Source organism: Rhinolophus sinicus, linkage group LG07 (genome assembly GCF_036562045.2).
Source record: "Rhinolophus sinicus isolate RSC01 linkage group LG07, ASM3656204v1, whole genome shotgun sequence".
Lineage (NCBI taxonomy): Eukaryota > Metazoa > Chordata > Mammalia > Chiroptera > Rhinolophidae > Rhinolophus > Rhinolophus sinicus.
Genome location: NC_133757.1, coordinates 112189383 through 112292310, shown reverse-complemented (window position 1 = coordinate 112292310; position 102928 = coordinate 112189383). Strand labels below are relative to the sequence as shown.

The following is a 102928-nucleotide window of genomic DNA, read 5'->3' as shown; positions in this document are numbered from 1 at the left end:
GTGTGCTGTGGGTATTCAATGAGTACACACATGGAAAAGCACTTAGAATGATCCCAGGCACATAAAAGGCGCTCGGGAAGTCTTTGCCATTAGTCATCTCAAGAATGTTCAGCGTTAAGAGGAAGCTCTGCCTTCAGAGTTGACATAAAGCAGGCCTCTGGTTCTGGCTGATACTGCTATCACTTCTTTGGCCAAATTCCAACTTATTTCCTTCCCACATAAGTAGCCAAATTCTCCCGACTCAGGGAGAGGAACTGGCTTTTAGAAAGCTAAAAAGGAACCATGCAGGCTGCATAATAAAGAGCGAAGTCATTCTGACCTTCATTTAGCTCATCTGTACAGCTCAGCGCTGTTATGTCAGCAGGCTTGCCAAGGCAGGCAGTGGTCACCATGTACTGGTAATGGCTATGTTTAGATCCGACAGCTAAATATTGGGGGATTAGGGAAGGGTTAAGAAGAATCAGAGGACACACATACTGTGTTTCCCCGAAAATAAGACCTAACCGGAAAATAAGCTGTAGCATGATTTTTCAGGATGTTCCTAATATAAAAGAAGCCCTAATGCATCTTTGGAGCAAAAATTAATATAAGACCTGGTCTTATTTTCGGGGAAATACAGTGGGGCTTATTTTACATTACGAGAATCTTGAAAAATCATGCGAGGGCTTATTTTCCAGTTAGGTGTTATTTTTGGGGAAACATGGTACAAATAAGTGGACGCCAAAATCTCTCCTTGCTTGACCTTGCAATCCTCGTGTATATCTAGAGAGGTGGAATATGCCTGCGTGCAGCAGAAAACTTAAGTAACTGTACTTAAAATGCAGACCATGGTTTTGAGTGCAGAGGGGACATAAATTAACAGATGAATTTAATTTGGGGAAAGCCTGTGTGAGAAGGTGAGTTCTAGGTAAGATTTGATGGATGAAAGGACATAAATTGGTAGAGACGAGGAAGAGAGGGAAACCATTATTCAATGAGATCCCACGTTGCAGACTCAGAATCTTCATTTAACCCTATCATGAAGCCTCAAGGTAGGTAAAGATAACCTCTATGCCTGGCATGTACGGACAGGAGATAGGAACTGTGTGCCTGTTCACGAAAATGAAGGCTGGGTGATGTCATTCTTCCTCAAACAGATGTTTTACCAATATTTTCTCCTTCATAAAGATTCCTCTTTTGTCAGAACTCTTGTCGTTCCACTAATATGAAAATTATGGTATACATTATATTTCACTGTAACTCTGAGCATATGCTAGAGGTGATCAAAAGAAAGGGGTCCATCAAGGTCCAGGTGTGGCCAAGCGTAGATGCAGGCCTCAGAGAAGGCAACACCTTGTGGAATGTGTAGGAATGCCTTCAGCTACACGTAACAGAATCCCCAACTAAAGATGGTTTACAAAACAATAGGCTCAGGAGCTCACAAGAAGTCCAGAGGTAGACGGTTCTAAGGTTGGCTAAGCCCATAGTGGGACATGGTCACCAAGGGCTCAGGTCATCATTACCATCAGCTTCTCTGCTCTGTCACCTTCAGGGCGTCATCAGTGTCTCCTCTCACAGTTATCCACAGTCGCAGAAGTTTCAGGTGCCACACGCCAACATGACAACGTTCCTTCAAAAATGAGGGGAGGGTCTGGGTGGGGTTATATAACCATGGCCAAATCCTGTCAGTGAGAAGAATAGAAGTATGATTGACTTCGCCACTAGTGACTCATAGTACATAGGAGAGGGAACCTCAAGACAAAATGAGGACTCTGCCAGGAGGGGAGAACAGGGAAGAAAGTGGCATCCAATGGTGTTCATCACAGTGAATTCACCATCGTCTGGGGGGACTTCACATTTCTTTTATCCAGCCCATTTGGAGCTGACCTCATATTTCTGCTTTGAGAAGGCAATCTATTTTCTCCCCTTCTTGGACCTGAGCTGCTCTGTTGCCCATTCCTATACATCTCGACTTTATTGGTATGTTTATAGAACTGTAAGGAAGGAACCATATTACTATCTCTTATTTGCAGTGTGCATTATAATAGAAAGAGTGCTTCTCCATGTAGTTTCACTGTCACTCCAAACAATTCTGTGAGAAGACCAAGGCTCAGGTAGGTCAGGAGGTGTCTGGTCCAGATTCAAACAGCTTTTCGGTTACTGCATTTGTCCTCCAGTTCAGGTCTTCTGACTCTTAACCCAGTGCTCTTTCCGTTATCTCCTCCTAATGCTCAGAACAGTTCTGGTAACATCATAATCACGCAACACATATTTATTAAATAACCAGATTAACATTTAAAATCTGGAAAAATGTGCATACCGATTCTATAATTTCTCTTTAGGAGAGTTTGAGAAAATATAAAGCGTTATCCTAAGACAGCCACTGGAGGTCGCTATTATTTCACAAAAGGAGAATTTTTCCCCCCCCAGAAAGAACAGTCTGATCCTGTTAGAAAATCCCAAGTGAAATGGCGGTAGTTGTTGAATAACATTTACTGACTTCCCAGGCGTCAGGGATTACAACTATAGAAAGCTCATGTTTTGTGGATTTAGCGTTAACATTTACCAAACATCCTGCTGAACTGACAAACTGACATAGCCATTTTTTTTCCTGTGACATTTCCCCTTGTTTAGAATTACCATTTCTCTTTTACAATGTAAAGATGGGTTATTTTGTTCATAGAAAAGGTTCTTTCCGCAAAGCTGGTTTTCCCCCATTGTCATATTCCCAAGGAGGAGCCCTCTCTAATTTCCTGTGGGTATAATCTGAGAGACGTTTAGAACCCAAACTCTCTCTCTCTCTCTCTCTCTTTTTTTTTTTTTTAACCTGGCCCATCCTTGCAATTCATTCACAGATGTCTGAAATTTCATCATCTCTCTATTGCTTTCTGTGACATTTGTGTCCCCACTTTGAGGGCCTCTGCTCCAGAATGGCATTTCCCAAACTGGTGTTCCTCAAAATATAGATGAAAAGGAGGGTTCCTCCATCAAGTCAGTTCAGGAACTGCTGCAAAGGGCTGCAAAGCCGCATCAGCACTTTAAACGGGAACGTCAATAGCATAGAAACAGTTGGTGTTACTTTGTCTAACAGTCTGTTTCCATATCTTTTGACCAGAGGGCAGCAGACCTCCGTAAAGGGTCAGATAAGGAAATATTTTAGGTTTTGTGGGTCAGCTGGGGTCTCTGTTGGAACTTCTCAAATCTGCGATGGTGGCATGAAAGAGGCTGTGGGCAATATGTAGATGATTGAGTGTATCTGTGTGCCAATAAGACTTTGTTTATAGACACTGAAATGTGAATTTCATGTCATTTTCATATGTCATAAAATATTCCTGGCATATCGTTCCCCCAACCATTTAAAACTCTAAAAACTCACAGCAGTATGGGTTTTGTATGGAGCTTGTAACGTGCACCACAACAGGCGGTGGACCAGGTTTGTCCGATGGCCCAGTTTGCTGACCCCTGCCTTAGACCACACTTTTTACTTTTCAGGTGACATCTATTAAGATTGAGGGGATTGTAAGAATACAATTTGGAAAAGGGTGGTATCTAACTGTTATGAATTGGGTTTTCAGCACAACAGCCTGCTTGCTGACTTCAGATAGCAATAGGGGAAAAGGAAACAGGAGAGATCAAGGTCTCTTTGGGTGGGGAGATCTAAGCTACGGTCCTCTCTCTAACTGCCTGTGCCACTGTTTCACTTCGTGCTGGTCCTAGTGCAATGTATGTAGAGAAGCTTCATTGGGTCATGTCACTTCCCAGCCAACGCTGTCAAGAACTAGTATGCCTTCTCCATCCTTATCTTCCCATTCCAGGCCACACGACACAACACTGTGAGATAGTGGAGCTTCCAGAGATGGGAGCCACTTTGATGGACATTTTCTTATTTTCAATTATTATTGTAAACAATACTGTAAGCCATTGGTTACATTCCTAGATTTCTTTTTAAATATACTGCTTCCTTACATAAAATACCCAGGACATATACGGGACAATTAAGGTACCCATACTTAATTCAAGAAAACCTATGATTTTGCCTCTATTTCTGGACAGATACCTTTCTACCCTTTATTGGCTGAGATAGTAATTAATAGCGATCTGGGTACTGGCACTAAAGGTTGGGTGGGGAAGACAAAATTATCTAGACTTGTTCGGACTGAATTTGAGTTGTTCCACGATTTGTGCCTGAGAAGCCGCAAGACTGAAGAACTCACTAGGTGGCTGAGTGTGAGACATAGGTTTATTGAGACTTACAGATGGGGGAGAGTGTCTGGTGGCGGCTTGCTGGATGGGTAGTGATCCACACACAGGAGGAGAAGAAGCAAGGTTACATAGGTACAGAAAACATAGGTCATTCCATGGGAGAAATCATCTGGCAGGCCCGCTCCCATGCACACAGAGTCCCAAGAAGCCAGGTGACTTTGGCTGCCTGCCAGCTTATGAATGTGGGCCAGGTCCCTACATTCAACCCCCAGGAATCTTGTGGACTAAAGATGAACATTGTAAAAAGAAACCGCAACAACAATACAGGCAAACGAAAAACAGAAACAGGCCCAGGAGGAAAGCAAGTACACCAGTAATTACGACTCGCCAGTGGGTGCTGAGGGAGGATAACCAACGAGATAAGGGGTCTTGTGCTAAGTCGTCTATTGACTTAATGTGATTTTGCATTTTAGCCAAAGTGTGACTTATATTGGCATGATAATCCGGCACATAGACACAACACTCGGTTCCCACCAGGGCACAGGTGCCCCCTTGGGCCGCCGTGAGGATATCTAAAGCCATCCTGTTCTGTAGTACTACCTTCCGCAGTTGGGTGGTTTCTTCATTTAACATAGCTATAGCTTGCTTGGAAGCATTAAGGGCTTGAGCAGTGTGATTAGAGAGGGCAGTGACTTGTAGCTCTAAGTCGATAACTGCCACCTCAGGTAAAAAGATGGCCAGAGGATAAAACCACCATGATGCACGGGCTACGCGATGTCTGGCCTTCACCGCCTCCCAGTTGCGCGGAGGTGAAGTGAGGGTCTTTTTAATAGTTGCCGGCAAGTAGGGCCTGCCCCAGGTGCACCTCCCGGTCCAATTGTAGGGCAGATATGGCCATCCGTGGGCGCCGCAGACCCATAACCAACCCCAAGGAGAGCTGTACGACCCAATCTTCTGAAATGGTGTCTGCCAACCCAACCAACTCTGATTAGTGATGTTTAGCGTGAGGTTGCAGAGGGGCTGTGGCGTCCACCCCATAATCCGGGCAGGGTCATCACTATGTCTTTCTACACATACAGACGCAGGGCGGGTGTATTCAATCTGTACGGCGCTCAGCCAGCCTCGTCCGTCATAGATGGCATAGCCCAGGGATGGCCGTGTCTTATTCACCTGCTCCTTAATAAGGTTGGAAATGTGGGAGTAGGTTTCACTCCTGGAAACAAAGTAGGTGGAATTGGTTATAGGGATTTGGTCCCATGATACAGTATTTCTATAGTTGGCAGCCCAATGTCGGAGAGAACCCCAGTCAGTCCAATTCCCTGCATGAAGGTGCCATGGCAAGCCTGACGCCGATGACAGGGGCAGGGCTGAGCAAATCCAGCAGTCCGTTTGATTGTAGACACTCGCCACTGTCCGCGTCCAATCCAGGAAGTAGTTACCTGTTACACTAAGGATGAAAAGTAAGGTGTTTTCTGGGGGCTAGCAGTAGGAACTCTTGCCCATCCAGAAAGACACGTGCAATTTGATCAGTGGTAGATAACACCAGGCTGGGAGAGGGTTGTTTGCCAGGCTTTGCATATCAAATCTTATCTCCTGCAGGAGAAGTGGGCTGTGGGTTTTGGTCCAGGGTCAGGACCTGCATAATAACCATCCATAAGGTCATACATAGGGAGCCCTGCTTTGTCATCGGCCCGGGGTTCTGAATAGTGATGTGGGGAGAGGTTTTAAAACAAGGGTTGAGGATATTACTAGTCCCTGTTTTATACCAATACCCCATGGGGTTAGGATCCCCAACCACTGAGGCCTGGTATGCTAGTGCCACGGCCAAGAGACCATCTGTGTCCCCATGTGTAGGTCTTGTGGCAACAGCAAAAGGAGGTTGTTTGGGGGGCCTCGCTGGGGCATGAGACTGTGTGGCCTAGTTACTTGAGCTACGAGGACCTGGTAGGGCCCAGCTGTCAGGAGAGCATATGCACAGGGCCTTTCTCTTCAAGGGGAGTCACTGATGGTCCAGAGTATCTGATGCAGCTGGATGGTGCACCCCTGGAGAGAGCTCGTCTATTTCCAATTGTTCCTTGAACAGTCCATTGCATCATTCGATTGGACTGGTAGTTGTTGGATTGTAGGGTCAGTGAAATGACTATATCATGTCATGTTGTTTGGCCCAGATTTGGGTAAGGATTCTAGAAAAGGGTGTCGCATTGTCACTGTCAATATGTGATAGGAGCCCGTAAGCCACTCTTAGATGCTCAAGTCCCAGGATAGTGCTCCATTGCATGGGCTGTTTACTTGGAAAGGCCTGGAGGAGGCCAGAAATTGTATCCACACAAGTTAGGGTGTACTTGCAGCCCTCTGACAGGAAGCGGTCCTACATAACCAACCTGCCAGCAATGAACCAATTCATGTTCTCTGCCGATGTGCCCCATGGGTTGCCCCAGTTGTTCAGGGCATCGGTGACTACACACAGGACATGGCTGACAGACAGCTCTGAGATCTTCTGCTGACACATCGAGGTTATATTATGTGGTCAGCTGGAGCAGAGTACATTGTCCTCAGTGGCTGCTCTTATTACAATATGTAGCCATTGGCCCAACGCAGGTGGATGAGGCTATTTGCCTCATGATTTCCAGGTGGGATATTCAAACCTGCATGAGATGGGACATGGTACACTGTGACAGTTTTCCACTGTACTGCCACCCGTATGGCTTGCTTTAATCCTTGCCCCATAGTGGTCGTTTTGTAACCATCCAGTCTTTTGCAGCCCAGGTGGGGAGCAATAGAATAAGGCCCTTATAGATTGCCCAGCTGTCGGTACACAGGGTGATACCAGTTGCTTCTAAGACATTTGCCATCCATACTGCAAGGTATCCCATCATATGGTGTCAGTCGGTGAGGGGCTGCACAGCGACTGTCCATTGGGGCGGCTGCCCTATGGCAGAGCCGTCCGCGCACCAGGCGTCTGGTTGGATTATTTCCCGTCTTTTCTTTATGGGAGATGGATGTCAGCAGAGAGTCCCGCAGTGAGACAGGTCCCAGGTCCCAGGACAGCATGCATGTCTTCACTGCGAGGGCTGGTTGCAAAGTGATGCACTGCTATAAATGGGAATGTCATTTAGTCAGTGTCTGTGCAGTGCCTGAATGCGGCTTCCACAGATGTCCTGAAGCCACCCAGCAATCGGGAGGGAAGTTGTAACTGTGACACGGGCCGTGCTGGTGAGTGGTTCACACTGATGAAGGGCGTGGTACACCACGGAATTGGTTTTCAATTGGGCCGTACCACTGTTCATTCGGCTCCTTTCCGTAACTGCCACCAGAAGCCAAGAGGCATCTGCCATTCATTTTGCCATTGCCACAAGCCCCAGCCAAAACTCTCTAGCCACAAACCCTCTAGGCACTAGCCACATCTAATTCACAGGGCACATCAGGTGGAATCACGTCCAATGCCTGTACCTGTTTGACTGCCTGTTTTGCTGTGATGATTGCCTCCGTGTGTTGGGTTTCCCAGCCCCAAGGCGTCCCCGTCTTAACCAGTCTATATAATGGCCTACACATTTAGGCCAAGTGGGGGATGGAGGGTCACCAATAGCCCACGAGGCCCCAAACAGGCTGTAACTGGGGAACACATGCAGGGAAGGGAAAGCCTATATTCTGTCAGTAACTGCTTCTGGCATGATTTTTGTCTTACCCGCCCACATAACACCCGAGAATTTGACAGAGAACCCAGGCCCTTGCACTTTGGTATAGTCCACTGCCCATCCTCGTTGCTCCAGGTGGGGAATCAGTGTTCCAGCTGCTTGCTGTAGATCTGAAAGAGACTCATAGTTTAACATTATGTCATCTATGTAGTGAAACAGGTGCACTGAGACAGGCTTTTGCCAGAGCTACAGATCTCTTACCACGAGGCCGTGGCAGATAGTGGGGCTGTGTAGATACGTTGGGGGAGGATGCTAAAAGTCCACTGTTGCCTTTCCCATGTGAAGGCAAACTGGTCTTGACTAGCTGGATCAACAGCTACACTGAAAAAAAGCACTAACTAGATCAGTGACAAAATGGTATGTTCCCAGGGGTCGTCCAACGTCATATAGGAGGAAAGCAATACTAGGTTACAGCTGCATACAAGGGGGAGGTACTTTGTTCAATTCCTGGTAATCCACAGTCAACCTCCAAATGCCATCTGATTTTCCTTCAGGCCACGCAGGGCTGTTGAAGGCACTGTGGGTGGGTAAACAATGCCCACTTTTGCCAATTCCTGTACAATTTGGGTGATCCCCCCCAGGCAATAGTGTCAGGTATTTGTTATGCAAATGTGTTATGCGATGCGGGGATGGGAGTCTCACCAGAGACGTTTGGCACGTCCCCTAGTGATTGCCTTCACCGCCCTGAATCGCAGTCTGAATTCCCCTGCCGTTCTGCTGAATGTAAGGTCTGCCAGAATGTCCATGCCCAAGATGTATTTGGGTATGGGGGAGATGTGCCCTACATATCATTTAGGGAGGAGTCGACCAATTTGTAGGACTCAAGGGGTTTGCTTAGCCCTAATAGTGCTTCCTCCATAGCCATCTATGGCCAGAACTGGGCCCTGGAAATGGCTGGGATTGCCGTATATCAAAGTACATTCAGCTCTGGTATCAACCAGAGCTAAGACCATCTGTTTATTCTTGGAAACCAGCAGATGGTCAGTTCTACATGAGGCCTCCAGTCCCCAGCATATGCCCTGACCTGGAGTCAGGGGCCTTGGCCTCCATCCTATGGCTCCTGCCACCCACCCCTCTTCCATTGGTGGTGTCCTGGGCTGATTTCCCCCTTCTATTGCAGGGGACCATTTCTCATTGGTATTTTGCAAAAACGTTTCTCTTTGGGGAGTTTCTGCCACCATTTTACTAAAACCACATTTAGTTGTCTGTCCGTTTGTTCCAGGACAGTCCCTACTTGGAGCAGGTCATGCCATATCTGCTTAGGGTGACACAAACAGGCCCCGCTTTCTCCTTCTGTTCTGCCTTTCCGATCCCCACCCCTACCCCCACCCCTCCATTCCCCAGTGGCAGACTCTTTCAGTTTCTCCTAGGTAGGCCGCTGTTTGTGCAGCACTGGAGATTGGTTGCTCTACCAGAGAACTCAAGATTAAAACTAAGGTACCATACTGCTGGTTAGGGGAAGACTGTAAAATGCCATCCTTGATCCCTGCTGTAAAAATTACATTTTTACATGCCCTGTGATGTTCCGAGAACAGACAGCACATCTCATTCCCAGACTCGGGAGAATATCCTGCAATTCTTCCATAGTTGGCCATCTAATGGGCTGCGTGGGTATGTCCCCTTCGCCGGGCCAGACTGCCTTGCATAAAGCAATTAACCATGTGGGGAGTGAAATTGTTTCCTCCTCATAGATGGCCACATAAAGACGCTGCCTCAGCGAGGGGCAAAGGGTGGCTAGTTATCAATGCAAGTGTACTCATCCCAGTCCCATTCAGACTGACTCCTTCTGCCATGTTGTCCCATAACCAGAGCAGCCATTCTGGCAGACTTTCCCTAGCTTTCTGCCTAAAGCGATTGCCTAGCTCTATCAAGTCAGCAGCAGTATACTCCCTCATAGAGGTGCTGGCAAATGAGCAGGGTCGGCTCCTGTAGCCGGACCTGTTCTGTTTTCCTTTTTTGCTGCAGAATTGGATGAGCTTGCAGCACCGGGCTTGCTCGTTGCACCTCTGGTACATCTCTTTCTATTACATCCTCCCACATGTTCTCTTCGTAGAAGAGGTATCTAAGGGATCCCAGGCCTCGGGATCCCAGGCCGGGTGGCTAAGCGCCCTGCAGGTCCCCGGCACGGGGTAATTTACAACACAGTATGAGGACGAAGCAGCAGGTCAATGTCCTACTGATTATCTGCCTTCCTCAAGCTTTCCCACACAGCTTCTTGGGCATCAGCTTGTACCAACCAAACCTCCCTTTCTAAATACAATTCTTCTCGTAGCATGGCTGCTTGCGTTCTGGCCTGCAGCTCCACTTCGGGGGCCCATTTAACTGCCATTAACAGTGGCCATGCCACAGATGCCATCACCATGCGGTCAGCTTTCCTTTTCTCTAAGCCCAGGTCCTTGGCTATGGTGCTCAGTAACTGCTCCAGCCTGGCCTGCATTTTGGGGGCATCTCCATACTCACACAGCCACCCCCACCCATCAACCATGGATACCACAGCCCCCCACACAGAGGCTCTGTGGTATCCTGGGATTTCCCCCACAGAAAACTCCCTTTCTTTTTCCAACCATGTCCACATGGCCAAGGCTGTTTCTGGGCTCCTGGCAGGCTCACCAATTGTTCGGACTGAGTCCGAGTTGTTCCAAGATTTGTGCCCATGAAGCCGTAAGCCCAAAGAACACACCAGGTGGCTGAGTGTGAGACATAGGTTTATTGAGACTTACAGACTGGTGAGAGTCTCCGGTGGCGGCTTGCTGGATGGGTAGAGATCCGCGTGCAGGCAGAAAAGAAGCAAGGTTATATAGTTATAGAAAACAAAGGGCGTTCCATGGGAGAAATCATCCGGCAGGCCCTGCAGGCCTGCTCTCATACACACAGAATCCCAGGAAGCCAGGGGACGTTGGCTGCCTGCCAGCTCATCTGCATGTGGGCCAGGTTCCTACAAGATTCCAACCTTCCCTTTGTCTTATCTATTCCAGAGGCTTCAGGTAGGGAAAAGAACGTAAGGGCAGAAAACTCACAGGATTTGATTACAAATTACTCCAGTGAATCTGTACCACATTGGGGAAAACGACATCAATTTCAGGAACAGACTTCTAAGTTTTTGAACTATGTCTTGGAAATTAAAATATAAACAAGTGTGGTAAAAGCACATGACCTTTCAAGAAAGGTCCTCTAGAAATGTCAGGTCAAAGTAGATCAAGAAAATTTTGAAAAGTGAATAGAAAAAAGTAGATATCCTTTATTTGGGGGTGTCAAGGTAGCAGACACTGTGGGGGTAGCTTTGATGGCAGCTTCAGGAATTCTAAGGCCTCTCCATGTTTTCCAGTTTTCAGCCTTTGAAAATTATTTCAGCTCTGTCTTTCTTAGCTCTGATTTGTTTACCTGACATTTCAGACATAGTCAAACACCAGTTGTTGTTTTATAACTCCCAAACTACTTTTATCCATTATAATCCGCAACAATTGTGAAAAGTTTGCAACAATCCTGGGTTGTGGAGCTCCCTTGTTTCCAAACGTTTCGCCAACGATGATTCTGGATCAGCAGCATCAGTGTCACCGGGCACCTTGTTAGAAATGCAGGTTATCAGGCCCCCACCCCAGATTTATGGAGCTGGTCTAGCAATCTGTGTTTTCATAAACCCTTCAGATTACCCGAATGTATGCTAAAATTGGAACAAACACTGTGCTACAGCCACTAGGCAGACCAGGCTAATATAAAATAAGGAAAAGAGAAAGTCTGAAAGCTACCATGGATTATTTGGCTAAGGCACACCAAGTGTTACAAGAATAAATATGGAAAGGAAGCCTACTGGAAGGAAATGACTGAAAGAATTAGAAATCTGCATTACAGGAAATATGCTGCTTGGGTTCCTGATGAATCTTAACCCATGTGTAATTGTATAAATCTAAAAGTATATAACTTTATATAAGATGTCTTTGCAAAGAAGAATGAAAAGAATAGTTGTAAAAACTTCACAAATAATGTAAAAATGTATCACATGGAAAAATCTAAGATAAAATTACTTTCTCAATAATTATGTCATAGGTAGTTTTTTAATAGTTATAATTTGGTTAAGAATCAGGTAATTCAGGAAGGAGGAACAATAAACTCATGTTGAGGAATAGGAAAATTTACAAGAACCACAATAAAAAGTTTCACGTTTAATTTTAAAGGAGAAAGTTTGTCATGGAGATTCATGACAGAGCTAGAGTGAGCATGGAGACATTTTGAAGTAAATTTCCACCTATACTTAATATTCTCAGCTTACTTTGAGTTATCTGTTCAGGTTTGGATCTACTTTATCTAAGTTACTAAATTTAAATCTCTCATTGTTTATTATTCTACTCATTTCACCTTTTAGGTCTAACCTTTTTATCACAATATTTGCAATTCATTTCTGTTTGGCATTTATAAATGCAATTATAATTCCGGTACCTTTATAAGAACTATTTAGCTTATTATACTCATGAGTCATTTGACACATTCTTCTAATCTTTGTCACCTCAAAGGTCCTCACCTTCTAAAATTCCACAATTCTACAATTTCTAATTTGTGCTGCAGTCTAGGAATCCCACAAGGAAAAGTAGAAGAGATGAATGAATTTGCTCAGAAAAGCATTTCAGAAATAAGAATCCCAACATTAATATTTATTTTGCACTAATCCAAACATGAATCTAGATTTAAGGATGGTTCACTGCTCATATAATTAAGCTAATGTTACAGAACTATGGAATCATGAGTTTGCAAATGAAAAGAAATGGAGATACTGAATCAAATGTAGAGTTAATGAGCCTTTTCAGGCTTCATCATGTTAAACAATATATTCCATTATTATAAATGTTTGTAACCATTAAAAGTAAAAAAAACCCACCATATATCGATGAATGCACTTTGGACCAAGTAGCCTGTAATTTCTCCGTTATTTTGAGGAACTTTATCATATAGATGACATTTACTCCATGTCTTGGGGCACATGTAGATGATTTTTTTTCATTGTGACATGAATCATAATAGAATGCTCAAATGGCTGAAGGTTGCCTCGAGATTGTCAAAATCCGTTTTACACAACAGATTGAAAAAATAATAAAAAGTAACTCCCTTAATTCAACTTGTTATTTCTATTATTGTGGCATAGCTCCCATTCCGCTTAGGAAAGTGAAACCTACCAGGATCTCTCTTCTGTCTCTGCAAAGGAGATTCTATCATCAGCACAGTAAAAAATGGCTCAGGCGGATAAAAAAGAGGTGGTACATGGATACAACGGAACATTACTCAGCCATAAAAATGAATGAAATCTTGCCATCTGCGACATGGACCTAGAGGATATTGTGCTGAGTGGAGTAAATGAGACAGAAAAGAAAACACCATGTGATTTCACTTATATGTGGAATCTAAAGATCAAAATAAATGAACAAACAAAACAGAAACAAACTTATAGAGACAGAGAAACTTTTGAGGGTTGCTAAAGAAGAGGGGTTTGGGTGAAGAAAAAGAGTAAGGGATTAAGAAGTACACATTGGTAGTTACAAAATAGTCATGGGGAGGTAAAGCATAGGGAATACAGTCAATGATACGGTAATAATTATGTGTGGTGTTAGATAGGTACTAGATTGATCGGGTGATCACCTGGTAAGTTATATCAATATCTAACTAATCACTATGTTTTACTCCATATAATATACGTAATATTGTATGCCAACTATAATTAAAAAATTATTTTAGAAAACGACTGATTATTTTTCCTAAGAGAAGGTCATAACTTTTATTTTGATTTCCAAATTTGTATATACATGATAGTGAGAGTCTTGGGTAGGCTTCCATATAGGGATATTAAATCAGTCAGTAAATAATCTCATTTTGGAAATGGCCGTAGGAAGGAAATGACAAATCACCTTATATGTCAACTGGCTTCAGACTATTCCAGAGAATAATTGAACATGCACTCTTGCAAGCACCTGATTGTTGGGTGAGGGTGTCATAAGGACAGCAGTGCCTCCACTCTGACTCCCTCCACCCAGTTGGATAAGTTTATCCGTGTCTAAGATATGGAACATCAGAGCTGCTTTTTAGACAGAACGCTTATTAATGTATAGTATGTAGTAAGCACTGTGCTAGATGTTGAGAATACAAAAAAGCATATGATATAAACCTGGAGGAGATAAAAATGCAAGAATGTAATTTTGATAGAGTTGTGTAAACATTGTGATAAGTACATACACAATCTGTTTGAGAAGCAAGCAGAAAGAGCCTCCGACACAAGGCGGTAAAGACTGGCGTGTGGGAGGGAGGCTTACAAGAGGAAACCTCTACCTTCCCTCCAGCCCATTCAGCCTGGTCTGGCGACAGGGGCAGAACCAGGACTCAACCCTAGATCTTCTCTCATGCCCTTCAGTGCTCTTTTGACTAACAAAGATGCCTCTTGGAAGAGATGACCCTTCTGAGATGACCCTATGTAATAAACCTGACAAGCTCTGGGAGCACCACATGGCAGGCCTCACAAGCTCAGTGACTGAAAGTCACTACACAAGATGGTCTGATCACAAATTCCTAACGGGGCAGGTGATGGCAGGTAGTCACGTCCTAGGCATGTATCTTCCTTAGCAAAGGTCAGTCTTTACTTTTTAGTGAGCCCTGTCCACTGTTCCTTGTGCATCTAGAACAACATGCCTTTGAAATGTCAGAGTGGTTTTCTCTCCCAGGCCCCTCATAGACATAAGTGCTGGCACCGGAGCACCAGAAAGCTCCTCATTGTTATCTTGTTGTCTGCATACCATTTCTATTTACTGTAAATATTGAGTCTCCTGTATCCACCAACGTAAAAGAAGTCTGTGTCTGTCCACTTTGCTTTTCATCCAATCCTACAGATTGCCCTGCTTTGCTTTGTCCCGCCCTCTTAATCTACCAACAATGGATTTCATGTAACCTTCCTTGCATTTACTCCTTTGATTCTAAAAGCATGAAAAGAATTGCTGAACTGCCATTCTCAGAGCGTTTTTTTCCCAATCCATTGAGATCTTGCTTCTAGGCATGTCCTCAAACATTTGGCTCAAATAAACTCTTATAAAACTTTTGTATAGGTTGGATGTTCTTTCACTTATAGTAGAATCCCTTTATTGGTGAATTCAGTAAAACATATTTGGGGAGAGGGAGGGAGGGAGGAAGGGAGGGAGGAAAGAGGTAGGCATTCTGCCTGCCTCGCCCCGGTGCCTCTTTTCCTGTGATCATCTAGCCCTGCTTAGAGTGAGTTAAAATACCTACATTATATTTTTGCCATATGCTCTGTAGTATACACTATATAATACTGTATACAGCATTCAATGTTCATATGTAAGATGAGTGTCTTAATTAGCTAATGCCACAATAATATTCTCTAGCAAAGAACCACAAAATCTCAGCAGCATACAACAATAGGCTTTATTCTTCTCTGATGAGTCTGCTGATCAGCTCTGTTCAACATGACTTCTCATCTTTCTCCTGGGACCACGAGCTACTTGTGTTCGTATGCACTTCTCCTGGTGAAGGCAGAGGTGTGAAAGAGCAAGTGGAAACTCCTGAGATCTCGGAAGGCCTAGACTTGGAATTGGCACAGCCACTTTTGTCTATATTTCATTAGCCAAAGCAAGTCACAAAAATCGAGGGGCAGAGAAAACACACTCTTCTGCACACCAAGACTGTGGTGAGAGTGTGGATGTGGGTAGAGGTGAAAAATTGGGGCCAATAATCGAATCTACTAAGTTATCCCCACCACATACAATGTTTGTTACACTCTGTGAGCGATTAAGGGGAATTTTAAAGATACTATGGACTGGTGAACCTGAAAACCTATCTTCTGTATGAGATGTGATCTTACTTTACCTCTGACCAGCTGATGAGACATATGCCCAAGATGCCAAGTCACCTAGGTGAACTTCCAGGGTTGGAGCTGCCTTTCTCTGGGCCCAAGGTCACCATACTCATTGGGGCATTAATTAGACTGGGGCCAAAACTGTATTTTTGAAAATCAACATATTCATTTAACTCTGAAACAAAATATTACTGAGGGCATGGTTTCCAAGAGAAAAGCTCCCTCCACCAGCTCACTGCCTGGAGACCTCCCCATGACTCTTATCTTTGCGGTAAAAGTTAAGTGTTTTGTCTGTAATAGCCCAATTTCCCTATAAGGCTTTCCCTTATCTTCAACTAACCCTTGATACCTTGATCAGTTACCACCTGTTACTTTCAGTGATGGCTTTCATACTTGCTTTACAGTGGTTATCTTTGTGAGGTTTTGATTATGTGCGTATTCATTTTCTATGTACGTATGTGGTATTTTTACTATAACATTTTTGAATACAGATAAGCAAAGAGTCAAACACCGAGCACTTTACAAACATTTTAAACATTCCCCACCACAACCCTGCAAGATAGATATCGTTGAATCCATTTGATGCAAGAGGAGACTGAGCAACAGTGAGATCAAGGAGTTTGCCTCGGCTGACACACCTTCCAGCTCTGTGGCAAGTGCCTCACCATTACCCAGGTTATACTAAAGCTCATATGCTGGCATAACTCCTCTACTCAGAGCTCCATGGTATCTTTATCTTACTTCTTTAAAATTTTAGTTAACACACAAAAAGATGCATGCTCAGTATGAAAATTTAAAGCTAAATATGAGTACATGGCCCATGGCAAAAACAGACTTTGAAACACCGAACCTCAGAATTAGGCTAACTTTCCCATCCAGTCACTGGCAGGACTGTTTTGTTTCCTTATAAACAAACTATGATTTAAACACTCAGTTTAACCGTAAAGTACAAAGCGATTAAAAATCTGATGAAAAAGAACCTCCGCCACAGAAGACTATGGTTTATATTTTAGTGTCATCAAGGAATCTAATTTATATTTCCTCATCTTTTATTTTGATAACAAGCAAAATAGCTCGTTTGGTGCCTTTCATTCTCAACATTTTATGTCACTAGCTCAAAGCTTTTAAATCTTTCAAGTGTTCTCTACTAAACAAGTTGATGTCTGCTGGTTTTATTTTAAATCAAGGATTAATAAAAAATTCAAGATATTAAAAGTCTATTTCTACAACATCATCAGTGACAAATCTATGATCACATATGGAACCAGGAATATCACAAAACGGGCAGTATTTTGGATTTATGTTGTGCACATCCCGTGAAAAGGAAAATAACAAAGCTCACTTTAAAATGTGTTTCTAATTCCCTCCAGTGAACCCACACAGTGATGGAAAAATCCAGTCTTCACTCTTTGCTGCTCCATTCGGATACATCCTAAGTCCCAGGCCATGTTTTTACTGAGGATAGAAGGGTCTGGCAGCATGCCGGAATTACAGATGGGGGACACCGGTGTGGGAATTCACCTTGCATTAATCTCCCCCCATTCCCTTTCTCTCTCATGATACAGCCTCGAATGTACATTAATGCCCAGGGCGCTTCAATGTCCTGGAATGTCAGACTTTCCCAGGAAGCCAATTTTTCTTTAAGGGCAGTTATACAATCTAAATGCATGCACTAACATTCTTTTTCCTGAATGTATTATTTCTCACACTCCGTTCCTGTTTTGTTTTCTCTGACATTATAGAAGAAAATTAATGAAACAATAAATTAAGAGCCCTGGTGCTTTATCATTTTAACCGTTCAGCAAATCTAATTGATACCTTGGGGAGACCAGGAGGTGCTGGCTGATAACTCCTTTACAGCAAAGGGCTTTTTGCTTGTTTTTGTTTTCTTTCACGTTCTATTTACCATAAAGCACCTTCTCTTGTTATTGTGTGGTATAAATAATGAATGCAATAGCAAATATGATAATTAAATTTTGGGTGGAGAGATAACTTTACACTTTTGAAATTAAACTGCAATATTTTGTTCCAAAATATATATAGAACTGACAAATCTGGTCATTTGATTAGAAGGAAGTAAACTAAAAATCTCTAGGTTTCATTACAAATTCTGGAATATTTATAACGAAAAGAAGTACTTGGACAGTTTGTAGAAATTCTCTCTTCGGAGGTGTCTAAAGTAGAATTTCTTTATTTGGAGAGGATTAGGATTACAGCACATTTTATCTATGTTTATTGCAACCTCTGTGTGTATGTGTGTGTGTGTGTGTGAGAGAGAGAGAGAGAGGGAGCACACACATGCCATTTTCTCTAGAGCTGAATTAACAATGCTAATATATTGGAGGCTTTCTATCTAATCTGAGGTCCAAAGCTGTATTAAGGTTAAAAATGGTAATTTTCTAAATGAGTAGTAAAAGAGTAATCTTTGTGTTTTAAATACAATGAAGTTAATTTCTCTCTCTCTGTTTTGTTTTTTTTTTTCCATGTGAGAGATATGTCAGAAAGAACAACTTTTGGAGACATTTTAGGGCAAATAGTGGTGGCTTCTCAATTGCTCAAAATTGTCAGTTGAGAAGCCTACTTGTCACTCACTGCCTTTAGCTTAAAGAAGATGAGTTCCCTGGGGTTGATGGGGGAGGGGGAGGGTGCAGATGGCAAGAGACTAGAGGTACAGCTAAAGTTTTGAACTTGTACTGGCAAGGGCCAGGGCATATTGAATTCATGTGAATGGGAGTTTAGGTTTTCCAACTGCTTCTTAATGTCAAATTTAATATATTTCAGGTTCAATTGTTTATTTTCATGGTGTAAGTATTCCTGCAACGTTTAGTATTTCCCCTTGGAGTGCTGGCCCCGCTCTTCCTTTGACGAGTCATTTTTGACCTAGTCATTTTTCAGGTCTAAATTCAATACCACTTTCTCCAGGAAACCTGATTAGGCCTCTACATTTAGGATCCTTTTTTATTTTTCTCTCTTAGTGCCCTGTTCCTTTCTTTCAGGGGAATATACGCATAGAAATATATGTACAGGAAACTCATTATGTATTAAGATCTATCTCTGATTTGTTAAGTTTCCCTCCCACATTGGACTGTATGCTCTAGCAAGGCAGGAACTGTCTAGACAGAACAGCTCCAGATGGTAGACAAGCAGTCAGTACTTCCGAAGTGAAGTAATCATCCGTCAATATGGCCTCACTTTCTCCTATGGGAGTTTAGGAGCTTCTTTGTCTTCATTTCCAATTAACCTTCGATTGGCATGATTCCTTATCAGTTTAGGTTAAGAATTTCAACGTTCTTACTTCATTGTCCAGGGGGTTTTATATTGAAGGGAGTTCAATAGCGATTTGTTTTGTAAAGAAAGAGCCATTTGATGGTATAAATCTTCCATATTCTTTTAAAGGTTAAATTTATTGTCTCACAAATACTCTCTTGTTTATGGGTTTTCACTGCTGGGACGTGTCCTTTCACAACTGCTTAAACTCACTCATATTTCAGTAAAGGAGATTTTCACCTTCTGCCACCCCCATCACACGATTTAATAGGATTTGGGGAGATTTGTGTCCTTTTGCTTGTGGATGGCCACAGGCAGTAACTCTGTCCTCATAAGTACTAGGTGCACAGTAGCTGTCAGGCCAGAGCCCTCTGGATGCTGCTGAGTCCTTATGCCATGTGAAGCCCAGGGGAAAGATGAAGCACATTAATTAGTACTAATTACTCCTGAGCCAGAAGGTCTCCTTTAAGTATGATAAAATACAATCTACCACACAGTTTGCTCAACTGGTCAGAAAGGTGGAGTTCCACAATCCAGATGCATTCACTGACACGTTTCCCCAGGAAACAAAACACAGCTGAGTAAATGAAGCCAAAACCTTGGCTCTGCTGTCACCTCTGGTGACCATCCAATTTGTCTCTTCCCTCTTACTCACAAGTATCTTCAATATGCCAGTATCCATTTAGAATGCATTGTGCTGTAAATAATAGGCTGTCTGACTAATCGTTGCTTAAACGGGAGGAGATGATTTTTCTCACATAACAAGAAACCTGGCTGTTGGTGGGCGGTGATGTTCCTTCAGCGGCTCACAATGTCTAGAGGTAGGGTTGGTGTCTCTGTGATTCTCATGGCTGTCAGAGGACTGACGCAGCTCCCAGCAGCCTCTGCTCACACATGCAGGGTTCAAGGGCATGCGTCAGGGGCAGCTAGCACCACAGTCCTATGCCTCACTTCCATCTCTCTTAGTCAGGAGAGAGAAACCTTCCTCATAAGTTTCCCAGCTTCCTTTACTTCTCCTTACTTTTCATTGGCCAGAACTAGGTTATATGGCTGCTCCAGCTGGGGGGAAAAAATGAGTAATAGGTTGTTGAACCCTTACAGAAGGTAACAGAAAATGGAGAAGGGGATTGGAAATGTTTTTTGAATTAGGTATGTAAGAGTCCTTAATAGATCTTAACTTGGGAATCTACTCAACCCTTTGCAAGCTCACCTATTACAGGAGCAGAAATGCATTCTTGGTGGTGACCATTTTCTCATTCCTTAAAATGTTCCTCCTTCTCTCTTTGGTGCCACACCTCCCGTCTGACATTCCTTAAAAAAAAAAAAAAAAAAATTCCGCACAGAACCAGCAAATCACATGGGGTAGCTTAAGCATATCAGTAGAACATGTACTATTTTATAGAGTACTGTTTTCTTTTCAAATGTTTTTCTCCCTCTCACTAGGGTGTTGTTTTCCTTTTCTCATGGGCTTTTCTCAGGTACTGCAATTCCTAGAGTAATAAACACAGAAGTTTATACCAGGTAATAGTAAATTTATTATTTCTATAACTGAAGCAAGATCAGTAATTTCATGGTTTGGAACAGTCAAGAGAAGTATGACGGTGAACTTCTCTATATTTATTATTTTTTGAGAATGTTATTTGAGATAGATACTCCCCTCACCCCCAGCCTTTCTAAAATACACAGTTTAGTCAAAATCTGTCCATGCTAGAGAGGGTGTCATATACTCGTAACTCATCAGTCAATCAGTCTCTTGGGTTGATCACCAACTCTTGTCACATAATCTGTTGCTGAATTCCTTCCTACCTGAGGTATCTTAAGTCACTGGGTGTCCCTGAAGGACAAGTGGCTTCACATTTCATTTCACCAAGAATAAAAAGAAAAAAATGGACAAATGTTCCTGGTAATCATGGGTAATTCAGTATGTAATGCTATAAAGTTGCCTAATGTGCTAACCTTTCATAGGAAAGAAAGAAAATAGAATCCGTGTAATCTTCCTATAATTGTGATTAGGTGCAGAAATTGATTGATGTGATTTAAAGATTTTTTTTCATCTGTGTATAATTAATAATAAATGAAATCTGCAACCTGAATATTTTTTTTGAAGTTCATTTATCTGATAGTCTTGATTTGACCTCCTTGACAATACCCTGCAGCTCTGCTTTTTGTTTGCTTCTTTGATTGGGCAGGGACAATCACTCATGCATAGAAATTCTTACTGACTCACTCAATGACACTTTCCCTTTTGCATACAAATGTTCCATTTTTCTTTCTTTTTTTTCTTTCTGTCATTAAATGTCCATGGGACATGATTTACCAATATGAAGACTGTGTTCATTCAAACAGAGTTCAGTGTTTAAATAAAATATATAGTGAAGTTAATCGGACACATAGTTAATGATGTGTATAATTATTATTGTGCTGCATGGTAATTGGGCATAAATGGTAAACTACTCATGTCATAGCAATGGAGAATATATACAGACAGACTCAGCATTTTTATAATCAGCAGTGAGAGGCAGAAGTAGGGGGAGTGAAAATGGAGATGCAGTGTGTGGAAAGCATCTCCTAGCATACGAAGACAGAATATGGACCTGTTTTCTCCTAGCTCTGTCAGATCAGAACTTCAGGAAAGGTACCTAACATCTCAGTGTCGTTTCTGTATTGCTTCTCCCAGGGTTTAGATGGATTAGCATGTCAGTCTGCACTGGGGCTTCTTATGTACGTAGATGTGGGTCTCTCGTGTTGATCATTTTGGAAAGAAAAGAAACTGATTAAAGAACTAAAATGTCCAACAACTCTCAATAGAACAAGTTAGGAAATATTTTCCACATACCATGTTTCCCCGAAAATAAGACCTAGCCTGACAATCAGCTCTAATGTGTCTTTTGGAGCAAAAATTAATAAAGACCCGGTCTTATTTTATATTATATAAGACCCGGTATTATATTATATTATATTATATTATATTATATTATATTATATTATATTATATTATATTATATTATATTATATCCGGTCTTATAGTAAAATAAGACTGGGTCTTATATTAATTTTTGCTCCAAAAGACGCATTAGAGCCGATTGTCTGACTAGGTCTTATTTTTGGGGAAACACAGTACAATTACCTTAGCATAAGACCTCAAGAAGCAGTGGCCCTTGTGGTCACACGCAAAGACAGAGTTTGTGTCCTTACCTTGAAAAGGCTACTTATGACCAGTTGGAGTGTGGAGAACACTTCATAAACCAAGTGATCGTGGTGGTAGGTCTCCTAATTCCTCATTTAGTAGGCATGGCAGGCAGAATTCTCAGATTACTCCAAAGATTCCTGGCCCCTGTCAGTGTATATGCCTTGTGTAATCTCCTGATCTTGAGTGAGGGCAAAACCTGTGAATTAGGTTATATGATAAGGCAAAGGTCATTTTGCAGATGTAACTAAGACCCCTAATCAGATGACTTTGAGTTAATCTAAAGAGAGAGTATCCTGGGTGGGTTTGACGTTATCAGAGAGCCCTAAAAGGGAGTCTCCTACTGGCTTTGCAGAAGGGGGCGGCCATGTTTTGAGTCAATGATGTCACTAGGACCCGAGGTTGCACAAGGAGCTAAGAGCACTTAGCACTACACTACAAGAGGCTGTCTTCTGCCAACAACTTGACTGAGCCTGGAAGACGTCCTTGAGCTCCATCCACATGAGAGCACAGCTAGGCAGACACCTTGATTTCAACCTTGTGAGACCCTGGGAAGCTATGCTTGGATCTCTGACCTGCAGAAACTATGGGAAAATAAGTGGGTGTTGTTTTAGGTCACTAAGTTTGTTTGTTTTGCAGATATAGAAAACTAACATCATTGGCTTTATTCAGTCATACATTTAACCGATATTTATTGAACACTTCTTATATCTCCTAGTCAATGTACTATGTTGGTGCAAAAGTAATTGTGGTTTAAAAGTAAGAAATAAAAATAAAAAATTGCAAAAACCACAGTTACTTTTGCACCAACCTAATACTTTGCACTTGGTAATGCAGAAAAAAATTATATTTCCTTCTATTTTGTGTAACTGATCTGATTTTCATGAGCCTTTACCAGCTGAAGTAAGTGACAGAGAGAAAATCTTACACTTGTCACTTAAAATCATGTCAGCCCCTTCTAATTTTAAACATTCTCATTTCATGTACGTATTCAGTCAGTTGGAAGTCCAGATCCATCAGGAACATTTTAACACCCTGTTCTTGTTCCCACTCCATTTTCCAAGTTGGCGTCTTTATTCTATTGAGAACATAATCCCTTCCTGCACACGCACGATGGTGGAGGCGAGGTAGGTCTTTAAATCCAGGCAGTGACCTCTGGTCCTTCACTGGTCTCTGTGGTGAGGTGATGGCCCGGGCTGCTCTCTGGGTGGGGACCGCTAAGCTGGAGCTGGTCCCATCCCTGACCGTTCTGCCAGTGTCTGCTGCTGACCTTGGCTGCTCTAGGTCCTGGCTCTGTCTCTCGTCACTCGGTCTGGGCTCAGTACTCCCTGGCTGACGTAGCCTCACTTGGCTCCCTCTCTGAGCCCCTTCCATTTGTTCCTTTTTTGGATGTCCCTTCTCCACCCTCTGTCCTTGTAGATCCAATGGCAGGACCTCTGGTTCTAACTCAACTTTAGTCTACATCTCTCCCCATCTCCAAATGGCATGTGGAAACTTCTGTCTCATCCTCACTGCGATAGCTCAAATCCAGGCTCCCTCTGCCAGATGACCACACGCTGGTGAGTTTCTTCTAGTGTGTCCCCCCACCCCACCCTATACCTCTGCAAGGATGCAAGGCACTCTCTTTCCAGAATCCTGGATGTGAAGAAGAGCCAAGCTCCCCTACCCTCAGTGTCCCCATAGATTTACACAGAAATGTGATAACATTTCCCCCAACCTATAGAAAAGCCTAAAGAAAGATTTAGACACATACACTTGATCTCCTCTCTCTCCTCCCTCAAACCCCTTCCTTCTTTTATTTCTTTACTACAACGCTTGATGCTGAAAGACGCTAATTTTTCTTTTTCTTTTCTATTCTCCAGGAGCTCCCTGAACACTCTTGGGCCGGGAAGGGAGGGCTTTGGGCTCCCTAGTTCCCTAACTGTATTGGAAGGCGGGGAGTGGTAGTAAAAGACAGGCTGACGAGTAAGTAAGTCTGTGTTAGAAGGTATTTAAAAACTAGCACCCCTAAATCCAACCTCCCTGTAATAAAACATCCCCAGTCTCAGGGGATAGTTACTCTTAATTAGGGGCCACTCCTTCCTTTTCCCAAAAGTCAAGAGCTAAATCTTTACCTTGAGTCTACTTTCTGATTTGCCCCCGCCCAGGTCCTCTGAGGCTGGCTGCATAAACTGGGGACTGGTCACCTCCTATGTTAGGGACAGATCTTAGACCTGAGGAAGCCCCAATCCTGGCCCTGCAGGAACCCTGGCCAGATGGGCAGGTAGAGCTTCCCTTGAGCAAAGGGAAGTCTCAGGGGATCTTGTTTAGTTAGGAAGGAGGTGTTTCCATTTATAGACAACAGGCTCTGTGAGATGCCACCTCTCAACCCAAATTCACTTCCACATTCTCGTTGGCCTTGGCTCTGTGACCCAGAAGGGAAAAGGGTGACAGCGGAGTTAACATCCTTCAGACCAGAACACCTTCACTTTGTCTTTGTGGATTTCTTGAGCCAACATTTGCTTCTTAGTTATCAAAGTTGGAGACTCTTTCTGGACTAAACATAGAGTCCGATCTCTTTTTTCAAAGTGTAATTTTGGAAATATGTCCTGGGCCCGAGTTGCTGGAATAAAGCTCCCCTCCTGAGTGAGGCTCAGTCCTCTCAAAGAGAGAGGACCTTACTTCCCTCCTTCCTTCTTTTCTTTAATCTGCTAATTGTCTGGAGTTGCCTGTATACATAATTTTTCTTCATTGTCCTGGCATCAAGATGCTTCAACTCTCGAGTTCTCCTCTGGGTATTTACTTGTCAGCAGAGCAAATATATGCTTCCCACCGGTTCTTAAGGATCCCATATGAGCTCCTTCTGCAGCAAACTTGCAGAGTTTTACACTCAGATATAAAAGGAAAATGTAGCTCATTTGATTTGTCAGTAAGTTGTCTGCTTTTCCTCATAAGTCTATACTTTGTACAATGCAATCATTTGAACAGCCTTTTTCAGATAGTACTCACATCTAAAATTTAAAAAAAATACATGCGTCCTCATATTTCCTCATAGCTTCTGTCCAAGAGGGCATCTCTGTGTGTTTGGAGGGGTGGTATGACTTGACAATAGAGAGGAGACGGTGTGCTTGGATCCATATAGTGCTTTATAAATAATGAATGCAATACCAATAAAAATAATGCTTACAATGCACATATATAATACTTTATGTTACATGTTGGTATGTAACATCTATCTAGCCATCCATCTACACACACAGTGCTTTATATTGTTTCTAAGGCATGTGATGACTGTCTTGCCAAGGGATGCTCCATGGCTCGTGCCCAGCAGGGCTGACAGCCCCGTCTCTGGGCGCTCTCGAGTGTGAGCTCCTGCAGCCCGTTTTCTTCCTCAGCTTGGTCAGGCCTCGCTATCTTTCCTGTTGCTTTGGCTTCACCTTGGCTCTCACCGGCTCTGTAGACTCTCCTGCCTCTACCTGCTCCTGTTCCCTACTGTCAGATCCCTGTGAACCAGATGAAGCATGAATTGGCTGTTTCTTCCTTTTCTAGACAAGATTTCCAACATCTTATCTGCTTCCTCTCCCAGGACAGCAGTGATCTGAACTCCGAAATGCTCAGTGGTTGGTTTGCTAAAGGATTTAAAAATACCGACTTCCTTCAAGCCCACTGCCTACATCAAGAACCCTATTTCGAATATTAGAAAATGAAAATGAATTCTTTAATTCTCTTTCTGTTCCTAATGTAATAACTGTAATGTCTTCTCCCCACTTCCAGCAGGCAGCTGGACGCCTCAGGCCAGCTAGAAAGTAAGTTGTGTACACAAAAATGCAAGAGAGAAAAACACAGGAATGATTTTAAAGATAATTACTTAAGTACACAGAGTGTTCAATAACGAATAAAATGGAACAACCTCTGCATTATGGGGGGTTATATCCTGGTGGGGGAGGCAGATATTATACAAATATGCACATCATGCTAGTTTGTGGTTAGCGCTTTGAGGGAAAACAGCTGGTAGAGAGATGGGTTGCCAGTGGTGGGAAGCATAGCTTAGATGGGGGAATTGGGAAAGGCCCCTGTGAGAAAGCAACAGAGACGTGAGGATGACTAGACATTGGTCAAGCAAAGCATAGTGGGGAGAGCATTGCAGGAAGGTTCTAAGGTGAGTGGGGTGCGAGAAAGCCAGCAGTGGCTTCCTTCCCGTCTCATTCAGGACAGAAGCCAAGTTCTATCACCCACAACACTCTGCCCATTACCTTTCTGACCTAACACTATGCCGTCTTTCTGTCTCTCTGACCTCATTCCCTACTCCTTTCCTTTTGAAAATTCCCTCCGGAATAGCCACACTTGCCCCCCTTGCTGTTCCTCAAGCATGCTAGGCAAGTTTCTACCTCAGGGCCTTTGCACTTGCCGTTTTATCTAGCTGAAGGTTCTTCAGGAATCATTTCTCACATTCTTCCAGTGTTTACTCAGAATGTAACTACTCCGTAACACATGCCTTGGCCACCTTAGCTAAAACTTCAGTTCCTCCTACTATGACATTTTATGCCACCCTTCCTTGCTTTTAGTTTTCTCATTAGCACCTGTCATTACCCAATGAACCATATATTTTATTCATGTACCTCATTTATTGTCTTCCCCCCATGTAATGTAATGGGGGCAGGGTTTTTTGTCAGTTTTATTTGCACTGTCTTAGCAATGAGAATAGTGCTTGGCACACCGTAGGAATTTAATAAATGTTTGTTGAATGAATACATGAATGGTTGACACATCGTTTTTTGGTGCACGTGGTTCGTTTTCTCCCCTGTCTTGTCCTGTTTGCTCTGCCTCAGTCCCCTGCATCCTCTTGCGGGCTTAACCTACTCTGCCTCATGTCAGTGTCTTTGCTTCAGATTCCCTGACTGTCTGACGCATATCCTGGGATTTTAGCTGGTGATTCAAATTGTGTTCCTTCCTGCGTGCCTTTAAGGCTTATTTGTGGGGCACGTACTGTGTACCAGACTCTGGCCTGGGCGTTGGAGATACAGTGATGAGGAAGACAATATCCCTGGGTTCAGGGAGCTTAGATCTGAAGCAAAAAAAATTTCCCCAGAGATTCTGTCTTGTGATAGATACGTCATCTCTGACTCTTCTGCCTCTACCTGCCGCAGGGCAGCAGACAGAGCAGCAGCCAGCCTGGGAGCCACCCCATCGTGGAAGTCACCAAATGTGGCACAAGGGAGCAGGATGTAGGAGCAAGAAATGAGAAATGAGCCTGTCTGCTGCAAATCTTCCAGAGGGATGCAGAGATGCCTCAGCAGTACCGCAGACAGGATTAGTCAGCTGGGAGGGGGCAGCGAGGGCAGTTCCCTTGTTGTAGATAAATACAGGCTGGCCGTCCAATTTCCCACTACAGTTTGACTTTCTCATTACATGAAAAGGGGGATGACTTTATACTAAATTTGTTTTTAGATAAATTAGAATGGTCACTGAGGAAGAATGGCTACATCTGCACCGGCCGTAAAAAGCAATGAAGTGTTGTCATTCCGAGTCCCACAAGCACATGGTTTTACAAAACTTCATTGCTCACTTTTGGACATGCCATTAGAAACACACATATTATACACTCTAAACTACACACGTCCAGGTGGCAGACACCCACGGAAAGTTAACTGGACATTCTGACATGCATAATGCCTTTCTTTAGGGGGTTCTGATGTATTGCAATAATTACTGTAAATAAAATTGAAGGATATTACATACATTCAAAATAAACATACTTGAATGTATCCTGGGGAGAATTAATTTTTGTTAGCATATTATAGGTGATTAAAAAGGATTAGAAACTATATATAAATATATATTTGGTATTTAGTTATTTAGACATTGGATTTTAATGAATGTACAGTATTTTCGCACATAACTGAATCTTAATAGCTAATATCATTTTCATATTTTGGGTTGGACCACATAGAATTCTTATCACATGAATGCCAGGTGTTTTCCATAGTCATGTCAAGTTTTAGTATAATTATAAGTGGAGAATCACTAATCTTTTTTACCTTTATTTGACACAAATGACTGCTACTCTGCTGCCTAGCACAGCATTACAGGGTAGGCGTGGGATCTTATTTACACGTGTGCTTGCTTATCCTCGTGCAACAGCAGAGCACCGAGCAGAGCCTCACACACAGCAGATACACAGTACGAGTAGAATGAATCAAAGAGCTGGCATGTCAGCTGGTTGGCCTAGAGAAGCACAATGCAAGGCAGTGGCAGGCAGGGCCTCTGCAGCCAGACTGCTTGGGTTCTAATGCCCCTCTGCCGCTTACTCGACCCTATACCTTAGTTTCCTGCTCTATCAAATGAGGATAGTGGTAATACCTACCTCACAGGGTGGTGGTGAAGATTAAATGACTTACTTAAAACATGTAAAGCAGTTAGAATGGTACCCGGCACATGGCAAGGACACAATAATACTAGCTAGCCTAACGTAAGATAAGCACGCATACTCAAAAAGAAAATATAAAATATAGGACGAATACCCGTTTTTCTGCTCCTTCCCCCTTTCATGTCCCTTTTCCAGACACATGCGTATACAAACACACACACACACACACACACACACACACACACTCACACACACGCCTGTGCACAAGCATAAACCCTTCATCAAAATGGAAAGAGAAGAAATTGCTTTACAGGCTACCAGGAAAAATACTTCATTCTTTTCTAAGGGTCCTGATATAGTGTCTGTAGTCCCTTTAAATGAACCCAGCCTGCCCTCATAAACCTGAGCTGGGATTACGTAAAAGGCCACCGGAAGACGTGCAAACTCTGACCCTGGAATAATTGCAGGTCACTTTCCATCGTGTTAATACTTGATCTTGGCGTAACTAGATAATCTTTTCAGATATTAATTTATGTGGTTTTCTCCCTGCATCTTTTCTTCTTCAATGTTATAACAACTTCTATTTCTCCCCCTCCTGTCCCCATTAAAGCTGACCCTGGACTATCAGCTTTCTGGGGCAGGGCTGGGGTGATGCAGTTAGGATGGAAAGCCCTAGTAACCTGCAAAATGTCCTGATGTTCTTTGTTCAGATTCTAAGCTGATAGGATACTGAGAAGGTTTGGATTGTTGGTAGAAAGGTTAAGTGACTTTGTGGGGGAGAATGATTTAGAAAAAACACAAGGGAAGAAAGATTTCCCGCAATTTTTTAAAAAGGTACCATTGGATTGTGACAGGGTTTGCAATCTGAGGGTTTTACCCATAATAAAGACCTGCACATTGTTCCCTGACCCAGTCCCATGCACGTGACATGACTCCAGAGAGGCCTGGCAGCACAGTATACTGGGAAGCTGGAATCACAGACACCTCATTCAAGATTTCAGTTTGGGAGTGATAAAGAGCCAGCAGTAAGAAGGCATGTGGCCCAGGATTATAGGATTGTCCTAGTAATCTATGTGGACAGTAGACCAAAATCCAGACCAAAAAGCCCCTACCCCATGCTTTGGCAATGCAGAAAGCTCGGGAACAGCAGCAAAATGCCAGTGTGTGGAGAAACCCCAAGAAATGACAGGTACTCTTTCCCACCTGTCTGGTAGGATGGGGCTCAAAATAGAAATTAATTTGTTATATATATATGTGTGTGTACATATATACACACATATATATGTATACATATATACATATATATGTATATATATGTATATATATACACACTCACACATATATATACACATATATATATACATATATATAATACAGAGGTCTGACAGCTGTTTTAACTTTGCAGCAGGCCTTTCCCTTTCTCCTGCTAGCAAAGCCCTGACCTCCTTAGGGAATGTACATCTTATCCGTTTGATGGAACTATTGATCAAGTCTTCCTATAGCAAAAGGCAGAAGTCAGAAGACCCAAAGAAGACCAGCTAGACTCCCCTTTAAGGACTTTGATTCTTGAGAGGAGCGATCTACCAAAGAACTGTTGTTATCTTACTGATCTGGTTTTCCCAGTAATCCGTTTCTGCTATCTGGAACCTCAGAGCTGCCCTGGCTTCTGCCCCTTGAAAATCTGGTTCTTCGGGTTTGCCTATGATTCTGAGAACTGCTTCAAATATTTCTACTACGTTTTTCTTCAGGTAGAAATGCTTTTGGTAGAAATGCAAAGGTAGAACGAATTGACATTTTTTTGTTATGACTCCTAAAACTAACAGTTCTCGTAACTGTTATCACATCCTACTGTTCATCGCTTTAGATTGAGGAACTGGGGATGATTGGAGTTGTAATTGGCCTTGGCTCCATGCCCAGATATGCGTTCTGGCATCTCCTTTGGCTTCACACACTGACCCTTCTACGTAGTAAGAGGCGACCTATCCTTTCCCCTCTCGCAGCCCAAGTGACTGAGTTCTAAAACTCCCCCTCTCCCAGAATCTGCTTCACAGGGAGGAGGAGCAGAGAGGTGACAACTGATCAAAAAGCTCCCAATCAATGATAGGATGATCCATTGATCTCAGTCTGTCCCAAGATAAGCTCTGTTTCATTAATATTGTTTTGAAAGCATTACCATGAACTGATCTTGTTTTGATCAGTGGCTGATACTAGGAGCTGGATTACATTTTGTCCCAAAGATGAAGTCTTTTATTAAGTTTTCTTTTATTTCTTCATGTCATTTTCTTTTTATCTGAGTTGTACAAGTACCACACTAAAAATTTAATTTTATCAAAAACTATTCATCTCAAAATATTAGTGAATTCAGTTGCAATCCAATTTTTAATGTCTTCTCTTTTTTTTGTCCAAAACATACAAGGCTTGCTTTGAATCATTCATTATAAATTAATTTTATACATATGTTAGATACACATTTTCTTGATTTTGAGCACTTCCTTTTCCTCCTTTTCTGCAATTTAATCATCTTAATATTTTAATATACAATATAAGAGAAGATAAAGACTAAGAGATAATGTATCAATTAAAAAATTCTCAACATTTCGTATTTGCAACTTATTATATTGTAAGAAAAACTATTTTCAGAATAACAAAGAAAATGAAGCTAAAATTTTTTTCTCTGAATTTACTTTTATCACATCTTTGAATTTGTGTTTTCTAAAGTCAAGTGATTGACTATTAAGAAATGATCTAAGCAAGAAATGATCTAAGCCAACCATTTCTAAGTGCTTAATTAAATATTTATTGAATAAGTAAAGAAGCACATTTGACTTGCATTTCTTCACTACAAACTATCTTACAAGGCGTCACACTACTCTTCTTCATTTGTTCCTTCTCACACATCGTGAGGGATTAACTCATAGACTTTTCATTTCTCTGTTTCCACTGTGTTCACACAAAAATCTCTTAATTTGTCTGAAGTGTTCATACAAGGTGAGAGTCATTCATTATACAAAGTATTGGTGGGCATCTGTGATGTGTTGGGCATTGGACTTACAGGGAAGTCAACACACCATCCCTGCTTCCAAGGAGTTTGAGGGAGTTAAAGAGTAAGCAGATGAAGAGAGCAAAAGTGGTAAGTGTGGTTAATGGTATGCACATATGGCCATGAACAAACAGAAGTACATCTGAAAGCCTTCTGGGATTAGGAAAGGACTCACAGAAGATGAGCTCAGAGATTTCAAATATGTATGTGTGAAAAAGTCCATGAAAGTTTTCTTGTTCTGTTTGGAGCTAGACCGTCTCAAATATACTTCTCTCTGCCTTCAAAATAAATTTTATCAGCTAAGGCTAAAGCAGAGCACTTAGATAGCTTAGCAAAAAGCAGGATTGCACAACCCCCAAAGCGTAACTCATAGAAGAAAAAAATAGATAAATTAGACTTCATCAAAGGGAAAAACTTTTGTTCTGCAAAAGGGAATGAAAAACAAGTTATAGCTGGGAGAAAATATTTGCAAATCATATATCTTAAAGAATCTTATACCCAGAAGATACAAGAACTCTCAAAACAAAGTAAGGAAAAAACCCAATAAAAAAATGGGCAAAAAATTTGAACAGATATTTAACCAAAGAAAAAATATGGATAGCAAATAAATACATAGAAAGGTGCTCAATATCATTAATCATTTAGAAAAATGCAAATTGAAACACAATGAGAAACACAATGAGAAAACACACTACATATGTATTAGGATGGCTAAAATAAAAAATCTCCACAATATCAAGTTCTAGTGAGGCTACAGGACAATTAGAACTTTCATACATTGCTGATGGGATTGCAAAATTGTACAACCATTTTGCAAAAACAGTTTGCCAGTTTCTTTTTTTATTATTAAATTTATTGGGGTGACAATGTTAGTAAAATTACGTAGGTTTGAAGAATACATTTCTATAATACACCATCTATATATCACATTGTGTGCTCACCACTCAGAGTCAGTTCTCCTTCCATCACCATATATTTGATCCTCTTTCTCTCTTGTAGTATCCCCTCCCCCCCTTACCCTCTGGTAACCACTAATCTGTTGTCTATGAGTTTTGTTTGTTTGTTTGTTTGTTTGTTTGTTTTGGCTTTCAGTTTTATATCCCACATAGGAATGGAGTCATGGTTCTCGACTTTTTCTGTCTGACTTAGTTCCCTTAGCATGATAATCTCAAGATCCATCCATGTTGTCGCAAATGGCAGTATTTCATCTTTTCTCATGGCAGAGTGTATGTAATGTATATATAACACATATCCTTTATCCAGTCATCTATCGAAGAACATTTTGTTGTTTTCATGTCTTGGCTACCACAAATAAGGCTTCAATGGACATTGGAGTACATATATCTTTATGGATGTTTTCAGATTTTTTTTGGTAGATACCCAGGAGAGGGATTGCTGGGTACTCCTACCATATAACCCAGCAATCTACTTTTACCCAAGAGAACAAAAACTGATATGTACACAAAAGCCTTTACATGAATGGTTATGAAATTGATTCATAATTGTCAAAAGCTGGAGACTATCCAAATGTCCTTCAATTCATGAATGGATAAACCAATGGTAATACATCCATATAATGGAACACTACTCCACAAGAGAAACAAACACACTACCATGTACTCAATAATGTGAACAAATCTCAAGTGCATTTTTCTAAGTAAAAGAAGTCAGTCCTAAAAGGATACGTAATGTATGATCTCATTTCTATGACATTCTCAAAATGGCAAAACTACGGAGACAGAGATAGATCAATGGTTGCCAGGGCGTGGAGATGGTTAGAGGGTTGACTACAGAAGGGCAGCATGAGGGAAATTTTTAGGCTGATGGAGCTGTTCTGTATCACGATTGTGGTGGTAAATATGTTTTTGTTAAAACTGTAGAACTGTACATCACAAAGAATGAGTTTTACAGTATATAAATTTGAAAAAATTAGAAAGGTGGGATTTCTACCTTTCATTCACTTACTCAGAATTATAATGCCCTCAATATTAATAGTGGCTAAACAAGAGTATAGATTACTTAGATAGATGTATGCACTCTGAACCAGATTAACACACAAATTCTATATGTGTGTTACTCACACAGGAAGCTGCGTTACTCACACGAAAGAATGTTGTTTGGTTATCAAACATCTCTGTTATGCACCCAAAGTTGCATAGTTTACATGAGATTTTCCGAGGAGCTATGCCCCATAAATCTATAGATTCCAGATTTGTTTATTACAAGTGACCCTACAGAGACCAGGAACATCCTTCTAAAGACATTACAAAGGTGAGACTCCTCCTCCTAGTAAATATTATTGATGTATTTACTAGAAGGTCAGTCATTCAAGTGTTTTCAAGGACGTTTCTCTTTTGTCTCCTGGACTTGCTACTGGCTCAGTGCCCACATGAAAGTGAGAGAATGGGTGTAGTCCTGCTGCTACTTTCTATTTAGAACCAAAGTCTTGAAGAATTCTTAAACCAGAGACACAGCCTCACTAAGAGTTCTCCCCCTCTTCCCAACCACTTGGCTTCATTTTGCAGATAGGTTCTTTCCTTATAAAGAGCTTGGAAGATGCAGGCCCACAGCATGATCTTAGAAACCTCAGTAGAAGGAATATTTTGTGGCTTGTTTCCCCTCAGAAAACTAGAAGAAATCTTGATTGTCCCTGTTTGGGTCATGTACCGTCTCATTGTTAGGAAACACAAGTCCTGGATCAAAAGGAATCAGGGGATCCAGGGCTGTTATTTAAGAAGAGATGGGAAAACTTCCTGGGCAGATAAAAATCATAGCTGAGACCCCACCAAAATATCTGAATCATTCTTGTCTTAAACACACCAGAATTTAGTCAGAATGTTAGTATTTTGTTAATAAATATATTCCTAAATAGACTTTTATCCAAGTTTTAATAGATATGAATTCAAAGTAAGACTTTTGTTTTAAAATATCACACAAGTTAATACAGAATGATTGTTTCCAAAGGAGTTTTCTTGGGGAGGCTATATTCTTCTTTAAAACATTCTGCAAATATTTAAAAATTATTGGAATTTTGTGTGGAATACTTTCAAAATTAGTCTGAATTACACTAGAACATTATTCTCATTAGTTAATAACAATATGTTAAATTTTATTGTCTGCAGTTGAATGTTTGAGCATCAGCATTTGTATTAACAAGAGAAAACTCTGAAAGTTATTAAGTATACATAGTGACAGAAAAATAATTTCAAAAGCCTTGGAGGGGGGTCGGAGCACTACCAAATTAATAAACAATAATATTTTACTATGCAACTGCAAACTATTCCATAAAATGGAATCCTGGCTGTAGAAAATACAGTGGCAATAAATTCTTAAAACAAGAGTATGCTATTTGGCATGCATTTAAAAATAGAATTCATGTTCTTTTTGGAAATACCAAAAGATTTATTTCCAATTTTGTTTTGTAATCACATTTTGACTATATGATCACTCAGTTGGATCTATCTTTGGCAGGTTTTTTCATTTTATTTGTTTTTAATATAGAAAGGATCATGGCACAGCAAAACACGTTATTATAAGTGTGGACCCTGATTAGTCTGTGTGATTGAGAACTAATTATGTTCTAGTCAATATTCCCTCCTCCTCTAGCCTTGAGATAGACAAAAGCACCAATGGAATTTACTTGAGACTCAAAAGCACCAGATCTGGAAAGGTTGTTCTCAACCCTCTTAAAACTTACAGGGTCCTTTTTGTGTCTTTGCAAATTATCTTGGAAACACCTTCAAGAGAGACTTTTTTATTTCCTTTGCTTTGGCTGATAGTGCTGCTTGGTTTTGCGCCAATGAAGAAGAAATGGGTGACTTTGGGCAGATCAACCACTGCCTCCCCCACTTGGTTTTTATTAGGGTGGTGCAAAAATAATTGTGGTTTTTTGCAATTATTTTTAACCATTTAAACCGCAATTACTTTTGCACCAACACAATAATTATAAGAGTAATGGAAACATGCTCTCCCCAATACCCTGAAGAAAAAATAGTTCTTCTCTAGACTGGGGAGTGGGTAACAGTCCTGTTAAGAATTTTGGAAGTTTGAGTAGGGCTCAGGAGAAGAAAAGCACTCTAAGTCCAGGTGACACTGTGTTCAATTGCAAACGTCCAGGAACTGGAAGCAGTTCATGTGGACAAAGACCAGTAGCCTCAGGGCATGCATGAAACATCCTGGTTCGGGAAGGAATTTGGACTTCACTCTATAAATCATGAGGTCCATTTGAAATAGAGAAGCAATATGAGCAGGCTGAGTTTGGAAGCATCAGTCTTGTTGCAGCTAGAGGATGGATGCAGGTGGGTGTGATTAAAGTACGGATGACAGCTCCCCAGTAATCTTTCAAGTGAGAAGAGGTGCAAGACTCAAGCTCATGCAGGAGCAATGAGAATGGAACAGGGAGGAGACGAAGGAGCGATTACTAAGACTTATGATCTATGGGATGTGAGGACTGAGAGAAATGGAGGCATTCTTCCTGATGCACCTATAAAGATTTCTGCAAAAAGTAATTAGGATAAACCATTGTTTTTAGACAAAATTTCTTACCTATTCACCTTTGAATCTGTGTACTTAATATAGAGTACACACTTAGTAAGTACAAATATTCTCCATTCCATCCCTTCTCCCCCCTTCTATGAATTTGTGCCATTTAAATTGATCTCTGAGTATTCTTTCCCCTTAAGTGTGGAGAGAGATTTTAAAGGTGATATACTGAGATTGCTATCAGTGGGAGAGCTGGAAATAGCTCTTGGGGTCACAGAGACAGCCTTGGCACACATCTTGTCCAAATAATACGATGAGGGTACAATTCTCAATAAATACAAACTGTAATACAAATATGAAAATTATGATTATGCTCTTTTGCACATTTTACACTTGCTGAGTTGGTCCTCAGTCTCTGGTAGAATATTAATAAACGTTTTTAGGGTTAGAGATATTAATGTTCTAATCTCAGCATGACTGCAAGCTAAGAGTATTTATTATTTTAAAGGACTTGTTTCATATAAGCAAAACCCAGGGGTATTTAAAGTGCAAAATTTTGGCAAGGCCATCTGATATATTACTGTAAATGTATGCCTCAGGGCCTTTTTCTGAACATAGTTAACCCATTTGGGATAAACCTCCTTAAAATAAAATGATCTTATATCAAATAAATATTGACATGCTTTTTAAGGTCATTTGACAGAAGACTAAAATATTAACAGGAGGCTAGATTTGATGTATTTTTATCAATAACTGGAATGAAATTCACTACATTTATTTTATAATATAAATTCCAAATATTAAAAAATCATTTTGAGTTTCTGTAGCCCCGTCATACCCTAAGTAGCTGGTAAAGGTATATAGTCTATTCACATACAGTGCTTGTAAAATGTTTTTCATACCACACTTTTTTCTATAATGCTCAGAAACAAAAGGACCTGAGATGATTAAAAAAAAGATTCTTTCAAACTATTATTTATCTCTGCAGATTTCTTTCTTTTTGTTTTTTAAATAGACTATGCTTCATAGGTAATAAAGGAAATAATAAGGATTGGATTTGGATCTGGGAGGACAAAATTAAAAAGGAAAAACAATTTCTATTATTGAGATAGATGACAGATTAATAGAGGCAGGACAAAAGTTTCAGTCATTCTTCTAACGAATATTTTTGTTCCACATCAAGGCATAAATATGTTTCAGGGTGTGTGTATGTGTGTGTGGGGCAGGCGGGTGATGAGAAATATTTCTTCATAGGAGCCAAAGAGCAGGGACTATATCTCATCTGACTATTAAGCTAGACACATGTTTTATTTATTTGACAATAGAATTGGTGATGTCATGATACCCTGCAGAGCAACCTCTTAATTTCCAGGTCTCAAGCAGCAATCCCAAATTCCCCACCCACTTCACATGAGGCTTGTGGTGAAAATTGATTTTAAGAAATTACTGTTTTCTAATTTTGGTCAGTTTCAGGTGTGTGAGTGTGTGAGAGTGTGTGTGTGTGTGTGTGTGTGTGTGTGTGTGTGTGTGTTGGAAGAGAGGCTGTTCAATTAAAAAGAATTAATGTGGAATTGCTGAAGGGAAGAAGTGGTCTTACACTTAATTTTTAAGAATGAAATCATTACGGTGATACCTTTACAAGACGATGCACCGTTTCCATATCCATTCACGATAACTTCTGGAGTACTTGTTCTTGAAATCACCTTGGGGTCTGCTTTGTTATTGTTGCTCTCCTTGCATTGGCAGTTCCTTTTCTAGCTTTCCGTCTCTTCCTCCTACTTAGAGGCGTGTACAAAAACAAAATACCAAGTTAGAGAAGATTGCTATAGCCTAGGCAGGTCATACGGTTTCACGTGACGATGGTATATAAAGAATATATGACTAATAACATTAACATTTTTAGATGATGTGGTAGGCAGAATGGCCCACCCAGAGGTGACCATGCCCTGATCCTGGAAACTTGTGAATATGTTATGTGACCTGACAAAAGGGACTTTGCCAGTATAATTAAAAATCAATTGAACTAAGGAGTGTAGTCCTGGGTTATCTAGGTGGGCGCAGCAGAGAACTTTCTCTGGCTGGAGTCACAGAGATGTAGCAGAAGTCACAGGGATGAGAAATGTGAGAGATTCAGCCTCGTGAGTCTATTGCTGGAGACGGCCACGTGAAAAGCATGAGAATGAACATGGGCAGCCTCTTAAGAGCAAATGCCAGCCCCTGGGTGATGGCTGGCACCGACACGAAGACCTCAGTCCTACAGTGGCAAGAAATTGAAGTGAGTAACAAGCTGAATGAGCTTGGGAAAGGGTTTCTTCCACAGCCTGCACCAAGGAGTGCAGCCCTGCTGACACCCTCCTTTTGGCCTGTGAAACCCTAAGCAGAGGACCCAGGTAAGCCCACTCAGACTTCTGACCTACGGAAGCCGTGAGATTAGTGTTTTAAGTCAATACATTTGTGGTAATTTGTTATGGCGGCAATAGAAAACTAAGACATATGGATGTAGATTCTAGTACAAGCTTTAGTTCTGTTTTTGCTGTTAAAGTTTTGACAATATAAAAATTTGAAACTAAAACCAATGTAGAGTAGCTTTTCCTCAACATTTACCTTCTTTTATTAGGCAGGGTGCAGCTAGGTCAAGAGAAAACCACCACAGGTATTCCAAGCAGGAAGGATTTAACACAAGGTTTTAAGTACTTTAAAAACAAACAACAACAAAACATTGAAACAAGGGTCAAGGAAGCAAAAGTGAGGAAAAACCACATCTCACAAAATACAGAAACTGAAGGAATCACAGGAAACCACCAATGTTCTCAGTTATCTGTGGCACCAAAATGAGTTATTCACAGAAGAATGACTGGAAGTGGCCGGCAAGGCTTCCTTTCTGCTGCCAGCTAGAGTGAACACCTACTTTGTTCTGTGGGAGGGATAATGGCTTCTGCCTCTCTCCTGCTTTTCAGATCTCATGTGCCTGTCTTTCACAGGTGAAATCTAACCCAGAACCTAGGCATCAGCCCCTGCAATACTGAGACAGGCACAGGAGGAAAATGGCCCTGGGTGGGGGCACATTTCTGTATCTCATTGTTTCCGTGGCATCAATACCTGCGTGCAGGAAAATAAAGAAAATGGAAGGCAGGGAGAGGAAAGGAACTCCATCCACCAAAGCACCTAATGATATAGGATTCAGACACTTACAAGGTAAAATTATAAAAGAGCTACAATTCTTTCTTGCAAGCTCCAACTTCCCTGGACGAGTGCCTTCACTCTAGATCTCAGGATATTGTTTCCGTACTCATACAACATAGAATCATGAAATATTACAGGCTATCTACTTCAATTATCTCCTTTTACATAAAAGGAACAAAAAAATGTGTAGTGGTTGCTGAACAGTCCAAGTCAAGATCTCTAGTTAATGATTTAAAAAGGGTCGAGGTCTTTTGAAGTCTTTCTAGTTTCCCAACTTACCGTCAATGGCTATGAAGTGTCTGGGATTTTACCCAGCTTGCAGGCTAAGTTAGCCTGTTACTGTTTATGGATGCTGGCAGAGGACACAAGACTTTTGGATCAAGTACAAAGGACTTTGGTACTCACGGCACAGCAGTGGCCAGAGTGTCAGCATGATCATATTGGTTTCCTTAATTCTCAGCCTCAGACGTACTGCGGAGCAGCCAGGTGGATGCAATGGACACATTAGGTTTGCATCATAGCCAAAGAACACCGAGTTTGAGGAATTTACTTTTTGTTAGCAAGTGGAAGCAGCCTGATTTTTGTCCAGCGAGACATGTTACCTCAATCCTCAAGGTTGCTCACTGCAAATATAACTATGAGCAAAGGCCTGTGAAAGGGCCTTGGATCTGTGGCACACTCACAGCTGAGGTCCATGGCAAATGGCCTCTCCCGACACCCATCAACATGGGGAGTACTGAGAGGATACACAGGTGACCAGTCCCACTTATAATTTAAAATATATAATATCTGTAACATGCAAAATAAGATATATATATATATATATATATATACACACATATATATAATATGTAAACATTCTACTCTGAAATTTATCCACAATTCTGCATATTGTTACAGTTTGTTCATTTTCACTACCGTATATCATTGCATTGGGTGACTATGTGACAATTTATTAATCCATTCTCCTGTTGAACATTTGAGCTGGTTTGCAGTATTTTGTTATTATGCCACTATTTATGCATATATTTCTTGGTACATACGTGCAGAAGTTTCTCTAGAGTATTTTGACTAGGTATGAAATTACCTGATTATTAATGAGGCTAAAAATAACTGGATATATTTATTCACAATTTGTGTTTTCTTGTCTCTGAATTGCCTGTTCACATCTCTTATCCACTTTTCCAACGGGTTGCTTGTCTTTTAAATTTATTTTTAAGAGTTCATGATTTCATCACTGATTCGTGGTTAAAACAGAATCTCTCTAATAAAAAGGAACATTTTTAAAAAAAATTATTGGGGAATATTGGGGAACAGTGTGTTTCTCCAGGGTCCATCAGCTCCAAGTCATTGTCTTCAATTTAGTTGTGGAGGGCGCAGCTCAGCTCCAAGTCAAGCCGTTATTTTCACTCTTGTGGTGGAGGGCACAGCTCACTGGCCCATGAGGGGATCCAACCAGTGACCCTGGTGTTATGAGCACTGTGCTCTAACCAACTGAGCCAACCAGCTGCCCCGAAAGGAACATACTTAATCTTCCCCCTGCTGCTCCTGCAAAGGTATCTATTAAAACCTATAATTTCAAACATCATTTTAATAGCAACACGATAAAAGCATTCTCTGTAAAATCAGAAGCCAGACAAGGATGCCCTCTATTATGGCTTCTATTCAGCAGTGTACTGGACATTCTGCCCCGCTCATTAAGGCAAGAAACTAAATAAGAGATATAAGCTGGAAAGGTAGAAAGAAAAAGGTCATTAATCACAGATGGTATAATTATCTACTTAGAAAAGCCGACATTATTCACAGGAAAATTATTAGAAATAGTAAGAGAATTTATAAGTTGTATAGGTATGGTTAGAATCATAAATGAGTGATGAATGAAATGGTTTTTGGCAACTAATGAGATGAAGTATATTTTTTCATCTTTAAGCTATTAATATTTGTAGATTTTTTTTTTCTTTTCTTTCTTTTTTTTTTTTTAGTATTAGGCCACTTCTAGCTGTGTGTATTTGTTCATCTTCTATTGCGATTTCATGCTTGCTTGATTTTAATCTGTAGATAACCTGGAGGCCTAAATTGGAAATTCTTTCCTTCAACAATTATCTCCATTTGCTTTTTGTTGAAGCCAGTGACACCGCTGACCCAGGCCACGTTCTCTGCCTTCAAGGACCCACATTAGAACCTGATGAGCCTCTGAAGGAGCTCCTTGAACTGGTTACTGGCAAGAGGCTTAGTCTCATGTGAGTTGTTGATTCTGGTTTTGGCCCTCAGACAAGTACCCTTGACATGTTAGTTACTTTTTAACAGCTTGGCTGCAGGTCCAGCTTTTGTATTTTACTTTTTTCAGGGAGAGGGGGGTGGTGGTGTCAGAGATTTTCCTTACTTCCTGTGAGCTCAGCAATGCATTAAAAATGGTATTGTATGGAGGATCTAGTTGTTTTGTCCTGGAAGGGATTTTAAAAAGAACACTCTCTTTCACTTTGACCCACTTTAAAAAAAAAAATCCATCCTTACAGCTTTCAAATTTCCTGTCTTCTGAAATATCAAAAATCAAGATGTGTCTGAAACTGCGAGTTTCCTACTTCATATCCATTATCCATTTCCCCCTTAATAGCAGCGCTTCAAATTTATTCAGCATTGCAATGTGTCCAGCTGAAAAACTCCATTTGCCAGTCTTTCTGGCAGCAAGTCATGCTCAAGTAACTTAACCCTGATAAATTATCAGAATCCAGAGTCATTTGGTTGGGTTTGCAGGAAAGCTTGTTGACAGAGGTTGACTCAGCTCTTGCGGGTCCTTTCGCCTTTTTTCTTTCCTCTGTTTTCCTGCCTAAAAGGTTGCTTCGCGGTGATTATCCTTGAGAACGTTGCCAAAAGAATCCCCAAAACTTTGGCAGTAAATTTCTTGAGCCACTGTAGCTGTCCTGGACTTCCTGTCATACAAGAGAAAAATAAACTATCTTGTTGAATCCACTATAAAGTTGGGTTTTCAGTTACATGCAGTGGAATGCGTTTCCCAACTGATATAGTTCATGTCTGATTTTGATGTAATTTTTAATTGTTGCCTTAACGTCTTTAAGTAACAGGCTTTAGGAAAAAAAAGGAACAAATCACATTTATTTTACATATTTGTAATTTAAAGTGTTTTTGTTTTATCGTGGTTACTTATGGAAGCAGCTGGAGATTAGATGTACGTATCTATTCTTGTTATTTCATGAAATCCTTATTGAAGATTTAATTTGATCCTGTTCTAAGGAAAATTAAACTATAGTTTAAATCAATAATTATTTATCTGATATTAGATATTTGTCATCATTAACAACACATTTTATGCTCCTAGTTAGAAAATTATCTAATTCCGTTTTTAACAATGCCTTATTTCCTCCCAGTACAACCATTAATGTACTTCAACTTTTATCATATTGAGTCTGATTTAAAGGCCTTGAAGGTTATACTGTTCTTCTACTGGTTCCCAAGTATGAAAGTAATAGAATTGATTATCCCTTTAACTCTTTTTACTTACTTGAACTTTTTTGGACATCTGGTAACTACTGTCATCCAGATGGCTGTATTGGATAAAAAACACATTCTATGTTCAAAATTTACAGTAAATGACTTTTCAGGTTTGGAAGATAGGGCAGTTTGACTTTGCTGTATAAACTTTATTGTCAATATTTTAATCAATTTTTAAAAACTCATTCCATCTGAAGCTCCACACTCAGGCAGAATGATAATAATGATCATTCCTAAAGGGAAGGGAAGAAACTAACAGAAGAAACATGAAAAAAGTGGATGATTTGACGATTATGAGTTGAGTCTTCACAGTATAACCTCTAACTACCCAGTCTGATTTAAATGTGTCATGTCAGTGCTCCCAGAGTCCCAGGTGCTATGAAGACAACACCTTGCTAAATATTCTGGAGGACCCACTGCAGGCTATTGGAGACCTGTGGTCTCCAGAAGCGGGGGCTAAACAATCAGCAGGGCCCCAGGTCCTCCAGATGCACTGAGCCAGAGAGGAAGGGACTCCAGACTTACTGTCTCGAGTGTGCTGAGTTTTCCACGCAGCACATACTCATTCTTCCCAGTGAGCTGGGGGAGGAAGCAGCTTAGTAACTGTGCATCAGGGATGTCAAACTTTAGGAATGTTCTGGAGCCTCTTTAGGTTTTTCCTAATTGCTGTCTTTATTTCACTGTAGAATAAAGTGAGGGAGAGCCTTCAAATCAAACAAACAAATGCTTGAAGGTGGATTTACAGTTAGGAATTGTCTTGTGGTGTTTTTTACTTTTACTTTTTTCCAGTCCACTAAGAGACAAAGGTAACATAAGCAATTATTTCTACCATATTCCTCTGGGTCGCAAGGTATTTTTTAAATTTTGTTTCTACACTGAAGGTGTTGTCCTTTGTGGGTCCCAGCTCTATGTAAGAGTCTCCATCCTAACATCTTACCCTTTTTGGCCACAGGACCCCTGTATCCAATGCACGTTATTCACTAGAATCCAAGTTCTAGGTCACTGGGGTTTTCAGATGGATTCAGCCAAATGCCAGCTCTGGAGCTCATTTACTATATGGACTCCTACTTCCCCATTCTTCCCAGTCTCCTTGAGCTTCTATTACTTTTCAGTCAGTTTAGTCACACACTGGAAAAAGATTTTTACTTCTTTTGTTTTGTTTTATCCAAAATTTTGTGTGCTACATTGTTAAGGAGTTTCTCCAGACATCTTGCCAGAAGTAGATATCTAGGCTTGATGCACAAAATAGATCGAGATAAAGCACAGATACTCACAGACAGTTCAAAGCTATGGCAGTTTGATGCTAAGATGCTGAGTGTGGTTTCTGGGGAAGGAATTTGGCAGGGCCACTCTCACTGCTTGGGGTGCACGTGGCCTCTGTAAGAGCGCCCTTCAAAACAAACGCGGAAGGTTATTTTGATTTTCTCCATAAAAGTAAAATTCTTCTTTGTATTTTTTTCGTTTAGCAAAAATGGGTACTAATGCAGGTCTTTTGTAAAAGTGAAGTGGCATGATGTGAACTTTGAAAAATTGAGGGTATACCTGTACACTAGTGGGTGAGATGTATTAGCCATTTAAAAATATGAGGAAAATAGTAATGTTGAGGGCGGGAATTGGCTGTTGCTAAGCAAAATTGATTGTTTGCAAAAGGCTGAGAATTGTTAATGGCTATTAAAAATCTTGAGTAAAATTCAGAAGGCCTCTTTTGTAGCAAATAAAGAGGCCTTTATCTCTTGCAGTGGGAGGGCAGAAAAAGCTGAGCCACAAAACAGGTCCAGCACTTAATCCTAAGTGTGGCAAACTACCAACAGAGATGAACAACCATGCAGCCTAGGTAGATCAGCTATGCCAACGTCAGAAATGCTAGGTTGGAAAGAAACCCTGATGCAACAGACTGGGTTGTTACACCTGACAAATCTTGAATCCCCAGATTCTCCAGAACCCTCTGAATCTGAACATGGTCCAGACTCATCTTGAAAATGATGCAGAGGCCTCCTCCTTGTGCTTCTGTCCTCCTTTCAGGATCTGCCCTCAGCTTTCCTCCTGCACTGGGTCCATAACTTGGCTTTCTTTACATGTAACCTAGTGCAATTATTCTAATCAGCAGCAAGGGATGAGTGGCAGTGAATGAGAGGGCCTGATCCTCAGAAGATAGGGAGATGGAGAGCAGAATATGGTGTCCCAGGGAGCAAAATGGATGGGCAGCAAACAAGGATAGTGCTCGGTTTGTATCATCAAAAGAAATTAAGGAGGGCATGACCAGGGGTCTGAGAGCCATACTCCAATAATGAGTATTTGCCCAGCTTTTATGTCTGAGCCAGTTTCTGGATTTGGATACCATAAACAGAGAAAAGGCTAGATTCTCAGGAAGAAGGCTCTGAAATATCATAAAAGGTGTACAGCATAACAATTCATCTAGTCCTTCCCCAGAGGGTTCTTTGCAATTTTCCTGGCTAACTACCGGTATATGTTGGGAAAATGAGAACAGAATATTTCTCAATAAAATGGCAGATATAGGAATTCATCTGTCTTCTATTGCGCTTTATGTTAAAGAGATTTGCAAACCTGTAAAACAGTACCAGTTTCTATGCTGTTGTTTTTTTTTGTTTGGGAAAATATAGCTATCTTTCATATAAATATTTTATTTATACTAACATGTAATAGATTTATGAATATTGTTTTTACTGAATTAATATTTAAATTTTACCTGTTTTAATATTTTTATATGGTAAATATCAATAGATGGGAGCCATATAAACAAAAGCTTGTTACCGTCTTCAATTTTACGGGGTCCTGAGGTGAAAAAGTTTAAGAACTGCTGTAAGCCAAACCATCTGTGTAATCTTGGGACAAGTTGTATAATCTTTCTGTAAAGTAATTAGAAGACCAGGAACACAAAATGATAGATATATAGCTATTGTTGATATTATTCTATTTTCTCTGTGTAATAGGAAGCAAAATCTGCAGAAATTAATGGAGGAAGTCATGGAAAGGTTGAAGAAAGAGGAGATTTGATAAAGCCATATGGAGAATGGAAATGATAGATCAGTTAGGAAAATATAGGAGGATTAAAGGACAATTTTGAGAGCCTTGTGGAAGTTGACAACTTTGGGTTTAGAGTAAAACCATAATTGTGTAATTTTTTTTCCCCTTAACAATACTCAGAAGTGCAGGAAAGAAAAAGCAAGCTGTTGAAGTGGGAATGTTCCAGTAAGTTTGGTCAGAAAGAAAATAAGGCATCTTGTGATTAATGTGATAAACTGTGTTTTATAAACTGGAGTGGGGGAAAAAAGGGAAGAAAGCAGAGAGATGATTGATAAGGACAAAATAGAAGGCTCAAAAGATTTGAAGTCTTCATTAGGAGAGAAAATTGAGTGAAAGAGTTGGATTTCAGTGGTGGACTAGATCCACCTGATGATAAAACCTGGACTGTCATCATGAAGTGGATCACCCATTGGAGGTGATGGCAATGGGCGATGAAGAAATCAAGAACCCAAGAGAATGGGTCTTCCATTTGGATGTTAATGCAACTCTGAGTGATGGCAGAAGTTGAAAGTTAGGTTCCAAAGTTTTCCATCAATAGGAGCGGATAAAAAAAATGGCAACAATGAAGGATAAAAAGTGGCACAGCTACATAAAAAGGAGAGAGAATGATCTGAGCGAGGCACTGGGGAGCAAGGGGACTGACTCTACCTCCTAACCAAGAGATAAAAGAAATGTGGGGAAACGAGCACTTCTCTTCAGACTTTCGCTTCGGACTTTTAAAGCAGTCTTTGCAAGGGAGAGGATGTTAGGTTTCGGTTAAGGACAGGGAAGCACACACCAGAAGCCCAGAAAGTGGGAGAATTTGTTCACAAAAGAATGGCATTCCAAAGAGCACAGTGGAAACAGAAGGCAAAGGAGGCTAGGACATAACTTCAACAGGCAACTAAAATCACTGCTTGTGCAGAAAACACGAAAAGTGGGATGTCAGGATGTAGGTAGCAGAAAGTTTCCAAAAGAATTTATGCAAGACTTCTCTGAGTACCAACTGATACAGTACCAAGTTTGTGAGTTTATTGACCTCTCCCTTTCATAATTTTCTCTTCCTTTAGATTTCTCCTTTTCCGAAGAAATAAGATTGAGGGGGCCTTCGCATCCCCTTTCCTCCTGCTTTCCCATTGTTCTTCCTCTTTTCTCTAGCATCCTTCTTCCTAGGAGATCCTGTCCTAAGGGATTGAGAGCGCCCGCCCCTCGTAGGGGCGGAGCGAACAGAAGTGGGCGGATCCTTTCCTGTCGACGTGCTGCCGTAAGGACGCTGCTGTCGTAAGAGGACATCCGGTCCGGCTGCTAGCGTCGGAAACTGACTCCGTCCGCCTTCCTTGGGTGTTAGTAGCTTCCTTCCCCGAGTCGTGGTTCCCGAGCTGGATTTGCTGTCGCCGCGGGCCGGCATCACGCCATTCCCTGTCCCTCTGCCCCCGGAGAGAGCCCGACCTCCCCGCGAGGGTGAGCGACGTCGGCCCGGAGCGCGCGCGAGGGCGGGCGTTGTGCGGGCGGGTGTCGGCCGTCGGTTCCCCGAGCCGCGTGGCACCTCCGCCGAGTCTCCGGTCGCCCCCTCCACCCCTCGGGGTCCCCCGACTGCAAGCTAACCCTCCAAAGCCGCAGTGACCCTGTGCGTGTTTCCTCATTTGGTGACACGAGCCACGTCCTGAGGAAGTCGGAGCGTTACTGGCGGAGGGCTTAAACCCATATAAGGCTGAAAAAAAGAATTTACCCTCTAAATTCCCAAGACAAAATGGAGAAAAATTGAGGCTCAACTTTCTCAGCAGATTCACCCCTGGGGACGCAGAAAATTCATCCGTATGATCACCCCGTGATTATTTTCCGAGCCCCTGTGGCCACAGCAGTACACAGACGTTTTTCACCCTGTAGGTTATGTCCATTTAAATACCGGAAGGGGGATCTAGTGGCCTTGGACGTTACTTATAAGTGACCAACCACCTACTAAACTTCCTGGCTTAATTTGCCCGTATTTGTGACTTCCAACCACTTGGTTTTTGATTGGATGGTCTAACGTAAGAGTTGAAACCCAAAGTAGGAAAACTTGGAGTGACCTTCGTGTTGTTTCAAGTACAAGCTGCTGTATGATTTTGCTGTATTGCAATTGCCCTTTTGAATAAGAAATACAAATCTCAAGGTGTGCTTTCTTGGAACACTCCCCACATGTCATGGGCACGCTTTGGCTTTGAATAAGAAGGTTTCTGTCTTCAGGGAGATTGTGGGTCACAGTCACCAGTGAAACTTGAGCCTATCCTTGGAGGTTTAGAATGTGTATATTTTGAGTAGGGCCTAGAAGTCTGATGTCTTTTTAGGAATTTCAACAGTTGATTTTGAAAATCACTCTTAGAAAAGACTTAAAAAATACATATTTTTGAAGAATGTTAAGAATACGGTTCAGCTTTCAAAGCAAGCACATGGGCTCATTTCATTAGTGTATCTCTTCATTTATTGGGCGCCTAATACATTCCAGGCAGGGCTAGGAGGCAAACTTTGTCAAGAAAGATAGAGCTGGAATCCTTTAGGAACTTGTAGTTTTCAGACTGATGAAAAGCCAAATTAAAATGAGTTATTTAGTAAAAAATCTTGTTTTACTAAATGTGGTAGTTCTTTCAACAAAGTGATAAAAGTCGGTTTTAAAGTCATTAATATATGCTGTAAATATATACTCTTAAACATATTTGAACTTGTTAAAAATTACAGCAGGTCCTGCTATAATGTTTCTTTCAAATCATTTCGTTATCATGTTGATGAGATGGCTAGGAACTTAACTCTTCTTTATATCAATTAGCCAGTAGTAAACCTGGTTTTGTTATGGGTCCTTTCGTTTCTCTTAGTCTCAGAACCTACCCTCCTCGTTAAAACTTAATGTACTATATGCTCACTGCAAGTAGAGAGAAGGGCAGCTTTCAGAGTCAAATCAACTATTATACCGTTAACATCTTTCAACAGAGAATAGTTAGGCTTTGTAGTTAGTGTTGTCATTTGACTTGACTATTAGATGTTTTATTTAGATAGTAGGAAAAATATGATTTGTTATACTAAAAGTCTTGGCAGCATCAGGTCATCTGAATACATAGCTCAAAAAGTGATAGTGGGTCAATATTAATAACATACTTTTTTTCATTTTTCAATGTCCTTTATTTTTTTTATTTTTTTTAAATTAAAGTTTATTGGAGTGACAGTTGTTAGTAAAGTTACATAGATTTCAGATGTACAATTCTGTAATACATCACCATATATTGCATTGTGTGTTCACCACCCACAGTCAGTTCTCTTTCCATCACCATATATTTGATCCCCTTTACCCTCATCTACTACCCCCCCTGCCCCCTTAACCTCTGGTAACCACTAAACTATTGTCTGTGTCTATGAATTTTTGTTTCTTCATTTGTTTGTCTTGTTCATTTGTTTTCAGTTTTATATACCACATGTCAGTGAAATCATATGGTTCTCTACTTTTTCTGTCTGACTTATTTTGGTCAGCATAACAATTCCAAGATCCATCCATGTTGTCGCAGATGGTACTATTTCATCCTTTTTTATGGCACGGTAGTATTCCATTGTGTATATATACCACATCTTCTTTGTCCAATCATCTGTTGAAGAACACATTGGTTGTTTTCATGTCATGGCCACTGTAAATAAATCTGCAATGAACATTGGAGCACATGTCTTTATGGACACATGTTTTCAGATTTTTGGGGTAAATACCCAGGAGAGGGATTGCTGTATCATATGGTAATTCTATTCTAAATTTTTTGAAGAACTTCCACACTACCTTCCATAATATACTTCTTAATGATTTCATTGTTAACGATATCTGCCTAGTAATTTTTAGAAAACTTGTTACAGAGTAATTGTTAAAGGATGCTTAATGTCAGAAAAAACTATTTTTTCCCAGTGGGAAAGAAAACGATTTGCTTTTAGAATATTTTTTTTTTTTTTTTTTTTTGGTGTTTACATTTGCTAGAATTGTTTGTAGTGCAAATAGTGCCTTATTTTAAAAGTCATCTATTTCATTTGGGATAATGTGTGCTTAATGTTTCATAAAGGCTTAAAATTGCTTAACCATCAAAATCACAGTGTTGAGTTTAAAATTTAATGAGAATAAATTTCTAAGTTTATTTAAAATAGCAAATGCAATCAGGCAATTATATCTTCTCTGTTCTCTTGTGTAGAAAGGGGGGAAAATGCCTAAAAAAAAGACGGGTGCTAGAAAGAAGGCAGAGAACCGCAGAGAACGTGAAAAACAGCTAAGAGCATCAAGAAGCACCATAGATTTGGCTAAACACCCATGCAACGCTTCAATGGTAACAGCTTTTTTTGGTATCAGTTGATAGTTGAAAAACTATATAATAGTTATCTGAAAAACACCTGAATAAAATTTTAGTGAAAACAGTGTTGCTGCATATATTTACTGAATTTGTAATCTGTTAGTGGCATATCCATTGTTTTTGTTAACACTAAGTAGCAATGATTTTTGTTTGATTTTGTTATTTATAAAACCTACCTACCATATTACATTGGCTACTGTTGGTGATAAATAGATATTGACCAAGAATACATACTAGGATCAGTGCGACGAATTTTCCAGCTTCCCTAACCTTCTGTGCCTTAATTCAGTTTGTCCTATTGGAGCTTTTCATCATTTAGCAATTCTTAACTCATTTCATTTCTCTTTTTTAAACTTGCCGCTTTTCTTGACATCTCTTTTGGTTTCCTATTTTACTACCTTATTTCCCTATGCTGAGTGGGTTCGTCCTGATCATTTCTGGGCTGCTTTGGTTAAAGTTGTGAAAAGCAAGAGATTATTTAGGTCATCATTACCTCTTTGTTTGACTGTGTTTCTCTGAGTGTCCCACATTTGTCTGTTTCCTCTCCTCTCTACCTTTTCTATTCCTCTTTTTTTGTCTTTTGTTTTATCAAACACATGAGATGTGTTATGACTTAATTCCACAAACTATTGGGCATCTCCTGTGTTCCAGGTACAGTTTAGGCACTGCAGGGGGTATATAGATGGATGACACAGGTAAATACTGTTTATTTATAAATGACAAATCCAACAAATAACTGGGGAGAAATAGAGTTTATTGAATGAATAGTGGACTAACTTGTATAGTTGGGAAGGGCCAAGATGTAGCTGGGATACAGGGACGGCTGGAACCTGGAACACCTTATAGTTCCATCTGTGGGTTTTGCTTCGTTTTGCTTGTTGGTACCATTTTTTCAAGTTGTCTTACTCCTTTTTTGGGGCTCCTAGGTGCTGCTAGCTGGCATGTCTCACATCTCGTTGCCCTTAGAGAAAGAAGTCTGATACTTTAGACTTGGCGAGTACCCAGCCCAGGACTGTTGATAGCTGGGGTGGGGGTTGGGGGAGCACAGATGGGACAATAGGGTCTCCTTTCTGTGTGTCAGGGTCATTTCTGGAGAGGAGGGGTATGGGGCAGACAAAACAAGAAACGACATACATAAATACGCATAATGAAGGCCGGACTTTGGAAGTGTTGCTGTAGACATCCCATAGGACTGAGGTGATAAGAGTGTTTGGATGGGGGAAGTTCACAGGAGGTAGGATCATTCCAACTTCCAACAGGTAAAGATTATGAGGACGGACTTTTCAGGGAAACGTATTAGAACAAATAAGGCGTTGAAAAGAGAGTACAGGACATATTTTGAAAATGGCTGACAAATAGTGACTTGAATCTAAAGAGAATAGGCCAGCAAGGTTTGAAAAGTGGTTAGGGACCAGATTGTTGAGAATTTTGAATGCCGTGTTTCAGATTCTGGATTTTCTGTGTGCTTCATCATACTGTATTCTCTCTTTCTTGTGTCTAGTCTGTATTATTTCCGATTCCTTATAACAAAACAAAACATACTACCACTGTGTTTAGCCTTTTTTATGATGAAAATGCCACTTCTTTCTCTAGTGTGCTATACCCAAGAGCCTACCTTTCTTATGTGTTGGTGCTTATATACATGGGTGAAGATGGAGGGTTTGGGGAAGTGTCACTTAGATTTTAACATGAAGAACAGCACACTCTTTATAATGTAAGTAAACTTAACAGTTTTTAGCCAGGAGAAAATTAATTGTGTTTTTATATTTTACAGGAATGTGACAAGTGTCAGAGGTAAATTTTTATTTTTTTTCCTATCTATGTAGAATAACATAATATAGACCCTCTGATCTTTTATCTTGTATTGACTGTATTTTAAATTTTTATTTTTCATGACAAGGCGGCAGAAGAATAGAGCGTTTTGCTATTTCTGTAATTCTGTACAGAAGTTACCAATTTGTGCACAGTGTGGTAAGTATCTGGTAACTAAGGACACCTGCCCTTTATCCAACATTTGTTTGGCGGTTAATCAGTATGAAACGGGGTTTATCATTTTTGTTTATAATAATGTTACACTTTAACAGTAATAAAATAACAGAATGTTATTTGGCCTAGCAAAACTCTATCAAGTCTTGATTTTTGTCTCTGATATAATGCTAGAAAATGGTTAAGATACAGCTTAGGTTGTTTTACATATTGAAAGATCAGATTTCAAACTAGTAACTCTTGGTGATCCTGAATTTTTAATTATACTACCTTAGTCTTGTCGATATCCATTTGTTTACTTTTCTAAATTTTGATTAATACTGATACTACCTGCAGTATGTTAGACCATTGGGAATAATTTTATTCCACATTTACCTGGTGCTCACTTTTACAATCACTTGTTTTTCTGTTTGGCAGTAGCATGTGACTCGTGAATTTCCTCACATGGATTCCCAAGTGATTAGAATAGAGCTCCTAAAGCCACACTCAGTTCCCAAATATAAGTGGGAACTTCTATTAAGAGTAAATGATCGTTCAGAGTGAAATTAGATGGTAATTTATAAAACAACAAGATTGGTGTTTCTTAAATAGTCTTCCTCAGAATACTTGAGATACAAGTGGTGCATACATATGAGAAATGCCTCACGTTTCATCCCCTCCTTCCCACCTGGGAGATTTCTATTACATATATAATGTATGTTAAAGTTTCTGAAGACCTCCAGTAAATAAAGAAACCTGATTCATTTTGTTCACTCTGGATTTATACCCCAAACTTTTATTTGAACCAATATCCCTTTTGGTTGTGGGATAGTAGTTTTCAGGTGGAACACAGTTTGGGATGTATTCATTTAAATGTATTTATGTATGTTAACATTGCAGAAAGTTAGGAATGTTTAGGGCGATATCCCTGAACATTTCTAGCTTAGTTCTAGCTTTCAAAGAAGACAACGTTGAGGTTTATCATTAATGATAAAGAGAAAACTGGCTTAGCTAGATCACTCATCTGCCAATTTTTATATCCTTATTTTATAAAAGGAGTGAATATAGAGTGAGAAAATAGACTATGGAGAAGATTAAGTTCTTGCTAGGACTTTGCTATAATGTCAGTGTTTCTGGGCTTAAATTTTGTAGTGCTATCCGTAGATGTATTTCCCACTTACTGATTCTTGTACTGTTAGCGTGGAACAGTTGGGTAGCTGCTGCCTCTCATTTCTAGTTTCTCTTTCTTCCCATTTCCTGTTGTCTAGCTTTGTTCCTCAGGTAATCAAGATAATGGAAAATTGAGTATCTTCTGTTTCTTTCATCTTCCACTTTGTGGAGACTGAGATGGTTGAATAGTATGTCACCGTTAACCTTCACATAGTATGTGATAAGTAAACTTCCCGACAGTGTTTCGGGTTGGTAATTTGCTACGAGATCAAAGCTTTTGTGGCTGTATGGCGATTTTTAGCTCTGTCACTATATTGTTGTTTTTGTGCTCATGGGGGGACTATTTGAAAATACTGTTGGAGATGTTTACTTGGTGGCTGCGTTTGTAAATTTTTACACATGGATAAACTTAAAAAATGAACCAGATAAGATGTATAACCATTATTTGGTTTGGTTTGGCTTGAGATGGTCTGTGGAAAGAAATAAGCAATAACTTTACACCAGTCTGTTTTTATTGTGAATTGTAAAATGTTAAATTCACTTTAAAGCATAGCTTTTGAAAATCTGTTTTAATTCATCTGAAAATTCACAAGATTTTATGCTGCTATAATGATGGTTAAGTTATGAAGTATAACTTGCAATTTCTGATTTTACTACAGATATGAATAACTTTATTGTGCAATACATTTTTACAGACTTATTAATAAATTTCTAATCTCAAAAGATCTGACAAAGATAATGAGATCCCAGTGATACAGTTTTACGTTTTTTTTATGTGCGCAGTAAACAATGCTGATTTCTATCCATTTGAAATTATTTCCATAAGAACTTAGGTTAGATAAAAAGAGGAATGAATGAATACGTGCATGTACTACTTTGCAAGACTAATAGTGCAAATTTGTTTCTTTACTAGGGAAAACCAAATGCATGATGAAGTCTTCAGACTGTGTCATAAAGCATGCTGGAGTATACAGTACTGGCCTTGCAATGGTGGTAAGCTTCTCGTCATCATCTTTTAGACTAGTAGGTTTCCAAGGACAAGGGAAAGTCATTGTGATCAATGGTTTTTTTTTAATAACCGTTATATTTTATAACTATATAATAGCACTGCTTTGTCCCTTGGTTCAATCAATCTGGAGTTACCTGGATTATCTATGGCATGTTCTTTGTATGATTTTCCTTTATTGCCCATTTGTTTTTGACTGCTTCCTTTTTCTTATTGGGAAACATACAAGGAATAGAAACTTATTTAATGTTGACTTAAACAAAAATTCTTTTGTCAATAGTACCTTTCTAATGTGTCATAATTAGACTTCATACATAGTATATCATGTACTATGCTGAAAGCCCTGCTTAACCAAGGTTTAAGCTTTCGGTTAAATAAGTAACCTAGTTCCAAAAGAAACTAGGATTAATAGATTTTTAAAGCTTTATGTTTCAAAAAAGCATACCTACTTAACATAAAGTTATATATAATTTCTTCATTACATGTAGAATTTTCTAAGGAAATTCATCGTTTTAAATAATAAAAGAATTGCATTGTGTGATACATTTTGCTCTCTTTTTCACTAAAAAAATGTTATTCTTTCAACCAGTTTTACTCTGTATTCTGTATGATTGATTTTATGCTCAGGTCCAAATTTCAGTCCACAAGGAAAGTAATACTATGTACGTCAAGCAGACTGTCTTATTTATAGTAACTTTCCAAGAATATACTTTGCATCATGAGGCAGACCTTTTTACGATACATTTCACGTGTGCATATCTTACAGAATCAAGGAATTAACATTATTCATAATCGTCTTGTAAATTCAAAACCATTGTAATCTGTCTTGTCTCCAGCGGCAAGAGTTGTGGGGAGCAAGGAGGGTGGCGCAGGGTTAAGAAAGACTGTAGCCAAGAATAGAGTGAAGCGGGCCAAGGGTCTCCAGCCTCAAGGACTGAGCTCCTAATCTGGCCAACACATGGCTTTTATTAGTTAGGTGGGGAAGTAAAGGAGATAAAGCTTGTCAATCTCAAGATCTGTGAATCCCATACATTATAATAGGAAACCAATTCAAGCCAGTCACCCTTGCCTGCAGGCAGCTGAACCATAAGTCTCAGGATGTATGTACTTCCCCAAGGGACAAAACCTTTATGCATATGAACAGATGGAGAGCACATCATTGAGTCACTTCCCCTGCAGGTTGTGGGGAGGAATGCAGCCACAGAGGCAGAGGCTCTCCTTAGCGGGGGGAGGATTGGGGGCTGTGCCCACTTCTGTCAACCATGTGGGGTCTCCTGTTGGTCTCCACATGGCTCTGCCTGTTCCCCCCCCCCCCCCCGTGGGGAATCTTACCCATCATTGGCTGACCAGCTGTCTTTCTGCGGCCAAACAGGGAGACATAAGGTATAAGCACAAAGGTAAAGCAAAGTCCCTGAAAGGATCCGTCTCACAGACTCTCCTTGCTTCAGGGGCAGGTATGAGGAGACAGGTAGGCTGCCGTGTGGCAACAGTAATCTTCCTTGGTAGCTTGTTTATGTCTAAATTTACCAGACACCTTTTTTTTTTTTTTAAATTTACCGAGTTGTATGAGGGTGAATGATAAAAGAAGACATGTTTTTAATAAATGTCTTTTATAAATGTCTTTATAAAAGAAGACATTTAAGTAGAACCATTAGCTATAAATTCTAGAAAAGTGATTCTCTGGACATCTGTTTTTGCCTGTCGAGATTCCCTCTCCTTCACTCTTCTCCATCCTGCTTTGCCTTGGAAGACCCTGGCAGGAGACCTGAAGGTGGGAGGAGAATGTGATCTGGTGGTTTATTCTCCCAGCTCACTCTCTAGTGGGTCATCCTGATTTGGACACAGTTCCTCCCCATATGGCCAGGTAATCCTCTCCATATGGCTCTCTTGGGGTTCTGGTAACTTCCTCCCCTCAGGCCCAGGGGTGAGAACTGCATCATCCCTTAATGTTTTTCCTAAGCCTTTCCCAGTCCTTTGTATTGTCTCTTTCAAACTCTCCTGGATTACCCAGTTTGGTGTGCTCTCTCTTTGTTGCTGGAACCCTGAGTGATCCAAGAGACAGGTTTGCGGGTTTGCTCTCTACACTGACAGTCTACTTGTACAAATCAAAAACCGTTTTTCCTCTTTGCTGGATACTAGTTTTAGTATTACAGAGCCTTCCACGGTAGAACACTGAATTGAGATTCAGAGGACCGGGACGTAAATCTTGGCTCCTCTGTAATGTAGCTTTGGGATTTGGACTTAGTATCAGGCCCCTGTCTCTCATCTGTGAAGGAAAGACCGTTCAGTCCATTTCCTTAAGATTCTTTCCAGCTCTTAACACTGTTGATGTTGTGTTACGGAAAAGTGTAGTCTTACCATCCTGTCTCAATATAGAATTGGAGAGTCTTATGCTGTCCTTTAGTTCTGTATGTCTTACTTTAATTTTTTCCTCAAAGAAACATTAATTGATTTAAAGCGTAAGTTGCCTTAAAAGAAAAAATATGCTGACAGAAGTTTAATATTTTCTCTCAATTATTCTAGAAAAGTTACATGAGTGATTATTTTATAAATTACAGTTAAGAAGGAATTTTCTTAAGTCAGAAATATTAATATTGAAAAAATTCAATTCAGTTACTAGAATTGCCATAGACAAGAATACTTAAACTGTGGACTCTATACTTGAATTACAATTCAGTTTGAAGGCTACATTTCCAGCTTCTTGACTTACTTCAGTGATTAATATTAGGGTAAGTGTAGTGTCCCCCTTGCTCCTTTTTCTTTTGATTTCTAGCTAAGGTCTGTGTATTATAAATACCTGTAGGAAGAGTAGTTTTCAGAGAACCCTCTTTAATTTTGGCTTGGAGTAAACAGTAACATTTTTTTCTTCAGTGAAGCCACCACTGTCACTGAGGGCTGATGTTACTAAACGTACACAGTTTTGATGGTTACTAGTAAACAGTGGTTGCAGCCAGTCCAGTGACAAAGATTAATTTTCTGTGTTCGTTGGTTGCAGGGTGCAATCTGTGACTTCTGTGAAGCGTGGGTTTGTCACGGTAGGAAATGTCTCAGTACACACGCCTGTGCCTGCCCTCTCACTGAGGCCGAGTGTGTGGAGTGCGAACGAGGAGTCTGGGAGCACGGTAAGTGACAAACGACATGCGGGCAGTGAGCTCGGCCACACGCGAAGGCTGACTTTGAAACACTCTGTGAGCTCTTTATGAGTTTTTCAGGATACCGTCAGCCCTAACTCCTGGCACTGCTTCAGTTATTGGAAAAGGGACTTACACCAGCAGTCATAGTGCTAGTACTGTTTATCAGAACAGGCGGGTCAGGCCTTAGGCGACAGCAGGGTGTGAGCAGGGGGAGTATGATGTATGGGGATCCACTTTTGTATGGTGCGTTGTGACCATTTCCATTGTAGCCTTGACAAGAACAAAATCTGTGTCTTTTAGGTGTAAATGTGAAATAACGTGCCATCGTTTCTTGAACAGTTTGATAGATAATGAGTTTTTTAAATTGAAGTTGACCATATTTACATTTGTGGGTTTTGTTTTTAATCCAACAGGAGGCAGAATATTCAGTTGTTCTTTTTGCCATAACTTTCTCTGTGAAGATGATCAGTTCGAACATCAAGCCAGCTGCCAGGTTTTAGAGGCGGAAACATTTAAATGTAAGTCTATACATATCAGACATTATACCCACGTTTCTTACTAGTCTAATTGTTAAACTTCACGTAAGAGGAATCCAGTTTTTCGTGCAGCCTCTCATGGACTGTAATTTAACTCAATATCTATTTTCTGTGTGTAGAAAAAATGCGTAACACGTCCATTTGTTTTTTTCAATGGGGTATCAGTGGCACTTTGGTTGGGTCAGTTCTTCGTTTTCTTGGATTATCCTGAATACTAAATGTCATTTTCACCTCCAGGTTACTGTAACAAGCCTCCTACCTCACTTGTCTCTCTCTCTCTTTCTCTGTCTCTCTCTGTCTCTCTGTCTCTCTCTCTCTCTCACTCACATACACACACACACACACACACACACACACACACGTCCCCCAGGTAAGTGATACCACCCCTAATTTATTTCCAGTAATTCTTAGATAGGAGTGTGCATCAAGAACATCTGTGAGGTTTTTAAAAAATACAGGTGCTCAGGCCTAATCCCTGGAGTCTGTCTTTAAGAATGTGGTGCTGGGCATGTGTCTTTAACCTCAGACATCATTCTCATTTATCTTCCAGTTTGAGAACCAGTGTTGCTGACATTTTATTTCTACTCTTGTCTCTCAAAAGTTCAAGTCTTGGAGTTAAACATAACTTGAATTCTACTTGTATATTCTATATAAAGAAAAGCGTTAATTAGAATGACACCTGGCACTTAGAAAGCCCTTATTAAAAGGTAGATAGCATCATGGGAAAGACTGAAATTCCCCAGATAGTCTCTTGAAATTGGTTCTTATTTTGGTATGAAGTGCTGATCCCTATATTCAGTTATAAATTTAAAGTTGGTAAGTCATATATATATATATATGTATATGTATATGTATATGTATATGTATATGTATATGTATATGTATATGTATATATGTGTGTATATACATAGATATAATGTAATATATAGATTATATGTTATATGTGTAATTCTTGCAAAATTTGTATAGAAATTCTCAGATTAAAGGAACATCTCAAAGAATATAGCAGTTGTTGGTTTCCTTCCTTCTGTCAGGGTATTCAATCTCATTTTTATATATCCTCCAGGTTATAAGACAGAAAAAAAACTGTCTTATGATTGATCTAAGATAAGTACTTCAAGTACAAATCTGTGGAAAATACTATTTTCATTCAGAGTTTGAATCTGGACATTATGTGTTTCCCCCCACAGGTGTTTCATGCAATCGGCTCGGTCAGCATTCCTGTCTCCGTTGTAAGGTATATTCGCGTATTTTATTTTTAGATTTTGTTTTTAATCCCCACACTCAACCGCCAGCCCTTGGATGACTGATAGCTATAATTAATGTGCAAAGATCCTTAAATATTACTGAGTTCAGTTCTTTTATTGTAGAGATTGTGGAATTGCATTGAGAAAGCTTAGTGACTTTCCAGAGGTCATCCAGTTGGCTTCTTTTAGAGTTGACACTAGTGCACATGTCCCTTAAATCTTAGCTCAGTGTTTTTATACCTTTCGTTTATGGAGAACAGTCTGACCAAAATGATGGGATTATACGTTAATTAATGTCAAAATTCACTTGCTTAGGAGAGTTTGAGTAAAGTGAAGATTTCTATAACGTTTTATTTCCTAGACCTTGTCTCCAGCATTTCTGTTTGTTAAAGATCACTAAAGAGGTACAGGTGACTCACTTCCTCTCACAAACACTTCTCTGCGTGTTGGTGATATTCCTGACTCCACCTTACGTCTCCCCCAGCTCTTCTCCAATTTTGTCTATTCCGTATCCTCTGTCTTAGATCACTCTTCCATCTTTGCTTGCCTTACTGTATCCCCATTCTCCTTCAGATCTCAGCTAAGACTTCATGTCGCCCAGGCGGTCTTTCCCGAATCCCATATCTGGTTTAGTGCCTCTCCTCTGTACTCCCTTTCAATGCACAGTGTCTTGCAGTTGTCGCTCCACTGGTCTGTGTCCCCAGGTAGACTGTATGCTATGTGAGGGTAGATAGGCTGCTCAACTTTGTGTCACCAGGGGCTTTGCGAATACTAGTATATGTGTGAAGGAATCACTTTGTCTACGTGCCATACCCTATGTATAGCTTGCACCTTATGTTAGGTCAGTTCAGAAGAGTCCTGACAAAGACCGTTTCCCTTAAGACCCTGAAATCAGGAATGTGACCAGTCCCAAGAAAACTCTTAATCTCTGCCCTAACAATATGTATCTTCAAATTTCCTTGAAATATTGAATGTCTTTGTGTATTTTTTGAATTATTTGTTTACTTATTTTTACTTCTCTGATATAGGCTTGTTTCTGTGATGATCATACAAGAAGCAAGGTGTTTAAACAAGAGAAAGGAAAACAACCCCCCTGTCCTAAATGTGGACATGAAACTCAGGAAACTAAGGATCTTAGCATGTCAAGTAAGGCTCTTATTAACAGCAGTGGGGGGATTTTGCTCTCGTGCTTACACGAGATTTATCTCTTTTTTTCCTCTATTTTCGTTTTTGTCTCCTTTCTATTTGAAAAGATGAATGTGTTCTCTTAAGGAGGTGGAATTTTACAACCTTGGGAAATATATGGGTAAAATTTCTCAATTTAACTTGAGAAATATACCATCATTCTCTCTGGTATTTGGCATTTGCCTCAGTTAATGACATAGTGACTACTGAAATTTAAGATCAAAAAATGATTTTTCTGTTTCTGCTGAGGCTTCCTTGTTCAATAATTGAGTAGCTATAAATCCTTAATATTCAAGTGCTGATAATCTTCAGTACTTGGAAGTTGGAATTCATTCTGAAGCCGCTCTTAGGTGTGTAGAATTTGAGTAGCTGTGCTTATCATGTACCACATCACTGCTATAGAAAATGGTTTCATGGTTTTTACATAACTTCCTGTGAAGGAATAAGACTACTACAAATATGTGAATAGTAACGCAGCTCACAATTTCGTTGAAAAGAATTTGACATTTTAGCAAACATCAGAATGGAACCATACTTCTGAGTGACTTACAGTACTTTGTTTAATCAGAGATATAGTTCTACGTTGAGGTAAGACTGATGATGTTGCTGATATTTTGCACTAAACTGTTGCTGCTAAGGCAGAAGAAATGAAAGGCTTTGTCTTCTAGGACGTCTGAATTATAAAATTGCTCTTAAGAAAAATGTAATGGCATATGGAGTCAACTCTCTGTGATTTGAAAATAATTGATCAGACAAAGGGCATTTTAATTTTTAGTATGCCTTATTTAACTTATTTTTAGAGAGTGCTATTGTTCTTACTTTGTTTTCTAACTTCTTCCAGATTTAGTGAAGTGACACTGTCATCTTTATTATTTTGTTACATATGGTGTATTTGTAGATTCCAAGCAGGATTGAACTGATTGTTTTTAAGGTTTCCTTTTTTTCCAATTAAATATTAAGTGAGGAAATTAGGAAAATGTGGCCTACTTTTTCATTTGGGAATAAGCAGCAGCCAATCAAGTCATGTAATTTTATATATTGTGGAGAAAAATGAGGATGTAGAGAATGGGAACTAGTCAAGCGCCGTATACCTGTCTCTCTTGTAGCACGCTCCCTGAAGTTTGGCAGGCAGACTGGAGGTGAGGAGGGAGATGGAGCGTCTGGGTATGATGCCTATTGGAAGAGCCTTTCATCTGATAAGTACGGTGATACCAGCTACCACGATGAGGAGGACGAGTATGAAGCAGAGGACGATGAAGAGGAAGAAGAGGAAGGTGGGAAGGATTCGGATGCTGAGTCATCAGATTTGTTTACTAATTTGAATTTAGGAAGGACCTACGCCAGCGGCTATGCTCACTATGAGGAACAAGAGAACTAGGGAGAGCCGCGTGCCCACCGTGACCTTGTCTGAGGACCAGGCAAGTGCCTGATGGACTGTGTGGGTGTTCAGACGTCCTGTCACTTAGCCTCGTGTGAAAGACTAGTCACAGGTACTGGCGCAAGGAGTGGAGCGTAGCATTTTTATAGGAACGGCTAATCAGGCCTATAGCATAAGAAAAATGATTGCAAATGTGAGATGTTTATGGATCCAAGCAACTGAAGGAAGGAAGCATCATGGATTGGATTTTTACTGATTTTAGAATATTTAGGATTTACTTTTAGACAGGATAAAATAATAGGATGGTAATATATTTGTTTGAAACTAAATTGCTGTTTTTATGAAAAAACACTGCTTATAAATTCATTCTGATTTTGTAAAATGTAATGGGTAAAATGAATTATTGTATTTTTGCTCGTATGTCCATAGGATACAAGTCAGATGTTATATGCTAAATTTTCATTAAATCTTTGTGTTATCTCACATAGTCATAGTATGTATATTTTAGCAATTGACTCATTTATTTCTTCACATTGTGTGTCCTAAACAGTGTCTGTTATTAATGCCTAAATGTATAGACAAAGGAGACCACAGAGCCATTTTTTAGAGACACAGAATCAGAAGCAGTATTGTTACATGGATGCTTTACCCGGGAAATTTTATTTCTTTTTGAATAAATCTAGTATTATATACTTTTGATATTTTATTCAGTTTTTTTGTTCTTAATGTTTTAAACTTACTTTGGAAAGCATTCCAACATGTTTGTATTTGCTTCATTTTTTTGTCTAATATGTGAAATAGGTAGCACAGGTTTATATCGTGGTAGAGCGCAAGTTACGCAGCTGGATCCCATCGTTCATGGTGGAGGTGGAGAACAGACAGTTGCTGGCACAAGGTCTAATTGTAACAGCTTAGACTGGGAATGAATTGGGAGGGAGTGGTGGAAAGGAATGCGTTATCGGATTGTTTGGAATTTCAGAAGTACGGAGAAAACTTGTGCTGTGAGGATAACAGTGTTGGAAGGTTACTGCTGAGCCATTCTTACTCTACAGACCATAATGGACAGCTGAGGGCAATAACAGGCAGTGGAAACCAGGTGTGAGAGCCAGAGGGCCTCTGGATACATGTGGAAAAAGCTTTCATCTCTTGCAGCAGCAGGGCTGAGAGAACTGAGGACCAAGCCCAGGACTTAATAGTCTGAATGGATAAACTTCAAAGATGGTTGCCAAAGGCAAGGCACTGTTTGGGAAACCTGGGATCCTGACAAGTGAGATGGGCACGTTGGAATGGATGCCTCTGAAAAGTTTTACTCCCCAGACTGCTGAACTTTCTGAGCCTGCAGTCATAGCCCACCCCTCTGTTAAGGACGAGCATCCCCCACCCCAGCCAAGCTGGATGACAATGCAGAGGTCTCTTTCCCAGGCAACATGTGCCCCCTTCAGGACTTGCCCTGTCTCCAGGCTATGAGGCCTAGAATTAGGGTTAAGCAAAACTCAGCTGGAGAGGTGCTGGGCCTGAAGAGAGGAGAAACAGACCACTATGCCCCCAAGGAGCAGCAGGAGTTGGCAGGTGCTGGGAGGAGCACACTTGCGACGAGAATCTGAGGGTGTTGGTCACGATGCCAGAACAAAGTCTGATGGCAGCACCCACATTGGGTCCTTGGGCTGCAGGATGAGAGGTATCTTAAATTAATAGGACTTAGCACCCCGGCTAGGATCTCTAGACATGGTGTGAACTCAGTACCAGGATGGCTTCTAGAAACATGGCAAAAGCTACGGCCAATTCTGAGCAAAGTTGAAATGCCAGCATGACTGCGGCAGATGGTGGAGAAAAGGATTAAAAGGGTGAAGGAAGTAGGTACGCTGGAAATGGAGAGTTTATCTTTGGCTGAAAGGTCCATCAGATGATTGTGTTCCACTGAAAGGTCCAGGCGCAAACCGTTTAACAAGGTCATAATGACAGTTGTTGATGAGTATGGGGAGGGCATAAGGGTCACTAAAAACTTGAGTGGTGACTCTAGGCTACTGCAGATAATAAAAACAAACTATTATAAAGCTTAGCTTGCCAACAGCAGTGGGTGGTAAGACCCTGAAACAGTGGCCAAGTGGCAGTGCCTAATTGCCAGAAGTCAGGGGGTTACAACTACAATGACTCAAGCTGGGAGTGGTTAGCCAAGGGGGCCTGACCTGCAGAGAGTTATGAAGAAGGCTAATAGAGTATAGCACCCTTCGGAGCCAAATAAAATCATCAGCAGACATTGTTCTTTCCATCTCCGTGAGTCTGGGCTCTGCATGGTCACAATTCTGTATCCTCAAAGTGGGCACCTCATGGTACCCAATAAGCACTGCATTGAATTATAATCTGTGCCTGCCAACTTGGCATTTTTGTTTTTTTAAGTCTAGGGATTGCTGCCATGAAGAAGGGAAATCACTGTCCTGGCAGAGGGAGATAAGTGACTCTTCGTCAGGAGGAGGGGGGGCTGCTCTTACATGATGGGGCAGGAAGGGGTAGTGTGGAGTCCAAGTGATTCACCTGGGTTTTCCAGCTGCTCCTTTGCTTGTGATCATAAATGGGCATGGAAAAATCACTCCAGCCGGTGAGGGGCATGGTGACTAGATCCCTGGGGGATGAGGGTTTGGGTCATGCCAGCAGGTAAGCCAGAGACCAGGTAAGCCAGAGACCAGGTAGTAGCAGTCATGCAGCTGCAGGGTCTGCCCTGGCTGGAGCAAGCCTTTCTCAGGCCTAAGCATCTGCTGACCCAGGAACTCGTTGACCTATTCTGGTTCAATATGGCTCACCTATGACTAATAGCTATTAAGCTGTTTTCCACATGCAGAATCTAGTGGCTGACAATAATGGTGAAATTTTCCTCGTCTTCATTGTGGTCGTGGTTTGGTAAACTCTTGGCTGGAATTTTGTAATGATGGGGGTGAGGGTGACCTTTATACGTCACCTGCAAGCTTCTGCTCAGACAGAATGTATGAGTCCAGTTCAGAAAGTGACTAGACCATAGAGCCTGCATACCTGTGCTTTGCAGAATGATCCTGGTTACTTACTTGCCTGACCGGACCGACTCAAAGGATGAAACTTAATATAGGAAATCCTTAGTCATATTTTGTGGAATCACACATAGTGCCATGATAAATTAGACATAGCGAAGCATTCTAAATAAGGAAGCGGAGTTAAAACACAATGTGTACAAAGGCCAGACTGCTTCTGAGAAAGAATCTTGGTGGGAAGGCAAAAGAAGATCCTCCCTACCATTTGCTGGTTTTCCCATACTGCATTGAGAGAAGTCCAGCGGCAAGTCTCCCCAGACTGAGGTCTTTCTCCTCCACTCAGGGTGCCTGCTGGGCTCCACCTAGGTCCCCCTTCCCTGTGCTGGGATTTGCATGATCTCTTAAGGCAGGCAGTGGGGGCAACTGTAAGGCTCATCTTGGTTCTCATCTCTTAGGGGTCACTGTCCCCTTCATATCCGATGTCCTGTGTCTTGAGAACTAGTATTGCATATATTTTGTCCCCCTGCCTCCCCCCCTTGTTTTTCAGGTGGAAAAGTAGATCGGGCCCCTGCTACTTCATTCTGGCTGAAATCCAGTCAGTCTTGATTTATTTTACTGCATAGAAACTAGTTCTTTAGAGCTGACTCTCCTTTGACGTACTATTTTCCACCCACATTTATAAAGATTCTGTTAGTATTTTTAATCCAGTAGAGAAAAAAATGGATAACAAAAATCTACTTGCAGTACTGTATGTATCTATTTCTGACTGTTAACTTAGTTACACATACTAAAATCGTGCCTTGAAAAAATCTCGTCAGTGGTTTTCTATTACTATGATAATTCTTACTACCAACTTGACATGTAGGTGATAAAAGTTTTAAAAATTATATTTATTGCAGATTTAATTAAGTAGATTTTTTTTAAAAGGGCAAGGAATATTGTTTTATTCACCGTTATAGCCCCAGCTCCTGGCACACAGTAAAATAAACAAAGGTCTGTTAAGTGACTGGTACTGATCAAGTACTAGTACTAATCAAGACTTTTATAAGAACTACCTAGGTGGGCATTACCCCTTATTAAACAACTAATAACATATGTGATATACAGAGGGTGCCAACAAAATGTGTACACATTTTAAGAAAGGAAAACTGAATTAAAATTGTAATACTCAATACATACTGATAACAAAAGATGAATACAAGTCACTTTTGACTTCTGCAATTACAAGAGGTGCTCAGAATAGTTACCATCGGCATAATTTTAATACAGTTTTTTCCTGTTTTAAAATGTGTGTATATTTTTGGGGTACCCTCTGTATATGAGCTTACATTTAAAACATGATAAGACAACCAATATCTTGGTATGTAAGAAGTCAAACTTTAGGAGACAAATATGTCCAACATCACTTAAAGGAGCTGGACTTTACTTATAGTTTGCTTAACTGGAAAAGGAATTAGTGTTTAATGTTTTCACTGATTGAAAAATGAATCTGAAAAAAACCAGCATGTAAAAGTATTACTGGACACATTATGTCATTTATTTCTCTGATTGCTTTTATCATATTGTGGTATAATGTAAAACTTCCAATTCAATATTACATGGTCCTGTATTCAAGCTGATTAGTACCTTAAGAAAAATAAAGTTCTAGATATAAAGTTGGTGGTTTAAGGCTCAGTAAACAGTAACCAAACAAAGTCTTAGATCTTTCCTCATAAAGAGGCTAAGATAGACAAAGGGTTTTTTTTTTCTTTCTTTTGTGAGCTTGCTTCATATTACTCTGTTCTGTCCCATTTTTTTCCAGTAAAAAAAACCCCCAAAGAGATAGAAGGATGGTGAATGACTTCCAGCTACCCCTATAGGTTTGTTTCTGTGGAAGCCAAAAACCTTTGAATGTAGGTCTTAAGCTCTGGCAGCAGATTAGAATAAATTTTCAAAAATTCACATTTTCTTCAAAACATTTCAACTGGCGAGCTTTCTCACTGTAAGTCATACTTTTCAGCGTCGCGCTCCTGTAAACCTACCTCTCTGTAATGTCTTCCAAAAGATCATACACCTGCTCTAAAAGCTGAATCCCCAGACCCTGGATCACACCAGCTCTCGAGACTTCAACTCTTCTGACCTTTTCAGAACCTGGCATGATAACTAAACGTAGCTCTTTAAAACAGTTCCGTCTCTTCTGCAACGGGCCCATGAAATAGCAGCGTGTCCCGACACTGCTGATGAAGTTTAAATTCTGACGCGATCTGGCACTGGGGGCTGTTCACAGCTCTCCTTAGAGCCCGAGTTACCCGTTGTACCAAGTCATGCGTTTCCTGCGTATGACTTTCCCTTCCCCGGAATCCCCATCTCATTCACCAGTTGAACTTGTAGAAGAATTTAACTCCTCAGAGAAACAATGGGTGAGTTTCCTTCCCTGAGCAAAGCGTGGTCAGAAGACAGAGGGCAGGGGTGGGCTGGCCTTGTCTGCGGTTTCCCTGGCCCCGCTGCACTCAGACAAGCTCTCCTCCCTGACGGGCCTGAGGTGAGTATCTCCTCCTGTGTCTGCTCCATCTCCTCTCTTGCTGACAATGGTCCACCCTTTGGTGATGACACCTCCCTGCTCCTTGAATGGCTCCCAGACCCAGTAACCACTCTACTTTGGTTTTCAGTGTTCTTTGTGTTGATGTGACATCATTTTCCCAACAGTGGGAAGAGGAAGCAAAAGGCGAGCAGCAGCGTCTTGGGACTTGTCTCCTCCCCCCTGTGTTCAGTCTGTTTTCTTCTACCATCACTGTCCAGAAGCAAGGTTCAGACCCAGGCTGTGTGGCTGCAAACCGGGGTGGATTCTGTCCTCTTTTTCTATAATACAACTTGATCCTGGTCCTTTGGCTTTTGGTCTGTGTTTAGGGGCTACAGAGGCTTCAGTGGGTCATTCCTTTCCCCAGTGACATCGTCAGAGGACCATGTAGGAATTAGGTTTCCAGGTCGAGTGCTGGACTTTGTGTTATCCTGCAGCCTGTCCTTTACTTGAGCAATATAGCTCATTAGAGGCACCTGAGTGTCTTGGCTCATTTTCTTGAACTAAGCCATCACTCAAGTCCCTTTCTGTAGGTCAGATGTCAATATTCACTGTACTGATTGTGGTTAGAGATTCCGTGACACTGCTCACGTCCGGTTTGCAGGTGTGGCCTTTTAGACTCTCAAGTGTCTTCAAGGGGCCGAGGACTGTTTCTCCTGGGATAAACCTTTGTCTTCACCCATCACATATGTCTGAGAGTTCTCTGAAGAGTGTGGTTGGGGGCGGGAGATGACTTCATGATGTGATTCAGCCTTTCCAGAAACCAGTGAAGCAACAGGCTTGGCTTTAAAAAGAGTCACCATTTTAAATACTATTTTTGGAGGTTTTTGCCTTGGTGGCCTCCAACTTAAAAGTGATCCATGGATTAAAAATAAGTTTATGCTCTTATTGCGACAAGAAAACAACGTGTCACCAATTGATGTTACCTGGCCAAATGAGCAATGAACGCCAGTTTCCAGCCCTATCAACTAAGCTAGTTATCGAGCCGTTCTTTTCAACGCTGACTAACATCATGGCAGTGAAGGTAATGATAACCATCCAGTTAAACATATACCGTGTCAGATGCTACAGTTTCCATGTCAGTCAACATTCTTAAGTGTTAGATGTGCTGTGTCTCTTAAGCAGAACTGTGAGCCCCAGGTAAACGACAGGGCTGTGTACGCAGCCTCCTAGATCACGGGAATGATTGCAAAGCATGGAGCAGGCAGTGTAGTGAGCCTGTTACTATCCTGGTTAAATCAGGAAGGTCAGGGAGGAAAATGAGCATCCAAATGTGGCTCGTTGCAGAGAGTGGGTTGTGTGGTGGCAAAAGATAAACAAAAGACATATGACAAGTTAGAGAGTAGGAGGGAGTGAGGTTTGATTTGAATCCCCCTTTGGGATATTTGTTTTAAAATATTCGCATGTTTATATAGATAACGTTGAAAGAGGTTTCTCAGAATTTAGCTAGTCCATTACCCTGCTATTCTTTTAAAACTGCTAAAAGAGAGATTTACATTTTTTGTATGAGCTCTCCCATGAACCAAAGCCTTGAAAATTATATAATCAAGTGCAAACGATAGATTAATCAGAGCTCTCATGGTTTATGCAGCCTTTTAAAAAATGTGGGGAATTTTCTGATGACAGTATTTAGATTTTTGATAAGCCTTCTACATTTCAGCATATGCCTCTTTATTTAAGCTTTGAAAATACATAGGAGCCAAAGCTGCCTTCATCCGTATGCTTTAGTGTCTTCACTTGTACAAATTCCCAGGACAAAGTCTGGAGTCCTGCCACCATGAGAGGTGTGTGGCAGAGGGGACATGACCTGGGCTTTGTGATCAGAGAGCGACCTTAGTTCAGGTTTAAATCTTTGATTCAGGCTCACCCTGGTTGTGTGAACTTGGCCAGTTATGCTACCTCTTTGATAGATGCAGTTTCTCATCTACAAAGCAAGTGCAACCCTTTATGCTTATGTGGGTTTCAGTGTCACATATGAGAAACCTAGTTTGTCTCTTCTCCTTATGCACTTGAAACGTTAGCATAAATACGTAGAGATAGAAGGATGAAAATATCAAAACCTAAATACTTGAAACTTCCACAAAGGTTTACATGTTATGCTATATAGGAAAGGGTCCTTGCTTTTTTTAAAAATGTAGGTTCTTGAAAATTAATATATCTGGGAAGGGTCACCTCTCTTCCATGCTGGATATAATGCTGAGAAAAATATAGGGCCTGGAGCTGCCACTATTGTCTACCATGTGAAACGAAGACAGACACCACACGTGGGACATGTGAACCAAGTGATGGAAACTGAGTCCCAGTGACATTGCTTAGGCTCACCATGTCTGAAGCCAAACAGAAGTACTATCTGGACTTTTCAGGTTATATAAATGAAGAGATCTCATTTTTGTAAATCTGTTTGCGGAGGGTTGCCCATTACGTGCAACCCCGGGCTCCTAACTGATGCAGAGCTAGTGGGGTACAACGAGTTAAGAATGGATAAATTGTGTTATAGCTGTTTGATTGCTTGTAGGTAGTCACTAAAACTTACACTAACGAATACTGTGTAACAACATGGAAAGAGGATGCAAAATCCAGTTGATTGTCATTGTTCATGGATTTGCCTACTCAAGCTCCTTTGTGGTCCTTCATGGACATGCACAGAGTGGGGAATAGAGTGTCCTGATGCCCACATTCCCAGGCGAGGTTGAACAAGATGATGCTCTGCCCTCTTGCCCTATAGCAGCTCTCACACTATAAACAAGTGTTCTTTTCACAGCCTACTGAGGGACATGGTTTCTGCATTTTTGTTAGTGATTTCATTGTTTCAAGGGGCCCCCAGTGTGTCGCTGAAGTGCTGTCTACTGTTCCTAAGCAAAAGAAGACTGATATGCCTCATGGAGGAAATAAATATGATAGATTCACTTGGTTCAGGCATGAGTTGCAGTACTCGTGGCTGTGAATTCCATGTTAATGAATCAACAACTTATACTAAATAAGGTCACTTTAAACAGAAACACATAAAACAAGGTTATATGATTGGTGGATCAAAAATTTTGTGACCACAGGCTGACAGGAACCTAATCCCGTACTTCCCCTAGGTGCAATGGTTTGTTATATACTAATGGTTTAGCAAATACTAATATTTGCTGTTTCAGTGTTTGCTACAACTTTATAGAACACAATTACCATCAATAACTAGGATCAACTACATGTAAACAGTAAATTCAGAACAAAAAGTTTGGGAAAAAAGATGAATCAAAATAACAGTGATTGTGCTAGAGTTATAGGAATGTGAATATTTAAATCTTTTCCCTAATTTTCAAAATAACATAATAGCACTATGGTGAAAAACATGTTGCACATTTAGAAAATATCACACAAATCAAGAAAACCAACACAACCAAAAAAATACTTTGACCATTCTATTCAGAATCAATATATAAATATTAAAGCAATATATTAAAATTAGTTCATTAAGGTCTCATTTCATTTACACATGCACACACACACACACACATTTTTGTTTTGGTATAAGCTTAATTGTTCACTTAAGTTACCAGATTTGGATCAATGATCTTTTCCCCCACCAATCAAATTTGTATCTAAGAAATGTGCCAAGGCCCTGAATATATAGATTGTAATAATCTGAGCATTGGGAAGGATGCTGGGATTTATTTCCTCTAACCTCTCATTCAATATAAATGTTCTCTACACACCTGCCCTCCCCTCCCATCAAAAGCGTTCAACTTTAAAATGGTCTCTATAAAGGAAGTTTACTATCAAATACTATCTATTTGGTGAGTTATAATTGTTATGAATAATTCTTGTATTTATCCCTATTCCTATCATAATTGGTCCTTTCCAACTACAAAGAATAAATCAAATCCTCTTTATACAATATAGCTCTTCACATTGTAAGAGAGCCATCATATTATTTCTGTGGCTTTTCTAAGTGAAATATCCCAGGAACATTATCCATTTTTCATAAGAAGAGTATATCTCTAAACCCTTCGCTGTCCTCTCCTTGAGCTCCAGCTTATCAACACTCATCTTATTATGATGAAATCAGGACTGAGGAAAAAGCAAGATTTCTAGGCCCAGTAATAACCTTGCCCTCACTGCACTTGACATTTTCAACAGAGGAAATCCAAAATGGGGCTGAGAAATTGTGACCTCTGGAATGAGTACGCTGACTGCTAAGAAGGGATAAGACCCATTGTGATGGATAGAATCACTATATCTATTACAATAAGAATCAATTTATAGGCATAGCTCATTTCTTTTAGAGTAAGTTTTTCATCTTGTTTTCTAGTTCTTTAATTTTCATCGATGATAGATTTAAACAAATTATTGCAAATTGTTCTCATTCAACCTTTTTATTTTTAGGTTCTGCTCTGCCCACTTTTATGGAAGTTACAGATTTAATCATGTTGTTTACATCAGCTATAATTAAAACTTTTTCAAATTCTTAGAAGTATTTTTTGTCATTGTACATAGTGAAAAATTTTGGTTTTGGATTTGTTACCCTTTGTTTTCACACCACATTGTTATTTCACACACATATTGCCAATGTTTTCATGTCTAAACCCTGCTGATGATATAATGCAATTTTTAAATCTCCTAAGTCTACTCACTGAATAAAGAAAACAATCAGTTGCAGGGTATTGGATGGTACGTAGCAATATGTAAAGATTTTGGTTTTTGTTGTTAATTGTGCTCTAAAAAATCTGCGTGCATCCAGCTAGCTCTAAAATTATATATTTTAGGTTTTTCCTACAAATGATCTTGTTGAATAAGGCATCTGTCGTTACAAATGTGTAAAATTGAGATATATTTTATCAAAATCATAACAATTTTGAATTTAGGAATAGAAGCATAACATCGTTTTACATTTTTATTTTCATACACTTTTCAACTCAATCATTCCTTAGTTCACTTTAATAAATGAGAATAATTTTGCTTAGCAAAATTCATTCAAACTATCTCTCAATTTTGTTTTTCTTATCTGCCTTAAGTATAAAATAATCCTATCTTTTATGTAAATCTTCATCCCACCATTGTTTATGTATCTGTTCCCTTCATATTTCCATGACAATTTATATCCCATAATTCCACATAAATGTGTTGGTAAAGAACAGATGAGGACAGAGTGAACAAACTGGGCAATGTGGAGCTTGACATCTAGAAGGGAAATTTGGTTCATTTAAGCTCCATGGTGCAGAACATATTTGGGTTGTTCTCCATTGTTTCTGGTTCTGCTCTTTCCCGGCACACGAGGCTGGGGCATAGGGGTTGGGAAAGAGATTGTATTTCCACGCCCCCTTGAGGTGTGGTGTGATGACGTAACTCTCTTTAGCCAATAAGATGTGAGTACAGGTGCTGCTTTGGTGCCGAAGTACTTAATACCCAAATGAGATTGCCCTGTGTACTCCCTCCTGCTTTGTGATCTTGGATGCCCCGAGTGTTGGTTTGCAAACTGGTCCCTGTACGTGGAGGGCAAAAAGAGCACAGAGAAAGAGGCAGACACTCCCGACTGGTAGTTGGTGGCTTAACAAGGAAGGGGACTTACTTACGAGGCTTGTCCTGGACATTTGCAAGACAAGTAGCTCTCCCCATGGCCGGCCAGTTTATATGGCGGCCTTAACGGGATTCAGTCACGTAAACGGTCTAGATGGTCTCAACAACACAGTGCTTTCTCAAGGCCACGTTCTTCACACCGGTTCCCAGTATGGGAATGGTGGGCAGAGCGTAGGTTGACGGACAGGGCACGGGTGCGGTGCCTGGGATTACCTGGGTCCAGCGCACAGGTCACAGGGCAGCGATGTCCTCGCGATAACCTCTCCCAACGAGGAGATCAAGGCCGCCGCAAACCCAGATGGTGCCTCCTGCACAGACAGCAGATCTGGGTGAGTGAGAAACGCTTTTTTTGTGCTAAGCCTTTGATATTTTGGTGTTTTTATGTTACCCAAGTATAAAACAGCCAATCCTGACCGATATACATGGATACCATTTTTATGTTTAATTAGGTTGTAACTTAACCGGCAGTCCCTCCAGTATTTCTCCCCTCGGTGTCTTTGACTGCTGTTTGGTTAGCCAGTTGCCTTTTATTTTTCTAAGGAGTGCAAAGCTTCGGAGCCTTTCTGCCTTTTTTCTTGTGCTTTCTCAAGTGAAATGCACTCGGTGTAGCATCCGGGTATAATGCGTCCTAATCCATTTTGTTTTGGCTCCAACAAGAGAGTTTTTTGAAGCATCTGTTTTTGGCTCCAACAAGCAGTTTTTTGAAGCATTTTCTCATTTGTTTGATTTTATGGACGAACACAGTACACTATAGAAACTGTGAATGGAAGACCAACCAGACAGCAGAAAAGGACTTTGTAACTGCTGAAAAAATTGAAAGCCATTAGGAAACTGCATGCTTGTCTAACTTTAATAAAAATGACTGAGGATTTGACATTCTCTCTTCTCCAGAAATCCTTGTTCTTGAATAAATAAGATGAGGGAAGAAGTACTCGTTTTGATGTGGAGACTTCCTTAAAATTTTCTTTCTTTTGGGGCTTATTTTATGCCATTATAATCTTGTACTAAAGTGGCCTCTGGAAGGAGGAATTCAAGATACTTAATAGAGGAGGAAGGGATACAGTGGTTCATTTAACTTCAATTCTTACCCAGTCTTTGGAAATCTTAGTCTGGCATAGCCCAGCCTAGGAAAGAATAATTTCTGACGGAGAATCAGGGACATTTGAAGATTCTGAAAATAAAAAAAAAATTCAATTTATAAAATATATTTAATACACTTATAAAATACACTCATCCAGAGCACATTCATTTACAGTCTAAATGAGGCTTCGATTGATCCAGCAAAGAATGTAGTTGCAGTGCCAGGTCTCAAATGCAGAGTCCTGGGCACTTCTTTAGTCTGCAGGTGGTATCATTGTGTATTTCAATCGCCAGGATGGCACCTGCTCATTAGGAAGTCATTGAGTGCTCATGTGGATGTAATACGCTCCCATTTGTATTCTGAAACAATGCAGCATTGGGGACTTAAAAGTCATTTGATCAATCTTGTGTGGAACTCTTGTTTTTACTCCGGGCAAATTAATGAGAATATCATTGTAACATATTAAACAGATTTAATTGTTCAGTGATGAAGCAGTAACTCTGAAATGCATGTACTTTAAGATGTAATATTTCCTCAGATTTTGAAGGCATGAGAAAATGTTAGTTATCTATTTAGATTGAGTGACAAAGACAGAAGATGAACATTGAAATATATGTAAAACACTCCTTTTTTTGACACAAGGTATTTTTTTTTGACATGATGTTATGTATGCATGGTTTGCTCATAAAAATCATAGTTTCTTATCATTAATTGAAACAATGCTGAATTTACAGATTAGTTTTTGCTTCATTTTATTTTAATGGGTTTAAAATGATTCTAAATGGTACTACAAGCTGTTGAACTTGGGAATTTAGTGTCTCTTCACATTTTGCCAAGCTGTGTGAAGCCATCAAAGCTTGAGAATAGAAATCTTCAGTGTAATAGTAAGACATAGGAGATAATGCTGGGAACTGGACTTTTTGTGATCCTTACTGTGTTATGCAATAGAGAAGCACTTATTATCAGAAAAGAGGTTGCAGTTGAGAAAAAAAGGAGGAGCAATCCCTCCTCTCTCAGACTTAATGCATGCAAATATTGCCACATGGAACTTTTCTTAACAGTCTTGTTTTATGAATGGTTGTCAATAGATTCTGCTCCATTTTTTTAGCATTTTTAATGATTCCAAAATTCAGAGGTTTTCTTACATTAAGAAAAGCCTCTCAACTCTTATTTTCTTGCTTTTGTGTTTTTATAAATATGAATTTAGAATTCATATTTTGTAGACGAACCCAGAGAAGGTGAGACGATGGATTAAAGGGAGTTGACAGAAAAACAGGCCAGTCAATATATTACGTGAAGGGCTAGGACTGACAATATTTCTGATTTTGATATTGGAACACACACTTGAAAGTTATAAGTGTGGAATTGCAACCCTTTGGAAGAGATCATTACGATGACCTGGTGCAATCAATCCCTTTATCTTACAGGTGAAGAAATTGAAGCCTCCTGTGTTTCCCCGAAAATAAGACCTAGCCAGACCATCAGCTCTAATGTGGTTTTCGGAGCAAAAATTAGTATAAGACCCGGTCTTACTTTATAGTAAAATTATAGTAAAATAAGACCGGGAATATGATATGATATAATATAATGTAATATAATATAATATATAATATAGTATAATATATAAAACATAATACCGGGTCTTATATTAATTTTTGCTCCAAAAGACGCATTAGAGCTGATGGTCCGGCTAGGTCTTATTTTCGGGGAAACACGGTAGTTATAAAATTAAAATCCATTTTTTTTTTACCATCAAGATCTTAGAGAAGGAAGAATGCTTAGAAATGACACAAATAGGCACCATATAACAATTTGAACATTTATTTGGTAGTAAAACTCCAAATACTCCAACAGAATCATTTTAAGTTCTTATAATTATTTTAGTTTTTTTATCCTTAATTTGCATGGTTACCTTAAAGGTAACCAGATCCCTGAATTAACGTTGAGGATTGAAACAAGCATGCTGCTTTATTTCCTAATTTATTTATTGAAAATTATCTTTTGAGAACAAATAGAGTCCTAGGCACTATTCTAGATGCTTGGGACACCCCAGTGCTTATATAAACATAAAGCTCTGCCTTTATAGGGGAGACAGACAATAAAACAATAAACATAATATGTAAGTTGGAAGTTAGAAGGTGGTTGTGCTAAGGGAAAAAATAGAGCAGAAGAAGGGAAATTGAAAGTAGGGGTAGAGCTTCGTGTGAAAGCTGGTTGCGTCTTTAAATATGGTGGTTACTTGTAGAAGGTGACATTTGAGCAAAGGTCTAAGACAGGGAAGAAGTAAGCCAGGAAGAAACCTGGTGGAAGAGCATTCCAGTCAGAGGGAACAGCTAGTACAAACGTCTAAGGTGAGACTGTGCTTGGTGTATTAGTGAAATAACGAGGAAGTCAACGTGGAGTGCGCAAGAAATGGGGATTGAAAGAGATGGGGGGCCCTGTAAAGAATGTGGTTCATTGTGAGTGAAATAAGGAGCCATTAGAGAGATTTGCATGGAGGAGTGGCCTAAGCTGATGCTATGAGAGTGGCATAAGCTGATCTTTATAAAGATCATTTTGGCTGTATTGATGAGAACCTCATCTTTATGTGGAGTTTTATCTTCATATATAGGCTCCCTCTAAATCTCTTTCTTTTGAGCTCTTTCATGATTTTGTTCCTTTACAACTGACACTTTCCCTTGATGTGAAAAACTTGAAGTATATTACGACTCTTCTCAATTCAAGGCTTCTCCTATTCCCAGGCCTGCAAAACCTTAGGTGATCTGCTCGGCCATGTGCGCTGCACCTGAGTGACTCCTGGCTTTGCTTGTGATGGGTGGGCCTCTCTAGTTTCTTTTCTCAGGTGGCACATTGTTTTTAGCCATCCAAAGCATTACCAGCTCTAAGAATAGCTATTATAGCTCTGAGATTCCCACATGTGTGCCTACGGCTTTGAGAAAATGAAAAACAATCTCCTGCCATCATCTCCTTTTCAACCTTTTTTATTGTTGTTGTTCTCAGTCACATCATTATAAGACTTATTTATTTATTTATTTATTTTCACTTCTGGGAGACTATTCATTTTAATAGGAAAATGGCTGCTTTCACTTGTGTCTCCTCTCATATACACACAAGTTCTATTCTAGTATGTGAGGCTTTTCTAAAGATTTTTTTGTGTGAACCCTCAGGAGGGAGATACACCATATATGACATAGCAAAACTTCTTGAAAGCTCCTCCTTCTCCAAAGTTCTAGTAATTGTAGCAGCTGCTTGGTACTTATCTCTACATTTCCTCTTTTCCCTTTCTTCGTCTCTGCCTGTCTTCCACACTTTCTCCCTGTGTCTCTTTTGAGGATCATAGTTTTTTCTTGTCTGGGTGGCACTATGTAGGGTTTATGTAGAGAAATCCTACACTCTCGCCCCTGACCCATTCGTTCTCAACCCTTGCCTCTGTGTAGCAAAATGAAACATCATTCTCGGTATCTATCCTCCTTAGGAGGTGGGAGGAAAGTAGGATTATAAATATTTAGAATTTAAAAGGTGTTTCCTGGTCTCATAATTTTTGTTTTTCTTATTAGAAAAGCAGCGTAGTTTCAATGTAAAACATCAGAAAATAGAGACACACAAAAAGTAAAAAAAAATAAAAGTAAAAAAAGAAAGAAAGAAAAGAGAATGTATTCATGATCCTACTTCCCAGAGATAACTTTAACACATTTTTTTGGTATCTTTTCAGAACTTTTGTCGTGTGTGTGTGTGTGTGTGTGTGTGTGTGTGTAGTTTTTTAAACAAAAATGGGTTCCTCCTCTGCCTAGATGTATTTTATTTAATATATCATAACTGAATCTATGTCAATAAATATTTCGTTTTACACTGTTTTAATGACTTAATATTAGGTTGGTGCAAAAATAATTGCAGTTTAAAAGGTTAAAAATAATTGCAAAAACCACAATTACTTCTGTACCAACCTAATAACTATTCCATTATATGAATGTACTATTGTTTATTTAATCATCACCATATACTTATATATTTAGATTGTATTGTAGATAGTGTTTTCCATATCTTTAATTGTTCCTCAGAGTAAATGCCTAGAATTAGTATTTTGGGTCAAAAAGTATACACATTTTTATATTTTTTGCTGTATATTGCCACATTGTACTGAGAGTGATAATACCAATTCTTCCATTCTCATCAGTATTCTCGCAGGCTGTTTCCCCTACACTCACCCTCTCACCAAAACAGGATGTTATTTTTCTTTGAAATCATTTAAAATAATAACATATAAACACATTGCATATTATCATTATTTTACTTTTTATTGCTTTGATCACTAATGGCAATAAATTCGTGTCAACACCCTGCGGATTTCAGCTTGGACATCCTTCTTTCTCCTGGAAGGACTTCCTGACCCCTCCGTTCTGGATTGGCCCCCCTCCCTTATCTTCCCATAGAAACGTGTACTTTGAGTGCCCCATTCTATTCTCCAGTTTACTTCTCTTTCTGCTTCACTAGACTTTAAGATTCACGAGGACAGGGATCCTGCTGTCTTGCTCATTGTGTACCAGCAACTGGCACATCGCACCTTCCAAACAAGCAGTTGTTAATAAAAATCCAGAAGCCATGATTGTTCATAATCATCAGTTAATATCTCCTGCCCTTTGTTGATGAAATATGTTTTATTTCACCATTTTAACAGCACAACGGTGATACTTCCCTCCTAATTTATAGAGATTAGAAACAAACATGCACATATGTAACCCTAGTGAATAAATGAATGAATGGATGGATGGATGGAAGTTCTTTTACTTGTCTGTTACATTTCTAGTCCCTTGAAATCTACTTAGCTGACTGGGAACATACCCTTGCTCTCTAGATGGGAAGTTGACTTAAAAACAAACCAAAACAAAGCAAAAGCACAGACAAAGAGGAAACTAAAGGGTGTTTGATACCTCAAAATGGATTATATTCCACTTTATAAATTAATTCAATCTTGGAGTTCTACCCATGATTGAGTTTCCAGCTAATCCTTGTTTTTTTGTTATCTAGAGACTGCTTCTGGTCTGAAAGTCCTGTCCTAAATGAATAATGTGTAAAAAGATGTCTGTATTGAAAACTGAAGATCGTAACCTTTTCCTGTTACATATACCAGGAGTTTCCAATTGAATTCCTACCAAAATTTGCTCTAAGCCTCAAATAATTGATTGTTTTATTAATGCACATTTCAAGTTAATTTTTATAAATCAGAATGTTATTTGGATTAGCTAAATTAATACAATTTATTAATAGTCAAACATTAATAAAGAGGTAAATGATGTTAGTCATTTTAATATAACTTGAGAAAGCAGAGAAATGGTCTTGGTAAAAGTCAAGTGGAAATGGGTTTTGCTTATTTAGCCATCTGAGGTCAACTAACACAAACATAGTACGAAGGGGATAGATTTAGGGAAAAACTCATAGTTATCGCTTAACTTCTGGTAAAGCAAGTACAAAAGGACATTTCATTACGTGAATGCAATGTAAGCAATCTTTTATTAAAATTACATTTTTTAACATAATGAAGGTATGTTGAGAACTGGGAGTTTAATGTGAAGTACTAAAGAGAAGCGCTTGAAACAACTTAAAAAGTGTTTTATTTATTTCTACTCCTAATTTTCAGGCTCGAGATTGCTAAGGGCTCTTACCTAGAAAAGGTATAAACAGCACAATGACATGGTGGGTGGATTGTTAAAAAGAGGTGGCTCTGTTTATCTTTGAATTAACAAAGAGTAAAAGGCCTTTTCTGATATTTTTGCTTCGGGGACTGGATTAAAAAGTATGCCATTTATGTTTAGTACATTTAATTAAGTGTTTGGCTTGAGTTTATAAGAAATTCCTAGTCAGTTCAGATTGCATTAGATCATTAAAAATTCCACTAGAGATTATCATTGACACGATGATGGAAAAAAAAAGTTTATCTAACAGGATAAAACCTCTGTGTTACCAAATTTTTGACTCTTCCTTGATGTATTTTTTATTTGCTGAAGTTTCAATCTCATCATCTCTTAGTAGTTTCCTGATTTTGTAGTTTATGTTTCAGATACTGCTATTTAATCAGTGGGTCAGACTAATAAACCCCAGCTCAGGCTCACTAAAATTTCAGCACAAACAGATTTGAATGAATGTGTTGTCTTGTCAGTACATTGCTTTTTTTGTGCAATTGCCCATATAGTTATTGTCTATTTTATGTTGTAAGCTTTGGGAAGATGAGAAGCATGTCTGTATAACTTGATCTGAGTAGTTTTTAATAAAATATGAAACTATGTTAGATTAAATAATGACAATAATAATAACACAAATAATTTTAACAATTAAATTAAAAAATTCATTTATCCCACACCTACTCTGCGTGTGGCACTGTGCTAAGAATTATATATGAATTATCTCTGCAAGATAGGTATTATTTCCATTTTACATGAGTTTATTGAGGTTCCTTGCAGAAGGTTAAATAATTTGCTGAAGATTCAGTTATTAGGTGTTAGAAATAAACAGTAGCCTACTTTACTCCAAAGATCATGCTATTCTATCACATACGTTGTTACTGATATTTGAATGACATCTATCTATACCATTAGATGTGCTGTGTTTTACTGTATTCCTGTTGTGATAAAGCAGTGCTTCTCAGACTTGAATATGACAACCTAGTTAAAATACAGATTTTGATTCAGTGAGTGGGGTCCTGAGAGCCTGCATTTCCAACAAGCTCCTAGGTCATGCCAGTGTTGCTGGCCTGTGGATCACCACTTTGGGTCGCAAGCTCTAGGGCAGAGATGCCCCATGTGGTGGGGAAGGGACGTTGGGAAACATGCTCATTGGACCTTCCTTGGAAATATTTAGAAGAAATTTTCAACCTACAGTTTCCCTGTTCCTAGAAGAACTCATATGCCCTTCCCCACCTCCTCAAATCAGTGCTGAAGAGAGAGGCTTGAATACCGATTAGCATGCTTGCTACAGGCACCTCTCACGTGTGCTGGGGCAGAAAAGGATTGAAAATGACTGATCCAGCTAGTTCAGCTGGAATACTGAAAGCCAGTGTGAGGCCTGGGTGACAGTGTCAGTGTTAAGGCAGAGGGGAAAGGAAACATAAAGAGAGGGAACTGAGTTAGGGAAAGAAGAGAGAAGGAGAACGATGTGAAAAGGTAGAGGGAAATAACCAATTATATATGGCAGTGAGTGACAGAATGGCACCCGTGATTGCCAGAAAGAGCCAGTCTCATATCACTGCAGAGCATAATTTAAGGAAACTCATCATCTCAAAAATACTACTTTTCTCATTTTGTTACGGGGCTTCAGATTATAGTTTTGATTCAGAGCCAATTGCTAAGATAGTATAATATGTCAGTTAGCCTCTCCTATCCACTAGCAATTTCAGGGTGAATATTTTGAGCTGGGTAGAAAAGAACCTTTCTTTTCAGTTTAATCTTTGCCATAACAGGCCTAGAGTTATCTTGTCTTTATAATTTGGCTAATGTTGGAAAGAGTGAGACGGAATGGGGGTAGTCAAATTCCATTACTTTGTTCCTGAGAAGTGTGTGTATGTGCAAGGAAAACACACACACAGGCACACACTTCTCATCTCGGATCAGTGGACTGTTGAAAACTGAAAGCTACTTTTTTAAATTTGTATTTTCAACAAATACAGGCATTACTTTTATAATTCTTTGTTTGAAAAGACAACTAGGTGAAAATACCTTGGCTGGGTTACAGAGGTAGATAGATGCCAGATGGAATATAGAGGGTCTCAGGTAGCTTATGAAATACAAATGTTATTGTAAGTTTGTTATTGCTTCTTCAAACCCACCATAAAATAAAACCTTATTGGAGGTCCTGGTGATACAGTAAGGGCAAACTATGGGTCAAAGTCACCATTACTTGAACATAATAATGATATGAACCCAGGTTTTGATGTTCACTAGAGAGGGTCTTATTTCAAACTGACAAGACAACAGCAACTACCCCAAACTTTTTTGATCCAGATTTTCTCAAATTATCTCCTGGTAATGTGCTCTCATATGGAACAGCTGATTAAAACACTGAAACTCACTAACACAACCAGTGAGATTTTATGTCACTATATCTCTGATGGGAGTTTTCTAATCCTTACAAATGTGTTTACTCTCATCAACTCCTTGGTATGTGTCGTTCCATCTGGATGGAATCTGTGCAATTTATGTCAAAATTGTAAAGCACTGTTCCAGATTATTGATTCATTAATTTCTATGTTTTCAACCTACAATCTATGCCAGTTTCCTCTTTGAGAAATTTCAAGTATGTGGTTTTTAGCTTGGTAGTTTACATGAGAAGTATGTAGAATTTTAGTCACAATTTCACTATTGATCATTGCTCTGCGTCTTAAGACTTTGTGGAAAAAACTAGCAGCAGATTGTTTGCAGCATTTATGGATATTTACAGAGCCTTCAACTTTGTGGACAGTAGACATTATGGTCCAAGCTTCATGAACTTCTGATTGAACCCGAGCTTCTAATGCTTCTCTAGAAGCTTATCTTCATAGCGCTAGCTAGTTAGGATCAGGCCTGAACCTCTTGTGAAGGATCAGAGATAGATTTAAGACCCTTTTCTTCTAAAGTAGATTCTAAATGATGTGCTTTGGGATCAGTTGGATGCATGTTCCTCACTATATCAGACTAAAAATATAAGTACTTTATTGTCTTCTGTGTATATGGTGTGGTTCAATTTAACCCAAACCTTGAAGGACTTAAGATTCAACCAGTCTTTCCATTGCACTATAGTGTCTGGGAAAAAAGCATTTGAAATGACTCTTTCAGAGTTTGAATCATAATTTTTGGTATATGTACTTAAGAACATACTTTGTTTTCATCTGTTAGCTCTACACGTATATTGCTTGTATTGCTGGTCAACCTATGAACTCCATACGTCATTTTGCTTTCTGCTAGGAGAAAATTTACTGACCAGGATTGTTATTTGATTGAAATTTTAAATTTTGTCCTCAAGGATTGAATTATTATAATTTTAAATGATCATGGTAATTTACTCTCTAATTCTATCCTAAGTGATAAAAGATAATCAATTCTGGTTTAGTAATAGTCTATTAAACACATATAAAAATTAGGGTGAAATTAGCCTACTCATTTTACTATTAGATACTAGTTTAAATTACTGACTTGGTGTTGTTATTGATTTTATTCATAGTTTACTACCTTAATAGCTATAAATAATTTTATTTAAAGTTCCCTAACTTGAAAAAATCAGTTTGGGGTGTTTTATATTCAAGTTTTACTCATTTTTCTAGAGAATATATTTGTGAAAAGAAATATAGGAGCTTATATTTCCTCACTAATATTGGGCCTGGCCAAAGTTTTCCATTTAAGTAGTGATTAATGTTTTCTTTCTACTTAATATAAAAACTGGAGAGCGGTCCTTTTTCTTTGATTAACTAAAGGCAATTAATTCTTAACACAAGCAAACAAATAAAAATTCCTATGCACATGCGGAACTTGGCTTCACTGAGTCCCATTACTGATAAGTAAAATTACATGAAATAAGAGCTACAAGTCCACGAGTCCTCATTATAAATAGCTCAATCTGAATTGGATCTTCATAAAACATTTCTGACTTTTTCTCACTTCTTACAAAAAAAATTGTCTTCTCCATGTTTTTCTCTAATTACTTTGTAGATAGTACTCACTCAAAATGAAGGCATATGGAATCAGAGAGCCATAACTTTTAAACTTTAATTGAAATAAAAATGTATTACTTTTTAAAATAAATATGATAATGTTAATGGGGGACTGTGAAGCTTCTTTTGGTTTTAAAGTAGTAAATTGGGAATGGCCCCCTAGCATCTCAAGCAAAGTACCGTGAAGGGATAAGCAATTGTCCCAAAGCCTTTACAACCCCCTAAGCCCATTTTGATCCTGGCAGGGAGTCAAGGGACAGGCCACTAGCCAGGTTCCCCCGTGAGCTCAGTTCTATCCCCGGTGCATGGGAAACAGCAAGTATACGATACAATCTCCATTCCAAAGGAGTTCCAACTTTCATGAGAAGTCAAGAAGAACACACAAAGATGGTATACAACCCAGGCCCCCTTTCAGAGGAGGAAAAAACAAACAAAAAAACCTATAAATACAAAATTGGAAACAAAAGTGAATATTTACAACTGGAACAGAAAATTCTGATAAATTACTGGAACCTTGGACTTAGGGGCCTTCCTTCTGAGACCTTTCTAGGCAATTTACCAGAATTGCTTACACAGGAAAGCTTCCTGCGTGCAGCTGGACGTCCCTTCCCCACCTGGAACATTCTGCAGCTGCCAGGAGTCCCAGGTGCAAGTGAGCAGTTCTGGGGGTAGCATCTTTACTGGCTTCCCAGTGCCTCTGCCTCTGCACACACCTAGCTTAAATAGCCACTAGGAAAACTGTCCAAGGAATGTGCTCAACATCCAGAAAACATCAGATTTGCAATATTTTCTCTATTCACCTATTTTAAACCTGGAGAGCGAGGGTGTAGAATGAAGAGGTTGGACAATTTTCCTGCATTTCAGTGTCCACCACGTGGGTCTCCAGCACGGTGACGTGAATCAGAGCAGCAGTAGCAGTAGGGTCATGTGAATGGTGATTTCTGCAGCCAAGACTAAATCCCTCCTCCTTTTGAAAACGAAGATCCCGTTGGCCATGCAGGACTGTAGTGGGCCAGGCAGACTAGACCTTCCCCATCACATATAAAGCTGGACTCTCCAAATAGACTCCAATGGCTTCTCCCTTCGTCTTATTTCCCGTGGACCCCAAATGTGAAATCCCTACATTTATTCGTTCATCTGGTATTTATTGAGCGCCTTTTATATGCCACACGCTGCTCTAACTGCTGGGACTGTGTAATGCAGGCAACAGACAAAGTCACTGCTCTTACAGAGACATACGTGTACCATGTGTCATGTGGTCAGTGTGACAGGGAAGAACAGAGGACAAAGGATGACAGAGACTAAGGGAATCAAGGAGAGCCTCTCTTTAGGTGACGGTGAAGTGAAAGCATAAGCAGGAGAGTATTTGGTGGAAGAGCATTCCAGTCAAAGGGGTCAGAAAGGGCAAAGGGCCTGTATTTTAGGAGGCTGCTGCTGCTGGAGTGGAGAGGGAGGAGGGAAGAGGTGATGGGATAGGGAGGTAGTTAGAGACAAGGTCATGAGGAACCTTTGTAGGTCGAGGTGAGAATTAGGAGGAGGCTGAGCAGAGGGGACACACGATCTGACTTGGGCTTCAAAAGGGCCCCTCTGATTGCTGTGTGTAGGAATAGAGCGACCTGTGAGAAGGCCAGTGCAAGAGCCCAGGTGAGAGACACTGGAAGCTTTGAGTAGAGTGTTAGTACTCGGGGATGTTAAGAATTGGGTGGATTTTGTGTTCTCTAACTTAGTGTCTGGAATCTCAGCTCCAAGGAGACTTACAGATTGTCAAGGAGGTGAATGCAAGGAGCCCTGCTGTCTGCTACACTAGTATTTATCCAAGTGCAATGTGGGCCAGCGGTACCAGAACCTGCTGGAGCTTTTGTTTAAACAAAGATTCCCCGGTCTTGTCCAGACCTCCATGGAATCTCTAGCAAAGGAGGCCCAGGAATGCGAGCCTCCTTTAACAACTTCTCGTGTCATTCTCACGCCAGATAAATTTTGAACCACTGCCTGTCCTTACGAGAGAGGGTGAGCCCTTGCAAAGTGTGTGTCTTGTTAGACATTTCAAGCCCACACTTGAAATGCTTGCAGGCCAGAACTGGGGACATATTGTGAGTTTAATAATGAGGCTTGTAAAAGCTCGCTGTTTGCCTGAGCTCTTAATATGGGATGCCTTAGCAACCTGTCCCATTTCAGCCTTATCGGGGGCGTCATGGAACTTTCTGTCATTTTAAATTGATTTTCATTTTACAGAACCCTCTGGGTAAACTTGATTTTTAGCCTTAAAGTAGAGATTATAAATACTGACAAACAGACCTAGAGTTTCCTTAGTCTTGTGTCTATATGAGCCAAAAATGTGTGAAGCTATATGTGTAATAAGAGATGAGAAAGGAGATCTGGCATAACTTTCTAAGACGATTTTGCTTTCTTATATATTAATTAGTGAATACTCTCTATTAACAAACTATTAATGTAATAAAATAGATTTTCTTGGCTTCCAAAACAGGAAGTGATGGTTTGAGACGAGGCAGTAAGGATTGAAGCATGAAATAATAGTTAACAGTTTGTTTTCTGTCTTGCTTTCTCTCCCTTTACTACCTTCTTTATTGTGTCATACTTAATCATTGTTATAGATGAGTGAATACTAAATCTGTTTCTCTAAAATCTATGCCGTTCTGTGCACTTGCATTGTTCTCAGACTATGACCATCATTTTGTATTCTGACGTTTCCTACTGTGTCAGACACGCAGTACATGTATTATGTTTGTCCCTGAAATTACAATTCTTAATGGCTTTATGGTAAAGCCCTTGTGAGACTATGCTGTATGTCATATAACCATTTCTTTACTGCTTGCCAAATGTATGTAAGTTTTTTTCCAGTTTTACATGATGAAATATGACACTGCTCTAAATATCTTCATATAAATTACTTCATTTTCTTTGGGGCTATTTTGTTAGGAAAGGTCCCTAAATGTATTATTATATGTTACTGGACTAACATATAATAAGAGATTTAAAAAAAAAAAAAGTAACTTACTGCCAGAGTGTTTCTCAGAAATCTTGAGCTGCTATTCCATGCCATGCCATGGATAATATTTCTTCTTCATCATAGCAATATAAAATTTAAGCACTTAAAGTTTTTTTTTTTTGCCAGCTTAATAGATAGGACTTACCCTATTATTTAAGTCTTTTTATCATTTTTACTGTGGTTAAAATAGGATACTTGTAAAATTGGGACATGAATTTAGGGCAGAGTCAGAATGACAGCTTTCCTGCAAATGGCTCTCTGGCTCATAATCTGTTATTTTTCAGTCTCTCTGGCCCGTTTTGCAAGCCACAATCTGACCAAACGACAGTTCTAGATATTCCACCAGGCTGTTGCTCTGGGGAGAAGTTCTGCTGCTGGGCAGAAGAGGGCACTGTTTGTTTGTACCAAGTCTGGATAAACCCGTCTGACCCATTTAGGGAGAGCAATCACTGCCAGACAGCTTTTTACTTTGGGGTCCGATGCCCACGGTGGTGGTGGCATCCGAAGCTCCATCCATACCTGATGACATCTGTTAAGCATTCGATTTGCTATTATTCACTGAGCTTACAGAGTTCCAGCTGCCTGGTTGGAGACCACTGGGGTCATTTACGTTTCTGACACCAAGGACTTGGTGCCCAGGAGATGCCAGCCCACCTCTGTACCTGCAAGACTCTAGGGAAACAGGAGGCTAATTAGCATCTGATGAGAAAAGAATGCCAGGAATTTAGAGAGGCTGGAATCGCAACCAGACTGGGAATGTAAGGACAGTTTTGTTAAAAGTGGGAAGTGCTACCCAAGATTTTCAGGCCAATCATGTGTTTGCATTCTTCTTTGTTTCCCCCTTTAAAAAGCCACATAGGAAATACAGAAGTGCCCTATAATTGCAAAGGTTAAATCTTAACATAGAGAGCTGAGCAATCCTTAAATTACCCCTTTTGCCTTTTTGTTCCACTATACTCCCTTCCTCAAAGACCACCACTGATAATAGTTTAATAGTTTTGTGGGCATTTAGATTCATAAGTACATATGCACATGTATCTTTTCTTCTACAAAAGTGCGTGCTTACCATGCATACTATCCGGAAACTAGTTATTTTTTTCACTTATATAGGATTTATCACTGTTTCCCTAAGAGTTCAGATTGGTCTACCTTATTCGGCATAATGACCTGTAATATGAATGATCATGAATTAATTAACTATTGTACTAATGAGAGACATTTAGGTTGTTTTCAATTTTCATTATTACAAATAATTCAAGTGAATTTCCTTGCATATATAACTTTGTGCACAGACTTAGGTGTACCTGTAGGATGAATGCTAGATGTAAAATTGCAGGGTCATATTTTACGTGCATTTAGAATTTTAATAGGTATGGTCAAACTGCCCACCAAAAGGGAGAATGTAACTTTTTAAAGCCAGTAATATGAATCAGATGGCAGCTAGCTCTGCAAAATCACAGCCCACGTCATTAATACTTCTTTTTAACAGCTGGTTTTTTGTTCTCTAATTGAGGACGTCTGTCTCCCCGCCTACACATTGCAGGGCATTTCTTGTCCAGCTGTAGACTGGGGCCAGGAAGAGAGTTCATCTTGAGACCTACATGGAGGTGAGGAAACCTCCACTGCAAGAGGCTGGTGTGACTGCAGGACACAAAGTAACCGTGGAAGGAGTTCAAAACCAGGAAAACTTCAGGGGAGAGGTGTCCCACTGTGGAAATCTCTGAGAGACCAAAGTAGAGCTTCGTTTAGGGATGAGACTGCTCAGTATCTGCCGACCTAGCAGGGACCTCACTTGCAACCATGGGCCAGAAGCCCAAAGGAGTGTCCCAGCTACATGGGACCTGTGCTGGCTCATCTCTCCCCACCCCATACCTCCTTTATTCCCCACCTTCACCTTCATGAAGGCAGAAACAAGTGTGGGGGCAGGTGAGCAGAAAGAGCAGAGGACAGGGGGCTGGACCACTGCCACCCCTCCACTGCCCCCATTTATGTGAGCTGGGGAAGGGAGAAGATCAAAGCTCAGTTAAATAGAGAAATTCAGACACTTGATATTTATGAGATTGGAGAGTCGAACTACTGAGCTGAGACTGTGTTTTACATAAAAGTGAGCCAAAGGCCCTATGTCTCAGAGTTGCCAAGGAATCAGGGACTTGCCCGAACTTTCATTCAGATGCAGCGTTCCCAGTGCATTGTGTATAAAGTGTGATTCTCAGTCTTAGCTGCACTTTAGTGCCACTGAGGAAACTTGCGAAACTCCCAAGGCCCAGGCGATGCCCCAGACCATATCAGTCACAATACTTGGGGGTGAGGCCAAGGCATCAGAATCTTAAGGTTCCCCATGTGATTTCAATGTGCGTACAAAATAGGCAAAAATAAAGGTGCATTTTGATCATCATGAAGAGATTGTTCTCTCTACTGGAAACACTTTTGTTTATGTGTTAATCCCAGGGCTTTTATAATTCTTGAGCTTCTTTAAGAGCTGATGGACAAATTGCAGATTTCAAAGTAAATGTTAAACTTTTCAAATATTTGTGTCTTCTGTTACCTAACTCTACAAAAGATACTCTTTTAAAAATATTTATGTATAGGGATAAGGGCTTATTATAGTAGAATCTAAATTGAGTTCAGCAGAATATTAAGAAGGCTAGCTATAATCCATGTTGTTAAATTTGAAAAATACCTGAGGATTTTATAAATACAGTGGTACCTTGCTTTTTGAATGTCTCCGTTGACGAACATTTTGGTTTACGAACACCGTAAACCCAGAAGTAAATGCTTCAATTTTAGAACATGACTCAGAAGTCAAACATGTCACACGGCTCCCGCTGAGTGCAAGATCCTGAGGCCTAGCTGTCGGCTGTTTTCTAACGTTTCAGAACTCGTGGATTACGTTCCAAAACTGAGGTACTACTGTAGACTGTACTGGGAAGAGTTTTCAGTGAAGTTTATAATGGGACATACTCTAATTTACCAGTATATTCAGCTTATTAATGATGTGAATTCCACTGGGCTCCAGGAGCACTGCAGAAAGTTTTGGGTGGATTTTGCTGTCTTGCTTCAATACCAAGAAGAAGAATCTTGGAGAAAAATGGTACCTTGGCAGAAAAGGCAAGAGCCTCACTTGTGATTTTTTTTTTTCCTCATGCAAACCTTCTCCCTCATGGTGTTTATTGATTCCCAAAAGCTGAGGGTTTGGACTGACTACATCAGAATCACTCTGGGAGCCATTGCAAATATTGATTGCCTGGCCCAACCCCAGACATCCAGAGTCAGCCTTTCTGGGTGAGGCTTGGGCAGCCATATTTTAACAGGGGCTCCCCCAGGTGGTTGTGAGGCCCAGTCATGTTTGGGCAGCACTAGCAAATGCCAGCTGGTACCGAGACGTTAGACGACGTGTAAAACCTGCAGCAGGGAGAGAGAGATAAGTCCTCAATTAGGGAACAAACTACTGGCTGTTACAAAAGAAGTATTGAGGACTTCGGGCTGTGTTTTTGCTGAGCTACCTGCCTGTGGCGCCATCTGAAAGATTCCTCAGTGGGTATTTTCAGTCATTTTAGGAATCTTTGAGAAGGTTTCTTGTATTTTCAGTGGGGTGGGGTGGGGGGGGTCACATGGAGAATTTTCATAGACGTTTTCTTCATGTAGTTGTATGTTGAAATCAATGATTAATTGGGGAACTAGGACAGAGGAAACATCCTGGTCTCTCATGGGCTCAGCCATTTTCATGGGGCATGAAGTCCCTTCATGTCTTTCATGAATCTTTCACCATCTTTCTCTTCAGTGTAGTACAGGGCAAGAGAAATAGGCTTAGAAGCCAGGCAGTTGTAAAATACAATACTGGTGCTGCCACCTAGCTGTGTGAATTTAGCCACATTCCATAACCTTTCTGGGCATCAGTGAATTCATCAGTCAAGAGAGGTCAGCTCCCTGCTGGTTTGTGAGGACTGAATGAGTTACCACATTTAAGCAGTCATTCAACCAACACTGAGTACATTCTGTAAATCAGTGTCCCTGGCTCCTGGGGTGTAGCTGATGCTCACTGAATGATAACCAGAGATTACAGAATGGCCCAGAAAGTACTTTTCGTGGGATCTCAAATCTCTAACGTACTAGACTATTTCTGGCAATGTTCTAAAACAGAGAAAATTGTGGTTACTAGAAGCCATCTCAAGGAGTATTTTATGTGGTTGAGAGAAATTCTTTCATAAGGTGCTGGAATGGGAGTGGAGTGGAGAAGCGTGGATGACGTGGGGGAGCCCTCACATTCTTCTCTGCCTGAGACAGTCTCAGTTGCTGCCTGTTTTAATAGCATCCTATTGTACTCGCAGACGTACCCCAGGTTGGAAACTAAATCATATGGTCATCCTATTGAAGAATCGTGCCCTCGTAACATTCCGTGGTCACTGACCTACCTCTTGGGGGAGAGGGTGTACTGTGGAGCTTTGGGGGGGCCTGAGCAGCGGGTGCAAGCGTAGGGCTGGAGCGGAACTGCTGGGTCCTCCAGGAGAGGCTGAGCACTGCCCCTCGCACCTTCCTCCACTTAGTACTCAGTCCTTCTTCTAAATACACATTGGACAAAATAGTGTGAAGAAATGGTAGCAGGCCCATGACTCAGGCTAGCCAAGATGGGACTATATATACTTACTACTGAGTGATAAGGTGGGAGAGTCGTTTATCAGGAAGAGAAATGGGCCAAGCACCAGGACGGCTAGACTTAGTCTCCAGCACCATTTAACCTGTATCTGACTCATTTTTCTCGGTCTCTTCTGGCTGTTGTCATTGTGCATGCGTCTAATAGGCTCCTGCTAACTGCTGGTCAGCCATATGCTGGAAATGAGATCGCCAAATTTGATCATTGAGTTTAAAATAAAAGTAAGTCCCGAGTTATTACCCAGGGGACTTTCTGTGAGACATCGTGAATCTATTTTGAGACATCTTTTAGTTGCTCTACTCCTTTTCTTATTTCAAGAGTTTCCCAACTCCTCGAGGCTGCTGGGTAAGCGTGTGTAGCTATACTGATAAAGTGTGGCTGTGGTCAAGTTGCATTATATTCCGCCAGGGCTAGCGTCACGAACAAGTGGCCTCTCCTCTTTCCTGCCTATGGCCCTGCTCCTGATAATTCCCTGGTGGCATGAATTTCACGTCATTTTTATGTGGATGACTCTCATATTTATACCCTCAGTGTGGGCTTCTTTCCCAAACTCTTGATTTGTATATACAGATACATATTTGACATTCCCTCTTCGGTGTCTAACAGGCCTTTCAAACTCAGTATGTCCAAAATCAAACTCTTGATTTTGCTCTAAATCTGTTCTTCCTGAAATCTTCTCCATCTCATTACCTGGAATCCCATTCTTCCCGTTGCACAGCAAAAAATCTTCGCATCATCGTTGCCTTCTGTCTCACTCATGCTACATTCACTACATTATCAAATTCTATCTGTTCTACCTTCAAAACATGTCCACAGTTCAATGACTGTGTCATCTCCATGGCTGCTACTTTGGTCTAAGCAGGTTCACGTTTTGTCTACATCATTTCAGTAGTCTCCTAATTGAGACTTTTTTCTTCCCCCTCCCCCTTTGTTTTTCCTTTTCACTCTTTGTCCTCTTATAGTTGATTGCAGCCAGAGAAACCTTGTGAAATACAACTCAGAGGATGTCACTTTTTTCCCCCTGAAAATCCTCCAGTGGTTTCACCATTCACTCAGAGTAAACGCCAGAGCCCTCACGATGACCTAAAAGACTCTACACGACCCCTCCTCCCACCCTCCCCACCTGCCCATTCCACCTCTGTAAAATCATCAACCCACAGACCATCCTCCTTGGCTCTTCTCTGCTCTTCCATTGCCTCCTGGTTCTCCAGGATGCACGAGCACGCACTTCCCCGAGCCGACGCCCGCCAGGCAAGCTTTCGCCCGGGCCAGTGCACTTGCTCTCTCCCGTGTCTGGAAGGCTTTTCTGGGGGATGTCACTTGGCTCAATTCTGTCACCTCCTTCCTGCCCTTCCTCACACGCTTCCTTCTCAGTGAGGCGCTGGCCTCATCTCAAGCTGTATCCTCTCCTCTTCATTCGTCTCCCACTTCCTTGCTTTTTGTTCCTCTGAGCACTGATCATCGTTTGACATACTTTATCTTTTACTTATTTTCTCTTAAAAAAGAAATAAAGTGTCTGTGCTTCTTAACTTGAATGTAAGCTCTGAGGACAGTGCTGTCTTTCTTCTTAATCTGTTTGGATAACTGCTAACGATGATCCAATCCCAAAAAGTATTGAACACATAGGAGTTCCTCAGATGTGTTTGCTGAGGAAATGAACGTACCAATGAATGAAATGAGTGAATGAATCCTATTGACATCAACTGAGATTTAGTGAGCAAGGCCTCAATAGCGGGACTTAATGACAAACTTCATAACTGATATATTTTTTTGTTAACCTTTTTTTTTTTCCTACTTAGAATTATAGTAAACTAAAGGATCTTCAAGGGTTCCCCTGCTGGCTAGCCCAACTTTGTTCTTTGGATGGGCTCAGGGCCCTTTCTAGAACAGTATTATTCATGTCTGTGTTATTCACGTTTTGATGTGAGATGTTGAAGGGAACAAATATGAAAAGAAACTTCTTCGTTTGGGAGAAACTCTGCTCTGCTTCTCTAAGTCAGCAGAGACAGGAAGTCCCCTTGAAGCAGTGCCATGCCGTGTACTTGCGTTCTGTGGCGTGCAAGTAGAAGGTGGGGTAAGGTGGGTTGATACTGCTGCCTTGGATGAAGAGTGGAAAACTGCTTTGGCCGTGTTTATGCCTCGCAAAATCTCTGCCTCTTCTAGGTTTGCAGAACTCTCGGAAGGGTGTGATGGACTAGTTAGGACAAGGAACTCAGAGGCCTTCGGGAACGGAAAGCCTGAATTTCTAACCTAGAGGTCAGCAAACATTTTTTGTAAAGGGTCAGGTAGTAAATATTTACGACTTGCTGGCCAAATGTCACAATAACTCAAGCAACAACTTTGCTGTTGTAACACCAAAGCAGCTATAAATGATACATCAGGGAATAGGTTTGGCTGTACGCCAATAAGGCTTTATTTACGGACACTGAAAGTTGAAATTCGTATAATTTCCCCATGTCAGGAAATATCCTTCTTTTCATGTATATATGAACCATTTAAAATGTAAAACTCACTTTTAGCTTGTGGGTCACACGGAAGCAAACAACAGCACCTGCGGTTTTTGAATCGTTGCTCTAATGCCTGATTCCCAAGACAGAAGATCGTCCGGGATTCCACGGGTTGAGGGAGTGACTCGTTCCAGCACGCAGGAAGCAGCGTCGTGCTGTGAGAAGCATCGGCCCATGCTCACATAGGAGAGGGAACCAGAAACTGGGTTAGCTGTGGGGCGGCCTGAGGGGCTGTGCAGGGTTTGGCAGACCTGGCATGACGACAGCGTCAGGTGCCCACCCGCTGGGCTGTGCAGGGCCATGATCAGAAGGGACGGGTCTGTCTGATCGGGTATCGCAGTGTCGCTTTCTGCTGGGCTTTTGGAAGAGGGACTAACAACCCCTTCTGAAATCAGTGGGCCCCTAGGCTCTTTGTGCATTTGGGACAGGGCTGAGGCTAATTCTCCAGAGAGTGATTGGGCTTCCTGCTAATGTAGTTACGTGGGGTTAAGCCAGCCCTGTTTGTAACCCGAGCTTATGAAGAGAATGACAGCTTATACCTGTCATTCTTAACTCACTCCTCTTCAGTCCCCAGAGCCCTATAGCACGGCCCCTCCTGAGAGCTCAGTAGTACCTGGTGAATTGATGTCTATAGAAACATAAACCACTGCCCTTCCCTTGGTTAATGTTTTCTCAAGAGTTTCTGAGATTAGAAGGAAAGGGACTAATGTCTATTGAACTACCATGTTCAGGCACGGTGCTATGGGCCATCACGTGTATTATCTGCTTTCGTCCTCCCCAGAAGGTACCTGTCTTTATTTATGGGGGATAAGTAATGTGTCCAATGTCTTACAGCTGAAAGTGGTGGTGTCCATTTTTGAAACCAGTCCTCTCTGGCTCTTTACGTTTCCATTGCATTTCAGTAGATGAATGTCAGCCATTCTTTGCATAAAGCGGAGGAAAAGTGTATTTGATGTGCTGGCACAGACCCTTACTGTTATTAACCCTCAAATCAAAATCCATCTTGCTTATATCTGGCTATTTTTCTGCTCATACATAATTACTTTGTACTACATTAGTTTGTAGGCTTTGATAAGATATTTTAAAATATAGTGCATATTCCTTTAGGAGGGTGAATTCTATCTTCCTAGCCAGCTTGAAATTTCTCTCAGAGCATCAAAGACTCAGGTTTGGGGGGACCCCACTCCCAGGGTCACTTACACAGCTTTGCTTTCAGTTCAAACACTTGAAAGCCTCTCACGCCTCTCATGTCCTTTTTGACAAATGAAGAGGTCTCACTCTCTCCCACTGTTGCTCCCAGACAAGACTGTCACCTTCAGGCCTCTGCTGGTTTTCTTCTCTCTCCTTCATTGTCCCATGTTACCACAGTGTTTTGGCCAAGAGAAGGCAGGACCCAGTATACTGAGGTGGCCATGTGATGGTTAGAGAGCGGCTAACGAACTAGAGAAGCAACACTTCTAGACAGAGTGGCCTGGCTCTGCCCTTGGTTTCCTGGGGCACAGCAGCATAACGCAGACCACACCTGGACAGTTTGCAAGCTGCTCACCTGCCTCGGTCCGCCCTGAGCACTTGATATTCTGTCTTTTACTCTAATAAAACATTCAGGTAAGACCCACCAATACCAAACATCTGTATAGAACAGTACGAGAGGGGTATTTCATAATGGACCTTACAAGGACCACTGTAGGATTTATCGAGAACATTAGAAGCACACTCTTTCAAGAGAACCATGAATATTTTTGTGTGGTTACAGATGACACACTGCAAAGGAAACACAGTGGGTTAAGATTTCAGTTTCTGATTCCTCCTCACCAAGTCTGATGATAACACCTCCTTCAACAGTATGGCTAAGGACCTACTTTTTGCTGGTGTGAATCCTTGCAGTGTTTCACACTACGTGTATTCTCATCCCACATGATAGGGGTTTACTTTAGGTACCTTATAAGTGAACCTGGATAGTTTTAAGTTTCAGGTCGTTCCCTTCATCCTTTCTCTTGCCTCTGTTTTCACTTCCCATGGATCTTTTGAACTAGATTATCTTTTGATCTTTTGCATTCTAAGGGTAGGAGAAGTTTGACAGCCAGGAGTGGACATGGAAAATACACCCCGCATTTGCACAGCTATGTGACACTTCTTATGAGGTGCCACGACAGCTCCCCTGGCCACAATGGCCCCGAACGCTGCTGTTCAACCTCGCCTTTCCGTTTCTGGTGGGGGTGATGGCAGCCAGGGAAACACCAAGCAGAGGGCCTGACTCTGGGTTAGAGCTCAGCAAGTGCTAGTTGACTCTCACCCTCGCCAGTTCTGCACAGCACTCGGGGAAACACAGACAGAGTGTGTGTGGGGCTGCATGTGCGGCTCCGCCTGTGCACATGAGAGGGGCATTGACGTGGGGCTGGAAGGGGACTTGCTGCACATATTTCCAGTGCCCTGTACGCGTTCAGGTGGCCGGCCCTCCCCACCCTCCCAGGCCATTTTAAGGAAATCGAGACAAAACTGGAATATGTTTTCAGAAATGGTCGGATTCTAATGAAAAGCCAATTAAAGCAGACAGATGGCCGACACACACTTCTAACTTTCTTTAGATTATTTGGAGGAGTTATTTTTATAGGATGAGAAGGCAATGCCTGACAGCAGATGCTACTCGCCATCATTTAGAGTGTGTCTAACGGAGCCTTAGGTAGGGAAGCAGGAATACTGACATTTTATTTTGTCATTTTCCTATTAAGATGTCAAACATACTTTTTAACAGCACTTCTAACGATTTCGGGGGACAATTTGTCAGCTCTCGTCTCCGAGCTGCTAACGCGTTCACTCAGATTAGAGTGTCCTTTCCATGTCTTTATAAACCAAGTGTTTCAAGCAAAGAACATCAGGTATGTTAGTCTTTTCAAATTATAAAATTTAAGTGAAATATGGGTCTTGTTTGCTGTTTATTACAAGGGATAGAATTGAGATGAAATTGCCTCATTGCAAATCAGAGCTCCAGGGATCTCATCCCAGCTGTGAAACTGAAATAGCAGCGAGAGCAAGATAACCTCACTTTAGGTTTCTTGGAGCATTATTTTCCCATTGGGATAGAGAGTTTAAACACGGAGGGAACGAAGAGCTCTCAGTGGAAGAACTTTGTTAAATTTTGACAGTTTTACCCATTATTGTCTGACCTTTTGTGCTATCAAGTATTGCACTAAAGATCTGCAGAGAGAAAGTTTATACAAAGAAGAAAGAAATGAATGGAATGAAGAGTTGGAAAGGGGAACATGAAAGCAGAAACATAGTTGGAGTTGTAATTGGAGGGGTTTTAAGGGAGGATTTTCTTTTCCCCCAAATACAAACACTCAACAAGTATAAATCAACTTAAGAGAGCAGGTGGATTGGACTCACTGAGGAAAAGAGAGTGAGATCACAGAGGGTTCATTCCGTGCAAACGCCCCCAGGGTAAATCCTCAGGGACAAATTAGCAAGTACCCACTTGAGATTTACAGGGTGTAGAGCTGAATGCAAAATGAATTGGATGACTCAAAAAATATTTTCGAGGTGCTTTTTCTACCAATTAAGGAACTTGAGGGATAGAAAGTTGTTTTGAAATAAGTATCTGGAAGGAAATACAAGTCTCTTTGGCTTAATTTTTACTAACAACCCTAAGCAATTCACTGTGTCCCTATGTGTGTAACAATTACTGAGAAATGAAATTATTGCTGGAAAAATATAATCCCTATTTAAGGAGATAATGCAAATTTCTAAGTTAAACGCTGGTGAAAAATAAAATAAGTAGGAAACTTTTCCAAATTATATACCTAAATGCAAAGCCACATATTTCTGATTAAATAGTGTTAGTGATTTTCAATTTAATAAGTACTTATGAACACCTACTGTGAGTACTAATTTGAGTACCAAGAACAGTACTCAAAATATTTACTGAAACAAAGCACTGAAAATTATAGCAATATTTTCAGAAATATGCCCTATCTCTTATTAGTATGGTTCATCACAGCTATTCTTTTATGAGCTTAAGTCAGCCTCAGTGTGCCTGATTTTGCAATCAAAGTGATTTTCCACTTTTACTATCATGCATTCGTGTCTCCACATAAATATTTTGGTCTTTCTTTTCTTTAGACATCTCACTGAGTAAGCCTTGAGCAATTCATTTATGTATTTTTATATAGAAGAGGTAACAAAATATGGAGGTAAAGCTTGGGATGTAAAACTCATCTGTGGCAATGGTGACCTCTTCGTTATGGTCAGACTACAATTATTGAACAAGATGTTAGGACAATGAACAAATGAGAAAGCAGAGAATGTCAGAGTTGGAAGGACCTGTGGAGCTCATCTATGGTAAACATATTATCTTACAGACTCAGTTCCATTCAGTAAGAACTTACTGTCAGCACTGGGTTGCCCACTGGGACCCCAACATGGAAAAATGTATGCTCGAAAAGACCCTGCCATATCCTAGGTCACGTTAGATTCCTCTTTTTTGATTCACTCTCCACGTTCTCCACTCTGCTACCGTGTTTCCCTGAAAATAAGACCGGGTCTTATATTAATTTTTGCTCCAAAAGATGCATTAGGGCTTATGTGCAGGGGATGTTATCCTGAAAAATCATGCTAGGGCTTATTTTCTGATGAGGCCTTATTTTCAGGGAAACACGGTATATATCCTTGGGTGCTCATCTTAAGAAACATGAAATCAATAAGATTTCTAGTCTTCTGGCCTCTAGTTGAGATTAGCCTATAAGGAAATCCTGCCCGGAGATCAAAGAGCAGGAAGGAGAGTGAAGTCAGGCTATTTAACCTTTGGTTCCTACCTTTTGGGGTTGCTATGAACTGGCTGTGTCTTGGGACTGCCAGGGAGCCCTCTCCACGCAATTCTCCTTCTCTGGAGTCTGAGAAGCACTCCCACTCCTTGCTCCTCAGGCTGGAAATGTAGTCGCTGCAGTTATTAACCCCTGGGTTCTGCCTCATCTCTTGTGGTTTCCCTCTCCCCTGCCCACATCTTTGTAAGTCTTTAATTAAATTCTCCTTAAATGGCCCAATTGGAGCATGCTATCTATTTTCTGTTGGGATCATGACTGATACGTAACTTAAGGAATGACTTTCAGTTTACTTGCAATGTTCCTTGAAATGTTTAAACCAATTTTGTATAAACCAATTTTTATTTAAGGTTCACAAAGTTCTGACTGTTGACAGAACTTCGCCATTTTTAAGCCATTGATAGATGAGGGGGTTGCCTTAGGGACCAGATGGCAGCGTCAATATGGTGGCACTGGGAGTTTACATTCATTTTGCTCCAGTTGGTATTGAAATAATTGGTGGCTCAGTCGCATTCTTTGATTCTGAATTCTATCAAGTGGATTTCTATTGGTGACAAATACCTTTTCCTGTCTCTCTACTATAAAAGTTACAGGAAAGGGCAAGTCATTGTGCTGTGACTGAATTGTTACCGAGTTTGATTGACAAGGCAGCAAAATGGAGACAGGATTGGTCTAGACCTGTGACAGAAAGGGTGCCTTCCGAGGTCTGAGGGGACCTTGAGGCCTTCCTCCCTCCCCTCAGCCCTCCAGAATTCTAACCACTGGCTGGTGTATGGTTACAAATCCTTTAATAGTAGAGCCCCTTCTTGAGTTTAAGACTTTGATTCTTGTTCGAACTGTACTCCTCTTGAGAATAATAACCGTTTACACTATTGGTGGTTAAAAATGACCTCAGGCAAAGTGTTTTAGACCTTTCTGAGAAAGTTTTGACTTGGGAACAGAGAGAGAGAGGTCTGGGGGCTTTGAATCCTAGAAGTGGTGTGTATGTGAGAGGAAGGCAGTGGAAGCAAAGAGGAGACACTTTCATGTGTGAAAAATGTATTATAAATTTTTCAGACTTGGGAATAAGACATAGTTTAAGAAAAAAAATATGCGAAAATGCTTTCTCGGTTAGAGAACTGGGTGCAATGGATGCCAAGAGGGAAAACAATGAGAAACACTTAAGTGAACTGCCCCATTTGATGGGTCCCAGCCTTTGGCGTTATCCATAAATATACATTGCAGTGAATAAGGCTCAGTGAAGAGTGACTACTAGTGTTGATTCACTACTTACCATATGATGGGCATTGTTCTAAGTATTTTATATTTATTACCTCATTTGATCCTTGTAACAATTCCATGAGGAAGATACTGTTATTGGTCCCTGTGTTAGCTTCTTAGTGCTGTCATAACAAAGTATCACCAACTGAGTGACTTTAACAACAGAAATGTGTCGTCTTACAGCAGAGAAGTATAAAGGCGGGGTGTTAGCAGGGGTGGTGCCTTTGAGGGCTGTGAAGGAGAAGCTCTTCTGGTACTCTCTCCTAGCTTCTGGTCGCCTGAGACATTACTTGACTTGTAGATGGCTTTCTCCTTATGTCATACTGTCTCCTTATGTCATCCCCTCTGTCGGTGTCTAACTCTATGTTCAAGTTTCCCATTTTTATAAGGACACTAATCGTTGAATCAGGACCCATCCCATCTTAACTTGATCATCTACAAAGACCCTGTTTCACAGGTACCGGAGGTACTTCAGCATCTATTTGGGGGCATAATTCAACCCCTAACAGTACCCATTTTAAAGCTGAAGAAACTGAGGCACAGAGAAGTCAGCTAAGTTGCCCACCATCGCTGAGACAGTAAGTGGTATTGGCAGAGGGTGCTCCTAACCACCATATTATATTGTCTCTTGAAGGAAATCCAGGTGCAGAAAACCTGGATGACAGTATAGCAAAATGATTGCTTGGGTTGTGTATGGTTGGAAGGTTTTACCATCTCCTATTCTGAAGCATAGGTAAAGACTTTGATTCTTGCCTCTTGTTGTAGGCATGATCTAAGCTTTATGAAATGATTTTAAATTGAGAATTACATTAGCACTATCTAAAGATATGTCTGTTTGAGGAGATTGGTAAAGTGGAACTGGAGAAGACTATTACAATTCCTTTTCCTGGATAATCTGTTCTTTAAGTTGAAACTTCAGGTGAAGAAAAAAATGACTGAAAGTTGTTTTTATGTGCCTATTGGTTTTTTTTTAATTGAAATATGCTTTTCATATAGTAAAACGAACATGTCTTAAGTATGTAATTTGATGCGTATTGATAAATATAAATACCTGTAGGTTAACTATAGGATTGAAAGTTTTTCACATCATTTTGCATCCTAACCAGCAGCCTAAGTCCTCAATTAGAGAGAATTTTGAGCGCTTGTCTGATTGTGTTATTTTCAGAAATGACGAGATGAGGTGGTGCATAGACCGGGCCTAATTTTATTTTTCTTTGTTTCCATTGTCTAAAAGTGTTTTCCTCCTTTCCCCCAGCATGTTTCGGTTCGCTTATCAATCATCTTAATCTTTTTTACTGCTTTTTATTGAGGTTTGTCCCTAATTAGAGATGGTCCCTTAGGCACCTCCCTTGGTGTATTCAATCCATAGCCTGATAAGGGTATTTGAAGGATTATCATGGCCAGTTTTTTCTACCATTCATATAAAAGCTGCAGGATTTAAAAGTGAGAGAGGAGCTTAAAGCAAGATGGGGAGAGGATGGCATAGCGGCAACGTGTGTGTGGAGCAATGTGGCCTCACCTGCTGCTTAGCAACTCTCGGCCTGGCGCCTTTCTCCTCTCTCCTGTTACAGCTCGTTACAGAGGGCGAAACACATGCCACTAATCATGACAGCACGCTCAGGACACCTGAAACAGTCCTTAACAGACATGGGATCGGTGCTAGTGATGGAGGTGGGGCGTGAATTTATGCACTTGGACTTCCTTTGTCCTTGCCTGCATTCCTGCAAGAACACTAGAAATCTAGAAAACTTATAGTTGAGAGAAACCCTTGACATCATGTAGAAAACCTCTGGAAGGACAGGTTTCCTAATTACCCCTTATGATTGCTTCTAGCCCTGTGATTCTGCAATTCATTGTTCAAATACATATGTTGAGACCCTGAGAAGTAAGTGACTTGAAAAATAACAAACTAATAGTGCAGAGCTGGGACTGCATGGCCTGTGATGCAGACTTTGACACCCCCATGGTGAAAGCCCCCAGGCCAGTTCTCAGTAAGAATCTATACTCCTTCTGCCTCCCTTTTAGACTTTTATTTCCTATTCAGACTCTGTAACCTCTCAAGCTCTTATTAAAAGGCTCACTCACCAACTGAGGGAGGGTTCAGTATGCCCCTGTAAAGGTGGGAGGTCGGTGTGGCAGCACACAGCATACTAGTCCTCTTCCACGGTCATGACCACTGCAATCCCCATGATGTCATGGCCCACAGGAACCACATCCCACACACAGTGTTAATTAAAAGTTCAGATTTGTTTTCGGTACAAAGCTAAGAACTGTGGTATCTTAGATTTTACAAGCGCTCTGTCAATCACAGAAAGACGTGTGGAATTTGCAGTATTTTCTACTGCAGAATAGATTGTAATCCCACAGGCTAATTCCCCATCCATTTTCTGTTTCCTCCATCAGAGAAATTAGTTCTTGCTGGGGCAAGGACGCGCTGAGTCAAAAGTTGTATACAGATGCAAGAATGTCAGTGGATCTGTCTTATACCTGGTGTCACATAAACATTAACTATTTATTGGGTAATGTATGGTTTCACAGAAAATTCTTATATTTAAAAAAAGTCTTATTTTTTAAAGGACAAAATCACTACATATAATTATAAATTTACAATGAAAGTCACTCTCATTAACACCCTCTTTCGGACTCTCTGGTGATAATAAACTGTTAGTAATTTGAGTATACTTGCAAACATTTTTCCTATATGTATAAGTACATGTATGTATATTTATAAAACATAAAGGTCTACATATTAGTTTGCATCTCATTTGTGTCACTTAATAATACAGGTTGTGGTATTATAAAATATAAAAATCTGAGTCATGCCTTTTAATTGCCACGTACTATTTTTTCCAGACTAAAAGATTTTTCACCTCTCTCCTATTGGTGATCATTTATGTAGTTTCCAAGTATTTTCATACGGCAAACAATGCTGCAGTAAATATTCTTTTGAGCAGAAATGGTATAATAAAAATTGCCTTTGTGGCTAGTTTAAAAACTCATCACTCTCCTAGTCTCCACTGTGTATCTTAGGCATATGACACCGACCATAACACATCAGAGGAAGTGAAATCGTGTGTCATGATTGAAG

General features: G+C 40.4%; 2 protein-coding genes and 1 pseudogene across 7 annotated transcripts; 1 reads left to right on the top strand and 2 right to left on the bottom strand.

Moving 5' to 3' along the window:
- Nucleotides 1-4201: 4201 nt before the first annotated feature.
- LOC109446927 (endogenous retrovirus group PABLB member 1 Env polyprotein) lies at nt 4202-47702 on the bottom strand. Of its 6 annotated transcripts, XM_074338485.1 has the most exons (6): nt 47550-47702; nt 37676-37820; nt 10598-10627; nt 8079-8198; nt 7868-7987; nt 4202-5629 (listed from the first exon to the last, which is right to left on the bottom strand). In XM_074338485.1, the coding sequence occupies exons 5-6, from the start codon at nt 7936-7938 to the stop codon at nt 4444-4446; spliced, it is 1257 nt and encodes a 418-aa protein (XP_074194586.1). In that variant the 5' UTR covers nt 7939-7987; nt 8079-8198; nt 10598-10627; nt 37676-37820; nt 47550-47702; the 3' UTR covers nt 4202-4443. The 6 variants fall into 6 exon arrangements, with proteins under 6 accessions (XP_074194586.1, XP_019586353.2, XP_019586352.2 ...); XM_019730794.2 differs by lacking the exon at nt 8079-8198; XM_019730793.2 differs by lacking the exon at nt 8079-8198 and having other exon boundaries at nt 37676-37817.
- Nucleotides 47037-62426, top strand: ZNF330 (zinc finger protein 330). Its single transcript, XM_019730797.2, has 10 exons — nt 47037-47220; nt 49953-50084; nt 51883-51902; nt 52009-52079; nt 54157-54236; nt 57245-57371; nt 57797-57901; nt 59110-59156; nt 60195-60312; nt 61458-62426. Exons 2-10 carry the CDS (start codon nt 49965-49967, stop codon nt 61727-61729), a joined length of 960 nt encoding a protein of 319 aa, XP_019586356.2. The 5' UTR covers nt 47037-47220; nt 49953-49964; the 3' UTR covers nt 61730-62426.
- A 4179-nt stretch (nt 62427-66605) lies between these two features.
- LOC109446895 (serine/threonine-protein kinase Nek4) lies at nt 66606-94185 on the bottom strand (annotated as a pseudogene).
- Between the last annotated feature and the right edge of the window lie 8743 nt (nt 94186-102928).

Coding starts and splice junctions, on each gene's coding strand:
- ZNF330 (XM_019730797.2), top strand. CDS start 49,965: ATGCCTAAAAAAAAGACGGGTGCTAGAAAGAAGGCAGAGAACCGCAGA. Junction 54,237..57,244: donor GTACTGGCCTTGCAATGGTG/GTAAGCTTCTCG, acceptor CGTTGGTTGCAG/GGTGCAATCTGTGACTTCTG. Junction 59,157..60,194: donor ATTCCTGTCTCCGTTGTAAG/GTATATTCGCGT, acceptor TCTCTGATATAG/GCTTGTTTCTGTGATGATCA.
- LOC109446927 (XM_019730791.2), bottom strand. CDS start 10,743: ATGAGAGCAGGCCTGCAGGGCCTGCCGGATGATTTCTCCCATGGAACG. Junction 7,988..10,597: donor CCGGAGACTCTCACCAGTCT/GTAAGTCTCAAT, acceptor AGTCTCTTTCAG/ATCTACAGCAAGCAGCTGGA. Junction 5,630..7,867: donor CTCGGGTGTTATGTGGGCGG/GTAAGACAAAAA, acceptor TTTCATCCTTAG/TGTAACAGGTAACTACTTCC.